Source organism: Prionailurus bengalensis, chromosome B4 (genome assembly GCF_016509475.1).
Source record: "Prionailurus bengalensis isolate Pbe53 chromosome B4, Fcat_Pben_1.1_paternal_pri, whole genome shotgun sequence".
NCBI classification, from domain to species: Eukaryota; Metazoa; Chordata; class Mammalia; order Carnivora; family Felidae; genus Prionailurus; species Prionailurus bengalensis.
In genome coordinates, this window is record NC_057358.1 from 46400088 (window position 1) to 46544266 (window position 144179).

At 41.6% G+C, this 144179-nt stretch overlaps 5 protein-coding genes and 2 long non-coding RNA genes across 8 annotated transcripts in view; 5 read left to right on the top strand and 2 right to left on the bottom strand.

Annotated features, from left to right (window-relative positions):
• The first annotated feature begins 2112 nt into the window (after nucleotides 1-2112).
• Nucleotides 2113-29259, top strand: CREBL2 (cAMP responsive element binding protein like 2). The gene is made up of 4 exons (XM_043564815.1): nucleotides 2113-2437; nucleotides 22033-22230; nucleotides 23648-23792; nucleotides 26144-29259. The coding sequence occupies exons 1-4, from the start codon at nucleotides 2423-2425 to the stop codon at nucleotides 26146-26148; spliced, it is 363 nt and encodes a 120-aa protein (XP_043420750.1). The 5' UTR covers nucleotides 2113-2422; the 3' UTR covers nucleotides 26149-29259.
• An 11118-nt stretch (nucleotides 29260-40377) lies between these two features.
• GPR19 (G protein-coupled receptor 19) lies at nucleotides 40378-81550 on the bottom strand. 2 transcript variants are annotated; one of them, XM_043561943.1, is made up of 3 exons: nucleotides 81456-81550; nucleotides 63764-63920; nucleotides 40378-41967 (listed from the first exon to the last, which is right to left on the bottom strand). In XM_043561943.1, exon 3 carries the CDS (start codon nucleotides 41943-41945, stop codon nucleotides 40698-40700), a length of 1248 nt encoding a protein of 415 aa, XP_043417878.1. In that variant the 5' UTR covers nucleotides 41946-41967; nucleotides 63764-63920; nucleotides 81456-81550; the 3' UTR covers nucleotides 40378-40697. The 2 variants fall into 2 exon arrangements, with proteins under 2 accessions (XP_043417878.1, XP_043417879.1); XM_043561944.1 differs by lacking the exons at nucleotides 63764-63920; nucleotides 81456-81550 and adding an exon at nucleotides 54645-55370.
• Nucleotides 81551-92057: 10507 nt separating this feature from the next.
• On the bottom strand, nucleotides 92058-97337 carry LOC122472826. The gene is made up of 2 exons (XR_006294529.1): nucleotides 97224-97337; nucleotides 92058-92623 (listed from the first exon to the last, which is right to left on the bottom strand). It is a non-coding gene; the product is annotated as an uncharacterized LOC122472826 (long non-coding RNA).
• LOC122472825 lies at nucleotides 95970-97593 on the top strand. The gene is made up of 2 exons (XR_006294528.1): nucleotides 95970-96968; nucleotides 97234-97593. It is a non-coding gene; the product is annotated as an uncharacterized LOC122472825 (long non-coding RNA).
• A 2216-nt stretch (nucleotides 97594-99809) lies between these two features.
• CDKN1B (cyclin dependent kinase inhibitor 1B) lies at nucleotides 99810-105001 on the top strand. Its single transcript, XM_043563883.1, has 3 exons — nucleotides 99810-100813; nucleotides 101394-101523; nucleotides 103620-105001. Exons 1-2 carry the CDS (start codon nucleotides 100339-100341, stop codon nucleotides 101513-101515), a joined length of 597 nt encoding a protein of 198 aa, XP_043419818.1. The 5' UTR covers nucleotides 99810-100338; the 3' UTR covers nucleotides 101516-101523; nucleotides 103620-105001.
• A 1034-nt stretch (nucleotides 105002-106035) lies between these two features.
• Nucleotides 106036-119107, top strand: LOC122473383. The gene is made up of 2 exons (XM_043563880.1): nucleotides 106036-106896; nucleotides 118551-119107. Exons 1-2 carry the CDS (start codon nucleotides 106343-106345, stop codon nucleotides 118765-118767), a joined length of 771 nt encoding a protein of 256 aa, XP_043419815.1. The 5' UTR covers nucleotides 106036-106342; the 3' UTR covers nucleotides 118768-119107.
• APOLD1 (apolipoprotein L domain containing 1) overlaps nucleotides 108620-144179 on the top strand; it is a 58693-nt gene continuing 23133 nt past the window's right edge. The window contains exon 1 of the mRNA XM_043563881.1: nucleotides 108620-108863. The gene's annotated coding sequence lies outside the window, so the exon portion shown is untranslated. The remainder of the gene's footprint in view (nucleotides 108864-144179) is intronic.

The window sequence follows — 144179 nt, forward strand, 5'->3', positions numbered from 1 at the left end:
AAATCAAGTGTGAGTGTTCTGTATATTTATTGCTAAATCTAGGAACTCTACCTCAGTTGAATTTTGGGATTTAAGGGTCTTTGAAAAGGACTCGGTCAATGAGTTCTCCAGAATAACGTTAATGAACGTTAATGAATTTGTGAAGTTCTCAATGGTTTAAGCTAAAACAACAAAAGGCTCACTAACTTTATTAAATCAGAAGGATACAAAGACATTCTTATTTTTTGATGGTTTTATTGAGATATAACTCCCATACTTTAAAATTCACTCATTTAAGGGGCACCTGGGTGTCTCGGTTAAGCAGCCAACTTCCGCTCAGGTCATGATCTCGCGGTACGGGAGTTCGAGCCCCGCGTCGGGCTCTGTGCTGACAGCTCAGAGCCTGGAGCCTGTTTCAGATTCTGTGTCTCTCTGACCCTCCCCTGTTCATGCTCTGTCTCTCCCTGTCTCAAAAATAAATAAAACGTTAAAAAAATTTTTTTTCACTCATTTAAAATGTACAATTCAGTGGGGGTTTTTTTGTTTGCTCTGTTTTGTTTTGTTTTTTAAGTAAGCTCTATGCCCAACATGGGGCTTGAACTGAAGCCCCTGAGATCAGATGTAGCATGCTCCACGGACTGAGTCAGCCAAGGGCACCACAATTGATTGGTTTTTAGTATACTCACAGAGTTGTGCAGACATCACCAAATCAATTTTAGAACATTTTCTTTCCAGCGTGCCTGGGTGGCTCAGTCAGTTAAGCATCCAACTCAATTTTGGCTCAGGTCATTATCTCACAGTTCATTGTGTCAGGCTCTGCGCTGAGAGCGCAGGGCCTTTGGATTCTTTCTGTCCTCTGTCTCTACCCCTCCCCTGCTCTCTCTCACTCTGAAAATAAATAAACAAACAAACAAACAAACAAACAAAAAGAACATTTTCTTTTTTTTTTTTTTTTTCAACATTTATTTGTTTTGGGGACAGAGAGAGACAGAGCATGAACGGGGGAGGGGCAGAGAGAGAGAGGGAGACACAGAATCGGAAACAGGCTCCAGACTCTGAGCCATCAGCACAGAGCCCGACTCGGGGCTCGAACTCACGGACCGCGAGATCGTGACCTGGCTGAGGTCGGACGCTTAACCGACTGCGCCACCCAGGCGCCCCACATTTTCTTTTTTTAAAAAAGATTTTATTTTTAAGCAATCTCTACAACCAACATGGGGCTCAAACTCAGAACCTGGTATTAAGAGTCCCATGCTCTACCAACCAAGCCAGCCAGGCACCCTTAATTTTAGAACATTGCCATCACCTCAAAAAAGAAAACCAGTGCCCATTAACAATCTCCCCCATACATGCCCCCACCTCCCTGCTGTTCCTAACCCTGGCCGGTCAACTGCTTGGTTTGTTTCCTTTAATGTACCTACTTAGACCTTCCATTAGAAATGGAATCTACAATATGTAGGCTTTCACTTAGCCTATTTTCAAGGCTCATGCACACTGCAGCATGTATCAGTCCTTCATTCCTTTTTATGGTCTTCTAACATTCCTTTGAACATATATACCACAGTCAGTTGTCCTGTCCATTCATACAATGATGGGACATTTGGGTTGTTTCCACTTGTTCGCTATTATGAACAATGCTTGTAGGATACAACATTAGTGTACACGTTTTCACGCAGAGGTATGTTTTCATTTGTCTGGAATTGTTGGCCATATGGTAACTCTATGTCTAATATTATGAGGAACTGCAAATTGTTTCCCAAAGCAACAATTTTTTGTTCTTGTTTTAATAAAGAACCTTGAGGGTTTCCTCGGTATCCCTAAAGAGGGCCCGCTCCCAATGCTCCTCCTTCAGGGGCGCCTCTGCAGGCCCTCAAACTCGCGCCACCGGCGCCCACAGCTCTGGAAGTCCAAAAGAGCACACTGTTGGAAACGTAGTCTGATCTCCTGGCTAGCCCCTCCTCCGCCGCGTTCAGAAGCAAGAGGAAAACAGACGCCTTGCTGAGGCTATGTGGACATTGTAGTTTTCTTCCTAGTCAGCCTTGCAGACGGTGCGTTAGGGAAAACTACAATCCCCAGAATGCCGCCGACTACGGCAACTGACGAGGCCATTCCGCGTGCAGTACTCCCGCCCACCCTCCCGTCCGGGCGGCTCTCCAGGGAGTCTGTAAACACACCCAGAGACTGTCATGGAGGGGGAGGAGGAGGCGGCGGCGGCAAAGGGAGGCGTTTTGGGCCGCCTCCAGGGTCCGCTCTGTCATTCCTGAACTGGTCCCTCGTCCCCGTGACTGTGGCCTCAGGGAAGCGAACTGTTAGGCGAGAGGAGGAGACAGTCAGAACCATATCCCCTTCTTCCCCCGGGGCGGGGGCCGGGCCCGGCCAGGCCGGCTGAGCCGGGAGAGGGGAGGGGGAGGGAGCGCCTGGCCAGGCCGGCCTGTCCGCCGAGATGGATGACAGTAAGGTAAGTCCTGTGGTTTGCACGCGCAGCTGCTGCCGCCGCCGCCGCCGCCGCCTGCTTGTCGCTAAGTGCTAGACTCGCCGCTGAACCTCAGCTTGGTAGCCTCGCCAACACCCGGGAAACACCTGCCTTAGACATCCCTGCGCCTCCAGTTGTTACCCCCTGTACCCAGCCAGAAATTCAGGGAACAGGGGGCTGTGTTTTTCCAGAAAGGGCCTTCTCCTCTGGAAAATTTTCACTCCCCGGACAAGCCTGTTTGTCAGCTTTTCCAGGTAGCGCAAACCCTAGTCCTTGACTTGCCTAGCGAGATAAGTGAAGAAACTACCGTGTTTTCTCTTTTTGCCTTCCCCGGCCCTCTCCCACACTTTCTCCGGTGTGGAGACCTTAATTAGGGCACCCTGAACCAGCCCTATTCCCCTTGAAGGTTCCCCTTTCTTCTCTCAGGCTCCCTTACTCAATGCCCCATTCATATAATCAGTTCACTCCCCCTATGAGCTATTTTCCTGTGGTTGGTTGGAACACTCTGCGAAGCTCCTGTTGCTATTCGTCCAGAATCTAACCTCCTCTAGAAAGCCTTCTCTAGGAAAAGTAGTGAATTCCTTCTTGGTAATGTATCTTAATATTCCACTTCCATCCGTCTTTTGCCATTAAAAAAAAAACAACAACAACATTTATCCCTATGATTCTAGCAAGCATTATTCATAATTGGGTAATTCACATAGTTTATGTATACCCTGTCTTTCTGTCTATCCACATTAGTGTTGTCCAGTTTTATTTCATGAAGATATAGGGATGGTCAGCTCATTACTCATCAGCTTACTGATGTTCTGGCATGTTTAAGAAATTGGACTTTTTTTTTTTTTTTTTAAGGACTCAGACTGCTAGACTTTGCCAGTCTTTGAAGTAGAAGTTACTCCTTCTCTTTGCCTTTCAGAGGTCCTACTTTCCACAGGCTCTGGCATACTGCTGGTGCTAGCTTTTTCCTTTGTTTGGGTGCTCTTGTCCCCCTCCACTTAACCAGTAACACTTTGCTGCGGTCACATTTTTGTCTCACCCATCCTTAGAATGAAAACACTTCTCGCTTCTCTGTGCTGTTTGTGTTAGTCTACATTATCGCCTCTTCCCGTTCTTGCAGAAGGCTCTGAGAAAAGTGATAAATGAAGGGAAAGCCCACTGCAGTACTCTGAAATTGAGACTCACCTAGAGAAACAGTTTGCTTGTGAAGTAGCAAACCCTAATAGGAAGTGATATTTCCAAGACAGAAAGAGGGAGTTCTGAAAGTTTTCCAGGAACATTAGAAAATGATTTTCCATAAAAGTCTTGCTAGCTTGACTGTTCAGTATTGATTTTGAAAGTAAATCTGAATATCGGATCCCTTCTCTTTTGTAGAAAATAATGCTACAGCTCTTTAAGGATGCTAAAATAACATTGTTCTTTAATTTCCTTAATTTGAGGCTCTCACAGTATATTCTACATAATTTTTAGTTTACTTTTCAGACCTTTGAAACATTTGATAACTTTCTCAAAGTCGTTGGTAAGCTCAAATTAAGTCCCAAGAAAAATACATTGGATTTTGAGTTATTTGACTTGCCTGTAAAATCACATAGGAGTTATTTCTAAAACTAGCAAACTGTGGTGGAGGGTATAAAATTGTATTGTTTTCCCTAAAAGAGTGAAGTTAAATTTGGGGGGTAGACTATCCATAATTTATTTCCTATAGGGTTCACAGGGAAGCAAAACGAACTCAGTTCTCATTCTTTTTAATTGATTGTTTTTATGAGAGTATTTAGAAACCGGCAGTTTCTTAAATCTTTAATGATCATGCAGAAGGAAATCCCTTCAGAGGTCTCTGGATGGATAGTGCCTCTGTCAATACACTACTTTCACTTTGAGTACATATCGTAGTTGTGGATGAGTAATATTTAAATGCCATGTACAGCAAGACTGGACCGCTCTTCCAGCAGTCAGGCAGTATGAAACAGCCCTTGAACAAGTCTTTGGCAGCTCCCAGGCCTGCCTTTCTCTGTGCTCTAGTTGTTACAGCCCTGCAAAATTGTATTTTCCTCCTAGCATATACATGTACTTACACACAAAACACATTTCCCCTCACATTATGTTTAAGTGATGGAGTCTCAGGTTCCCTTTTTTCCTGTATAAGGGAAGGTGAGAGTTGGGGCCTGGAATTGTGGTGACAGGAGGGCAGAAAGGATGACAGACTGGCCAACAGCAAGGCCAGGGGAACGGGAAGAGGATGAAGTGGGCAGGAGCTGCAGTTCTAGAGAGACAGTAGTTGAATGAGCAGGTCAGGAGAAGACGATGATGATGTGAGGACCTCCCTTTAAAAAGATTCTGTATTCTGAGTTGTTTTCATCAGTGGCAACGAGTGAGTGTGCCAGGAGCTCTCCACATTCTGCCGTCCAGCTTTCTGGAGTCAGAGTAGGACAGCTTTGAATGGGAGTGCAACTTTGCCTTTCAACCGACTAGCAGTGTGCCTGACACAGCATAGAGTACTTGTTAATAGTGACTGAAGGAAGTGGGAACAGAGTGTCATTAAGGAGATTGCCCTGACGTACCTGGGCTTTGTTAATCCATGTGCTCTATTGAGCCAACCACCCAGAGTATACAGACAATGGCAAATAGCAAAAAGAAAGCAAGAGATAGATTGGGCATCTAAAAGTGGGGGCTTGGGAAAGTGTTAAGTAGCAGAGATTGAACACTGACTGAGTAGATCTCTACTAAGCTAGTTGGGAAGGAAAAATCTTGGCTAATTAACCTTTCTGAGCTTCCATTTTATCTGTTAAATGGTCAATACCTTTTTCACAGGCTTTGCTGAGGATTAGAGGTACTACATTATCATAAAGCATTGAATACAGAGTCTGACATATAGTGAGCACAAAAAATGTTATTACCAAGGAGTGACTTCCTTGGTAGTTGACACAGTGCAGTAGGTACCTGAGATGCTCATTTTAGCAATTCTTAATTGCACGCTGTTGCATAACATTTGGAGCCATGTTTATATTTATACCTACACTACCCTTTGCTCTTAACTATGCCCCCAATGGGACAGGGCAATGGGATGGGGCTTGAAATGAACTTAAACTCTGCATTTAACTGTCAGATTGTGAGAAAGATAGTCTCCTGAGCCCACCTGCATGTCTACTAGTAAAAAGTGCTTGTTTTTATGAAAGCTTCCTCCTGATCTGCTGCATTCAATTACAAAGAAAATTAACGTATGTTATTTTCAGAGGCTTTGATCATAGAAGGTTCTTACTTTTTATTTTACATTTGACTTCTATGTTTATTGAATGAATGACTAATATAAATTGAAATACCCTAGACTAGATATGTTCCTGCCTCAGACTAAGCTGGTAATAGACTACCTTATTATATTGCCTGACAGTTTAGGGCACCAAGCTTCAGTTGAGTGACTGACAAGAGAGTGGGTCAGACACTGGCCACAATATGCTAATATGAATACTGTTCTCCTTCGTTCTTCCTGTCTACCTGTATTACGCACGATTTTCTAAAAATGAGTTTTCTTACACCTTCCTTACCTCTTAGGTAAGAAGACAAGGTCTTCTGTTCCATTCAGTTCTGAGTAGTGTTGGTTCTCACAAAAGTTTTAACTTGGCCAAAGAATCTCTTTGACATTCCTGGACCTGTCCTTTGGCCCCTGAAGTCCCTCCTATTGACCCTTTATCCATCTTTTGCTACAGTTGGAACCACCTTCCTTGAGCAGTGCCACAAAACTCAGACATTCTCTGCTTTTTCTTCCGTCCTCTTCATCAGTGCTTTCCACGAGACTAAAACAGAAGAGCCAGCTCATCTACTAAACAAATCTCTGACAGATTTAATGTACCTTCCTTTCCTCTCTAGGCTGCCTGCATAGATTTTTTTAAGATTAAAAAAAAAATGTTTAAGTTTATTTATTTTGAGAGACAGAGGCAGAGAGAGAAAGAGTGCACGAGCAGGGGAGGGACAGAGAGGGAGAGAGAGAGAATCCCAAGCAGGCTCTGCACTGTCAGCACAGAGCCCCATGTGGGGCTCAAATTCAGGAACCATGAGATCACGACCTGAGCTGAAATCAAGAGTCGGATGCTTAAACAACTGAGCCACCCAGGCACCCCTATACTGCCTGCATATTTTAACTAAGGTACCTCAAAAGATGGTTTAACCCTAAGGAGCAATTTTAATACTACAGAAACCAGCTGAAATCTAAGTTTACATATCCTTATTTAGAACAATTCACTCTCCTAAGGTTTTCAGAAAAGTCTGTTTATTCATTAATTCATTAAATATTTGTTGGACACATAATATGTAAAGGCATTGTGCTAGACAGAGACACAAAAGTGATAACGTTTTTTTTTTTTTTTTTTTTTTTTTTTTCAACGTTTATTTATTTTTTTGGGGACAGAGAGAGACAGAGCATGAACGGGGGAGGGGCAGAGAGAGAGGGAGACACAGAATCGGAAACAGGCTCCAGGCTCTGAGCCATCAGCCCAGAGCCTGACGCGGGGCTCGAACTCACGGACCGCGAGATCGTGACCTGGCTGAAGTCGGACGCTTAACCGACTGCGCCACCCAGGCGCCCCCAAAAGTGATAACGTTTATAACTATTCTTGGAAACTTACATTTCAGTGGGCTAAGCAGACATAAAGAAAAATAATTACAATATAGTGAGGTAAAAAATAAGGGCAATAGAGGTAAAGTGCTTTTGGAGCGGTAAGAGTAGATGCCTGTACTAAATAAAGCATATTGCACTGAATAAGTACTATGGTAGAAGTTAGAGCAGGAATTAAAAAATTTTCAGTAAAAGGTCAGATAGTAATTATTTGTTGGCCATGTGGTCTCTGGTGCAGTTACTCAGCTCTGCCATTTTAGCACAGAAGTAACCATAGGCAGATTTAATGACTGGGTGTGGCTGTGTTCTAATAAAACTTTATTTACCAAAACAGTCAATAGGCTGGGCTTTGCTTTCCATCAGGGCTGTCGTTTGCTGACTCCTAAACTAGAGCATAAAGCATAAGTAAAAGTGTAGGCAGAGATAAGGTTGGAAAAATAATCTGGGGCCAGATCATGATATGCCTGGCAAGTTAAGCTAACACATTTTGGTCAGTATTTTTTCAAAATGTGGAATAAAGAAACACCTGCTGACCCAGGATCTTGGGAATAGGGCGTGGGAATCTGAATTTTAATTAGGCTCGCCAGTTGACTGGCTCATATGCTTGCCGAAGTTTGAAAACCAAGGCTATAGGTGTTGGGGAGCCATCAAAGGATTTTAAAGCGGAGGTGACAATATCAGATTTGTGTTTTTAAAGGAAAAAATGCTAATGGCTATATGGAGAATGGATTAGGGTAAAGATGTAGGAACCAGCATAAGACTAGAGGCAGAGGGTCCGATTAGGGAAGAACATGGATTTTGGCATATAACCAAAGACCAGATCTCATTTCTACCACTTTCAAGCTGTTATGATTTTGAACAGATTATTTAATCTGTTCCAAACTGAATTTCTTCACTGGATGGATTAATAAAACTTTAATGAATTATTGTGAGAATTAAATGTAATAACAGTTGACCTTTGGGGCACCTGGCTAGCTCAGTTGGTAGAGTATGTGACTCTTGATCTTGGGGCTGTGAGTTGAAGCCCCACCGTTGGGCGTAAAGCTTACTTAAAAAATGAACAGTTGACCCTTAAGCAACATAGGTTTAAACTGCCCAGATCTACTTACACGTGGATTTTTAGAAAATAAATATAGTACTGTAAATATATTTTCTCTTCCTTATGATTTTCTTAACATTTTCTTTTCTCTAGCTTTATTGTAAGATTACAATATGTAATACATATGACATACAAAATGTGTGTTAATTGACTATGTTATTGAGAGGTTTCCAGTCAACAGTAGTCTAGTAATAGTTAAGTTTTGAAGGGTAGTGAAAGTTACAGATGGTTTTTTGACTGTTCGGAAGTTGGCACCCATCACCTTTGCATTGTTGAAGAGTCAGCTGTATATATGTGAGCCCATATCAGAAGAACTTAGTACATCACGGGTTCTCAGTAAATGCTAGTCCTTTCTGGCCCCTCATCAGTTTAGATTGCTCGAAAGAAAGGCCTGGGCTGAAGACCATATTGAGGCTATTGTAATTTGGGTTGTGGTTGATGTAGCATGCATAAAATCCTTCAAGGATGAAGAATGTGGACAGAAGAGAGAGCTAAAAAGACAGAACCCGGACTAGAATGATCAGAAGAGGCTGAGGAACAGAACTCGGCAAAATAAAGAGGGTTAGTGATCCAGGAGAACCAGAAAAAAAAGGGGGAAGGCAGTTCTGCCATGTATCTAAGGGAAGAGAAAATTTTAAAGAGGGGACTTGAATATGAGATGCCACAAAAAAAGTCAAACAGCAAAGGGGGGGGGGGGGGGTTGGGGAGGAGTATCCGTTCTATTTGGAAAATAGGGGATTATTTATGATCCTAGCAAGAGAATTTTCCCTGGAGTGATAGGGTAGAAGCGAAAATGTAGCGGTTGAGAAGGAGGTGGGCGGGGAAGCAAAGACAGTTAGGTATAGACCGCTCCTAGTGAGTCAGTTTGTAACAGTTTCAGGCATTGCTGAAATCTATGTAGTATTATATTTAGCTTCAAACAGGCATAGGTGTTGGGAGAGGAGAGGCAGGAGTTAACTCTCAGTTCAGAGAGGCCTACTTTATCTTCTTTCTCCTTCCGTTGACTAGAAAAACTGGCAGAAAGGTTAGCAGCAGGAAGATGTGATTAGACTTTTGTTTCTGAAGATCTGGTAAATAAAAGGCCTAACCCACAGCTGTGAAGGAAGTTACGGGAGTCTTAACACCAAATGAAAATGCAGCTACCTGTTTTTTCTTTAAAGTGGTAAAGAGCAGTAGCTGGGTACATTCCTATCTATCTTATTTTTCTTTAATCAGTTGGAGATAACTTTTCACTTTACGTTTTAAAAAGAGTGAAGTGAACCCCCTTGCTATTTTTTGTCTTTAGCTGGGGCTGTTGCTGCCACTTCATGTACATGCAATAATCCTCTTAGACTTACTTAACAGCTTGAAACTTTTATGAGTTGCCTTAAGAATTAGAGCATTAGGATGTAAACAAGTGCAAAAAGGGTGGTAAAATAGTTAAGAGTTCTTCATTGGTTTTTCAGATTTTATATGCCTTATGAGGGAGCTTTTTTTTTCTTTCTCTTTTTCGTTTTCTTTTTCTTTTTTTTTATAGCTTCTATAAGTTGGCAGTCCTGATAATGACATCGGTTTAAGTCAGTTTTGAATAGTCCTAATTTTTCTTTGCATTTATTCATTCAATTATCAGTCTTTTAATAAATGCCTCTTAAGAATAGCCTGTCTCAGGGCTGGATACAGTGGAGATTGGGAAAGCAGAAAACACAGCTTTTGTGCCCGAGCAGCTCACGTTACCTGGAGGAGATAGAACTTAAATCTGTGAGGCCACTAAAAAAACAAACAAACAAAAAGCAATATAACATATAAATTCAGTGTGTTCAGTATATGTTCCAGACATTTGGAGAAGAAAAATGACATATGGGAAGACGGTGATTGTCAGGGAGAGCTTCAGAGAAAGAAGGCTAGAGCTGATCCCCTAACCAAAGAAAGCATAACATTTGCCATTCTGGATGGTAGAGAGGTGGAGGGAACATTTGGAGAAATGGTGATATTGAATAGATGGGAATGGAGGGGATGAGGCAAGGTCCTAAGGAGGCATGACTAGATATGATTCCCCTTTGGGGAATAATGAAAGAGAAGATTGCCTTGGTTAGCAGGAGCCTGGATATAGTGGGCTGACTAGTGGCCCCTGAAAAGAAATATCTGTGTCCTAATCCCTGGATCCTGTGAATATCACCTTATATGGTAAAAGTGAATATTACCTTATGGGGTGGGGGTGGGGGGGAGAGTGTGATTAAATTAATGGTTTTGAGAGGAAGAATTTATCCTGGATTATCTGTGTGGGGCCTAAATCCAATGACAGGTGTCCTCATAAGAATAAGGCTTGAGAGAGATTTGGCAGACAGATATGGAGGCGGTGTGACCACAGAGGCAGAGATTGGATTGACGTGGCCACAAATGAGGGCATGCTGATAGTTCTTAGAAGCTGGAAGAGGCAAGGATGGATTCTCCCCTGTGCTCTCCAGAAGTAGTGCCATCCTTCCAGACTCTGGCCTGCAGAACAAACAGAGAGAATACATTTCTATTGCTTTCATCACCACCAAGTTTGCGGTAATTGTTAGAGCAGCCACAGGAAAGTGATATACTGGATATAGTGACCTAGTAAGCAGTGCTGAGTCAGAGGTCTTCTCTTGAGCTGGAGAGTGACATGGCCAAAGGGAGTTTGTTCTTTCTGTAATGATCAGATACTGCGTTTTTACAATGAAGGAAAATACACCAACGTTATTTTAATAAACTGAAAAGAAAGGTTAATTTGGTAGCTCTTTGCAGGATGGATTAACTAGGAAGGTGGGAGTGGAAAAGGAGAGATGGTAGGGAGCCCTACTGAGAACTTATTGTGATAATCTGTGAGTAGAGCTCTGACTAATATAGGCAGTAGGAGGAGAGAAGAAGAGCTAACTCAGATTTTATAAAGGAATAGATTGGCATGACTTCAGTTGGTGGGTATGGAGAGCCACAATAGTAGAGGGAGATTTCAAGGAAGCATAAAATGAGAAAGTTTGTTAGTTAACCTCCTCACCACCACCCTCCATCAAGTGCCTAATGCCACAGTGAGCTGGAGTAAATGAAAGATATATGGCATTAATAATAGAGCAGTGCCTCTAAAGCACCTGTCAGTTTTTGAGCCTTTGCAGGGCATGATGTGATCAAGTTAATGAGTCCTACCATGAAATCTGGAGGGGAATAGTTATGCTTATGATAGTGAGTTACCTTGTGACAAGTTGCTATGATGCAAATCAGGGGTCTTAGGTCCTAGACCCTGCTCTGACACTGAAATTCTCTGAACTAAAATGTTGCCATCTATAAAACAAAAGAGATCACTGTGCATATCTGTGTGTGGGTATGTGTGTGTATACATGTATCCTTCTACCACCATCACTCCTGTATATCCTGATATCTTGCCTTTTATTATGTTATTGCTTTTTTCATGTCTTCTGCGTCTTATGAGTCTATATACATTACAGTTTAGGACCCTGTGTTCTTATATCAATATTCCTGGAGTTTCACAGAATTTGGGGACATGGCAGGTGTTCAGTAAATGGTTGTTGAATAGAGGAAATAATTTTCCCCTCTTTACCTGAAGAAGATGGCTTTCCCCTCACTGAAATGGTGTGAAATAACATGAGATAACAGGTAGAGTGCCTCACTCAAGGCCTTGTCCATGGTGAGTGCTCTCTTCCTGCATACTCCAGTTTGGCCTTGAGTTTAAGTGTTTGTTGTTAGCTCCTAAAAAGCTAGAAGTAAAATGATCCAAGAATCTTTGGAATAGGGTTTAATCTGGACACTGGAGCCTTCCTAATAAGAACCCCTGGAGAGCATGCAGCTCCTCTTTCTACAAAAGTTAAACCTGTTGACTGGGAAGCCTGTGCCATCCACACTCAGGCCTTTGCAGGCTAAGTTCTATTTTTTCTCTGTAATGGTTAAATTTAGAATCATCAGGAACTCCTTCTTGGCTAGATCCAGTCGTTGTATGTTAATTCTCAGCCTTTTTAAGCTCCAAAATTAGAACCCTTATGCTTGACCCCTCCCCTCTGTAATATTCTTTCTCCTCATAAGCTTGTGTCTCTATGCCACATTGATTCTTCCTTTTCTATTATTCTTTCCGCTTTTTAAGGTTCACGTATTTTTTTAATAACAGCTGTCTTTTTAAGATAATGCCTTTATAGGGGCGCCTGGGTGGCGCAGTCGGTTAAGCGTCCGACTTCAGCCAGGTCATGATCTCGCGGTCCGTGAGTTCGAGCCCCGCGTCAGGCTCTGGGCTGATGGCTCAGAGCCTGGAGACTGTTTCCGATTCTGTGTCTCCCTCTCTCTCTGCCCCTCCCCCGTTCATGCTCTGTCTCTCTCTGTCCCAAAAAATAAATAAACGTTGAAAAAAAAAAAAAAGATAATGCCTTTATTGAAAAATAATTCACATACCATAAAATTCATCCTTTTAAAGGGTACAATTCTGTGATTTTTATTAGTACAGTTGACGCTTGAACAACATGGGTTTGAACATGTGGGCTCACTTACATGCAGATTTGTTTTTTATAAATACAGTGCCATGCTATAAATGTATTTTCCTTATGATTTTCTTTTTTTTAATTAAAAAAAAAGTTTAATGTTTATTTATTTTTTGAGAGAAAGAGAGACCGAGCATGAGTGGGGGAGGGGGAGAGAGAGAGGGAGACACAGAATCTGAAGCAGGCTCCAGGCTCTGAGCTGTCAGCACAGAGCCTGATGCAGGGCTCGAACCTATGAACCTTGAGATCGTGACCTGAGCTGAAGTCAGATGCTTAACCGACTAAGCCATCCTCATGATTTTGTTAATAATATTTTCTTTTCTTTAGCTTACTTTATTGTAATAATACAGTATATGATACATATAATATACAAAATATGTATTAACTATGTTATTAGTAAGGCTTCCAGTTAACAGTAGGCTATTAAGAGTTAGGTTTTGTGTGGAATTGTGACTGCTTGGGGATCAGTGCTCCTAACCCTTGCATCGTTCAAGGGCCAACTGTACATTCACAGAGTTGTGCAATGGTTACTGCTATCTTCCCAGAACATTTTCATTACCTTAAAAAGAAACCCTTGTAAACAAACTGTGGTATATCCATGTAATGTAATATTGTTTTTTTTTAATTTTTTTTTTTTAATGTTTATTTTTGAGAAGAGAGAGACAGAGGATGAGCCGGGGAGGAGAGAGAAAGAGGGAGACACAGAATCAGAAACAGGCTCCAGCCTCTGAGCTGTCAGCACAGAGCCCAACGTGGGGCTCAGACTCACAGACAGTGAGATCATGACCTGAGCCGAAGTTGGACACCCCACCGACTGAGCCACCCAGGCACCCCAGTAACGTTATTAAGCAATAAAAAGAACTGAACTATTAAACCACAAAAAGGCATGGCAGAACTTACCTGCATATTGCTAAGTGAAAGAGGCCAGTTTAAAAAGGCTGTCTACCATGTGATTCCAACTATATGACATTATGGAAAACGCAAAACTATAAAGGTAGTAAAAAGATAAATGGTTGCCAGCATTTTGGAGGAAGGAAGAAGGGGTGGGACATGGGATTTTTAGGGCAGTGAAAATATTCTGTATGATACTTTATTGCAGATACATGATATGTACATTTGTTAAAACCAGAGAGCCATACAACACAGAGTGATGTAGACTATGGATTTATTCATAACATATCAACGTTAGTTCATCAGTTATAGTGAATGTACTACACTAATGCAAGATTTTTTTTTTAATTTAATGTTTATTTTTGAGAGAGGGAGAGGGAGTGGGGGAAGGGTGGGGGAGTACTGAGGATCTGAAGCAGGCTCTGTGCTGACAGCAGAGATCCATCCCAATGTGGGACTTGAACTCACAAACCACGAGATCATGAGCTGAGCCGAAGTTGGACACTCAACCAACTGAGCCACCCAGGCACCCCTACAAGATGTTAATAATAGGGGACGCTGGGGGATGCCTGGATGGCTGAGTCGGTTAAGCGTCTGGCTTTGGCTCAGGTCATGATTTCACAGTTCATGGTTCGAGCCCCACATAGGGATCTGTGCTGACAGCTCTGAGCCTGGAGCCTGCTTCAGATTCTGTGTCTCCTTCTCTCTCTGCCCTTCCCCTGCTCATGCCCTGTCTCTGTCTGTCTCTCTGTCTCTCTCAAAAAAATAATGATAGGGGACACTGGGAGAGTGGAGAAAGAGGAGATATGTGAGAACTCTCTACTTTCTGCTTAATTTTTTGTAAACCTAAAATAGCTCTGAAAAGCAAACTATGTTAATTTAAAAAAGAACAAAAGAAACCCTTTAGCAGTCGTTCCTCATTCTCTCCTCCCCTGCCGTAAGCAATTACTAATCTACTTTTTATCTCTTATCGATTTGCCTTTCGTGGACATTTTAGCTCCATGGAATCACACAGTATGAGGCCATTTGTGTTTGGTTTCTCTCACTTGGCATAATGTTTCCAGTGTTCATCTGTGTTGAACCATGTACTTCATTCCTTTTTATGTCTGAATAATGAATGTTCCATTGTATGGACACACCACATTTTGTTATACACTCATCAGTTGATGGACATTTGGGTTGTTTCCACTTTTTTAAAAGCTATCATGAAAAACGGTACTATGAACATGCATTGTACAAATTCTTATGTGGTCATATGTTTTCATCTTTTGGGGGGATATACCTAGGAGCAGAACTGCTGGGTCATATGGTAATTCTAGGTTTAATATTTTGGGGAACATGCAAATGGTTTTCCAAGGTGGCTACTATTTTATATTCCCACCAGCAATGTATAAGGGTTCCATTTCTCCACATCTCCACATGTTATTGGCTGTTTTTTATCATATAACCATTCTTGTGTGTATAAAGAGGTATCCCTTGGCCTTGATTCACATTTCCCAAATGACTAATGATGTTGAATGTTTTTCATATGTTTATTGGTCATTTATATGTCTTCTTTCGAGAAATGTCTATTCAAATACTTTGCCTACACTTTAATTGGACAGTTTATCTTTTTGTTGAATTGTAGGTGTTCTTTGTATATTCTGGATACAAATACCTTATCATACGTATGACTTACAATTATTTTCTCCCATTCTATATGTTGACCCTAATGGTGTTCTTTGAAGCATAAAAAAATTTTTTTTAATGTTTATTTATTTTTGAGAGACAGAGAGCATTAGTGGGTGAGGGGCAGAGAGAGGGAGACACAGAATCTGAAGCAGTCTCCAGGCTCTGAGCTAACAGCACAGAGCCTGACGTGGGGCATGAACATGCCAACTGTGAAATCATGACCTGAACCAAAGTCGATGCTTAACCAACTGAGGCACCCAGGCGCCCCTGAAGCACAAAATTTTTAATTTTGAAGTCCAATTTTTTTCTTTTGTTGAGTATGCTTGTGGTGTCATATCTAAGAAACTGTGGCCTAATCCAAGGTCACAAGATTTATCTCTATGTTTTCCTTTAAGAGTTATTGTGGCTCTTACATTTAGGCCTTTGTTCTATTTTGAGTTAATTTTTGTATATGGCATGTTGTAGGAGTCCAACTTAATTCTTTTTGCTTGCAGATATTCAGTTGTCCCAGCACCATTTATTGAAAAGACTGTTCTTTTCCCGTTTCTCTATTGTTGTGGCACCTTACTGAAAATCAGTTGACCATAAATCTAAGGTTTATTTCCAGATTCTCAATTCTTTTTCATTTGATATGTGTGTCTACCCTTGTGCCAGTACCACATTATCTTGATTATTGTAGCTTTCTAATAAATTTTGAAATCAGTAAGTCAAGTCCTCCACCTTTTTGTTTTTTAAAATTGTTTGGCTATTTGGGGTCCCTCTATTACCATATAATTTTTTAAATTATCTTGTCAATTTATGCAAAAAGGCAGCTGGTGTTTTTTAAAGTAATCTCTACACCCACTATGGGGACCAAACTCATGACCCCAAGATCAAGAGTCAAATGTTCTACCAACTGAACCAGCCAGGCAACCCCAGCTGGGATTTTGTTGAATTTGCAGATCAATTTGGGGGAATATTGTCATCTTAACAATATTAAGTCTTTCAATCCATGAATATGGAATGTCTTTCTTTTTATTAGATCTTTAGTTTCTTATAATGATGTTTTGTGGTTTTCAGTGCATACGGTTTGCAGGGGTTTTTTTGTTGTTGTTGTTGTTAAATTATTGCTAAGTCATTCTATGAGGCCAATATTATAGCATGTATCAAAACCAGAGATACCATAAGAAAACTATAGACCAATATGTTCTCTGAATATAGATGCAAATACCCTCAATAAAATGCTGTTTCTTTTTTAAATGTTTATTTAGAGAGCAAGCAGGGGAGGGGCAGAGAGAGAAGGAGAGATAATCTCAAGTAGACTCCTCCGCACTGTTTGTATAGAGCCCGACTTGACCTGGGGCTTGATCTCATGAACCGTGAGATCATGACCTGAGCCGAAATCGAGAGTCAGATGCTTAACTGACTGAGCCACTCAGGTGCCCCTAAAACGTTGTTCTAAATGGTATGTTTTTATGCTATTCTCAATGAATGTCTTTATGATTTCATTTCAGATTGTTCATTGGTCAGAGCTAATTTTTGTTTATAGATCTTGTCTCTTGCAACCTTGCTCAACTCATTTATCAGCACTAAATAGTTTTTTGTGGATTCCTTAGGATTTTCTACATACAAGATCATACCATCCTCAAGTAAAAGTAGTTTTACTTTTTCCCTTCCAGTATGAATGACTTTTCTTTCTTTTTCTTGCCTAATTGCTGTGGCTAGATCCTCTAATACAATAACAGTGTTGAATAGAAGTAATGAGAGAAGGCAAGGTCCTTGTCTTTTTCCTGATCTTTGGGGGGAAAGCTTTCAGTATTTTACCTTTAAGTGTGATATTAGCTGTGGGTGTTTCATAGATACCCTTTATCAGGTTGAAGAAGTTCCCTTTATTCAGTTTGTTGAGTGTTTTGTTTTCTTTTGTTTTTTTATCATATGAGGGTGTTAGATTTTGTCAGGTGCTTTTTCTGAGTCTTTTGAGAAGAAAATGTAACTTTGGCCCTTTTTTTCTTTTGAGATGATCTATTATTACAGTATTTGATTTTTGGGTTGTTACACCTACCTTTATTCCTGTGATAAGTTGCACATAGCTATGGTGTAAATCCTCTTTATATGTTGTTAGATTCAATCTGCTAGCATTTTGTTGAGGATATTTGCATCTATATTCGGAAAACATATTGGTCTGTAGTTTTCTTATGGTATCTTTGGTTTTGATATCAAGCTAATGGCTTCATAGAATGAATTGGGACATGTTGTTTTCTGTTTTTTGGAAGAGTTTATACAAACTTAGTGTTAATTCTTTAAATGTTTAGTAGAATTCACCAGTGAAGTGACTTGGACTTTTCTTTGTGGGAATTTGTTGTTGTTGTTGTTGTTACTAATTCAATCTCTTTATTTGTTATAGGTCTATTCAGATTTTCTATTTTATCTTGAGTCAGTTTTGCTACTTTGTGTCTTTCTAGAAATTTGTCCATTTCTTCTAGGTTATCTTGTTTTTGGCATATAATTTTTCATAGTATCTCATGTAACCATTTCTATTTCTGTAAAGTTGATAGGGATGATGTTTCTTTCAGTCTTTTTTTTTTTTAACCCAGTCTTTTTATTTTTAAGTTTATTTATTTTGAGAGAAAGAGTATAAGCACAAGCAGCGGAGGGGAGGAGAAAGGGGGAGAGAAAGAATCCCAAGCAAGCTCCACACTAACAGCACAGAGCCCAACACAGGGCTTGAATCCCACGACCCCAAGATCATGACCCGAGCCGAAATCGAGTCGGATGCCTGAGCCACCCAGGCGCCCCTCATCTTGACTTTAGTATTTTGAATGTTTTCTCTTGGCCAGTCTAGCCAAAGGTTTGTTGATTTTGTTGATTTTTTTTGAAACTTTCGGTTTCATTGATTTTCTCTATTGTTTTACCAACCTCTATTTTATTTATGTCTGCTTTGATACTTGTTATTTCCTTCCATCAGCTTGCTTGGGATTTAATTTGTTCTTCATTTTCGAGTTTCTTAAGGTGGAAAATTAGGTTATTGATTTCAAATCTTCTTTTTAGTTTAAGCATTTACAGCTCCCTCTGAGCACTGCTTTAGCTGCATCTCATAAAGTTTTGGTATGTTGTGTTTTCTTTTCATTTCAAAGTAGTTTTCTAATTTCCCTTGTGATCTCTTCTTTGACCCATTAGTTACTTAGGAATGTCTTTTGTCTTTTTATCTGCCATATTTATTAGATAGTTATTGCTGTGTACTAAGAATTATATGACAGTCCCTGGTGCTTACTTTCTAAAAATCAGAACATCCAGTTTTAGCTTGTCTCAATGGAGAAAGTGTTTATAAAAAAACAGGTAGTTAACAGAAGAGTAGGACCCTCACTCTTACTTGCTTATAACAAACAGACTTGAACATTTTAAACATAATAATGAAGACGGATGTGGTATTGCAAAAGCCCTACTGAAATCTAGCATCTCTACTATTTTACCTTTGTGTAATAAATTCTCTGGAGAGTAAGGAAAAAATCAATGGCTGGCAAGTTTCTTTATATGAGAGCTAGGGAGACAGACTTTCTGAGTGTTTCCCTTGGGGCTTCCTATTTCCAGCTCACAAATGTGTTTGGGGGAGGAAAGAGAAGTAAAATGGGTAATGGATAAAGAGGTTCCACTGTTTTAAAGACAGCTATTTATATTTTCATGTGGCTCTATGTCAATAGAAATAAGACTAGAATAGAAAAAGCTAAATCTTATATTATTTTCATAGTTTTCTTTGGAGTTTGTGTTGGTGCATAAAAATCAGTACTTTTACTTAGCAACGTTAATGTGCTTCCTCACAGAAGAAATAGGGGAGCAAAGGGACAATATGGTTGTCACTGAGTTTGTGAAAATGTAATGAAAATTGGTAAGAATGATTTTTGGCCAGAGATATTTAAGGAATTTGTGAGACTGATTTCAGTTTTAGTTTCTGGTTCCTTTCACTAACTTCTCCTAAGCTTCCCCTAATCATTATGGCTTATGAATATATGCAGTTCAGTTGTTAAGGCAAGTAGTCTACTAACCCACATTTGTATAATACCTTTTTCTTTACCTGGTGCTTTTATACTTAAGACTTACAGTAATCCTGCAACGTACCTCTCTTGAAAACTGGTATACTAATCAGGTTTTAGCTGACACCAAAAGCTAAAAATTCAGTCTACCATTGAGGAAAAATTAAACATATGGTTTTAACGTAATTTTATAGGAGGTGGCATAAAATACAGGAACCCTGGATTCATTTACTCTGCTTTCTAATTTAAAAAAAGGTAGTGAAATAATTTTACTCTCATGAAAACTAAACAAAAGGATATAACTTTTGTTTGATTTTTATGACCGTGCTCAGTTTGTTTCAAAAATCATTGAAGTCTCTTAAGTACACTGTGTCCTCTTGCTGGCTTCTCAAAGGCAGCCTCTCCTGAATTAATTAAAAACAGCAATATTCAAGGTATTAGATTACAGTGTTGTATGATTGACGATTCACTTTACTACATAAAGAATAGATATGATTATCATTTATGTCTCTGTAGACTCGAGTTTATGCTGTAAATATATTGCTTTTTAAAAACTGTAGCAATAGCAAATATACTTTGTTTTAATGTAGGATGATTTCAAAATATTTTATTAAAATTGTGCAGTTTCCTGAGGTGTATATTATTATGTTGGAATAAAAACATGGTGTATAATATAAAAAGCTTGAAAGATCTGTTTTTGAAAAGTTGAAACTAATTTGGGAATACTGAAGCAGCTAGCTTTACAAGAGTGGTGGAAAAGAAAGTTTTTTCCCCAGAGTCTTAGAGAATTCAGTCTCATTTCAGAGCTGCCTTATAAAATGCTTGATGCAGTGGTTGGCCATCATGTTATATGACACAGGGTCTAGTCAATGTGGTTCATTCATATTTACAGTTTGGCTTTCAACCTAACCATTATACTTAGTAATGATCTGATCTTTATAGGGTATTGGGCATTGTTCATGTGTGATATTAATAGTGATCGCAACAAACAAGCAAATGAGAGTTTTTATACCCACATGAATATTGAGTTTGAGTTTTGTTACTGGGAATGCTTCTACTTTTTTTTTTTTTAAGAGTTTTTTTTTTCTTAAGTTCATTTATTTTGAGACAGAGAGAGAGAGAGAGAGAGAGAGAGAGAGAGAGAGAACGAGCAGGGGAGGGGCAAAGAGAGGGAGACAGAATCCGAAGCAGGTTCTAGGCTCCATGCTGTCAGCACAGAGCCCAACATGGGGCTTGAACTCATGAACTGTGAGATCATGACCCAAACCAAAGTCAGATGCTTAACCAACTGAGCCACCCAGGCGCCCCTACTTTCTTCCAATGATTTGTCAGTATTTGAGTTTTGCATCTTCTCTTTTATAATTGCCTTTAAAGCCTCAGCAGTATTCCTCAGCAGTATTCCTTTCAGAATACTGAAGTTATGTCATTTTTATTTTCTGAGGGTAGTTTTCAGAAAGAACTAGACATAATTCAGAATTTTGTCAGATAAAGTAGATAATCTGAGGCCGACTCGACTGTATTGTAGCTTGTAAGAAACTAGCTCTAAAAGCACTTTCCCAAAAAGCTTGTTCTTTGGAATAAATGTAACCCCTTTCAAGGTAATTGCTTTAAAGAAAATTTATTTGATGTACAAGTTCAGGTTCGTGTATTTAAAAAATCATCACATTTACCTCATAGTTACATCTTGTGTAAGAACTTGGGGAGGTTCCAAAGCTAAACAATGAAGAAGATTAAATTACTTTGCTAGTCACCAAAAAATTGTGCCTGTGCAGGTAAATGAATAGAGATATTGAAAAGATGTCTTATGACCAGTGGGAGCAAGTTGAAATCTCCTGAGACAGTCTAAGGTTATAATTATAGGCTTCTAAAATCAGGAGAGAATTATCCTGAAGATGTCAGGGACTTCTGTGTGTTCCTTTGGGCTCATCAATGTTGAAGAGGGAATTCATAGCCAAATTTCTTAGGATACATTTATATATATATATATATATATATATATATATATATATGAAATGTATATATATATGCACACACAATTTTTGTACAAATTTTATGTTTTTTTCTAACTATAAACATTTAGAAATAATAAAAAATATAGACGAGAGAAAGCTGTCAAAGAAATCCTCATTGAATTTTTAATAAACATCCTTTCTTCTATGTGTTTTATAAGGTTGAGATTACACTGAACTTAAAATTTTTAAATCTTTTTTTTTAATGTTTATTTATTTTTGAGAGAGAGAGAGACAGAGCGTGAATGGGGGAGGAGCAGGGGGAGAGAGAGAGAGAGAGAGAGAGAGAGAGAGAGAGAGAACCTGAAGCAGGCTCCAGGCTCTGAGCTGTCAGCACAGAGCCCGACATGGGGCTCGAACTCTCAAACTGTGAGATCATGACCCAAGCCGAAGTCAGATGCTTAACCGACTGAGCCATCCAGGCACCCCTATAATTTTAAATATTGATTTTTCTACCTATTATTTTCACAAGTCAGAAATTCTTTGTGAACACAATATTCAGTGGCCATCTTTTAGATTGTAGCATCTAGCCATACATGGTTCATAAAATTTACTGTTAAATGACTTAAAGTTTATCATTGAAGAAATAATGAAAACTTACAGAATTTCTTCTCTCACACTCATAGTATTAGAAGTATCAGAAAGAAAACAATAACATGAAGCAAAGACTCATGAGGCATGTCATGGGATTATGCTTTCTTAGTTTCATAGGCTTCATTTATTATTTGTAAATGTTTTCCTTGCTAATGTGCAGCCATAGTCACTTTCCTAGAAACAGAACTGAGAGAAAAAAACCATTTCTTCTCTCTCTTGGCAAAGGTGGTTGGAGGTAAAGTTAAGAAGCCTGGCAAACGTGGTCGGAAGCCAGCCAAAATTGACTTGAAGGCAAAACTTGAGAGGAGCCGGCAGAGTGCAAGAGAGTGCCGGGCCAGGAAAAAGCTAAGATACCAGTATTTGGAAGAGTTGGTATCCAGTCGGGAAAGAGCCATATGTGCCCTCAGAGAGGAACTGGAAATGGTAAGAAAGTCTGCCAGTAAACACCTGAAAAAATCAACCTAAGCTTAGTAGCCAAAGAAATATATATTAAAATATGAAGGTACCAATTTTCACGTATGTGTTTGACAAATATGGGAAAGAGTATTAGTCTGTTAGCCAAGACGTAAGCAAGGAAGCAGTTTTGCATAGTAGCTTGTGGGAGCAGAATGTGACTGACTATTTCACTGAGGGATTGTTTTTGAAGGAAAAAAATGGAAAATAACACAAATGTACAATAATAGGGGATTAGTTAAATTATACTGCATTCATAAATTGGACTACTTGGCAGGCAGTAAAAATCACAATGCACATGTATATTTACTAATGTAGAAAGGCATTTACAATATATTGCTAAGTGGAAAAAGCAATATAACAATATGTAACAATATGCATAGTATATATACCATTTGTGTTTCAGCATATTGATTTATTTATTTGTCATGTTTTGGTCATTTATTCATCCAGACTTTGGGTGGTGGCTGTAGAAATGTAAAAGAGAATAGAAATCTCACTATAAGCTCAGGGGAGGAGGTGACAGGTTGGAGACGAGAGAGAATACTACTATGATCATCACAAAACTAGGACCTCAGCATTTTAAATGGTAAGAAAATAAGGTTGGGGTCTGAAGAGAGTCCAGATAAACACTATTGAATAGATTTAAAAATACATATATTGAATTTGACTCCTGCTGCAAGTTATTTCTTACCTTCTGCAGTGGAAGCTACTTGAGGGCATGATCTTTGAACTGACTGATCTTTGTATACGTCAAAGTCCATACTACACAGTCTGGCAGAAAGCAGATGTTTAGTGAATGTTTATGAAAGAGAAGGGAAATTATAAAATTATTTATTTTAGGAGTAGAAATGATAATGTGACAGCAAAAAGAGATGAATTCTAATTAGTGGCACACTGGGAAGAGAGAATCTTTTAACCAAGAGGAGCCTTCTTTTTTTTTTTTTAAGTTTATTTACTTCAAGAGCTAGAGAGTGTAAGCAGCAGAGGGGCAGAGAGAGCAGAATTCCAAGGTTTCACACACAGCACAGAGCCCAATGCAGGGCTTAAACCCACAAAACAGCCAGATCATGACTTGAGCCGAAATCAAGAGTTGGATGCTCAACCGACTGAGCCACTCAGGCACCTCCCCAGAAGGGCCTTCTTAATCTGAGCACTACCCACAGTTTATCACTAGAAGATTCAGCAGCAGTTTCCTACCCTCTTCTGAAAGATGGCAGGCCTCATACATGTCCTAGGTTATAAACAGGAAATACAGTGGAGGGATAGGATTCCCACCAGCCAGTGTGACCTCTAGTTATGGGAGTTTTTCTGTCTGGGATTTCCATCCCTGGTTTCTGAACTCTGACTAGTAAAATTTTACTTAAATATATTTTACATATTTCAGTACAAGCAGTGGTGCATGGCAATGGACCAAGGAAAAATCCCTTCTGAAATAAAGGCCCTACTCACTGGAGAAGAGCAGAGCAAATCTCAGCAGAACTCAAGCAGGCACATGAAAGCTGGGAAGACAGATGCTAACAGCAATTCCTGTGAGTACCATGAGTGGGAGAGTTTATATTTAGAGGAGTGTTTTAAGGTAGGGTTTCCATTGACCACTTTCCTTATGTCATTAAATAAAATGTTGATGTCATTTGTAATATACTAATAAGCAAGTGAAATGGTGTTAGATTCTAAATATTGAGATGAATTTTACATGGGCTCGATGAACAGCAACTGAAAAATGTATGGAAAATTTTTAAAGTAAACTTAGTCCATAAATGGGAGTATACATTCTAGTTATTGTTAATAAGAATTTTATTTGTATTTTGATTTACAGCCTAAAGAATCCCTTCACTTATATTTATCTTATGTTTTTCCTCCAATAATTGTGTTAAGGAATTACACTTTTTATTTTGTAGATGAAGAAATAGCAGAGGGGTTGGTTAAGACGCCCAGGGTCACACAGCTATAATGGGAAAAACCTGTCTTCACCTAGTCCAGGCTGTATCTAGTACAGGAGCCCATCATTGCAGGTTGTTTTTTTTTTCATTATGGTGAAATTCATATGAAATTCATAAAATTAACCATTTTAAAGTAATAATTCAGAGGCATTTAGTACAATCAGTTTTGTACAACCACCACTTCTATCTAGTTATAAAACATTTTATCACCCCAGAAGAAAACCCTGAACTCATTAGGTAGTTACTTATTCTTACTCCCTCCCTCCAGCCCTTGGCAACTTGTCTCTATGGATTTACCTATTCTGGATATTTCATACAAATGGAAACATACAATATGTGACTTATTGTGTCTGGCTGTTTCACCTAGTATATTTTCAAGGTTCATCCACACCGTAGCATATATTAGTACTTTATTCCATGTTATGGCTGTATAATGTTCTGCTAGGTATGTGTACCACAATTTATTTGTTCATTCATCTGTTGATGCTTGTTTCTCCCAAACAGTGTGATATGAAACATGAGTGTACAAGTATGTGTTTGAGTACTTGTTTTCAATTCTTTTGGTTATATACCTAGAAGTGGAATTGCTGAGTCTTCTGGTAATTTTATATTTAACTTTTAAGGGAACCACAAATTGTTCTCCACAGTGGCTGATATATTTTGCGTTCCCACCAGCAGCATATGAAGCTTCCCATTTCTGTACATCTTGCTAACTCTTTTTATTTTCCCTTATTTAAAAAAAAATTGTTTTTAAGTAATCTCTACACCCAAATGGGGCTTGAACTCACAACCCCGAGATCAAAAGTCGCATGCTCCACTGACTGAGCCAGCTAGGTGCCCCTCTATTTTTAAAAACTATAGCCTTCCATCCTAGGATGTGAAGTAGTATCTGATTGTGGGTTTGATTGGCATTTCCCTAAAGACTAATGATGTTGAGCATCTCTTCATATGCTTGTTGGCCATTTGTATATCTTCTTTGAAGGAATGTCTAAGTCCCTTCCCCAAGTTTTAATTGAGTTGTTTTTCATTTTGTTGTTGAGTTGTAGGAGTTTATATTTTTCCCGGATTCTAGACCTTATCCCATTCTGTAGGTTGTTTTTTTCAAATTCTTTTTTTTTTTTTTAAGTTTATTTATGTTGAGAGAGAGAATCCCAAGCAGGCTCTGCACTGTCAGCACAGAGCCTGATGCAGGGCTCACTCTCACGAACCATGAGATCATGACCTGAGCCAAAATTAAAAGTCAGACGCTTAACTGACTGAGCCACCCAGGCGCCCCTTCTCACATTCTTGATAGTGTCCTTTGGTGCACAGAACATTTAAATTTTGATGTAGTCCAGTTTATCTATTTTTTCTTTTGTTGTTCATGCTTTGGGTGTCATATGTTAACAATCCATTGTCAAATCCAAGGTCGTGAAGAACCTTACCCCTATGTTTTCTTCTAAGAGTTTTATGGTTTTAGCTCTTATATTTTAGGTCACTGATCCATTTTGAGTTAATTTTTCTATATGGTATGAGTTAGAGGTCCAACTTAATTCTTTTGCATGTGAATATCCAATTGTTCCAGGACCATTTGTTGAAGACACTGTAAAGATTTTATAATGAAGATGTCATGGATTGGTTTCTTTATCATTGTGATTGCTTTGGGAGCACTTGAAACAGTTATAAGAAAATGCTGTAAATTTTTTATCTTTTAAAATATTTTTGTAAAAGCAAACGGTTTGGTTTTTGATAGCTTTTATTACATGAGGTAACATTTGTTTTAATCTAAATTGAATTAATGAAAAAAAGCCAAATCAGCTCATTTTCTTGCAATCTGTATTTTTAAAAAGCCTTTCTGTAGATGCTAAACAAACAAAAAATGTATACATTTTAAAACAGATTAAACAAATTTCATTGACTTACAAACATTCTTACATTGGTAACTATGATTTATTTTTTAGGGTGAAGATTATATAAAATGATGAGTAGCTGATTGAAGCCAATATTCTAATTCCTATGGAGGATGAATGGGCAAGATTGTACTTCTTGGCTCCATTTACTACCTACTGCTCAGTAGTCATCTCTGTAAATCTGCAGTTTCTACCAAAATGTGTGATCATAGATCCCAAAGGATTTTGCTTTAACTTTCAACACTTAGAAAATTTATAAACATTCAGACCTGTTCTGGTTGGTATTGCCACCGGTGGCAGTTAACATGTTGTAATGCTTGAAAACACAGGAGTAGAGAGAAGTGGGTGAAGATTGTATTTTTGCACCTTAACTCCACATTGCTTTATTGGTTAATTTATATTCTTTCCATGTATTTCATGTCATTGTATGTGTATGTATGTTTAGGTGTCACCTTCTTTTATGTTTTTGACTGCCCTACAAAGAGAAACCAAATGGGCTGATTATTAAGTTCTCAGCCTTAATGGACCTAATCTTATTTGTTTATATTTACTTGAGTAATGTTTATTTTCTGCATGAACCATGATTTCTCCTGTGAGCCATTCCAGCATAAGCTGTGAATATGTATTAACAAATATATACACTTCTATTTTTATAATCCATAATGATATGCCTGTTTTGAATAATGTACGTGTTAACAAAATCCATCAGGAAAGCCCTCAAGACAGCCTCTATTTAAAACTTTCGTTGCTGTCTTCTCGAACTATATTTATAAAAGTTTGCTAGGGCCTAATCCATACTTGGAGAATAATTAGTCAAATTTTCTTTTTAAGCAAGAAGTAACCCTTTAGGCATTTCATCAGCATACACCATCTTGACAACTTAGAGAATGTATGTATGTATGTGTTTCTATTGTATGTCTATATATGTATGTGGGGAGGGTAGGAGTGAATGTTCACACACATTTCCTTGTGTAGTCAACTAGGACACTTTTTCTAAAGAAAATAGGATGAAATTAGCTGCTGAGATCGAGTTTCTGCCTCAAGAGATCTGGAACAAAATGAGGGAGAAATTGCTAGTAGATCTAATGGCTGTAGGCATAACCAGAACACTTAGTTTCTCCCCTGACATGAGCTTCGTGATGAATGTGTTCTGAGCCAGGAAGAAACACACTGTGGGTGTGCCTCTGGTTCGGCCCTGACCGTGTCTACACTCTGGAATGAAGCACTGAGCTAGAGTTGTCACAGCACCACGACCAGATGGCCTGGTGGGAGCACAGAACGGCAGAGTAGTTCTTTTCAGCTCCGGTTACAGCTACATTGACCTTCTTCCTGACTACCCAACAGAGCAATGGCTGAGGAATCAAGCTCATAATATTTTACATGCAAATAGACTAGGTATCTTTCAGTTTCCCCAGTGAGACACCTTATCACTCTTTCTTCTCTGTCCCAGAGTTAAATCAGGAATTGTGTTCTCTGTTGCTGCTAAATTATAATTGTTCTTTGCTCTACCGAGGCAAATATTTGGCTTCTACACAGTATGTTTTGTTACAAAATGGCAGTTTAAGAGGAGGCATCATAATCCAGACTGAGGTGGAACAAGAGATGGACCACATAGTTTCAGATTACAAGGTACTCTCCCCTCTTCTCTTAGGCCATGTTTCAATAAAGTGCTTCCCCTTAGCCTACGTTCCTGAAGATCTCTTGTGTGTAGGTTGCAAACTCAGATCTAGTCTAGTCCTGTGTGACTACTGATATACCACTAGCCCAACCTGTTGGGTCTCTCTGTGTTTTGGAGGACTGGGGGTTTAAGAGTATTTAATGTCTTTCTAGGATCACAAATATAGATAGATTGAGGATAGTTAATATCCAGACCTTCAGAGTTTAAGTGTTTTAAATATAGTGTTCAGATTGTAATGGGTATGGTTTTGCCATCTGGTCTACTCAAATGTATATTTTTATTTTGCAAAACAACCCAAGATTTACTACGTGTTGCTTTTTGTTCAGTACCTTTTGAATTCCCCAGAAGAGTTGTTTTCAAAGCAAACATTCCAAAATGAATGTGGCTCTTCAATGGAATGTCTCCATTGTGCTTGAAGTATTTCTTCTCTGGTTGTAATTTTAAAGTACAGGGTCATTTGAGCTACCCTCTGTCCCCACCCCCAGTATCTTTACAAGAGCAGTGACTTTGTCCTCAGGTAGAGGATGTGTAATTTTGGATGAAAGTAAATTACAACTTATATAAAGTTTATTCCTAAACCTATCTTTTTGGTATTTTAAAGTAGATCATACCAAGACAAAGTTTCTTGGTCTTAAAAAGGAATGTTTTGATTGCTTTGGGTGTTGTGCTGGCTGCACGCTTTGGCCACTTGAAGCATGTTAATAAATGCCACTGATTAAAACAGCTGGAGCATTTCTTTTCCCATTCCAGTTAGGAAGCAGCAATACTGAAATCCTAGCATCTCTCACTTTCTGTAATGACAACATACAGGCTGAGAGAGAACAGAAGAGGGGGAGAGAATCACTGAGCTCGGTCCCTCTGGATCAGCGCTGTTCTTTTTGCTCCCTGAGTGAAAAGAGTAATGTTGTTGTTGTTCCCAAAGAAAGGAAGGTAAGGGGAAAGTATATATTTGTGTATTTAGACCAGTCATATTCTGTCATTAACTTAGCATAGACCTGCCATATATTAGAGCAACTGAATATAAGATGGAATAAGTTTGGCCAGGTCACGTTTTAGGAGATAGTTGATGTTCTTAAATTTTTTTTTCTATTTCGTCTAAAACCTGTCTGTTGTATCTAAATCAGAATCTGTCTTACTGCAGCAAATTCATATCACTCTTTTTCAGCTACTTGACAGTATTTATCAGCATCACCATTTAGCATTTTATTTCATCATCTTTGAATTATGATAGAGTTGATTTGGCTCATTACAAAAAGCATAGGTTTAAACTGGATTTACTTTTAGTTCAAACAAAGGCAAAGAAATTTAAAACATCAATGCTATATTTCACAAGAAATCAGTTGCATATTATCAATTACATATTTAGTTTTGAAAGAGAGGAAGATTATTAATCCATGTGGTATTGGGGGGCATTGAGGGTATTTTCTTTCTCTGAAGAGCATTGTACAATTATATTTTTATGAAAAATAAAATATCTTCACCAGAGAAATCTCAAGTGGTCTGTTTCACAATACTGAAATATGTTTGTGTGAGCACAGAACAGTAAAAAGAGTGAGATTTAGGCAAAAGCACTGGTCTTGGATTCATTTTTTGAGTCACCTTGAATTCTTTGATCTCTCGGCCTGTTTTCCTCATCTATAAAAAGGGGGGAGGGTAACTTTCACAGAGTAACTGGCAGGGTAAATAGGAGATATGAGAAACTGCTTCTTAAGGAGTAAAGAACTATATTAAATTTAAAATATTAGCATATGCCTGCATTTGACTATTGTAAGGATTTAAATCATGGAAGATAAATATATTTAATGAGCTGGAATTTAAACATGTAGGGTTGTAGGTATCACATTTTAAGCTTTATCACTATGTCTATCCCTGGAATGGTGTAGTTGGAAGGCATTTTTAGCAATAATAGCCTTCGATTAATTAAACTAATTTTAAGAACAATTAGTGTTCCAACTGGTAATAATCCTATAATCTGCATAAAGCAGGTTTTCAGACTGCTAGGTAATTTAGTTCTCTTTTCCCTTATTCCATCCATTTTACTTAACTATAGAGTAGTCCTGAGTCAGAGCCAAGGCTGCCATGTAAGGTTGGGCTGATTGTGCACTGCACAAAGGCACCCAGTTGAGGAGGTGAATGGATCTAAAATCTAGCTCACATTTCCTACAACAGGCCATGTGCGGAGGAAAGGGCACCTGCTATCTGCTCACCAGGGCACCTTTTGCATCGGTCTGCCCAGAGAGGTGCTTTTTTCTAATTTGACCTCACAGGGTTGGGGGGGGGGGCGGGGGCGAGTACCTTTCTTAATTCTTCCACCCAAAGGGTGCATTTTTAAAAATGCAAAACAGTGCTGTGCTGCAGCTGGCTTATGGCAGGCTCCCCAGAGGAAAGCCAATTGTGTGCATCTCTTCTCAACTCCACATTGAGTGACATCAACTTCGTAGCTTTTTTTTTTTTTTTTAATTTTTTTTTTTCAACGTTTATTTATTTTTGGGACAGAGAGAGACAGAGCATGAACGGGGGAGGGGCAGAGAGAGAGGGAGACACAGAATCAGAAACAGGCTCCAGGCCCTGAGCCATCAGCCCAGAGCCTGACGCGGGGCTCGAACTCACGGACCGCGAGATCGTGACCTGGCTGAAGTCGGACGCTTAACCGACTGCGCCACCCAGGCGCCCCAACTTCGTAGCTTTTAATTGGCAATGATTGGAGTATTGACACATAGAAATCAGTAAATGCTACAAATCAGCGATCCCCGCCCCCCACCAGACTAGGTTTCCAGCACACTACTGAAAAAGGCCTAGTATAAGCTAGAATGGCCCAACCAGGCATATTGGAGGCCTGGAAAATAGATGGCTAGAAGACCTATGGAGCTGGAAGGGCTCTTTTTGTAAGTCTGTAGGCAGCTTGGAGATGTCCATATCAAATTCAGATTTGTGTTGACCCTTGAACAATACAGGTTTGAACTATTCAGGTCACACCTTTTTCAATACAGCACAGCACACACTTTTCTTCTGATTTTCTTAACATTTTCTTATAGCTTACTTTATTGCAAGAATAGAGAATATAATATGCAAAACATGTGTTGACTTTATGTTATCAGTGGTAAGGTTTCCAGTCAACAGTAGGCTATTAGCAGTTAAGTTTTGGGGGAGTCCAAAGTTGTATGTGGATTTTTGACTTTGTGGAATGTTGGCACCCCATCCCTTGCATTATTCAAAGATCAACTGTACTTCACGAGACAGATGATAGTTGTGTCTTAGAAACTGTTAAGGATTGCAGAGAGATACCCAGCCCAACTCTAAAAATGACTAAGAGGTAAATCAGCTGGATTCTTAAAGCAAGCCATGGGGTCAAAGTGGACAAACTAATTCACCTATTGTGTTGTGACAGGTCCCCCAAACACTCCTTGGCTGGGGGTTGGGCTGGAGTTGGACAGTGAGCTTTGGCTTGCAGACCATTTTGATTCTGTAAGATACATATTTGAGCAGGATAATTCTCCTGTGGTCCAACAGAACCGATTCCGAACCTGCCATACCTCAGTGCCCCTTTGCTGAGAAGGAAAGCAATGCCTGATTAGCACTTCACAGCCCCAAACCCAACATGGAATCAAGTTAGCAGGCTGAAAATGACAACTATGTGTACACTGGGCAGACTTGGATAGTCCAGAACCAAACAGGCTAAATGGCCATCCCAGGCCCACATTGACTTTTGGATCGTACCGCTTCAATGGAATGAAGACCATGCCTCCCAGCACCACAAGACAAGAAAGTATAGGATTTATGGCTAATAATAATAATACCCCTCAAACCTCAGGTCAGGAGAGCCCTGAGCCCCAAGTGCCACAAAAAGAGAAGAAAGAGCATTGAAAAGGGAAGGAAGAAAGCCAAAAAAAAACGATGGCCAAGCCTTCTCCCAGAAGAAGGCATTCTCATTGAAGTCAAGTACAAAATGAAAGCTGGCAGTGCCTCTTCCCTTGTGAGAGTAGCCCCGTGTTCTTCCCACTCCAGACAGAAAAAGGAAAACCCATGTGCCCTGGAGCCTTTTTTTTTTTTTTTTTTTTTAGGGAGGCAGAGTAGGAACTCTACCTAGCAGCAGCCAGTGCAGTGTCTTTAAACAGAGCTACACTAGCATCACTCTTCCTGGAGTGAAGAGGGCCAGCCCTGGTGGAGAAAGGAGTCTTCAGTACAAATCAGAAGCACACAAACACAACACATCTGGGCTCCGGAGATGCTGACTCATTTCGAGGACAATGCAGTACCCAGCCAGAGCTGCTGGAAGCATGAGATGAGAGAAGGTTCTTTTTCAAATACAAAGGACTCATCATGGAGTTCCTTTACATTAGCACTCCTTTGGTGAGATAAATGTTTCATAGATCATTAACCACATCATTCTATACCTGGGGGTGACAGAAACACATCAAGCTAAAATGTGCTCATTCATTTGTTAATCAGATAAAATGAAAATAGAATATCTCTACAAGTGTAATATGTACAATCGCATTCTGAGTAAGATGGCTTTTTAGGAACATTTTTGTTGAGTAAAAAGTAGCCAGTTGTGTGCTGGTAGATGTTTAACAACTGACTCTTGGCTGGGGGAGGTCTGATTTGTAGTATTTACCCATTTCTGGGGTGGAAATATTCCCACCATGGTTGATTTCATGCTACTATGTTGTCAGTCGGCAACCAACATTTTTGAAAATTTAAAAATTGACTCTTGCAACATGTATGAGCCACCTTGACACCACTGGATAATCTATATAGAACGAGAATAGGGAATCTGTTAGGACTCTTTCAGGTACAAGTAAATACCCAACTGAAGTTGGTATAAACAATAAGGAGACTGAAAGCTACAGTGGCTTGATAGTGTCAGTAAAGACATTTAAAGTCATTAAAGACACAATATTTCCTTCTGCTCTAGGTTCTTGTCAGTAGGTTGGCTTTCACCATTGGTTTAATCCTCTCATAAACATCCCCAACAGTAAACCCATATATCTTTTCTTTAAAAAAAAATTTTAAGCCATAAACCGTTCTGTTAAATTTTTCTTCAAAATAAACTTAAATGTTGCTTACAATGTTTGTGTTCATAAGTTTGAGTCTATGGCTTTTCACTGTGTTTCTTTCCCCTTCAACTCCCCAGTTACCAAGAAGCTTTTTTTCAATACCTTCATTTCGCTTTCATTTGATATCATTGAAATTTGATTTCAATGAAATTTCATTGATTTCTAGTTATAGTATAATTCATATGGTTTAACTGAAAATATACAACTGTTACATGTTTTAGCTACATAGTTGCCTATGATTAACTATGACCAAGAGTGACCTGGGTCCGTTTCACTGGTTTTTCATATTCTACTAGAATGATAGTTAAATTAACAGGCAAAACTGATTCCCCTCCACTCCCATCAGTTTTCTCTTCTGTATAAAGTGGAAATCCCAACAGAAGGGTGACAATAAAAGTCTACATCCTCAAGTATTTTGTGTATCCTGTTTTGGACCATTCCTTCTTTTTAAAATTATTTTTTAAATTTTATTAATTTATTTTGAGAGTAAGAGAGTATGCAGGTGGGGGAGGGGCAGAGAGCAAGGGAGAGAGGGAATCCCAAGCAGGCTCTGTGCTGCCAGTGCAGAGCCAGACCCTGGGCTTGATCTCAGGAACCGTGAGCTCATGACCTGAGCTGAAATCAAGAGTCAGTTGCTTAAGTGACTGAGCCACCCAGGTACCCCCTGGACCATTCTTTCTTAAGAAATATTTTCAGGGGGAAAAGTTTCCTTTGGGGTGAGTAGTGAAGTAGCCCTACCACTTATGTCCCTTCCATTCAAGTTCTGCTTCCAATTGTTCCTTCCACCTTGAGTCTGTAAAATCTTAACTTAAAAAAAAGAAAAAAAAAGCTACAGAAGGAAAACAATATTTGACAGTAACATTAAAAACCCATTTCTACTAATGTTAACACACGGCAATAGGTGCCAAGTAACTTGAAAAATGGGAAAATTCACCGGGTTAGCAGTGACTAAAGTAAAATAGCATTAGAAAACCTTTATTAAGGGCTTCACATGTGTTCAGTAATACACTGATGATTTACATGAGTTTGGGCTCATTTTATTACTGCAACAATTCTGTAAGGTGGTGTGATGGTTAGTCTCCCATGTCAATTTAGCTAGCTATAGTACCTAGTCATTTAATCAAACACTAATCTAGATGTTGTGAAGGTATTTTGTAAATGTGGTTGACATCTACAATCAGTTGACTTTAAATAAAGATTATCTTTGATAATCTGGGTGGGCTTTATTGAATCAGTTAAAGGCCTTATGAACAAAAAATGAGAGAAGAAGCAATTCTGCCTCAAGACTACAACATCAAATGCTGCCTGCTGGCCCGGCCCATAGATTTCATAAACCGCAACCCCAGCCTGCCTGCCTGCCCTACACATTTCAAGCTTGTCAGTCCCCTCAATGGCCTGAGCCACTTCCTCCAAATATTATCATCTAGCTAGCTAGCTATCATCTAGCTACATCTTATTAGTTCTGTCATTAGGGTTCTAGAGAAGTCTAGTACAGGTAGATACCGCTACATTCCCCATTTTAAAAATGGAGAAGCTGGGGTTTGAGAATAATTTTCTGGGTAAACGGGTGGTAAGCAGAATCCAAACTTCAACCCAGAAGTTGACTTCTGAGCCCTTGAAAGCAACCATAATACTATTTATGACTAAGGAAAACTTTGCTGGCTGGATGTATCGCTGGAATGTTGTGCCTAATTTTCAAAGCATCGTTCAAGTAGAATACATCTTCCTGGACAATCAGATAGCCCAGAAGTGTACATGAATCTAGACTGATGGGCAGAGTATATATCTTTTCTTCTCAGCTAGTGTGCTGCCCGTTGTCTCTACCATACAAATCCTGCATCTACTTTTCTGTTGTCCAGGTGTCTCTGCCATGTCCTCATCCAGCACGCTCAGGGTCCTATTAGCAGAACACTAATAGACCTAAGACCTTAGAAGACCTAAGACTACTCGGTCTTCTTTTTCATTTTTTGAAAAATTTTTAATGTTTTATTTTATCTTTGAGAGAGAGGCAGAGACAGAGCATGAGCAGAGGAGGAGCAGAGAGAGAGGGAGACACAGAATCCAAAGCAAGCTCTAGGCTACAAGCTGGCAGCACAGAGCCCGACACGGGGCTTGAACTCACGAACCACGAGATCATGACCTGAGCCAAAGTCAGATGTTTAACCAACTGAGCCACCCAGGTGCCCTGGGAATATAGTCTTCTTAGACTGTTCTTTGGAAGATCTGTCAGGGAAGGAGAGTAGAGAAGATTCATTCAAAATTCCCTTCGAGGAACTCTTGGGTGGCTCAATTGATTAAGTATCTGACTCTTGGTTTCGGCTCAGGTCATGGTCTCATGGTTCATGAGTCTGAGCCCCGCATCGGGTTCTGTACTGATGATGTGGATCCTGCTCGAGATTCTCTCTCTCCCTCTCTCTCTCTCAAAATAAATAAATAAAACTTAAAAAAAAATTTCAGGCTGCCAGAACCAGAATCCTCAAGCACTTAAAGGGGAATCAGGGAATGTTACAGCTACAGTTTAGATTGCAGACTTAAAAAAAAAAATTCCCTTAGAGGAGTGTTAATCTGTATTTAGCTATTGTGGGCAAATACCTGGGACTACTTTATTGCTGCCTGCTGAAAACCAGATTATATTCACAAGCTTCCAGACCTACATTATAATCCTGGAACCAGATATACATGCACCCCTCATCGCAGAGGCCAGGACTTTCTGGGAGTCATTTTCCTGCAGAAGTGAAATCGCACATTCTTCAAATTATAGGTGAATCCTAATTGTATAGCCCTAATTGTATAACTCAGGGTTGATGGGGAGTTTTAAAAGGCAATCTTTTAAAGAGGCTTCTTTGGGAAAAGAATACAGAGCTTTGTTCGGTTGAGCAAAAAGTGCAGAATGGCCCAGATTATAGGGGATCAAAAAATTAAAGACGGCCTGAGGGAAATGAGAGGGCCCTAAAATAAATTCAACCTAAAATAAACTTAACTGCCTAGGAGCATAGGGACATTTACTTTTAGGAAAAGTCTAGATTGCACTTCTATGAAAAGGGCCATGAATTCTCAGAGTCAAATGGTAAAGGGAACAGAAAAGACAGAGGCCTTGGGTGGCACTCCCGCCAGTTTGGTGTCTGATGGGGTTTTGTGAAAGTGATACCATTTGCAAAATGGATTTAAAATAATATTTTGACTAGTGATTTCATGTCTGTAAAGAGTATTAATTATTTTGGAATTTCCTCCAAATGTTTAGATGCTCTGTCTTTTGAACACACTGATTGATCAGTTAATCTACAGCTGCTTCTTGTGCTCAGCAATTTTCCCTGACTTGTTGCTAGGAGACCAGGACCTCTCAGAAATTGCCCATGTGACAGGCATAAGGAAGAGGTGGTGGGCTCTACCTACTAGCCACAGTGCCACCAAGCGGTCATTCTGCAAAACACTTAGACAAAGTCCGTTTGTCTCCCCTGTTCTCTAATTAGAGTACGCCAAGGTAGTCTCTGTTCCAGATGAATTAGCAGGTTAACTGAACAGTGGGGAATTGTTTATTCTCCTCATAGACTTCTGCACACAGGGAGGATTTTTTCTCCAATAAATGAATCATGCCACGGCAAGCAGAATGATGGAGTTAAAAGAATGTTGGACTGGGGGCGCCTGGGTGGCTCAGTCAGTTGAGCATCTGACTCGATTTCATCTCAGGTCATGAGTTCATGGTTCCTGAGATTAAGCCCTGCGTCTGGCTCTGCACTGACAGCACGGAGCCTGCTTGGATTCTCCCTCTCCCTCTCTCTCTGCCCCTTCCCCACTAGTGTGCATTCTTCTCTCTCTCTCTCAAAACAAACAAACAAACAAACAAACTTTATATATATAAAAGGATGTTGGACTGGTTGGTGGAAGGCATTTTAGTTTACCCCTAATTTGACCTCCCTTGGTTGTAATTTCCTCTCCTAAACAATAAGGGGCATCGGCTAGGTCTCTCAATGTCCCTTCTAATCCAAAATTCTGTAATTCTTCATTGCTTTTACATGCAGTTCTTCCAGAGGAGCTCATCCTCAAAGCTGATCCTGGTCCAGTAGCTCCAATAGATCTCAGTTATGTTGTTTCACAGTGAGTTTGAGCAGGGGGCAGCAAGACTGGAAGGGAAAAGGGAAAGACTGTGCCCACCCCAAGACACAAAACTGCCCACCTTATCTGGCAAATGACTGCTCCCACATATTTGGTGGAGGCCCCCCTGGGTAAAATTGTCCTTCCTGAGCAAGGAACTCTGGCCCAGGGAATCAGCTCCAGCCATCTTGGGTAAAAGCCTGGCATGTCAGGTCAACTGAGAAGCACATATGAGCAGGATGTGCTTGTGGACTTTCAGCAGCAGGCTGATTCGACTAATGCTTTCACTGAAGATTAGAAGAAAAGGAACAACTTGGATTCCACCTTAAAGGATGCGTCCCTGTCCCTTCCTCTGACAGTCTCTGGGAGCCAGGTATGAGCATCACCTCTACTCTGAACCCTGTTCCCCACTATCATTTTTCTTGAACTCCGCTTTGGAGGCTACGTGAATCCAGATTCATGGCGCGCCTCATATGTACCTGGTAAGGAGACTGGGGTAATGTTTTTACTGTCTCCAATAGGCTGCCTCCCTGTGATTTAACTGATTCTTGCTAGGCAGATATGAGTTATGGCAAATGTTGTTCTTGTACTGTTGGGACTTATGCAAAGCCTCATCAATCTGTGAATTATATCCAGTTTCCTCCATTTCAGGATCAAGTGAGACAACAGGAATCCTGAATATTAAATAAGACTACGGGTGCCTGGGTGGCTCAGTTTGTAAAGTGTCCAACTTCAGCTAGGTCATGATCTCATGGTTCATGGGTTTGAGCCCTGCATTGGGCTCTGTGCTGAGAGCTCAGAGCCCAGAGCCTGCTTTGGATTCTGTTGTCTCTCTCTCTCTCTCTCTCTGCCCATTCCCTCAAGCTGTCTCTCTCTCTCTGTCTCTCAAAAACAAATAAACATTGAAAAAAAGTTTTTAAAAACAGACTAAACAAAAATACAGTGAATTATCAACATGCTCAGAGAATATAGCTGGATTATTATAAGTCATGAGACTATGATTTGGTTGACCCTTTTAATTTGTCATTATTTGGGAGATTCTTTAAAAAAAAAACCTTAAAGTGTCAACCAAATCAGTCTCATGACCTATAATAATTCAGCTATGAAGTTGTCTCACTGACTTTCCACTGACTAGGATAAACTCACAGAACATTATAGATAGAATGGAGCTTAGAACTCTTTTAGTTTAAACTAAAACCTAAAAATATATATATAAACAAAATTGAGATGAATTAAATTTAACTTTTTACAATCTTTTAAAAATATTCCTTTTAAATGGACCAACAGTATGGACCAAAAAATGGACAAAAATGCAAGGGTTTTCTCTGTTTTTTAACAAGTCTGAACCATAGAATTCGAGGGCTGAGAGAAATGTCTAGCTTCTTTTGTCATTTTAGAGTGCCATCTGCTGATGGGATAAGGAAGAAGAAGATGAGGAGGAAAAAGAAAAAGAAAAATATGAGATGTTCTTTTTGCTTTTTGAACTTGACTGAAGGAAGCAGCTCCATTTAAAAACACCGGCTCTGTAGATGTTTCGTAGATGAAACGCTTTCTTGTTCTTGTTCCTTGTCCTAATTATTGAACCCAGTCTTGTCTCGTTTCCCTTTGTCTGTATCTCTGACATTCAGCACAAGTCCAACAACCTATCCACAGCCGAAGAAAAGGTGAGGGCCAGCTCATTAAATTCCACCTAGACTCTCCTTTTAAGAATGGGCGGATTCTCTTAGACCTTAGATTTCTACCAAAGCAGCAGCCAGAAGACCCATGGAGGCCTGGACGGGTTTGGCCACTCGTGTGTTCCTTAGAGAGACATCTGTAGTGTCAAGGAAAGAGTGATATACATGCAGTTAGAGGCCCTGAGTGTGAATACCAGCTCTGTCACTCTCCAATGTGGGCAAGTCACAAAATAGCATTCCAGATTCTCATCTATGAGGCGCAGATGACAAGAAGTACATCACAGAATTCCCAAGAGGATAAAATAATGCGGGTAAAATTGCTGAAGAACTGGAATTATTATTTGCAGTTCTTAACTGGGATGTGAAAATGCATACTGTCTGTCTGTAAGCCCTTTATTATTTATTTATTTTTATTTATTTATTTATTTTTTATTTTTATTTTTTAAAGGAAGTGGAGAATTTTTTAAATTTTTTTTTTTTAACGTTTATTTATTTTTGAGACAGAGAGAGACAGAGCATGAACGGGGGAGGGGCAGAGAGAGAGGGAGACACAGAATCGGAAACAGGCTCCAGGCTCTGAGCCATCAGCCCAGAGCCCGACGCGGGGCTCGAACTCACAGACCGCGAGATCGTGACCTGGCTGAAGTCGGACGCTTAACCGACTGCACCACCCAGGCGCCCCTATTTTTATTTATTTTTAACATTTATTCATTTTTGAGAGACAGAGAGAGAGCATGAGTGGGGGAAGGGCAGAGAGAGGGAGACAGAATCTGAAGCAGGCTCCAGGCTCTGAGCTGTCAGCACGGAGCCTGATGCGGGGCTCGAACCCACGGACTGCAAGATCGTGACCTGAACTGAAAGTCGGACGCTTAACGACTGAGCCACCCAGGTGCCCCATGTAGGCCCTTTACTGTTTAAATAGGAACATTTTTAAAATGTGCTGGACCTAGATTTGAAACAACAGAAAGCTGACAAGCAGAGAAGAAAACCTAGAGATAGCACAGGCAAAGAAGAGTCTGAATTTGGCCAGGCTATGAAGATGTATCCTGGAGAGAGATGAGGGGAAAAAGGCGCTGGTTGGACGTATGGCCTCAGGTCAGAGTATCAAGGAGGATGAAGCAGGTGCTTCTCGTCCTCGCTATATCTATTTATAGAGGCCGGGCCAGGCAGCCAAAGCCCTCTGCCTGAAGCGCAGAGCACAGAGAAACACCATGTGTCATTTCTCCCACTGGCATTTTCTAAAGGGCTTGCCTAGCAAGGACACCTACTCATTTGCTTGAGTTTAACTCATAGAAGGGAAGTAAACATCCTAGACACAGCCCAGATGGGACACAGATGTGAGAAAAACATATTGACCTCGGAATTTTCAAGATCTCATCAACTGCTTAGGTTAAGGGAGAATGAAAATGAGAGATGGGGAGAGGGAGAGAGAGAGAGAGAGAGAGAGAGAGAGAGAGGGAGAGAGATATTAGGCAATTTTATAAGTTTTCTTTCCCTAAGAATCCTGAGTCAAATTTAATCACAGAAGACTTCCCAGAAAGTTCCAGTGTATTCCATCATACGGGGTGCTTTCCACAGGAGATCCGGACAGCGATTACTTGGATGAAACTAATGTAAAAACATATACAATATTAACACTCCCTCAATGTTACTTAGTCGCAGAAATACAAGTCTCTGAAATGTGTGTGACAGGAGATTTCATTTGGAACAGAAGCCCATAGTTATAAAATTTCAGTAGGGAGGAGAAAAAGGAGACAGAATAAAACAAATTTGAGTCATTAATCAAAGGCTGTGTGTATGGTTTATGCTTTTTGGACCTAATGGTAACTAAAAAGTAGGAACGCATTCTCTCTTTTATGTACGTAACTAATAGAGTAAAAGAACTCTTAACTATAGCTCAAGGTGAAAGCTTCCCCTAAAAGAAAAGGCAACCAAAAGAAAACCACAGAAATTCCAATCAATAGTTAAATGCATTTTACAAAATAAAACATTTCCCTCAGAAAGTTGACAGAAAAAAAAATGCATATAAATAGTTTCTGTTTTTAGAGTTAAAGCTTTTTAATCTCTGGCAACATAACAATAATTGAAAGAACTCTGCGAAATTAGACAAAAGTATTTGGTGGATTTGAATTAATGGGCCAAGCAAGCTTTTTTTCCTTGGCTTCTCTGTCAAATGAATCATAGATTGAGTCTTTGGTTATAGTTTTGGCCGTGGGAGGAATTTCTGAAATGCCAACGTAGTTTTTTTTGGCCATCCTTGAACTGGTTGTGATAGTATAGGCATTGCTTCGGTAACACTTCATTGAGGACATGCAAAAAGTTTCTTTCATTCCTCTCCTAAAATTGGCATTATAAATGGAATAGAGCGTAGGTTTAGAGGCTGAAGAACTAAAAGATATCCATGTGATAGCTGTGAAAACAAGAGAACTTTTCTTAGAGTCCCGTTCGGGGGGGTGCCACAGCTGAGCCACATGAAAAGGTAGCCAGGAGAGCAGGAACAATAGATTTAAAATGAGGAACATCTTGATAGTTTTCACTTTTGTCCTCGGGACAATGTTCATCGTCCTCCGCACTGTCCGACCATCGGTGCCTATTCTCCAGATATACTTCACGACCTTCTGGTAAAATAAGATGATGAGGACAGAAGGAATCACAAAGCTCACCAAGAAATGGATGACAGTGTAGGCAGTTCCTTCCCAAGAGGCAGGGAGGAAGTAATTGCAATGACTGTCCCAGTGGGGGCCATAGAAAAAGAACACGGGGGTCACGAAGGCTGCATTGAAGACCCACGACGCGGCAATCATTTTCTTGGCTTTTTCTCTGGACACCTTGAAGCTCAGGGGATAGACAATGGTGTAGAACCGGTCTATGCAGATGGAGAGGAGGACGTAGATCTGGACGCCCGGGGTGAGATACTGAAAATACCGCACCAGCTTACACATCACACTGCCAAGTGTCCACCTCCCCGTGGCGAACTGAAGCAGGACGAAAGGCGTACTGGCGACGCTGACGAGAAGATCAGCACATGCCATGGAGACCACAAAGTAGTTGGTGGTGGACTGTGTCCTCCTACTCCGGTGGATGACCAGACAAACCAGGGAGTTGCCAAATACAGAGAACAGCCACAGGGCCCCGAAGAAAATGCTGGCTGTGGCCACTTCCCCGGGTCTCAGTCCGTACTGCAGGTCCGTTCTGTTGCTCATCCAGCCATGCTCCCCATGTAAGTCTGTCAGGTCACGGCTTGGCAGAGGTGTGGCTGTTTCGGTGCAGCTGTGGTTTTGGAGGGGCACCAGGAGCGTGGGGATGACCAAAGGCGGCTTGCTGTTATCCATTCTGTGAGCAAAAACCATATTCACTTTTTTCCTCTTAGTTCTGGATAAGAAAAGAAGAATGAGGCCTCCTGTTAAAATGGTGTTATAAAGAGCGACTCCTAAGGCTAACAGTCTTATCGGACACTGAGACTGTTGTTGTCTGTCAGTGAGTAGGACCCGTGGACTGGCAGGAACCCTGGACTACCATCCAGAAAGAGCTCTGGTTCCACTTCTCTTTTGTTTTAGGAGCTGTTTTGGCTGATCCCAGCTCAGGCTGTCCCTGGCCTCTCCCTTTCTCAACCCTTACTCAAGTGAGGTAGAACTCCTGCCCAGCCCCACCCCTAGACATATCCTTGTTGCCTTCACCCGCTGGGGACCACAAAGGGTTAAGGCACTCAAATCTGGCTCATGGTAAGGGTGCTACTCCCAAATGGAATGCACGGCAAGCAGGTGAGAAGTTCCTAAATGTCAGGACACTAAAGCAGTGAGGCTGCGACAAGAAGACTCGGGCAGATGGAAACACACGGATGTCAGCTATGGAAACAGCTAACAGGAATCTGTGCAGACAGCCTGGCTGGTTCCCAGAGATGGCCCCATTCTTACTTATGCAGAATTTCCAGTACAGAAGCATTATGAAAGGCCGGAGCAACTGTATATAACACTTTCACAGGAGCCAGAAGTAGCTTCTAATTTAATGACATCTGAAAATAGCTTGCTTCTTCCAAAAGATGACATGATCCCTGTTCTAATAGCTTGCTACTTACAAATGATGTAACTTGAGGCTATTCTGCTGTTACTGTTTCATAGAATAACATATTGACTAAAGAACATACAAGATGTTCTCTATAGAATGTAACCAGGTTACTAGAAAGTTTGTGGCAAATGGATGATTAAAACCAGCCAACTGTAACTGTTACTCAGCTGGGTAAATAAACATTTATTTATTTTTGAGAGACAGAGAGAGACAGAGCATGAGCAGGGGAGGGGCAGAGAGAGAGGGAGACACAGAATCCCAAGTAGGCTCCAGGCTCCAAGCTAGCAGCACAGAGCCTGATGTGGGGCTTGAACTTACAAACCGCGAGATCATGATTTGAGCCGAAGTCAGACACTTAACCGGACAGAGCCACTCAGTGCCCCTCAGCTGGTTTTTTAAAAGCTTATGACCCTTGGGGCGCCGGGATGGCTCAGTCAGTTAAGTGTCCGACTCTTGGTTTCACCTCAGATGATCTCATGGTTTGTGAGTTTGAGCCCCACATAGGGCTCTGTGCTGACTGTGTGGAGGCTACTTGGGGTTATCTTTCTCCTCTTCTTTGCCCCTCCCCCATTCATGCTGTCTCTCTCAAATAAATTTAAAAAAATAAATAAGTAAAAGCTTATGATCCTTAGATATAGAAGATTATTATAAATTTAGCCTTTAACTTTTTAGGGTACTATTTGGTGACAATAAAAGTTACACTTTTTAATAGGTAAAACAATTATATAATTGTGGGCTATTCAATTAAAATTGGTGTGACTTTGGTTGTAGTTGGATTATTAAGGTCTAATTTGGTCTGAATCTATTAAGCAGAAAGAGAAAACACAGCATCTATGTCCAAAATAACCAGAGCAGTCCCATGTAGCCTGTGGCACAGCAGGGGGGCCCTCCAGCAGCTCCCACGGGGCCCTGTGTCCCTGGTGGTGGGTTCCTGTTGACCAGCCTCACAGAGAAGCATTTCTGAAGTTTAGAGGTGGGATTAAAGAGCAGTTTTTGTTATTGTTTTTCTTTTAAAGATTTCATTTTTTAAGTAATCTCCACACCCAACGTGGGGTTCAAACTCACAACCCTAAGATCAAGAGTCACACACTCCTCCAACTGAGCCATTCAGGTCCCTACCAAGAACAGTTCTTAATGGAAGAACAGTTTTTCTTTTTTTTTTTTTTTTAAATTTTTTAACCTTTATTTATTTTTGAGACAGAGAGAGCAAGCATGAGTGGGGGAGGGGCAGAGAGAGAGGGAGACACAGAATCCGAAGCGGGCTCCAGGGTCTGAGCTGTCAGCACAGAGCCCGACACGGGGCTCGAACCCATGGACTGCGAGATCGTGACCTGAGCTGAAGTCGGACGCCCAACCGACTGAGCCACGCAGGCGCCCCGAAAGAACAGTTTTTTAATGGCAGAACAGTTCTTAATGGCCCGCTTTTCCTTGAAGGACTTTTGCACTAATTTGTGGTAGGGAGAGGAGTGTTAATATATACTGTTCTCACCCTGAAACCACATTCAACAAAAATCTGGAGCTCAGTGTGATGTAGTAAATGCCAGTCCCATATTACCTTCAGGCTTTTTTGTCCATAAGGCAGCCTTACGTGATTTCTCAAAAGAAATGTAAGATAATTAGAAATTTGACTACTAGAAGGCTTTTAAGCATGGCTGGCTGGGTGATATTATAAGAATACCAACCACATTCTCCATCAAAAAAAAATCAGGATACGCAGTCTGAAAACAGAATATAAGATCTAAAATTAGCACTGCCCTAGAAAATCTGGAATGCATGACCCTTGTACTTATAAAGTTGAAATGATCTCTTCACCTTTATATGTGTAAAACCTATGAAATGCCAAAAAAAAATATTTTTTTAAAGATTTAAACTTTAGGGGCACCTGGCTGGCTCAGTCGGTAGAGTGTGTGACTTGATCTCGGGGTTGGGAGTTTGAGCCTCACACTGGGTGTGGGGATTATCTACAAATAAAATAAAATATAATAAAGATTTAAAGTTTAAAAGTAAAACAGATGAGGAATCTTCCCAGGCTGTGCTCAACTTTTGGGGGATGCCTGCAGTGTAAATAAAACAGGACTTGGTGGCACAGCCTCTTTTCCATAGTCAACACACACACTTTGAACCTGTGAACTTACTTTTGTTTCTCTCTCCCTTGTAGCAAAATTCTGGAGATGAAACTCAAGTTCACCACCACAACTAAAGCACCAGGAGGCCTTCCATCACTTCCTCCAGCTGCATTACACCAGCGAGTGTGTCTGCCCACTTCTCTAGCCCCACCACTCGGAAGCAGAGGCTCCTAAAGCTCAGAAATCGGACGAGGGAGACTTGAGGAGGTCCTGAGTCCAGGTCTCCCCAACGATGGCACGACTTTTTGGACATTACGTACAACTGCTACGGCTCTGTTTTTTTCATTCAACAAACCAAGACAAGACACTATGCTAGGTACTAGGGAAACTGATAAGTAAAGCCCGTAAGAGGGAAAATGGATAAACAGCTGCCTGACATAACTAAATTCTGTAATAATTATAATTGATTCTAAAAAGGCAAGCAGCTAAGTGGCAGAGAAAAACAAGGACCCAATTTTACATGGGATATGAAAAAGAAAGGAGACACTTCACAAAGGAGGTGATGTTTGAGTTGGGGATTTAGAGACTAGGACTTCTTTAGGAAGACAGGGAGTGAAAAAAACATTCCAAAGAAGAGAGAGAGCACGTGGAATGAATTTGGGGGTCATCTTTTTGTGTCCCCTTTCCCTTAGGGGACATAGTTTCCTACAAACCACACCTCCTAGAGTATACACAGTTTCTAAATGTCCTACAATCAAACTGACCTAAAATTTCCCCAAGGTTACAGTGAGAGGTTACATTTTCTGCATTCATGGGCTGAAATGTGGTCAACAGTGGATGAGAGTATGAACAAAGCCAGAATGGCTGTGGTATCCTTGTTCACACAGCACTTTGTTAGTCCTTTATTGCAGCATTTTCCAAGTATACTTTCCTTTAGAACAATGGTTCTCTAGCTTAGCAACGCATTGGACTCTCTCAGGGAGCTTTTAAAAAATACTGATGTCCTGGTCCTCCCCCAGAGATTCTAATTTAACTGGCCTGGAGTGCAACCCCCCAGGTGATCCTAATGTGCAGCCAAGATCAGGAGTCCCTGCTTCAGAATTGCTTTCATGTTTCTGACTTCCCCCATCAAACTGTGGGCTCCCAGGTGAAGAATGCTATTCTTTGTCTTTACATTAATAATTGCCCATTAAATATTTACTGAATCAAATCCATAGGGACAGAGAACTGAAATGTAGGACTCCTACCATAGGGGGCTCTGCTAGGAGAATTAAACCCAGAGATAGAAAGTCATTGTGTCTTCTCATGGAGCTGAAACACTGGTGACCATGGAGACAGGAAAACAGACTGTGAAACTAAAGTCACCTCCATCGACTGCTACATGCAGAATTCTCATTTAAGGGAGAGTGAAGGTAGTTGAGACGTCTGTCCTCAGACAGGCTTCTGCAATCCCCACCCCCCAAAAAATAGTCTGCCATGTTATAACTAAATTCTAGGGTTCCAAAGTAAAATTTCAGGTTCCAAAGTAAAATTTCGCCTACCCCATTAATTTGGAAATAAATCCTTCTTCAGGGGAGTGTTTCTGAAATACAAGGGTTGTTTAATTAGTTATTATGTCTGGGTTATCCATATGCAGTAATTTTATTTTATTTTTTTAATTTTTTTCAACGTTTTTTATTTATTTTTGGGACAGAGAGAGACAGAGCATGAATGGGGGAGGGGCAGAGAGAGAGGGAGACACAGAATCGGAAACAGGCTCCAGGCTCCGAGCCATCAGCCCAGAGCCTGACGCGGGGCTCGAACTCACTGACCGCGAGATCGTGACCTGGCTGAAGTCGGACGCTTAACCAACTGCGCCACCCAGGCGCCCCATATATGCAGTAATTTTAACAGCAACAGGAAAAACTTATTCACCTCTTTCCTGATCGACCTCTCTCTTCCCCTTCAGTTCTGAGACTGCCACATGATACACCCCACTGAGTTGAGTACTGAAGGCCCTTATTAGAATATATCTCTATACACTATCATTCATCTATCAGGCTCTAGGAGAGCTATTGCAATATACAGGTGGGGAAATGGTGGATGGGTTGACATGGTATAGAGCTAGGGACTGGGTGGACCTCCATCCCCCCCTCAGGAGCCTGGGGTAAATGCCTGTTACTGTATATTGCAATTTTTACTTTGTTTTGTTTTTTGTTTTTTTCAAGTTTATTTATTTTGAGAAGGGGAGAAGGCAAGAGAGAATCCCAGACAGTCTCTGACCTGCCAGCACAGAGCCTGATGTGAAGCTCAAACTCATGAACTATGAGATCATGACCTGAGCGGAAGTCAGATGCTCGACCAACTGAGCCACCCAGGCACCCTGCAACTTTTATTTTGAATGTTGCTCTGCTTCATAAGGTTATGAGTTCCTTAGGGCAAGGACTGTGTTTTTATCTCTGCATCCCTGGGGCATATAGATACTAAAAGTTTACTGAATAAATAAATGGATAAATGTGTTAATAAAAAGTATCCAATACTTGAAAATAAAGCAAAGAGAGTATAGCATATCTTTTTTTTTTTTTTTTTGTGGTTTTTTTTTTTTTTCTGAAATTTATTGACAAATTGGTTTCCATACAACACCCAGTGCTCATCCCAAAAGGTGCCCTCCTCAATACCCATCACCCACCCTCTCCTCCCTCCCACCCCCCATCAACCCTCAGTTTGTTCTCAGTTTTTAACAGTCTCTTATGCTTTGGCTCTCTCCCATTCTAACCTCTTTTTTTTTTTTTTTCCTTCCCCTCCCCCATGGGTTCCTGTTAAGTTTCTCAGGATCCACATTAAGAGTGAAACCATATGGTATCGGTCTTTCTCTGTATGGCTTATTTCACTTAGCATCACACTCTCCAGTTCCATCCACGTTGCTACAAAAGGCCATATTTCATTTTTTCTCATTGCCATGTAATATTCCATTGTGTATATAAACCACAATTTCTTTATCCATTCATCAGTTGATGGACATTTAGGCTCTTTCCATAATTTGGCTATTGTTGAGAGTGCTAGCATATCTTTTTAATGTCATGCTAAGACACTGTTAAAGGGGGTTCCCCCAAAGAATTATTTAATTCTCTGGGAGAATGTATCTGTGCTTGATTTTGCTATTTACTATATGACTAAAGCCCAGACATTGTGAAAGTACATGTTAACATGCAGATTTCTGTCTAGCAGAAAAAATAACTCCAAGAGTTATGAACTTATTGCTAGGTAGGACATCAGTTTTGTGTCTGTCTAGCAATCTTATGTCCATCTTCTTTAAAAAAACAAACAATAACAATAACAAAACCCTATAAATACCCATCTATTCAAATGCTCTTAGAACCAGCCTTATTACCTCATTGGTTTCTTCAGTAGCAAGTTGATAAATCTTTGACCTACGTTCATCCCCTATTTGTGTAAGAGTGAGTCATGATTTTAGCTTTTTGAAAATCACACTGATAGGTGGATGAATGCATGAAAGATGAGAAACAAACAAAAGGACCAAAAGAGGAACAGAGGCACACAGCTGACAAACTTGGTTTACTTCAGGGTTGTACCAGGGGCCATTCCTTGCCAAGCATCAACTGCTGCTTCGGCTTCTAGATTCAAAGAACCCTAACAACTGATCTCTTTTCCCCCATGGAATTATAAAGATTCACAGGCATTCTTACAATAGAGAAAGACCATTTTTATTCTGAAATCTGTTTAAACATTTAATGTCAAACTAGAATTTTTATAATGTTGAATTTTTTTTTTTTTACATGATTTGGTTGGGGAAAAAAAAAAAAAACCAACCTGAGACATTTTCTTGTACCATGGTAAGCTTCTGCTGGACCAAAGCAGATACATAAGATAAGGTTGTTTACTACTGAGCAGTAAGACTAATTACAATTATGACAGTAGTTACAGTATTAACACCACTGAGAATTGATATCTATTTTGTGCTTACTATATGTCAGGTACTTCATACACATAGCCCTTTGTGGTAGGTAATAGCCATGTTTCACAAATGGAAAAAACTGAAGTTCTTCCCCAAGATCATATAGTTATAAAGTAGTCACCCCAGGACTGCCTCACTCCAAAGCCCATGCTCTTAACCACCACTAGGGCTTCATGCCTAAGGAGGCCACAAAAGGCTGGATCTGAATTCAGAGGTTCACACTGGCTGTACATGGATAGGTCTTTCTTGACTCCTCAAACACAGGAATGTAAAATTATTCCGCCACAGCCTCTTGCCTACCCACAGATACATCTGTTCAATATGCTAGCTCAGAAATATGTGACATAGTGAACATTTGGGGGAAAAAAAATCACTCCCACCATATACTGCACAGAGGCTTGGCATCAAAAGTACAGTAAGACATGTTGGTCTGGAAATACAGCCTTTCTTCAGAATGAAAAATGTGAGATGATTGGAAATTCATTATAACACATGATTAACCATTATTGGCTTTTAAACACAGGATGAAAGCAGAACTCTAAACCCGTTTGAACTGAAAGTGAGGAAAAGTTTGATCAATGGTAGTGCCCCAAGTAGGGAAATGTCTCCTTTAAATTTTAATTTTTGTAACTTAGAAAATACCATGGTGGTAGATATTTGCTCTTAAACCTTGCATTGTTAGTAGGCTGTATATGTGAAAATAAGAAATACCCAAAACAGTAGTGGGTGACTGGCTTGCATGAGCTCCCCAGAGCCAGCTGTGCACATTTCTTTGCAACTCCAAGTTCAATGACATCATGCTGGTATAAATCAGCCTTGGCAGGAATATTCACACCATGGAAACTGACAAACACCACAAATCAGGTTTTGTTTTTTTTTTTTTCTTCTCCTGCTCAACTAGATGTTAAACATTTACCAGCCTACTGCCTCCGGTAGGGCAGGATTTACAGGGCAACATACCCTGAAGTCCTGAATTTACATCCCTGAATTTACAAATGGCTAAGGAGGCCACACAGGCTCTTCAGAAGCTTCCTGAATGGTTATCTCGCTTTCTGGCTCTGAGCTATGGCTTTGGTGTGGACACTGAGCTCAGTGCTTTATGGAACTACATAAGGCCCAGGTAGCCACCAGCATGACTGTGGTGGGGGAACAAAAAAACCAGAGAGGATAAGACACGTTCTCACAATGTGCCACCCAGATATGCCTGCCAGATGAAATACAGGATCCCCAGTAAAAGATGAATTTCAGATAAAGGACAATATTTTAGCACAGATATATCCCATATAATATTTAGCTGGTATCCTATATTTTTATTAGCTAAATCTGGCAAACCTACACCCAGAACATAATCCTGTGCTGAAAATCTTCTCATCTCACAATATAGGAATATTGCAAAGCGTACATGTATGAAGGCTTTGAAGTCAGAAAGCTCAAGTGTAAATTCCACCTTTGTTGCTCACTAAGTTGTTGTGTGACCCGGGACAAATGATCTAACCCTTCTTGAACTCCAGTTTTCTTATCTGTAAAATAAGGATAATTATTCCTATCGTATTTGATTATTATGAAGATAAAATGAGATAATATATGCACAGGAGTTAAATGAGCTAATACCAACCAATCTGCCTAGTATGAGGAAAATTGTCAATAAGCCTTATCCTTGTGCAGGTCTATACATGATCTAATGCAGTGTCTAGCACATAGCAAGTGCTTAAAAAATTAGCACTCTTATGGAGGTTCTTAAAAAAGTTAAAAATAGAACTAGTACAATCCAGCAATTGCACTACAAGGCATTTACCTAAAGAATACAAAAATACTAATTTGAAGGGATACATGCACCCCAAATGTTTATAGCAGTATTATCACAATAGCCAAATTAAGGAAACAGCCCAAGTGTCCACTGATAGGTGAACGGATAAAGAAAATGTGATGTGTATATACACACTATGGAATATTACTCAGCCATAAAAAAGAATGAAATCTTGCCACTTGCAACAAGGATGGAGCTAGAGAGCATTACGCTAAGTGAAGTAAATCAGTCAGAGAAAGACAGGCACCATATGATTTCACAATATATAGAATTTAAGAAACAAATGAGCAAAGAGGAAAAAAGGAGAGGCAAACCAAGAAAGACTCAACTATAGAAAACAAACTGATGGTTACCAGAGGGGAGCCGGAGGGACAGGTGACCTAGGTGAGGGGGATTAAAGAGTGCACTTCTGATCAGCACTTTGTGATGAATGGAAGTGTTGAATCACTATACTGTACACCTAAAACTAACATTATACTGTATGTTAACTAAACAGAACTTAAATATCAACTTTTTAAAACTTAAAAAAAAATTAGCACTCTTACTACTGTTGGCCCATGGAAGTCTCAAAAGCCATATGACAAGCAAATTTTAGTAACCACATCTCATACTGTAGTGATAATACTAACATCAGTCACATAATTTAACTGTGTTAAGAGTGAATGGCTTTTGCAGAGGGGCCTTGGCACCTAATCATTATTCACATTGTTGATTCTAAGGGAAAAATCATTGAGATCCAAATAAATCAACACAACCTTTCTCCAAGTTGGGCATGATTTTTTTTAGTGACAGATTAGCCAAATAAAACCTTTTTCTATACTTCAAACCAAAATATGTAATACAATGAATTGAATGTCTTTCTCAAAAACATGTGAAATCCACTCCACTTAAATTATTTCCATTAAGTAATTCTGAATAATTGCAAAAGAACCTCATATTTCCAGTGAAACAGTTTCTCCTCCACCATCGGAGACCCCTAGTATCACATGCTTACTAACCTGGAATTTTCTCTACTGCCCTTTCCCCCTTTTCTATTGTATGTTATATAACATATAAATATTCCTCCGTAATATTTTCAGCTCTGTGCCTTTCAATCTGTTTCCAGCCTGGGATCAAGCAGTGTCCTAAGAGCAGCCTGGGCACACCATCTTTGTGTCTGGATACTGGCTGTCCATGGACCTGTATTACTCTTCTACCACCTTTACCTTTCTTTGTCCTTCACATGAATTCTAAAATATCAGAAATAAACAGAGTCAGCATCCTTGGAGTGATTTCTGGGAACGAGGAAAGCTTCTTTCTCAACTTCTCTTACCATTAGAGCATCATTCTTTTAAAGCCAAGGTCCCTATTAAAATGTAAATGCTTCTTAAAGAGTAAATATTTTTACTATTATAAGCAGAAGAGACCCCTTTTATCTCTGAGATCAATGATCTTAGTGGAAAGGAAAAAAGAAGAGATGCCAAAACAAAAGTCTTGAGGACAGTCACACCTGAGAGAATAAAGATGGGGTGCCATTATGGGAGGGAGTGGGTGAAGGGTGAAAGGCTGAAAGTGAAGAAGCACCTACTTGACAGTTTTGTGTAGGGATGGCTAGCACTGGAGTAAATGTCACACCCAAAAGAATATAACAGAAAGGAACCCAAGCTCTACCCCACATGAACGTTTCTGTTGGTCATGAGCTGCAGTCCTCCCCAAATTCTTTACAAACAATGTTGCAGGAGAAAATGTTAGGTTACCCTGGCATCTCACTATAGGTGCATATAAAGGACACTAGCCAATCTCTCTCACCCCACTGCCACTTAGTAAAGTTCTGTGCAGGAGGGATGCAGCTCCGGGGTTAATAATACTGAACTTCTCCCTCTCTCTACTGTTCACACAAAATCTATAAAGTCAGACAAAATGGGGGGGGGGGGATATCAAGAAACATCACCCTAAGAAATGACTATTTTCTTACAATGGTATATGCAAAATAGTCTTCAATTATACAATTACCCAATATTTTTTATCACTTAATATGAACCAGGATTGTGCTAATTGCTAAAAATATAGAAGTCAGCTAGACAGACAAGGTCCCTGTTTTTGTGGAGCTTACCTCTAGTAGGGAAAACAAATTACAGCTAAACAAATACATAAAGAGTAAAGAAATGGCTAGTACTAGGGAGAAAAATAAAGCAAAATGAGGGACCAAGGATCCATGAAAAATGGGATGGCACGTGACTGGTTGGTTACCCAATGGCCATTCCCAACTTCTCCCTTGCCTTCCTCTCTCAAGAGGCTGAAAAGGCAAGATAACCACTTTCTGCCATCCCTTGCAGCTAGGGATGGTTACACCATCATTGCTTCTGGCACTGAGACAAGAGGAAATCTCTAGGTGGGTGTTGGGAAGCTCTTGAGAAAATGTTTCTCTCTTGATAAGAGGAAAGAGGCATGTGGAAAGTGTTCTATCTTGTGGGCCTGGCTGCCCCTTACTTCTTAACCTTTGTAAACTGTCATGTGAAGAGGTCGGGGCACTGGGTGGTATCTTATCACCCAGTAATAAGGGCAGGGGAAGTCCTGAGACTCAAAAAGATATTACCCAGTGTCCTGACACTGAGGTAATGTTAGAACAGCCACCACTAGGCTTCTCAAATAAGCAATGTTTCTGTATGGCTTTAATCCCCTTTGAGTTTTCTATTACTTGCCTCTAAAATCATTGTAACATAGGGTCTTATTTTAGATGGAGTGGCCAGAGAACAGTTCTCTGAAGAAGTGATACTACAGCTGAAACTCCAGTGATGGCAAGCCAGCCACAGGAAAGTCAGAATAACATTCTAGGCAGAAGCAATGTGTGCAAAGACTCTGGGGCAGGAATAAGCTTGTTATGTAGCTGGAGCATATGAATGTGGAATAAAATGGTACCTGATATAATCAGAAAGGTAGGCAGTGGATTAAATCACATATAGCATTGCAGGGCACAGATATTATTCTTATTGCAATGAGACTCACTGCAGGCTTTAAGCAAAAGAGTGATAGGAGTATGACCTGATTTATGTTTTAAAAATACAACTTTAATTGCTGTGTAGGTGGCTGAGAGAAGTGGGGGCACCAGTTAAGAAACTGTTACAATAAGCTAAGTAAGTAATAATGACGGCTTAGACCTAGTAGCAATGTAGGTGGAGAAAAGTAGATGGCTACTGAAAATATTTTGGAGACAGAGCCAAGAATATCTGCTGGTGTGTGATGGGGTTAGGGGAACAGGGATGACTCCTAGGTTTGAGGGTCTGCGATGGGGGGGGGGGGGGAGGGAGAAAAAGTTTGGGGATCTGGAAATCAGTAATTCTATTTTGGGTGAGTTACATTCTTAGCAGATACCCAAGTAGAGACATCCAGTTGTCAGATAAATAGATAAGTTTGGAGAAATGTCTATTGAGATTCTTTGCCCATTTTCATTAAGTCATTCATCATTCCATAAATCCATTTTAAGATCATACTATGCGCCAGAATGTACTGTGCTAAGAACTATGTATACAATGACCAATAAAACCATGTCCCTACCTTCAGGAAGTTCACAGTCTAATTACGACTATGCTGTGGAGGGATGGAGAGAAGAGGAATAAATAAGTACAAATAAAACCAGTAAGTTGTAGTGAGTTCTGTGAAAGAAAAGAGCAGAGCACGGTAGGAGGACCTTCTTTAGGGCTGGGTGGTTGGGGAACCAAAGGAAGCGGTAGCAGCCATGACAGAGAAGAACAAGCCATTGCTAGTAGACTCCCTAGGACACCTGCTGCAGACAGATGACAAGACAAGAAAACCCAGTCCCTAAGCTGCCCTGGATCCCCAGCTACCTTCCAGATCTTGAACAATGTTTCAGGCTCTTTAAGGCCTGGACTTAGTACTTGTGATAGGCTGTTTTCCTTGAGGCAACTGAGATTTCTCTGCAGTCAAAAAAACCTATCTCACAGGGGGTGGGGGACAAGAAAGAGAGAAAAAAGGGGTAAGCGGGGCCTAGAGGGCCTAAGTGCATCCGGGAACTTCCTTTGACTCTGTACCAGATTCATCCCCCTATTCGCCTATCCCACTCCACAATATGTCCCTACCTGGTCATTTAAGCAGGGAGCAAAGAATGCCTTCATTTCTGCCTAGAGGAGGGGAAAAAGAGGAGGCCTGATTCACTCACCTGCAGGTCACTGTTCCACGGAGTCAGTGTTGCCCATTGATAATTGCAACTGGAAGACTCCACCGCATTGTACGGAGGCAAGATAATAAGTCACTCGAGAATTGATTTGTGCTGTGCTCTTTGCTGAGATTTTTTTTTCTTTCCCCTTCTGAGAATGACCCCAGACCCTAAGTTCTGCCTTATTTTGCAGGAGAGTTGTATTACTGGGCCTGAGACAACACTGTTTCCTTGGCTTTTGTTTTCTGGAGGCTGAGTTCTCTGACGGGATTTCTAAAGAGGGTAGGAGACAGAAACAAGGATGGCTGAACCAGGATGTGGCTGTGGCCCCTGGAGTCATGTGAAAGGCAGGCTTAGATGGCCACAAAAGATCTTTTGGGAATGATGAAAAGGTTCCAAAATTTGATTATGGTGATGGTTGTGCAATGCTGTAAATACAACAAAAATCACTGCCTTATACACTTAATATGAGGGAATGTTTTGGTATATGAAAAAGTTGTTAAAAAAACAAAAAACAATGTTGGCCTGGAACCCTTGCCTCACTTCCCCACTGCACTCACTTCCCTACTGCTCCCCACTGACAAGTGGTAATAGAGGAGTGCAGCTAGCAGGGTGGACTCAAGGCATAGAGTTTCTAGCTGGGAATAAAGTCCACTGCCCCAGGGGTGGTACCAACACAGATCTACCAGTTTCCAAGGACACATTGTGGCCCAGATCATAATTACATTTCTGCTATAATCAGAAGGGATCCAAGGCTAGAGCGACCATCCCATACATTTTGCTGTAAGAACCCCAGGACGTAGGAAGAGAAAGAGACTCCCACTCCCAGTCAAGTTTGTCACTGACTTTTGCACTTAGCCTGGTAGGATGGAGCCCTGCCATTATTTAAAGGAAATAATATATGTAGGAGGCAAAATGCCCGCCCCCCCCCCACCAAAGATGTCCATGCCACACAGCAAAAGAGATTCATAAATGAATGAGCCCTTAAAAACAGAGAATCCGGGGCGCCTGGGTGGCGCAGTCGGTTAAGCGTCCGACTTCAGCCAGGTCACGATCTCGCGGTCCGTGAGTTCGAGCCCCGCGTCGGGCTCTGGGCTGATGGCTCGGAGCCTGGAGCTTGCTTCCGATTCTGTGTCTCCCTCTCTCTCTGCCCCTCCCCCATTCATGCTCTGTCTCTCTCTGTCCCAAAAATAAATAAACGTTGAAAAAAAAAAAAATTAAAAAAAAAAAAAAAACCAAAAAAAACCAGAGAATCCTCTCTGGTTAGAAACAGACAGATGAGGGGCACCTGGGTGGCTCAGTCGGTTAAGCGTCTGACTTCAGCTCAGGCCATGATCTCGCGGTTTGTGAGTTTGAGCCCAGCGTCGGGCTCTGTGCTGACAGCTCAGAGCCTGAAGCCTGTTTCAGATTCTGTGTCTCTCTCTCTCTGCCCCTCCCCTGCTTATGCTCTGTCTCTGTCTCAAAAATAAATAAAACATTAAAAAAAAAAAAGACAGACAGATGAGGCAAAAGAAGTTAGAGAATGATTCCAAGCATGACAAGGAAGCAGACATGCTGTTGCTGGCTCTGAGATACAGGGGCTCACGTGCAACAACCAGAGAGAGGCCACTAGGAGTGATGGATGGTCCCCAACTGATAGCCATGAAGAAAATGTGACCTTAGTCCTACAACCAGAAGAACTGGATTCTGCCAATCACTGAGAAGAGCTTGGAAGGGGAATCATCCTCTAAAAAGAAACACAGTCCTGTCCACACCTTGATTTCAGCCTTGTGAGACTCTAAGCAAAGAAACCAGCCAACCCACTCAGACCTCTGACCTGCAGAACTGTGACATAATAAATAGCTATTATCTTAAGCTACTAAATTTGTGTTAATTTGTTGAGCAGTAATAATAGGAGCTTGGCATATATTTTGACACCATAGTTGATAAGAGCATGCTATATACTGTAAATGTACACCTGAAATCTGAATTCTTTTATTCTTTTTCAATATGGCATTTCTTAGATAACTGGGTGTGAACACTACCACTTTCCACTACCCCACCAGCATCTAGATTAGTAGAAACCTTGAAAAGCTTAAAGAGTGTAGTTTACCTTAAAGATTGGACCAGGGACTAAGAAACCAGGGCTCTGATTCTGATCATAAGCACTGAACAGAAAGTCATGAGAAACAGGTCTTATTTTTAGATCCCTGTAAGGACCTTAAGTAAATCAATCTCTCTGACTCTCCATTTCCATGTCTACAATATCAATGAGTTGGCCTAGATGACTTCTAAGTTCCTTTTAGTGTAATGAACTAAAACTGATAGACGTTTCAAGAACAACACACATTCATTTAATATATAACCCACTACTTTCACCCGGCAGAGAGCTCATCCCAAGAGGGCATTTTGATGGGAGGAGAGGGAAGTTGGTTAGGGCTGCTGAGGCTTCTGTGAGCTTCTGATAACCAAGAACAGTATGGGTTTCCAAAGAAGAGATGAATTTCCCCTATGGGCCAGCTAAGCACCCTGCTCCTGCCACCCCCAGGTGCCCCACTAATTATCCTGGAAGAGCCAGCAACCTCTTGAAGATTCCCTGCAAGAAGTGATGGGTCAGGGAGGACCTGCCACATGTGTTTGCCTTCCATTCTATCTAAACCAAGCTTCTCGGAGGGGAGAAGAACTTACTAGCATCCTCTACCAATTTCCCACACCTCTCTTCCCAGTATGGAATCTTTCGAATTCTGAAGGAAACAATTTGGCCAAGGGATTTGCACCTCCCCAAATTCAATGTAATTCATTGCAGCAAACGGTTTTTGAATAGCTGCTGTGTGCTCACTGAGTTAGAGGCGAGCAGTTGTTCTGGAGGTAAGCGTTCAGTTTCATTTTCAAGCTTGGATTTCAGTATTAAAATCTCTAGTGAAACTCAGGAAAGAAGGAGGAGGCAAAGACCAGACACATTACACTCAAAGCACAGAACGATACAGTAGATGCGATTTACAGTCATTTGAAAAGAAGATGGTTTTCCTTAAGAACTGAGTGCAAACACTGAACAGAGTTACTAAGAACTCTGTTTTTCAGAAGCATTTATATTCTGTTTCACATCAAATTAACATCAACACTCTGGGTAAATTTTGTCCTCAATCAGGGTTTTTCCAAGAAAGCAAACCTTTAAGTTCATGGAGCAGAACTTAGATTTGAATTTGCATTAATGTGCATTCTTCATGGACAAATTATGCAACTATATGTAGCCAGCTGTCACTGAAAATATGTTTGACATGTATTTGCTTTTTTTCACATGGTTAATACATATTTTAGTACCATATATTTTTAGACATTTTATAAGTTAAAACGATGCTATCATTTCTCATTGGTTCATACTTTAATCCTCTCTGTACATCAGCCATGGTTGACCCAAGTCACCTACACCAATCATTTTTAGCTTTTCTTCCTCAGAGACAGATGTGACAAATGTGTTTTTACATGTGACACACCCCTACAGATGTATCCAGAATTATGTGCAACTCTACGAGCCTGACCTATAACTCCAAAACTGAGTCTTCAACTAAGAAATCATGTGGAAAAGAAAATAATTGTGTAGATATCCTTAAATTTATTCTAATTAATTAAAAAAATTCGGGGCGCCTGGGTGGCGCAGTCGGTTAAGCGTCCGACTTCAGCCAGGTCACGATCTCGCGGTCCGTGAGTTCGAGCCCCGCATCGGGCTCTGGGCTGATGGCTCAGAGCCTGGAGCCTGTTTCCGATTCTGTGTCTCCCTCTCTCTCTGCCCCTCCCCTGTTCATGCTCTGTCTCTCTCTGTCCCAAAAATAAATAAACGTTGGAAAAAAAAATTAATCACTGGCAAATCTTGGTATTTGATATATTAGCAAGCAATTATTTGCAACAGATATCCTTTGCTTGGCATATATTTTGACATCACAGTTGATAAGAGCATGCTATATACTGTAAATGTACACCTGGAATCTGAATTTTTATTCTTTTTTTCCTTAAATGTTTTACTTACTTTTGAGAGAAAAAGAGACAGAGAGCATGTGCGGGGAGGGGCAGAGAGAGACAGAGGATCCCAAGCAGGCTCTATGCTGTCAGCACAGATGCGGGGCTCGAACTCACGAACTGCAAGATCATGACCTGAACAGAAGTCGGACACTTAACCAACTGAGCCAACGAAGTGCCCCTGAAATCTGAATTCTTGAAGGCTAAGGGTGCCTGTCACAGAGAACCAGAGAAAAGACTATAAGGAAGAAAAACATAGTTATTCTCCCAACTGGGCAATGGTGGGAATATGATAAACCTGTTATAAAAGTCTACCAATGAGCATTTTTCTGGAAGTAACTAATCTCCTACCCATGATCTATAAAGCCACTGACATTCCAAAAGGTTTCATAGGCTACACCCAAACTTGGAAGTTGTGTTACATTCCTTAGATGTGGAAGAAAATGACTCTTCACACATTTCAAATATGAAGAGGCTGTATAATGTGATGATTGGGAGCATGGGCTCTTAGAGCTGTGGTTCACAGTTAATTCTGCCTCCCAGGGGACATTTGGCAATGTCTGAAGACACTCTTGATGTCACAATTGGGGGAGGAGGGTGTTACTGACATCTGGTAGGTAGAGGCCAGGTATGCTGCTAAACATTCTAAAATAATGTAGGAAAGCTCCCCACAAACACAGAGTTAGCTGGCCCCAAAAACCAATAGTGCTGAGGTTGAGAAACCCTGCTATAAAGCAACCTGCCTGGGTTTCAGATCACTCAATACCTATGTAGCCTCTACCAAGTTACTTAACATTTTTGTCCTTATTGAGTGTTTTTTACCAATAAAATTAGGATAATAATGGTACCCACCTTATTGATTTGTTGTGAGAATAAAATAAATGATGCAGGAAAGGAGCTAAGAACAATGTCTGGAACAAACCAAGTGTTCAACAAACACTGACTTTTGTTATCACTGTATGTATTGAGAAAGACTGAGAAGAAATATAACAAAATTGTAACAATGGTTGTTTCCAGGTGGCAAGATCATGACTGATTTTTATTTTCATTACAGTTCTATAGTTTTCATATTTTCCAAATTTTCTAGAACTGTATTTATACTAACCTAATATCCAAAAACATATACTATATTTTTAAAGAATGCAGAGGAAAGAACTTTATTTGTGATATGGTGGAAAGAGGACAGAATTCAGATCCTGGCTCTATCTGCTGCGTGGGACTTCGGGCAGGTTAGTCCATCTCTCTGAGCTTCAATTTCCTGATCAGAAATTGGGGCTAATAACCTATGTCACAGAGTCTGTTTCAGGATTACACATGACAGACATCCAGTGCCTAGGAAAGTATCCTGAATGAGAGGTTCCATGAGATGACCGTTTTAAAAGTTTAGCCAGGGAAAAATGACTCCATAAACAGGAAAATATATTCATCATGCTAACGCCTCTTTTGCTTTTTATTTTTTTATTTTATTTTATTTTTTTTAATTTTTATTTATTTTTGGGACAGAGAGAGACAGAGCATGAACGGGGGAGGGGCAGAGAGAGAGGGAGACACAGAATCGGAAACAGGCTCCAGGCTCTGAGCCATCAGCCCAGAGCCCGACGCGGGGCTCGAACTCACAGACCGCGAGATCGTGACCTGGCTGAAGTCGGACGCTTAACCGACTGTGCCACCCAGGCGCCGCTCTTTTGCTTTTTAAACTGTCCTCTTAGAGAGACGACCTCCCGTCTCGTGTCATTTTTGGCCTTGGTTCATAAAGGAGACGCTGCATCCATATTCTGGTTCTTCCTTCTATTCCTTCCCCTTCCCTATATACACATATGCTAGGAAAGGATTCAGTAATTTGGCTGGCAGGGCCTGACTCATTTGGCAGGGTTTACGAGCAGTGGGCAAGTTACTGTGACTGAGGCAGGGCCCCGGTCTCACTTTCTCATATCCTTCACCCAGGCTCAGTGTCCCTCTTCCTATTTCCTCTTCCATTCCTAGCCTCCAGGTTGGCAAGGCCTCTCCCTAAGGGAAAGCCTCTCTGCTCTCTCTGTTCCACCTTCTCCTGTTCAGCTGGGAGAGTAGAGCTGGTAGACTTGAGAGGGATGAGTAGGAAGCCCAGCTAGGTTTCCAAACCTAAGCCTCTCGAGCACACCAGCCCTGCCTACCTGAGAAGCCCTGCATGAGTGTGGTGGGCATGCCGCACTTGCCTGGCTGTACAGTGCTTCCAGCACGGCTTTTCTTCTGCACAACTCACTCAGCAGGTAACACTGGAGGTAAGGCGGTAAGGAGGAGAAGTTTATCCACAAACCTTTTCTTCCTCTCCTTAATGACTGAATTAGATGGGAACAATAGGATATGTCTCTGAATATTATAAAGAGGGGTGACTATTTTATTTTATTTTTATTTTTTTAATGTAATCTCCACTCCCTACATGAGGCTCAAACTCATGACCCTGAGATCAAGAGTTCCATTCTCTACCAACTGAGCCAGGCAGGTACTCCAAGAGGGATGACTGTTTAAACCCTAGTTATCCTGCTAACTTGAATTCAAATCCTAAGCAAACTTTCAAGATAACCTGAGACAATCTTTTGCACTCAAGTCCTAACTGCCATGGTTTGGGAAAAGTACTGTGGCTCCAATCTACTCTGACACTAAAGATCCCAGGGTTCTCTGGGGGAGGAGTCCTATAGTCGTGTGAGTTCTTGGCTAAATGTTCTGGGGACTGGGAGCCACAGCTGATTAGGAGAGGCCTGCCTGGGGCAGGAACTGACCTTCTCATCACATTCAGCCTCAACCCAAGATAAACTATTTCAGTGTTGGGAGATGATGCCAGGCAAATCATCAGAGTAAAATGAGACCATTAGGGTGCCTCTATATCTAGACACAAATAAAAATATCAGGAGAACCTCATTCTAAAGATAAATAAAATGTCAGGGGGATTGGATATCCCCAGGTAGGAATTTATGAATACTTCTTGAACTCTAGTGTGCTACTGCTTCAGGGTCAGCCTGACTATTGTATATAAATTTCAGGCATAGTTTTGACTATATGTAGTTGCTAAGTTCTCTCCCACTACACATTCACCTCTTCAGTGTCCTCTCTACAAGCACATGCAGCATAAAATAGACGTGGGCCCCTAAACTGGCTCTAGCAGAAAGCTTCCAGAGCTTTCGCAAATGTATAGTGTGAGCTTACCATAAACCAGGCCTGGTGCTAAATGCCAGAAACCCAGTGATGGAAGATATGGTCCCTTCACTCAAGGAGCTCATTTTAGATGACTATAATAGTGTAAAAGTGGTACTTGTCCCAGGGAAACATAGATTTTAGCAGGGATCCAAGGCTTAATATAAAGGACTAAAGTTCAGTATCGTAGGAGACACAATCACTCTTCAAAGTATTCTTCGATGAAACCCTGAAGGGGAATACCTCATTTAGTGAAGAATTTTACAAATTTTAGATTTCTATCCCTTCTCTTCCTCTTTGTATCTTTGACCTAGTAACTTCTCGTAGTTTTTCCATAGCACAGAAGTATGAGATCAGTCATCATTTACTGTCAAGAGCCAAAAGGGAAACTACACAGACCAAAAAGAGGAAATCTTTATATTTCAGAAATTTCTAGAAGTTAAGGGAAAAACTTATTTTTCCCTTAAAAACCTAAAATAATTTGTAAAGAGAGTGATCTGTTATTACCTTGAAGTATGATAATATTATTTTAAAGCAATAAATCCAGTCTGTTTGATACCGTAGTTTGTGGTCATAATTTCTAAAGTTTTTAATCTCTTTGTTTTATTTTGAAAACCAAGTTAAGTCCTTTTAAAGATAACATGTTTAGACTGGTCTTATTACTAGGTTCAGAGGATGAAAATATGTTCAGTTCGATTAAAAAAAAAAAATCAACCATGAGGTAATTCTAGATTTTTTTTGCCTTTAGACATCATTTGGTCACCATAGTAACACAGTACTTTACTACCAAATATCTATACAGCAAAAAGGGAAGAGAAGAACAGGCAATTACTTACTGGTTATTTGGGAGTACAGAATATGACTGTTGGGATAATTCAAGATTAAATATAGATTCCACCGGGGATCTGTTTTAGCCAGGCAAGCTAATTTGATCTTCTAGTAGCATCAGCTGAACAAAATTTGTAGGCAAATCAACTGTTGACATCATTTGAAATAACACAAGCAGGAAAGAAGCATAGTTTAGTAGTTAAAAATCATGGACTCTGGGGTCAATTTCCTTGGGTCCAAACCCTATTTCTAGGGTTTGCTAGCTGTATGATCTTGGGAATGTTCCCTGATTTCTCTGTGCCTTAGTTTCTTCATTACCAAAATGTGGGTACTAATAATACCTCCCTCAGAGGGTTATTATAAAGATTAAATGACTGGTTATTTGTACTTAAAATGATGTCTTGCACATAGCAATAACTTTGTAAGTATTTTTTAAAAGATGAAATAAAATTTAAATTTGCTAACTTCCCTCTTTGTGCTAGGTAGAAATGGTCAAAGATACCAAGATTTAAGTACATAGCAGATTATTTTAGCCTGTAACTTTAGAAGATTCCTTTGAGAACTTCCTGGGAGCCTTCTTGATGGTTATTCTGTAAGATTGGGAAGTCAGTAGCACTCTACTATCTAAAACCAGAGCTGGAAATAATCATAAGCTCTCCTTGTATCAGGAACATCAGAAGGAAGACAATTGCACAGCACAAAGAAACAGCACGCCTGCCCGCTCAGGCTCCCTAAGCCACTGCCAATAACCTCTGGGAACATGGGCACAGAATAAGCAAGGGAGGAAACAAGATTTTATTGCCATGACAATGAAATCTAGTTGATTTCAGTAATATTTTTTTTTCCTTCTTTCCAGGACTCAAAGAAAAAATCGTTTTCATCAATTAGTACTTTGTTTTACTAATTATCATTGTACAAAATTTCCATCAATTTTTCTTCAACAGGCACTTACTCTGGTAAATTGTTCCTTTTACAGAACTATCTAGGCATCTTTTCTAAACCTGCAACAAATCTAAAGCCCCTAACCAACATCTAAGCCATGACAAAAATCTCTAAATTGCCTGGAAAAAAGAAGGTATTATGTTCTCTAAGCCAAATTTCAGCCGCGATACCACAGGATCCCTAGCGCATACCTTCATCTGGACTTGATTTCAGGGATGGTCTCCTTTGGTCTTCTCCGTCAGGAATAACCCTTGCATAGGAGTTTGGAGAATTCCATAAACCACCAGGAAAGCTTGGGAACACATTCATTTCTGTCCTCTGCCTTCCCCTTGGCTCGTAGCCTGCTTCCTGGTAAGAAGACAAGATGACGCTGTACTGGGTTGACGGTTAAACCATCTTCCCGCCCCCAGCCCCACTCTCTTGGTGCCCCTCCCTTATCCTTTCCAAGGCTCTGGAATGTGTCACATGGGAAATGGATCATGTGGTTCAAGGGGGGAATGTGGCCATCTTCTATCTCCCTTCCCCCACTTTTCCTTTCAGGAGCAAAGCAGCAGAAATCTCCGACCTGATTGGCTCTGACCAAAAATCTCCATATGAAAAGGAAAAGACTCAACCAAACCTCCAGCCTTCTCCACTTTCTTTTTTTGTTTTATTTCTCATCTGAACGTTTTATTATGGACATTCAGAGTTGCTTGGTAGTGAGGGAAATGATGCTTTCTTCCCAGCCCCTTTCTTTCTTATTATCAATACCCTAATGTGACAAGGTGTTCCCTAACCTCCGTCTGGAACCCACTTAGCATAACTGAGACAACTGAGTGTTCAGCACCAAGGACAGCATTGCACCCCCTTCGGCGTTCATTAAAGCCATTTGTCTACTTCACTCTCAGGTAAATAAAAATATTTTTAAAATATTTCCCTGAGGTCTTGTGTCTAAATATAAGTCAGACCACATATTTAGGGCCCTGATGTTTTCTACTATCAATTTATTGCTACTTTATAAATACAATTTTTACATATCATTACAAGGCCATCCCATGCGTACCTACCTCCCTGTTGCCATCCCATCACCCATCCCCATCCTTTAGATATGCTCCATGTTTTAGGGGGAGGGGAAATTCTCATAACATAGTTTACTATACACCCATATATCTATGCTCATGAACAAGACAAAATAAAGCACAGAAACACACAGGATTTCTTAAGTGTGTATATCAAGATGTCCTTAGTCCCATTCCTAGGCCTCAGGCAGGGTTGAATTAGAGAAGCAGGGAGGAAGCCTAGTAGAAACTGTTTTTGTGCAGGGTCTATCCTGCTTTGCTGACGTCCCTGTTGCCATGGTGCTAGGTAACAGCTGAAGGGGATGATTTCTTTCAGAACCGGTCACCATGGGACCCTGCTGACTAAAGAAAGGAAGAGGAAAAAGGACTGAATTGCTGAGGAGGACTTTCAATTAGCATTTTCAGAGCCAAATTTACCTAATGGGCCCTTTCCTTATTAAATTGTTGCTGACCCTAAATCCTAAAAGGATTCTAGAAATTAGTATGGACACTGTGATGCTAACTCCCTCCATACTCCTCTGCTTTTTTCCCTAAAAATCTATTTAGGTGCAACTGAATGAAAATGCCAGCTTCACAGGGTGACTGTGGAGTGCCATCACAGAGTTGGGGGAAGGACACAGGAATCTATATTTTTCTCAGGTTGGGACTTCTGATTTTTACGAAGCCATTCATCTTAAGTCCTAACAACCTTAACTTTACAACCACACCTGATTGTTGACACAAGGAACAATTTGTGAATGTTTTACAATGTTATAGGAGAAAGCACAAATATTTTTGAATGTGAGTTGCTGAATGATATTAAATAAAAATAAATTTGATTAAAGTCAATCCTTTGGATAGAATTTGGGCTACCTCCATCAGGAATTTAAGCAAGCTCTACGTTTATGTCATTAGGCTGGCATATAACTGATTGTTTCTAACTCAGAGTCCTTACCATGGCAATTCTAGATATTTATCTTGGGGGGCAGAAATACTTTAAAAAATTTTCTTAATGTTTATTTTTGAAAGAGAGACAGAGTGTGAGCAGGGAGGGGCAGAGAGAGTGGGAGAAACAGAATCCGAACCAGGTTCCAGGTTCCAAGCTGTCAGCGCAGAGCCTGATGCAGGGCTCAAACCCACAAACCGTGAGACCATGACCCAAGCCGAAGCCGGATGCTTAACCGACTGAGCCACCAAGGAACCCTGGCAGAAATACTTCTAATGTGCAGGAATGCAAACTCTGTTAAAAAAAAAAAAAAAAAAAAAGAGGCTGCACAAGGAAGCTGGAGTATAATTTCAAGAAATCAAAATTTCTTCCTGGCTCAACATTCACAGCTTAAGATGTATTTACTTCTTTTATTTTAGGAGAAGAGCCAGGTTAATTCCAGTTTTTCTAAATAAGACAGAGAATTTCAACTTGGCTAATTCTAATGCTTGTAGCTTTCAGAAAATTCATTTATCAGGAAAGCCGATAGGTGTTTGAAGAAATTCTTAGAAAGCCAGCAGGACGGTGACTTAGATATCATCTATCTTTTCTTAGTCAATAACAATAACGAGAACAACAAGAAAAACAGCTAATGTTTAACATGTCCCAGTTATTTAGTACATGTCATTTAATCCTCCTCCCAAACCATGAGACAGGTACTCTTATAGACTTTCTTGTTTTATAGAAGTGACTGAGGCTTAAAGAGGATAAGTAATGTGCCCCAAACTACACAGCTAGTTAGTGTGGGAATAAGCATTTGGAACTATTTAATCTGACTCCAGAGCAGGCACACTATACTATACTATTCTACATCGTGAATAATGGACTAGACTAAAATTACTTGTCAATTGATTGTAATGTGATTCACTACTAAGGGCCTCTGACAGGAGAAATTAAAAAGATTGCTTTAAATTATTTGAGACATGGGCACCTGGCTCAGTCAGTTAAGCATCAAACAATTGATTTTGGCTCAGGTCATGATCTCATGGTTTGTGGGATCAAGCCCTGCACTGGGCTCTGTGCTGATGGCACAGGGCCTGCTTGGGATTCTCTCTTTCCTTTCTCTGCCTCTCCCCTGCTTGCATGCTCTCTCTCTTTCAAAATAAATAAAAATAAACTTAAAAAAAATCATGAACTTTCTGATTGCTTTAAACCAAATCTAAAGCAAACTACTGTCCAACTGTCTGAGAGATTTATTAAAATAGTTTTCTTAAGGGGCACCTGGGTAGCTCCGTCAGTTAAGCGTCCAACTTCAGCTCAGGTCATGATCTCGCAGTTTGTGAGTTTGAGCCCTGTGTCAGGCTCTGTGCTGACAGCTCAGAGCCTGGAGCCTGCTTTCAATTCTGTGTGTGTGTCTCTCTCTCTGCCCCTCCCCTGCTTTCGCTCTGTCTCTCTCTCCCTAGCAAAATAAACATTAAAAAACTTTTTTAAAATAGTTTTCTTAAAACAAAGCTCTTTTTACAAAAGAATGCCGGCTAATGAATGCAAAGTATAATAGTTAGGAGCAGCCCTCAATGAAATAACCTATTCAGTAAAGGACCAAAATGGGCATTCAAACTATTAAATGAGGACAGGTTGTTTGTAGATGATTTGCAAACTGCAAAGGCAAATGTATTCTGGAAGGGGGGGGGGGGTCATCACCATCTTGACTATGCCACCAAACAACTTGCAATTATGTGCCAACATGAAGCAATGTGAACTACCCAATATTACTAATGAAGTACTCTTTCATAAAATGTTCAACCTGAATCTAAACAAACTTCTATTCATAGCGTCTAGTTTTTTTTAAAGGGCAGGGGTTGGAGAACAAGTCATAAGATGTTATGAGGAAATAATCAGCCAAATCGAGAATACAGACTATTCTACAAGGGAACTTATCTAGACTTATCAAAAGTCAATGTCATGAAATGAAAATAAAACAGGGGCACCTGGGTGGCACAGTCGGTTAAGCATCTAACTCTTGATCTTGGTTCAGGTCATGATCTCACAGTTCATGAGTTCCATCCCCATATCGGGCTCAGTCCAGAGTCTGCTTGGGATTTTGTCTTTCTTTCTCTCTGCCCCTTCCCTGCTTGTGCACACATGCTCTCTCTCAAAAGAAATAAACTTAAAAAAACAAAAACAAAAACAAAAAAACAGGTGTGCTGCTTGAAGGGTGTGCTGTTACAGATTAAAAGAGACTAAAGACCACAGTTGCAAAGGATACGATTTGCTGACGTGCTGACTGGGGAGGGAGAGAGAATGGAAATAAGTAGCTATAAAATATTTTTGGGAGGCATCTGGGTGGCTCAGTCAGCTTGAGCATCTGACTTTTGATATCAGCTCAGGTCATGATTGCTTAGTGTGGAGCCTGCTTGAGTTTCTTTCTCTCTCTCTACCTCTGCCCCTCTTCTCCATTCCCGTTCCCTTTCTCTAATAAAAATTAATTAATTAATTAAAAATATTTTGGGGACAATTGGTGAAATTTGCATTGTGAAATGGATATTAGATGACATCACAGAATTGTTATTTATATTAGGTGTAGGAAATGGTTTATAGGAGAATTTTTTTATTCTTAGGAAATGCTTAAGTATTCAGGATAAAGTGTCAAGATGAATGCAAGTTACCTTCAAATAGTTCAACAACAAGAAAATATATGTATGTATATATACGGAAAGTGTGAGAAAATATGGCAAAACAATACAATTGGTGAATCTAGGGGAAGAGTGTATGGGTGTTTATTGTACTTAAAGTTATTGTACTTAAACTTTGTCATCTGAATGAAAAAGTAATAAATACTGTTCTATGCTAGAACAAGGACATGCCACATGGAGTCTGTCCCTTTCCAGGTCAGGTTTAGTGAGAAAGAAAGTGAGATAAAGGAGAATAAAGCAGTCAGAAAACTGGACTTGATCTCTTTCTAGGACGAAGTTGGATATGAGAGTACTCATTTTCTACTGTGGCTATAACAAATTATCACAAACTTAGTGGCTTAAAACAACACAAATATTAAAGTTTTATAGCTTAGAAATCTGACAGGGGTCTTACTGGACTAAAATCATGGTGATGGCAGGGCTGCATTCCTTTCTGGAGGCTACAGAGACAGAATCTATTTCCTTACCTTTTCCAGCCCCCCACATTCCTTGGCTTGTACCCCTTTCACTCCATCTTTAAAACCAACAACTTTGTACCTCTCTAACCATTATTCCATAGTCACATCTTCCTTTGACTCTGACCTCAGACTGAAAAGGTTCTTTTAAGGACCAATGTCATTAGATTGGGCCCACTCAGATAATCTCCCCTTTCAAGGTCCTTAACCTAATTATATCTACAAAGTCCCTTTTGCTTTGTAAGGTAACATATTCATAGGTTCCAGGGGTTGGGACATGGACATCATTAGGGAGCCCTTATTCTGCATACCACAGTGAATTGCCTCCATGTTGAGAGGATCTCTACCGTTGCTCCTCTTTGGGGACCACTGCCCAGGTCCCTCATACCACACTCTCTGCACTTTCCATAGCTATTTGGGCCAATGGCAAGTCTCCAACAGTGTAGTCAGACAGAGATAGAGCAGTCAACTATCCCAGGCTGTTCCTATTCCCTTGAAGCATGGATGCTGAACTAACAGCCAGGGGGCTGCCACGGACAGATGAGGTGACTCCATAGCATGGGCCAAGAAGAAGCTGAGTCCACAAGGGGAGGTAGCCAGTACTCCCTGGGAACTTTGCCTGAAGCCAAAAATGGGCCATGAATTCACCAGCTCCAGGCTTCAGCATCACAGGCCAGCAGATTCCCCGGTGATCAGGCCAACAAGGGACATCATGCCAGAAAACTGCCAGTACATACTCTATGTCCAGAATGAAGCCAGGGGATTCTATCTCTCTCATCAATTCCACAAAAATGTGTACATTACACTTCCCCACCCCCCATACAAATGGATGTTATCTTCAGAGAAGATGCAGGACCTCCTTGGAAGGCACTGTGAAACATGAAACATATTTTATCCAAAGGAGACTTATACTACTTAAAGGAATTGTTCAGTGAAATTGAACTATATCTGAGACTGAATTAGACACTTAGGGGTTTTTTTTTCCTTGTAACCTAACAATGGTTTTAAAATATGATATGACTCCTTTCAAATGGTGATACCTAATACTACTCCCCTTGAATGTGGACCTGACTTAGTAGCCTATTTCCAATGAAAAGAATGTGGCAGAAGAGATTCTATGTACCTTCTAAAGCTGGGTCATAATAAGGATAGTTTCTGCCTGGCTCACTAACTTCTTGGACTGTTCATTCTAGGGGAAGCCAGCTACCATGTCAGGACATTCAAGCTATCTTATGAAGGGGCCCACATATGGAAAACAGGCCTCTCACCAACCAGCACCAAGGAGCAACCATGAGTGAGTTGCCATGGCAGCAGATCCTCCAGCCCTAATCAGGTGACTGCAGTTCTCATCAATATTAGGACTGCAACCATGTTTGACACCCGAAGCCAGAACTGCTCAGCTGAGTTGCTCCCAAATTCCTGACCCACAGAAATTGTGAGATGTTTATTATTGTTTCAAGTTACTGTGTTTTGAGGTATTTTGTTATATAGTAATAGATAACTAATACACAAGTGAAAACTCTGGAAAAAACAAGATACCTATTCTTTCTTGGCATAGCTGAGTTAATTAAGTGTAATTAAGTTAATTAAGTAAATTAAGTGTCCCTACTACATATGTGTATGTTCCTTATACAGAAGTTATGTGGTTTCATTAAGTCAAGACACTAGGAAGGGGAGAAACAATTAGCCACTTAACAGTGTTGTCTGGGGGAAGAAAAGCTAAGTAGATGGAAGTAGGTTATAAAGACTCAGAATAACTGTAGGGAATTCTAGAACAGGAAGACAGACCTAAGACGGGACCGAAAGCTGTCAGAGCCAAGACTGGCACTGACTCTACCTCTTTCTCTATGAGGCTACAATGCCTATCATCTCTTACTTTCTCATAATCAGCTATGTTCACCTGCTTCTCTCTTTTTTAAAATTCGTATTTATGTATTTATTTTGCTAGAAAGAGAGAGTGTGCACGTGTGTGAGGGAGAGAAAATTCCAAGCAGGCACCATGCTATTAGCACAGAGCTCAATGTGGGGCTTAATCTCATGAACTTCGAGATCATGACCTGAGCTGAAATCAAGAGTTGGATGTTTAATTGCCTGAGCCACCCAGGTGCCCCACACCTGCTTCTCTTTTGGTATCAGTCCATCCTGCTTTACATTGCATTACTGGCCCCCAAATGGCTGGTCCCAACAGACCCAGCTGGCTCTGAAATGTACACGACCTTACCAGTTCAATGTTCCTATCTAAGTAACCCAATTTCAATTAAAAACAAACTACCATATAATCTAGCAATCCCATTTCTGGGAATATCTCTATCTCTAAAGGAAATAAAATCAGTATCTTAAAAAGATATCTGCATTCCAGGTTCACAAAGCATCATTCACAGTAGTCAAGATATGGAAACAATCTCAGTGTCTGTCAATAAATGAATGGATAAAGAAAATATGATACAGACTTCAGAAGATGACAGAGAAGTAGGCGGACTGAGATTTCCCTCGTCCCTCAAACACAGCTGTATTGAGGCCAGAACACTTGAAACACCCAGGAAATCTATCTGCAGAGTAACAGAAAAATCTCCACAGGTGGAGGGAGACAGCTTGGCCAGACAGAGGTGCGTGTAGGTGAATTGGGGGACATATAACAGAGTGGGCACGGAGGGGAGGGATCCCCTTATGTGGAGAGACAAAGGGGAGAGAAAGAGAAGCTGTATATTGTGGTTGTGTGTTAGGACAAGAGAAAAACATCTCCAGATCACAGACTGAGGAACGAGAAATACACAGTACCAGTCTCTACTTCGTAAACAGCCTTAGGAGCTGAAGATCCTAATTTTCAAAAGTGTGCGATTTTCTCCAAACAACACCTAGGGGTGGGGAGCCAGCCCCAGGGCTTGGTAGCAATCTCAGGGGCACACTGGGAGAGAATAATCCCCTTCCTGAAGTACTGTGGGAAGAGGGGTTATTGCCCCACCAAGGACCAAAGAGTCTGCAGGCACCCAACATGTTGGGAGAGTGGAGTGGTGCTACCCCAGAACGGGGTTGCATGGTGCAGGATCCTTTAAAAACAGGTGCTGAATCCCAGCCCACTGCCTAGGAGGTGTGGGAGACTGTGGAGCAGGATAGGCTGACCACTGGGACTACTCTTCGAGGACCGCCTAAACCGTGTGGTTTGAGACGCTGGAGGAGAGATTGGGGTGTTACCATTTTTATCTCCATTACCAACACGGAGGGGCTTCAGAGAACAGGACAGCGGCCCCCAGTGGAGGCGGGACCTGCTTCCTAGAGAGATTGACACTGACCCAAACCAAGCAGCATCTCATCCAGACCAGCACAGCTGCAGGTCCCAGGCACCAACAGACAACTGTCCTGCGGTTTTGTATGTTAGTCTGTTGCTCTTTTTTTTCCCTCTTTTCTTTCTTTCCTTCTCTTTCTTTTTACCCTCTTCTTTTTTTTTTTTTTTTTTCCTTTAGAATCAGGCTCGTAGTTTCTGATTTGATTTTTGGTCAATTTTTATTATATATATTTTTTCTTTATTTTTTTTCTTTCTCTTTGTTGGTTTTTTTAATCAGGCATTTTTACTCTATTCCTTTATACCTCTTCTATACCTCCTTCTTTATTTTCCTTTCTCTGGATTAAGCCTTAAAGTTTCTTTGATTCTCTACTTGGTCTTTTTTTTTTCGCCCCTTTCATTTTTCTCCTCATATGAGATCAGGTCCCCTGCCCATTCTTTTTTTCCAGAGTTACTTCAACAACAAATTAAAGCATACCTGGTGGAAAGTCTAAACAATCCACTACTATGAGTAAGGAGGAGCTTTGTAGAAGACTGACCAGTGGGATAGAGCAGGCAATACACAACAACAGAGAGCACTGACACACTCCAAAAATACTTCCTGAAGTTCCAAGCCCTGGACAGTGTATGACCCCTTTTTAATATAGTATTACTTGCAGGTGCAGGACATATAACAAGCTACTAAAGCATGTAAAGGACAGAAAACTAGCCAAAATGATGAAACAGAAGAATTCTCCTCAAAAGAAATTCCAGGAAGAAATGACAGTCAGAGAATTGCTTAAAACATATAAAATATATATCTGAACAAGAATTTAGAATAACAGTCATAAGACTAATAGCTGGGCTTGGAAAAATCATAGAAGACAGCAGAGAATCTATTGCTGCAGAGATCAAAGACTTAAGAAATAGTCATGATGAATTAAAAAATGCTATAAATGAGATGCAAAATAAACTAGGTGCAGTGACAGTGAGGACAGAAGAAGCAAAGGAGAGAACAGGTGAAATAGAAAATAAAATTATGGAAAATGATGAAGCTGAAAAAAAGAGGGAAAGGAAGTTACTACACCACAAGGGGAGAATTAGAGACCTAAGCGATTCAATGAAATGAAATAATATCCATATCATAGGAGTTCTAGAAGAAGAGAGAAAGGGGCAAAAGGTTTATTTGAACAAATTATAGCTGAGAACTTTCCTAATCTGGGGAAGGAAATAGGCATCCAAGTATAAGAGACACAGAGAACTCCCTTCGAAAACAACAAAAAAAGGTCAACACCATGACATATCATACTGAAACTGGCAAAATACAAAGATAACAAGAGAATTCTGAAAGCAGCTAGGGACAAATGGGCCTTAACCTACAAGGGTAGATACAAAAGGGTAGTAGCAAACCTGTCCACTGAAATTTGGCAGGCCAGAAGGGAGTGGCAGGAAATATTCAACATACTTAATCCTTTATCCAGCAAGGCTGTCATTCAAAATAGAAGGAAAGATAAAGACTTTCCCAAACAAAAACTGAAGGAGTTCACGACCACTAAACCAGCCCTGCAGGAGATCCTAAGGGGGACTCTGTGAGTGGAATGCTGCAAAGGACCAGAGATATCACCACAAGCACAAAACCTACAGATAACACAATGACACTAAATCCATGTATTTCAATAATCACCCTGAATGTAAATGGACCAAATGCCTCAATCAAAAGACATAGGGTATCAGAATGGATAAAAAAACAAGATCCATCTATATTCTGCCTATAAGAGACTCATTTTACACCTGAGGACACCTGCAGATTGAAAGTGAGGAGATGGAGAACTATCTATCATGCTACTAGACAGCGAAAGAAAGCCAGAATAGCCATACTTATATCAGACAAACTAGACTTTAAAACAAAGATTGTAACAAGAGATGAAGAAGGGCATTATATCATAATTAAGGGGTCTATCCATTTAGAAGATCTAACCATTGTAAATGTTTACATCCCCAACATGGAGGCACCCAAATATATATATCAGTTAATTACAAACATAAATAAATGTATAGATAATAATAGTGATTGTAGGGGACTTCAATACTCCACTTACAACAATGGATGGATCGCGTAGGCAGAAAAATAAATAAGGAAACAACAGTCCTGAATGACACATTAGACCAGATGGACTTAACAGATATATTCACAACTTTCCATCCAAAAGCAGCAGAATACACATTCTTCTCAAGTGACATGGAACATTCTCCAAAATAGATCACATACTGGGTCACGAAACAGCCCTCAACAAATATAAAAGGATTGAGATCATACTATATATATTTTCAGATCACAACTTGAAACCAACCACAAGAAAAAATTTGGAAAGCCCCTAAATACATGGAGGTTAAAGAATATCCTACTAAAGAATGAATGGGTCAACCAGTAAATTAAAGAATAATTTTAAAAATATATGGAAACAAATGAAAATGAAAACACAACAGTCCAAACCCTTTGGGATACAGCACAGGCAGGCCTAAGATACACTGCAATCTAAGAAGTAAGAGTTCCGGGGCACCTGGGTGGTTCAGTTGGTTAAGTGTCCGACTTCAGTTCAGGTCACGATCTCACGGTGTGTGAGTCTGAGCCCTACATCGGGCTCTGTGCTGACAGTTCAGAGCCTGGAGCCTGCTTTGGATTTTGTGTCTCCCTCTCTCATTGCCCCTCCCCCACTCGCATTCTCGGTCTCTCAAAAATGAATGTTAAAAAAAAAAAAGTAACAAAGGTCCCAAATACAGAACCTAATTTCACACCTAAAGGAGGAAGCAGAAAAGAAAGCACAAAGCCAGCAGAAGAGAAATAATAAAGATTAGAACAGAAATAAACAACATAGAATCCAAAAACAAAACAAAACAGATCAATGAATCCAAGAGCTGGTTTTTTGAAAGAATAAACAAAATTGATAAACCCCTAGCCAAACTTCTCAAAAAGAAAAGAGAGAGGACCCAAATAGATAAAATCATGAATGAAACAAGAGAGATTACAACAAACACCTCAGAAATACAAACAATTAGTAGAAAATACTATGCAAAATTATATGCCAAAAAACTGGACAACCTGGAAGAAATGGACAAATTCCTAGACACTCACACACTACCAAAACTCAAACAGGAAGAAATAGAAAATTTGAATAGACCCATAACCAGCGAAGAAATCGAATAGGTTATCAAAAATCTCCCAACAAATAAAAGTCCTGGGCCAGATGGCTTCACAGGGGAATTCTATCAGACATTTAGAGCAGAGTTAATACCTATTCTTTTCAAGCTGTTCCAAAAAGTAGAAACGGAAGGAACGCTTCCAGATTGATTCTATGAAGCCAGCATTACCTTGATTTCCAAACCAGACAAGACCCCACTAAAAAGGAGAATTACAGCCAATATCCCTGATGAACACAGATGCAAAAATTCTCAACACGATACTGGCAAATCCAATTCAACAGTATATTAAAAAAAATTATTCACCGGGGCGCCTGGGTGGCGCAGTCGGTTAAGCGTCCGACTTCAGCCAGGTCACGATCTCGCAGTCCGGGAGTTTGAGCCCCGCGTCGGGCTCTGGGCTGATGGCTCAGAGCCTGGAGCCTGTTTCCGATTCTGTGTCTCCCTCTCTCTCTGCCCCTCCCCCGTTCATGCTCTGTCTCTCTCTGTCCCAAAAATAAATAAACGTTGAAAAAAAAAATTAAAAAAAAAAAAATTATTCACCAAGATCAAGTAGGATTCATTCCTGGGCTGCAGAGCTGGTTCAATATTCGCAAATCAATCAACGTGACACATCACATTAATAGAAGGATAAGAACCATATGATCCTGTCAATAGATGCAGAAAGAGCATTTGACAAAATACAGCATCGTTTCTTAATAAAAACCCTCAAGAAAGTCAGGATAGAAAGTACATAACTTAACATCATAAAAGCCATATATGAAAGTCCCACAGCTAATAACATCCTGAGAGCTTCCCCCTGAGATCGGTAACATGACAGAGATGTCTACTCTCACCACTGTTGTTTAACATGGTGTTGGAAGTCCTAGCCTCAGCAATCAGACAACAAAACAAAATAAAAGGCATCCAAATTGGCAAAGAAGTCAAACTTTCACTCCTCACAGATGACATGATACTCTACATGGAAAACCTGAAAGATTTCACAAAAAAAATGCTAGAACCGATACATGAATTCAGCAAAGTCGCAGGATATAAAATCATTGTAAAGATATTGGTTGCATTTCTATACACTAATAATGAAGCAACAGAAAGAGATATCAGGCAATCAATCCCATTTACAATTGCACCAAGAACCATAAAATACCTAGGAATAAACCTAACCAAAGAGGTAAAAGATGTATATGCTGAAAACTATAGAAAGCTTATGAAAAAAACTGAAGAGCACACAAAGAAATGGAAAAACATTCCATGCTCATGGACTGGAGAAACAAATATTGTTAAAATGTCTATACTGCAGATTCAATGGAAACCCTATCAAAAAAGCACAAGAATTCTTCACAAAGCTAAAACAAACAATCCTAAAATTTGTACAGAACCACAAAAGAGCCCAAATAGCCAAAGTAATGTTGAAAAAGAAAAACAAAGCTGAAGGCAAAACAATTCCAGACTTCAAACAGGCAACAACCTCTTTGAACTCAGCCACAGCATCTTCTTACTAGACATGTCTTTGGAGGCAAGAGAAACAAAAGCAAAATGAACTATCTGGGACCTCATCAAGATAAAAAAGCTTCTGCACAGAGAAGGAAACAATCAACAAAACTTAAAGGCAATTGATGGAATGGGAGAAGATATTTGCAAATGACATGGCAGACAAACAATTAGTATCCAAAATCTACAAAGAACTTATCAAACTCATTGGGGCGCCTGGGTGGCTCAGTCCGTTAAGCGTCCTACTTCAGCTCAGGTCACGATCTCGTGGTCCGTGAGTTCTAGCCCCGCGTCAGGCTCTGTGCTGACTGCTCAGAGCCTGGAGCCTGTTTCAGATTCTGTGTCTCCCTCTCTCTCTGACCCTCCCCCGTTCATGCTCTGTCTCTCTCTGTCTCAAAAATAAATAAACGTTAAAAAAAAATTTTTTTTAAAGAACTTATCAAACTCAATACCCAAAAAACAAATAATCCAGTGAAGAAACGGGCAAAAGGCATGAACACTTTTCCAAAGAAGACATCCAGATGGCTAACAGACACATGAAAAGATGCTCAACATCACTCATCATCAGGAAAATATAAATCAAAACCACAATGAGTTACCACCCCACACCTGTCAGAATGGCTAAAATTAACAACTCAGGAAACAACAGATGTTGGTGACGATGTGGAGAAAAAGAAACACTTTTGCACTGCTGGTGGGAATGCAAACTGGTGCAGCCACTCTAGAAAACAGTATGGAGATTCCTCAAAATATTGAAAACAGAGCTACCCTATGACCTAGCAATTGCCCTACAGGGTATTTATCCAAAGGATATAAAAATGCCGATCTGAAGGGGCACATACCCCGCCCCCCAGTGTTTATAGCAGCACTATTGACAATAGCTAAAGTATGGAAAGAGACCAAATGTCCATTGACTGATGAGTGGATAAAGAAGATGTGGTATATATACAATGGAATATTACTTGGCGACCAAAGAGAATGAAATCATACCATTTCATGGATGGTATTGGAACGTATTATGCTAAGCAAAATAAGTTGGTCAGAGAAAGACAAATATATGATTTCACTCATATGTGGAATTTAAGAAACAAAACAGATGAACATAGGGGAAGGGAAGGAAAAATAAGATAAAAACAGAGAGGGAGGCAAACCATAAGACACTCTTAAATACAGAGAACAAACTGAGGGTTGCTGGAGGGGTGTTGAGTGGGGGGAATGGGCTAAATGAGTGATGGGTATTAAGGAGGGCACTTGTTGGGATGAGCACTGGGTGTTATATGTAAGTGATAAATCACTAAATTCTATTCCTCAAACCATTATTACACTGTATGTTAACTGACTTGGATTTAAATAAAATCAAAAAAATAAAAATCTAAAAGCAAAGTAGGTGCTCAACAATAATGTTCCAGGACATTGAACAAACAGGACTTTTGGGGACTGACTTAAAACAACTTAATTTTTATTCTCCACTGTCCATCTAAAAACACTCTGCAGGGGTTGGGTCTTCTCCCATCCCCAAAAGAAAACCTGGGCAGTCCCATCCTTTTTCTGGTCACGTTTAGGTAAAAATAGCAATTAAAATATCCAGTCCTGTATATTAGTCACGATTTGCCCCTTAAAGTCCAGGCTTTCCCCCTCCCCCCTGTTTGTGCCTGCTACAGATAGGGAAGCTTACATTTTGGGTAAGAGTGTGCCACCTCTCTCTCCCTGATTTGTTTGTCTAACGGCATTCCAAGAACTTCACTCAAATATCCTCTTTGAGACCCCTTTCCCAGTCACCATCTTGCCTTTTTATGCCCTTGATAAGGGTGAGCATTCCAGAGTACTCTAATCCATTCTCACCCCCGTATAAATTGCGGAAACCCTACCGAGTGGTCTGTCTGTGGTATTTCTTGTCATAGAATCTCAGGTAGGTAGCACTCCTATTTTCACATATTTAAAAAAACTTTTTTTAATGTTTATTTATTTTTGAGAGACAGAGACAGAGCATGAGTGGGGGAGGGGCAGAGAGAGGGAGACACAGGATCCAAAGCAGGCTCCAGGCTCTGAGCTGTCAGCACAGAGCCCAACGCAGGGCTCAAACCCACGAACCATGAGATCATGACCTGAGCCAAAGTCAGACGCTTAACCGACTGAGCCACCCAGGTGCCCCTTCACATATTTTTATAACAGTTGGACTAAACTGTCACTGCTTGGGATTTCTCTATTTCTAACTTTCAACATACTTCCCTCCTTAACCAGAGTTCCCTATCCTCCTACCCCATTCCACTCGTCACTTCTGCTTCATAACCTCTATTGACCCCTGGAGAGTCTCTGACTCCCTTCTCTCCTTACCTAGCCAATAATGTTGAGTCATTTCCCCAATGCTCTTGCAGATGACTAGACAAACGAATGTGCTTCTCAAGAAAAGGGACCCGATTAAAGACAGGTTACCTTATGTGGCAGAAGATATTTCTGGCCATTACTGCTACATTTGGAGTTAGCCATCCAAAGACTGAAGTAATAAGGTGGTTTCAACTTCTGAATCACTTATATCCCTAGAAGCAAGAGTTGTCCTACTAAAAAGTCACTTATCTCTTAGAAGCTCAAATTCTTGACCCAGACATGCCATCCCTCCTGTTCCAAGTGATTTTCTATTCACTAAAAGGCTACAAAAATAGGCTTACATCTCACCTTTGTCATCTGTTACTACCAACAAAACTACTTGTGTAGTCAAAGCAGCCACAACCCTGATAGGATTCATGGCCTGCTGCATACTTCCCCACATGCACCTTCACATCATACACTTCAGTGAGGCCATGATGCCCCCCCGACCCCGAACTAATGGGGCAGAGCCAGGAAGGTAACCCCACCCCACTACAGACATCAGCCCAAGATTTACTGCATGGTAAAGCAATAAAGACATCATCATCTGCGTTGCCTGTCCTAGATCAAAAAATCAACTTGGGAGGCTCAAAGTCCTCTATCTCTACAGCAAGACCCATTTATTCCTGGGGCCTATATTATTGACCTCATCACTTTCCTCTCCCCAAATCAAGATGCTTACCACACTCTTATCATAGTGTCCTCTTTCCTGAATATAGCTCACTATGCCCTACTCATTTGCCCATCTCAAACACTAGCCTTTATTCCTCTAGAAATTTTTCAAATATATAGCTATACAAATGGGTAGTCTTAAACCACAAGTCTAATTTTCTTCTTCTTCTAGAGAGAACTCTTAAAGCAATGGTTCTTTTCTTTTTTAATGTTTATTTATTTTTTGAGAGAGACAGAGACAGAGTGCAAGTGGGGGAGGGACAGAGAGAGAAGGAGACACAGACTCTGAAACAGGCTCCAGGCTCCAAACCATCAGCACAGAGCCCAACGTGGGGCTTGAAACCACAAATCGCAAGACCATGACCTGAACCAAAGTGAGACGCCCAACTGACGGAGCCACCCAGGTGCCCCTTAAAGCAGTGGTTCTTAACTTTAGTAGCAAAATGAAGAGCTTTAAAAAGTACTGATGTCCAGACCCCACTACCAGAGATTCTGATTTATAATTGGTCTAGAGTGAAGGCTCGGCATTTTTTTAAACCTCCCCAGATGATTCTAATGTGAAAGCAACATAGAGAACCTGTCTTAAATACAGATGGCCCAATGCTACACAGGGCTTCCATATTTGAGGGGTAGATGACATACATAAATGTGGGAGGCTCAGGGAAGAAATTCTCATTTGATGATCATAAATTACATATGTTCTATATAGTAATTCATGCAGCCATCTCAACAGTACCTCATTTCATCTTCACAATCATCCTATGAGGTAGGCACTGTTATTCTTATTTTACAAATAGGGAAACTCAGGCACAGGGAGGTTGCATAACCGACTAAGGCAAACCCCAGGTCCGATTTCCAATTCCACACACTTTCTGTGACACCATACTGAGATGTCAATGCCTCCTACAGCTGGATGATCCCACTCCCTAAAATAAGACACCCAGGCTTTATCCCAGAAATACTATTCTATTGCATCCATGAATTTTTCCTGGAACATTTTTCCATGAATTGCATACATATAGCCCAGCTACTAGGCTATACTTTAAGCTGCCAAAATGAAGTAAAGTGCTCCAAGGGAGAGCTCCTTGACAGGGGCCTACTTCTTTTTTTTTTTTTTTTAATTTAATGTTTTTTTTTATTTTTGAGACAAAGGGAGACAGAGCATGAGCGGGGGAGGGGCAGAGAGAGAGGGAGACACAGAATCGGAAGCAGGCTCCAGGCTCTGAGCTGTCAGCCCAGAGCCTGACACGGGGCTCGAACCCACGAACCGTGAGATCATGACCTGAGCTGAAGTCGGACGCTCAACCAACTGAGCCACCCAGGCGCCCCAACAGGGGTCTACTTCCTTATTGAAGTACTTCCATTCTCTAATTAATACCTGCAGTCTTTCTCCATTACTGCTTAAACTTAAACTCCATTACAACTTAAAGCCTGTGGCTTTCTAGATTTAGTTTTTCTTACAGACAAAGCTATACTGCCTACCTACAAACCATTCTTTTGATGGTCTCATGAAATTAAGTACTCCATTGCTCCTCTGCCTTGGACTCCACACAGTACACAAAGAATCAAAATTATAGAGGCTAAGCTGCGTAAGACTGCTGCCAATATCAAGATGGACTCTAATACATAGTGAGCTGGGTAACTAGAGCTAGAAGTATGTATTTTTGTAACGCACCAGTGGTATGTTTAAGGAACTTGGTAACAAATTCCACCGTGTCACTCCATGAAATCCACATTGCATGCCGGCTGACATACAGGGTGGGTGGGAGGTGGCAGGGACCAGGGGACTTACTGGGAGAGAGAGTCCTGCAGGTGTCTGCGTGGTAGCTTTCAGACGTTGCAGGGCAAAAATCCAATGCTTGTGCAGGTGTCCCACGTATCCTGAGAAAGAGGTAAGATTAGTTCTCTCAAGACAGTTCCCAAATTCCTGACTCCTGTTACTTTAACTGTTCGTTCTAAGCCTAACCCCAGCCCTTGTTCACGGCTGCGCGTTTCAGAATCCTCCTTGTTCCACCCATTTAGGGACTTCCCAATTTTCACCTTACGAATCACGGCCTCATCATTTCTGCCTGTTTACAAACATGCACAGGTTCACACTATTTTCGGGAAAACTTCTTCTCCTTGCCAATTGTCCTGTCTTTCTAGTCTCACCTCTCGCGTGTGCTGTATAGTTACTGCCTTCATTTACCTCTCAAATTTTCCCATCTCCTTCCCACTGCACTACCTCAGTTCAGCAGTCTCCCATGGTCTCCAGTAAAGAAAAAAAAAAAATCTTGGCCCCCCTCAGATTTATTCCTTTAAGTCGCTCCCCGAGTTATCTTTCCAAACACATAAAAGTCATCCTTATTTTAAAACCTTGATCCGCTCTCTCACGCCCACTCCTTTATTACTGGATTCGCTGAAACCCTCCTCTCACACAGAATTCACAGCCAATATACAAGGGCAAGAAGGGACGACTACGCAGTCATACAGAGTTATGACTGCAAAATCTTGAAGAACGTAGCGGTGTGTGCTTGACTCCCTCGGACCTTTCTGGAGGGCCAAATTTGGTTTACTACTAACCCCACAGATAGTTTCAAAGTTTCAAACCTTGTTCCCGCGAAAAAGGATTTAGTCAGGCGCATGCGCAATCGTGCCCTTGGAAGTGCCGCTTTACTCTCGGGCAGATCTCGCGTTGTTTGGGGAAGCGCCCAAGAGTAGCTAATTTTGTGCGGCGTTGTGAGGCCTTTTTTTTTTTTTTTTAAACCCTCCCAAGCCGGGTGGATTAGTGTTGTGTACAGAAGGTCGAGACTCTGCAGCGAGAACAAATGAGGCCGGTATAACTAGCTGACATGCTAGCGGCAGTTCTCGGGGGTCGAGGTATTCTACGGACTTCTCTGCAAGGCCCCAAGGCTGCGACACTCAGGAACCAAAGCCAGAAATAAATAAAAGTAGAAAAAGCCAACCAGTTTATCACCTCAAGAAGCAGCGTTTTGTTTTGCTTCTCCACTTTTCACTATACGAAAAATCCCCCATTGGCTACCAGGCCACCGCTTTACCCTCCGGCTGTCAGTGCGCCTGCGCGGCGTTTGTTTACCAACTCGGGCGACCGCTCTGTCCCGCTTCCTGGGCGCCGGCGTTTAGTCTTGATATGTAATTCATACTGAAAGTCATGTTTTCAGTCAGGAAGGCGGACTGGAAGTTAAGAACAGGCCATTTTAAGTGTAATTCCGAAACTAGCGAAAATACGAACGGTAATGAAAACCCTGAAAGTTAGAAATCTTTGCCTTGTCAGACCTGTCGTGGAAGAGCTTTAGAATGAACGTGACGAAGGTGACAGCAGCACTCTCTCCATTACTGAGAAGTGACAGGCAGCAACAGTAAATCCAAAAGCTCAGGTAGTATTTGGTACATATTTAAAATATGGGCTCTGTTATGGAAAAGATGCAAATAAACCCAGCCCCAAGGCCGTCTTGCTCGAGCAATGCCTCAGGATTAAGACTGACTTTTGAAGCAAAGTCAAAAGGCAGCCATGCAAATTTAGAAACCAAAAAGAGAGGTAACTCTAGAAGCAATAGCCATCAAAAGCACAAACCAATAAGCAAATGTTAAAAGGTGGTTTTAAGTTCCCTTCGGAATCCGTTTCAGGTGGTTTAGAAGTCTGTGATACTAAGAAAAAATGAGAAGACCTGGTGGAACTTAATGTTATCATGACTGGATCTGTTTGGGGAGAAAAAAAAAAGGCAGGCAAGCTGATTTTTTTTTTTTTTAAGTATCTTTGTGGAAGAATTTCTAACGATGCATTTTAATGTGCTCAGATGCATACTTACATAACTGGTTGAGCTAAACCCGAATCTTAGAACTGTTATAAAAACATAGATGTTAGTAATTTGGCAACTTTATTGCGCTCTATTTGTTAAGTTTTAAATGATGAATTTGAAGACTTGGATTTGGGACAGAAGAAAATTTCTAGAAAGGAAAGTGTGATTTTTAGGTAGCATGAAATTAAGTAGAGAAAAACGTATGGATGTGTGCAGGTGCGGCCAAATTTTGAAGGCTTTGGACAGTTTCCAGCAAGGTTCACATAGAACCTCCATTTTAAAAAGCTAGCCCCTGGATTTTTCTATGTTCAAAATGATAGTAAAATTTAGTAAATCTTGTTAGTTTGGATACCCTACCTTTTAAAGCAAATTTGTGCCAAAGTCAGAAGTGACTTCAAAATCCTGCTCTGTTATCTAAAAGTACACTTATTTGGTTGAGGAAGGTGATAACCAGTTTTCGAAGCCAGGATTGAATTGACATTTTCTTCATGAAGGAAAAGAAATGTAGATAAGGTGAATTGATTCTTTGTTCACCTTAATGATTAAGACTGAGTCATAAAGACGGCTGGCTTACTTTGTCAAGGCAATCAACAACTGTAAAACAAACTGAATACTTTTATTGCACTAGATGAGATGGCTCTAATGAAAATTAAGTATGGGAATTGGATGAAGAGTTGGTAAAGAACTGTGAATCCTTTGAGGCTCCTCGTTCATTTACATGTGATAAAAATGTTAGTGTAACACTGGTAAGTGGTCAAATAAAGTGTCATCTTTGTTCCCGGAAAAAAATCCTTTGATGAGTAAAAGAAAGTCATTAGTGGGTTGGTTATCCATTCAGTCTGTCACATGACTCAGGAAATACACTTACCAAATTTCCACAATCAGCGGCTGAAAAAGCTACCCATACAATTTAAAACAAAAAAAAAGGTTTTTTTTTCCAACTTTTTTTTAAATTTATTTTTGGGACAGAGAGAGACAGAGAATGAACGGGGGAGGGGCAGAGAGAGAGGGAGACACAGAATCGGAAACAGGCTCCAGGCTCCGAGCCATCAGCCCAGAGCCTGACGCGGGGCTCGAACTCACAGACCGCAAGATCGTGACCTGGCTGAAGTCGGGCGCTTAACCGACTGCGCCACCCAGGCGCCCCCCAAAAAAAGTTTTTTAGCAGTATTCTGGGCAGTGTGTCCTGTAACTACCCTGACACTATAAAGCAGTGAAAAACTGTTGTCATTTTTATCCACGTATTTTTGTGAATCTGGGTTCTTGAATTATGGTGACCTCAAGACACGTAAGAAATTGATGAACAATGAATCTGATATGCATTACCAATTACCCAAAATTGGTTCAATCAAAAGAATATGATCTTATTAACTGAGTGATGGAAATCTTTTTCAGGATAGAAAACCGTAAGAATTTTTTTTAAGTGTTAAATACATATACAACAGCCAAATTGCAGTGTTTGTGCATGAAACCTTAATGATAAAATAAGGGACTTCAAGGAAATTTTGCTTCTGCTTCTAATTCTCCACTCTTCAGTGTTGGGAGTGATTTTAGCACTCTTGTCATACCTACAAGAATGTTCTCATCAGAAGGAACTGATTAGCAAGGGAGGGGGGTGGAAATGGAAGAAAAAAGGGTGAACTTCAGTTGTGAATATTAAGCAATGCCCATTGAGGATATCTTCTCTGCTGAAGCACCCTTCTGCTAGGTGACTCTGCTCTGATCTCCCTCCCACCCCCGTATTTGCATGGCTAGCTGCTTCATTGCATTTTAATCTCTGATAAGGAAAGATGCCTTTCTGTTCTGCCATCCTCAACATATTAAAGATTCGTCTATCATAGTCACAAGATGGCTGCCATAGCGTCAAACATCATGTTCTTCTATCAAATGTTCCAAACAAAAAGAAAGGGATATGGCGGGATGCGGTGGGGGTCGGGGTGGGGGGGGTGGTAGGTAAGCTTTCTCCTTGTGGCCTCTCTCTTATCAGGGTGAAACATTTTCCCATATGACTTAACAGACTTCCCTTTACATTGCTCAGAACTGTATCATATGACTACCCATAGCTGAGGGGAAGGCTAAGAAACCATGTACAGGGAAAACAAGGTTCTTTAAAGTGGTGTACTAAAAAATAACAGGACTTAGAGAAAATATAGGTTTAGGAACAGACCCTCAAAACTTACACAACTTTGTTACTTGAGGACAATAAAAGTTACTATGCTAATGAAAAATAATACCAATTAAATCTCCACTGGCCTTTGTATTCAACCTCACAGTCATCCTTTAAAACTATACTGCCCAATATGGTATCCATTAGCCATGTGTGGCTCTTGGGCATTTAAATGTGTGAATCCAAAAAAAAATTAAAATAAAAATAAATGTGCTAATCCAAATTGTGATGTGCTTGCTGTAAATGTAAAATATACAGCAGATTTCAAAGGCTTAGTATGGAAAAAAGAATGTAAAATATCTCATTAATAGTTTTTATGTTGATTATATGTCGAAATATTTCACCTGTTTCTTTCTACTCTGCTTTTTAAAAATGTGGCTACTAGAAAACTTAAAATTGTATGTGTGTCTCATATTTCTATTATATAGCATTTCTTTAGAACCTTTAACCCTGGGACATGGGCTTCCCTCTTGTAACATGTAGGTCCTAGAGGATGCTGCTTCCAACTAAAAGCAGTTTCATCAAAATTAAAAATACGATTCAAGGGGTGCCTGGGTGACTCAGTCGGTTAAATGTTCGACTCTTGATTTCAGCTCAGGTCATGATCTCACGATTCATGGGATCGAACCCCACATTGGGTTCCTTGCTGAGTGTGGAGCCTGCTTGGGATTCTCTCTCCCTCTCTGTCTGCCCCTGCCCCTCCCCCTCTCTAAAAATAAATAAACATTAAAAAATATATGTGATCCAAAATTTAGCCTTCTCAATCAGCACCCCCCCACACACACACACAGGAGAAAATGCTTTTATACTTTCATTTACACTGTGCAGTTTCACCGTATAAGCTACTATTGTGAAAAACTTAAAGGCTCTTTAAGCTACCAAACCTCTATTTATTCTAAGGAAAAGCATTCCTGAGAAATTGTCTGCTTTTTTTTCTTTTTTTAATAATTCTTTTTTCTAAGTTTATTTATTTATTTTGAGAGAGAGAGGGAGAGAGAATTTCAAGCAGCAGCATGGAGCCCAATTTGGGGCTTCAACTCATTAACCGTGAGATCATGACCTGAGCAGAATCCAAGAGTCAGATGCTTAACTGAATGAATCACCCAGGTGCCCCATGAACCAACATGATTTCTGAGTTATATTGACATTATTTCCCTATTTACCAATTGCAATGTACTAATAATGACTATATCTAGCATATACAGCTTTTATGGTAGGAGATAAGATTGTCAGTAGGCAAAACGAAGAGAGAATTTCCTATATTTTTAAAGGATTGGTAAATTTGTGAGCTATCTTGGACAGTGACAATAAACAATAATGGGGGAATAAAATGACTCTTCAAGTTACCAAGTTAACATTTAATAAACTGTACCATTTGATTAATTCAGTTACTCCTCCCCTCTAGTTAAAACCCATTGAGTTTTCAAGACCCATTTCAAAAGCAACCTCTGAAGCCTTCCCTGATCTCCTCTAAAAACTTCGTTAACACTTTGCTTGTACTATCTTTTCAAAGCACACATATTTGGCTTTGAATTAATGTTATTGTCTCTTTGTTTGTATATATAGAATAAAACTCCCCCCATTGAAGGTAGTGATTGTATTTTGTTCACTTTTCAAAATTCCTCTAGTGATTGCCCTTATGGTTCACAAAATTACACACACTTAAATATTTGTTGAATTTTTTAAAAGTTTATTTATTTTGAGAGAGAGAGAGAGAGAGAGTGTGTGTGTGTGTGTGTGTGTGTGTTTGTGTGTGTGTGTGTGAGAAGTCTAGGGGCAAGAGAGAGGGAGAGAAAGAACTCCAAGCAGGCCACACACTGTTAGCACAGAGCCCAACACAGAGCTCGAACCCACAAACTGTGAGGTCATGGCCTGAGCAGATGGTGAACACTTAACCGACTGAGCCACCCAGGTGCCCCAAGGGTTGTCTAACTCTTAAATCTAAAACATCAAACCACATTTAAACTCCTGAGAAGCCAGCACTCATGTTAAATAATGGTCATGATGAAATTAGTAATTATTAACCATGTCCATATAATTACACCATTCTACATCCCAATGAGCAAAGCACTCAAGAATGATGATTTAATTCTGTTCTCATCTATTCACTTGGGTGTACAATATGCTGACACAAATCTGTGTTAACTGATAAACTGGACTTGGATAGAAGAGCCCTATCAGGATGAGGTACAAGCAAAAGGGAATCTACCACTTAGGCAGTCGGTATACAATTTTTCCAAATTTTGTATAATTTGTTTCTTGTATAATCTTCCTATGTCTTTCCTGCTGAGCTTGGAGCCCCTCAAGTAGAGACCTTGCCTTATTTGTCTCTGTTGTTTATTTCTCTCTGTAACTCCAGCATTCATATAATGCCTGACATGTCGTAAGTAATCAATAGATACTGAGTGAATGAAGTACAGCTTTGATCATATAAGCATATGTTCCGTGTGACCCTGGTTGGGATTAAATGTGGGTTTATATTGATTGTGAAGAATATCTGTGCGTGATGGTATATAGTCTTTTGGTTGTAAGGAACAGTCCCGTTTGTTACCTTGAATGTGTGGGATATGTGTGCATGTGTGTTCACATGTTCTTAGCCATACTGCCAAGTCCTTAGAAAATACAAAGCCAAAACTGTGGGGCCTTGAAAGGGTCCCAGGTAAACAGGAATCAAAAGTTCATTTGGGATGTTGGGAATTCTAGACACCTATACCTAGGAAGTCCATGGCCTGTCATTCTAGCACATAGTGACTACAGGGTCCCTACATGTGTTCTCTCTGCATCTGTCGGTTCTCTTTTCACCATGACCTTGGTTCACCAAGGTTTCACTAAGAACCTATGGTTCTTGCTATACTTCCTTGTTCTAAATCTTGAGTGAAAGTATAAGATTGACTTAGCTAATTACCATCTTGTTTCTTTCAGGCAGAGCTCTCTGTATCAGGCCCCATTATAAACCATAGCTCTTGGTCAGGAGCCCATGCCATAACCTTTGGTGGGGCTGTGGACTTGATGGGTTCCATAACTACCGTATCTAGGACCCCTACTAGAATGCAGTGGGAGGTATCTCTTTGAGCTATACTGGAATCATGCGTATTGGTCAGTAATACCTGTTGGGTGCTATCTACTTTGCATTTATTTTGTTTAGAGCATAAGAATTGGCCTCACTGGAGACACAAAAAGGCTGTCAATTTATATCTGAATTCAAGGTGAATATGTCATGGAGGCAGTATATGTGTTTTTATATGTTGAAGAGGCTGACTTTCTTTTTTTAAAATTTTTTTTTTCAACGTTTATTATTTATTTTTTTGGGACAGAGAGAGACAGAGCATGAACGGGGGAGGGGCAGAGAGAGAGGGAGACACAGAATCGGAAACAGGCTCCAGGCTCCGAGCCATCAGCCCAGAGCCCGACGCGGGGCTCGAACTCACAGAGAAGAGGCTGACTTTCTGAAAGAGCTAAGTTTAGTAGAAAAGAATCAGATTTAAGTTGTTACATTGACCTTATGCCTAATTGTGTGTGACCATAGATAAGTCACCTTTTATCTTTATTGTACTTCCTCACTTGTTAAGGGTTATAATACTTACCTTGATTGCATAGCTATTAAAACACTCTGCTTTGATAAAAGTTAAATTCAGATCACTATGTGAGTAATGTATCTATTATTAATACATAAAATAATCTGAAAACATTTAATAAGATCTATGTAAATTTATAGTTCAATTAAATTTGGTGGGGATTGAAACTCTTGTGTATGCATTTTAAGAAGTAAATTACAGTGGCACCTGGGAGGCTCAGTCAGTTAAGCCTCTGACTTGATTTCGACTCAGGTCATGATCTCATGGTTCATGAGATGGATCCCAGAGTTGGGTTTTTCTGCACGGACAGCACAGAGCCTACTTGGGATACTCTCTTTCCCTCTCTCTATGCCCTTCCCTGCTCATGCGCTTGGTCTCTCTCTCTCTCTCCCCCAGAATAAATAAATAAACATTAAAAAAAAAAAGTAGATTACAAATATGGTTGTGGTTTGGCATAGTTGCAGGATTAGGGCTGACAGTTCTGGCCTTGTGCTGCCCTCCTGTGCTGTTTAAATAGCGCAGCAGGTCAATTACATTCCTGCCTGATGAATGCTGGGGGGTGGGGGGGGGGAGGGGGAATTCTATCTTATTACTTACCCTCTTCTGTCCTCATGTGGCCACAGAGGGCCTAACTATTCTGGATGTTTCTGTTTCTTCAATAAAGGAAGAGATGGAAAACTACTCTGAAACATTCTAGGTCAGAAAATCTAATCCTGAGTTAAGGAAAAAGGTAACAAATTGCATTTGACACTGGAGATCTAATTACTCCACAGACACAGGAATATCCTAAGCAGATTATTGAGGTTTGTAGAAGAATACCATTATGACAGAGTAAGGAAAGGCTTTTTGTCAAAAATAAATAAAAATGAAACTCATTGCCCTTTTGATATGCCAAGAATTTATACTAGAGCCTTACATTGTTTATTTGGTAAATAAGACAGTCTATTATGATGGGAACAGAAGATGCTGTTGTACAATGAATTTCTATGCAGAACACTAGCTAGTTGAAATATGAGACTCCCAAGCAAAGCTAATTCCATACTAATTCTCTTAGCACAGGCTCCCAAAGCTATTCCTTTCAAAGAGGTTTAAGGAAGTTTGTTGACGTGATAATTTTTAGGAAAGTTAAGAAAAGACATTGAAGGAAGCCTTGTGAAACCATACAAAGAAATAAGTAGGGCAGGTAAGCAATGGGAGGCACCCTTATAATGTGTTTACTTCCCATCTGCCAATGCTCAGACCCCACCCCTGGCCTGCTTCCAGACTGATGCCTGATATTAGAACCTAGCTACCCTCTGCTTAGACTAGGTACATGTGTGCATATTTTATTCATGTGGATAGATAGCAGTCAGGCTTTCATATCTTCCAGTCTAGCAAAACTACTCTTGTCCAGATTACCAGTGACCTCCATGGCTAAATCTAGTGGTAGGTCTTCAGTCCTATTTCTTGTCAGCAGCAATTGAACCATTTGAACCAGTAATTCTCTCCTCCTTGAGACACATTCTTTAACTTGCTCTCTGGGTCCCTTCTCCCTAGGCTCTCTTCTACTCCATCAGTGTCTCCTTTCCAGTCTCTTTTGCCTAGATCCTCCCATCTTCTTGATTTCTTACTGTTCAGGCCTCTTCTCTTCTCTGTCTAAACTCCCTTGGTGATCTTATCTGGTCCTGTGACTTCTAGTCCCATCATCTAAATGCTGAAAATTTCCAAATTTGTATCTCCAGCACAAACCTCTCTCCCCTGAATTCCAGACTCATGTATACATCTACTTACTCAGCGTCTCCATTTGGATGTCTATGGATATCTCAGACTTAACACAAAGCAAAATTCGTCCATCCTTCAGCCAACCCCGTTTCAGTAAATAGCCAAACTTTTCTTCAGTTGCTTAGGCCAAAAAGCCTTGGCATCATTATGGACTCCTCTCGCTCATGCACACGCTCTGTTTCCAATCCTTCAGCAAATCCCATTGGCTGTGTCTTTAAAAACACATCTATCAAGTCTATCCTTTTTGTCCTTACACTGCCACCATTCTGGTCTCAAATGACATGACCTCCTTTTTGGATTACTGCAATGGTCTGCTCACTGGTCTTTCTGCTTCTCTCTTGCTTCTTTGTAGTGCTTCCCACTCAGCAAAGTGATTAAAGTTAGCCAAAGTCCAATCAAAACTCTCAGCTCAAAGATGGCTTATCTTGATTGGAATAAAATCTAAAATCTTTAATCTGGGCTCCTACTTACTGTCTGATTTCATTTCCTACCTCCCAGGCCCTACTTTATTTCTGGCTTACCGTTCCCTTATTGTTCTTCAGCCATTCCAGGCACATTCCTACCTCAGGGCCCTTGGATTTGCTATTTCCTCTGCCTGGAACATAGAAAATTACATAGTCCATGCCCTCATTTCATTCAGGTCTCTATTCAAATGTCACTTTATCAAAGAATCCTTTCCTCTTAATATTGCATCTGCCGTCATTACTCTCTGTACCCTAAAGTAGTTTGTTTCCTTTTAGCACTTGTAACAACATGACAAACTATGCTTATTTGTTTGTGTATTGTCTGCCTTTCACACTTGAGTGTAAGCTCAATTCCATGAAAGCGGGACTTTGGCTATCTTTGTTTTCCACTGTGTCCCCAGAAAGGCTGGCATCTGGTAAGGGCTCATTAAAAATTTAATGAATGAAGGAATGAACAAATATTCATGTGAATAATTATTCAGAGAGTGATCAGGAGTAGAAAAAGAGCACTCCCCTCCCTTTTTAGGTGTAATTTTGCATAAATTAAATACAGATCATAATCGAAGGAGGTTTTCCCCATCACGTTTTCTCAATTTAAAGAATAGAATGTAATTGAAAACAGTGAAGTGGTGGTGAACCTATTTATTGTCCCAAATTCCATATTCTACTCACAGAAGTTGGCCACTTATGTTCCAGTCTTGGAAGCTGAATAAATCAGGTAAATAAATCATGTAAATCAGGTATGTGGTTATGACTCCAGGTTTTTCTATTTATTTCCCATTCTTTTGAAACCAGCAATACTAGTAAATCTGCCCTCGCTTACCATATTTTACTTGAAAATGAAGATTTTTCTCTAAGTAGAAATGCTTGATGCACTTTTTTCTTTAAAGAATGACCCCACCATATCAGTTTGATACCCTTCTTGCAACCCAATTTCTTTCAAAGATGTTATTTTTCTTTCCAGGAATTTAACTTTCATTTCCCCCAGAGATGGGGGGAAGTGTAGTGCATTGTAGGTAAACTAAGGCAATGATGCCTCAGTCATAAAATTTATGGAGTCCTTGCATCTTCTTCAAGTATTGTCACCATGGACTCTGGACTCTGCTTCGTGAGAATAGGCATGCTGCTTCTAGTACCTTCCTCACTCTCTTCCTTGGCTTTGGAACACTCAGCCTTCCGTCTTAGGACTTCATCTGAAAGACAACATGATAGCATTGGCCTCGTAACGGTTGTCTTATAAGGGCCAAATGTGGTAACACCAGAGAAGCTGCTTTCAAATATGCAAACCATTGAGTTCATCAGGAACATCTCAGGTTCAACTAACAGAAACCCATAACGAACTAGCTTGGAAAAGAAAGTGGAAATTGTTTTATAAACATAGGGATGTCCCACAAAACTTAAGTCCAGGGAGAGGAACCTCATGAGTTGCAGGATCCAGAACCTGGGGAGTCTTTGGTTGCTAAGGGTTATCTGTCTTTCTAAATCCCATGGTCTCTTCACTGCCTCTCTTTGCATGCCCATTTCTTTCCTCTGGAACTCTACAGAAGATCATTATCTGCATCTCCATCACATGTGGGCTGAAGATATCTTTTTTTTTTTATAACAACGCTCTTTTTAAAAAAATTTTATTGGGCACCTGGATGACTCAGTTGGTTGAGCGACCAACTTCGGCTCAGGTCATGATCTCACGGTTTGTGAGTTTGAGCCCCGCGTTGGGCTCTGTGCTGACAGCTCAGAGCCTGGAGCCTGCTTTGGATTCTGTGTCTCCCTCTCTCTGCCCCTCCCCCACTCATGCTCTGTCTCTCTCTGTCTCAGAAATAAACAAACATAAAAATATTTTTAAATAAAGAAATTTTTTTTTAATTTATTTATGTGGGGGGGGGGGGCACACAGTGGGGGAGGGGCAGAGAGAGAATCCCAAGCAGGCTCTGTGGGGTCAGTGCAGAACCTGAGGAGGGGCCGGATCTCATGAACTGTGAGACCATGTCATGAGCTGAAATCAAGAGTCAGATGCTTAACCGACTGAGCCACCCAGGTGCCTCCTGAATATACCTTTTTTTTTTTTAATTTTTAAAAAACTTATTCACTTTTGGGAGACAGAGAGAGACAGAGTGTGAGTGGGGGAGGGGCAGAGAGAAAAGGAGACAGAATCTGAAGCAGGCTCTAGACTCTGAGCTGTCAGTACACAGCCCAATGCAGGGCTCGAACCTACAGACTGTGAGATTGTGACCTGAGCTGAAGTCAGACACTTAACCGACTGAGCCACCCAGGCACCCCTGAAGATGCCTTTCTTAAAACAACTCTTTCAGCTCTGAATCTGCATCACTTTATTAATCTCTGACTGACAATTTACTAACCGGTTTCTGTGACCTGATTCCAAATTTTCATTAGAGGAATTTGGAATTTGGCCAAGTTTAGGTCAGATAGGACACCTGCTTTCCCCTCATCTGGTCAACTTCAGGATCAGAATGGGAACAGTGTCATATAATCTGCTGTCCCTCAGCAGACGAGGTTAAGTAAGAGGACAGACTCTCTGAGAAGAGAGCCTGGGGCAGTGAAGAAACAATGTTGCACACCTCAAGTGCGACATAGACATCAAGGGATGGAGAAGCTACATGCATCCTTATTCCCATACCTTTGTAACAAAGTATCTGATGTGGCCATATGGTTAATGGCATATTTGTAAATTTGGACAGGTCTTACAGAGCCCCACCAACCATGACACCCCTTCACATTATGGTTCAGATTTGTTTTTCTAATACCATCTCTGTTGCCCTTTTTTTTAAAGTTTATTATTTATTTCTGAGAGAGAGAGAGAAGGGAGGGGCAGAGAGAGAGAGAAAGAGGGAGACACAGAATCCAAAGGAGGCTCCAGGCTCTGAGCCATCAGCACAGAGCCCGATGAGGGGCTCGAACCCACGAACCACGAGATCATGACCTGAGCCAAAGTCAGATGCTCAACCGACTGAGCCACCCAGGTGCCCCTCTGTTGCCCTCTTAAGGAACATAGCCTCTCTTTCTTTTCTCGGGGGATCCAGTTTCAATGCACACACTGACTGTATCAAATTCTGAATCTTCCCTATTCCTTATTCCCTGATTTCCCCCTCTACATTAATTAGAATTGACTACAAAATGCTATAGGAAATAGACCCAAAATTTCAACGAAATAGAAATTTATTTATTTATTTATTTATTTATTTATTTATTTATTTATTTCTCAAGTCAGGCCAGGGACCCAGGCTGATGTAGTTCTATGTTCTTCAACATGTGGCTGCCAGGGGTGCTCAGGTGGTAGAGCATGTGACTCGATCTTGGGGTCATGAGTTCAAGCCTCACATTGGGTGCAGAGCTTTACTTAAAAAAAATGTGGCTTCCAAAATTGCGGTAGTATTCACCTATAGCCCATAGGAAAGGAAAGAGAGAGAGGCAGAAGTAGGAGGTTGATGTGACAGGTTTTATGTGCTAGGCCGGGAAGACACATATCCCTTTTTCTTACATTCTGTTGGGAAATACCTAATCCACAAGGCCACATTCTATTTGCACAGGGGCTGGGAAATTTACTGTGGCTGGGCAGCTGTCAGCCCAGTTATAATTCTGATACTAAGGGAGAAAGAATGGGTTTTGGTGGACAGCTAGCAGTCTGTGTCACATTGACCCCCTGTGTTACTGTTCTTCATTAATGACAGTATTTCTGAAATACCCAACCTTGAGTCCTTAAAGTTGTCCTCCATTTCTCCATCTTTCTCTAATCTCCTTATGCTTTCTAACTACCGAGGCAATCCTACATTCGTTCTGTACATTTCATTCCCTCCTCCACAGCCCTGCTTAATGCTGCTGTGTCTCTTGCTTGAACAACTGCAATCAGGCTCCAAAATTACCTCACTGAGTCAGCCTCTCCAGGTTCATCGGACCCATGTTTTACTCTTGTCAGATGCCACTTCCTAATACAGAGATCTGATTGTCCAAGACAGTTTGGGCCCCTTAACACTTACGTCTCCACTTACTCTGGGGGCTGTAATCACCACATACAAAGCATCTAGAGCTATGCCTCTGTAGCTCAGGTGATCATGCCAGATTGCCTCCCACCTTCTGTTCCAAATACTCTCATCCTGGTCTCATGGTCCATGCTTCTACCCTCTTGCCTCACATTACACTTTGCCCAACAACCAGCTTCCTTTGGATTAACACCATAATGGGGCTGTCTACCCAGCTTTCCATTTAGCTCTGTCCCTGGACACTGTCTCTCAGGGCCCAGGCTTGCTCTTGTTCAAGAGACAAGCCTGGACAGTGATCACATTATTTACTGCACCAAAAGCTCCATCAGTTCCCATTGCTTGTTGAATAAACAGATTTTTTTTCAGCATGCCATCCATGGCCTGCCAACTGTCTGATCCCATCCCCCAACGACCAGCCCCACCAATACATCCTTATAATCTTGACATTTTTCTCATTTTTTCAAGAACTGACTTGAACACTTCCTTGAAGACTTCCTCTTTCTGTTCTTCCATGTATTGCCTTCTACCTCTGTAGCTTTTTGTGCATCTGGTGGCCTCCCACACCTATGAAGTATACTCCCTAAAGGCAGGCTTTGTGACTTAAGTCATCCTTTCACCCCCACTGCTGCTGAGAATAATGCCGTGGGGAATACCTTAAACACGGTAAGATCACATCATTCCCCTGCTCAGAACTTCCTAGTGTCCCAGTGGCTTCCCATGATAAAAACTCCACACAGGCCTACATGGTCTTGTACGACCTGAGTTTCTGCTACCACTCTCCTCTTGCTCCTTGCTGTTCCTGGAAGACATCGGACAAAGATCTCACATCAGGGGTTTTGCATTTGCTGTTCCTTTTACTGGGATACCCTTTCCCCAGCTACCCCCACGGGTTCCTTTCTCAAGCCTTCTGAGCTTCTCCAAGGCCAATTTCTCAATGAGGCATTTCTCTGCCACTCTGTTCGCACAGGGACTTCACAAACCCTTTGTTTTCCTTTCCTCTGCTTAGGGTTTCTCCATAGCATGTATCACTTCCTTACATAGTATGTATTTTAGTCATGTATTTTGGGGTTTATTTTCTGTCTCCCCTCCCCCTACTTAGAAGTAAGCTTCATCCTAGTCTAAATCTGTTTGTTTACTTCTCTATCCCCAGAGCCTAGGATAAGGCCTGGCATATCCAAGGCAGTCTGTAACTATTTGTTGAAAGAAAAAAAGAATAAGCAAATTAATGGAAGGGGCCTAATAAATATTTGTTAAGTTGAATGAAAATGTCAGAAACAGATGACTGTGAAATCTTCAAACTGTAAAAGTATGTGGGTTTAGGAGGAGAGTGAAATTGAGTGAAAGCTGCCTTATTATCAACATCGTCCAGGAAGGATTAAAAGCTCGTACTTGTGGTGGGAGGGGCAACTGGGCCAGGAAACTCGGACTTTCGCAGAAACATTCGGGGCTGCGCAAGTACCCACCCCCCATCCTCGCCCCTAGGACTGCATCTGGGAGGCGAGCTGGCCTTACCACCCCGTTTGGACCCTTGTCTACTACGCAGGTGTTTGAAGTTATTTTGGTGTCTGCTTCTGTGTCAGTTTGTGAAGGACACAGAAATCTTGGCTGGCTTACGCGACGCTTCTCAGCTCTAAGTAGGAAACCGTCAGGGGTGAAAACGACAAAAACGCGGCTCAGGACTAGATTCTGGGTCTTGGGGAAGCAGAGCCCATTTTAGAGCAGTGCGAGGGGAACTTTCTGTCTTCTACCCAAGCTCCGCCTTCGCAGTGTTTTTCTGAAATTTTTCACCCTGGCTTACTCTTTTGCAGCCGCCCACTTTCCGCAAGGAGGATGGCGCTCGCTCGGATCTCCGCGTTCCCTCTTCCCTTGGGGACTCCATAGTATTTTTTTCACGCTTCGTCGCTACTACTCATTATTTGCCTTACCGATCTCCGGTGCCTTGCCTGTAACCAAAACGCTTTCAGATCGCAGCAAGGTCGATTTAAGCACAGCCTTTCTTAAGGTGGCGTGACTGTGACTCATTTACTCTTCCAAAGAAACAAAGCAACAAAATGGTGCTCCCACATATTAATTGAAGAAAGATTCAGGGTGTGTAGGGGAGAGAAATATTAATTTTCTACTTTTATGTAAGATATTAATTCCATGAATAAAATCAAACTCTTGTGGTATGTTGTAATACTCTAGAATATCTCCTTTTACATCTATGTGGTAGTTTGTGTATTTATACATGTGGATTTATGCTTATGTATAATACAGAATTCCTGGGTAGTCTAACAATTATGTTAAAATGTCAACAGTGATCTAATTCCGGGAATAGTGTATAAAATGTGGTTTTGAGGCCTACCCTAATTTTCCTGTCCCTCTCCCCCCTTCTCTAATCCAGGAAATTATGTATAGCTCCTTAGGTGTACAAAAATAAAGGTGAGACCTCTCACGTGGATCGCAGGTGAAATATTTTCTGTCAATAAGGTGGAAAGTCCTGACTTTGAAACTAGTTTTGGGCACTGCCTCTCTCACTGCTCTCTTGGGTATCATCACTCTTGGCCTTCTGGAATCTGCGTTTTAGTTGAACTAGTGCATAGTGATACCAAAGGCCAGTGACAGCTGCATATAAATATCAGTGACCACAGGCCACATCTAGGAAACATCTGCAGGCAGCCCAGGGAATGAGCAGAAGCCATTTTGAATCCCTTGGAAGAGAGGAGGATCTGCAGACTACAGCACAGGCGAATCCAGGCAAAACCTGAACCATTAGGAAGGAAAGAAAGAGAAAATGAACCAGCCTGAGGGTTAGGAGACCTGGCTCTGCCATCTACTGGATGTGTGTGTCCCTGGACAGGAAACCTCTCCTGCTCTCAATTTCCTCAGTGGTGGAAAGAGAGGGTTTGAGCCACAGGGTTCTGAAGGTCCCTGCCAGCTCTTACATTCTGGAGTGCCGAGGTGAGGCAGGCACACAAAAGTGGAACACACTTTGGAACAATACGTGGTTAAGAAAAGTTAAAAATCAAACTCATCTGTAGCATAGATGCGTAAGAAAACATTGCTGCTGTGTACTATTAGAAGTGAAGGAGATTAGTTTCCAGTAAAATGTATCCACTTTGACCCAAACCAAGATTATATGTATGGGCGGGTGGTGGAGTCCGGTGTCTCAGAAACGACAGCCCTCCCCATACATCTTTAACTCTCACCATCCTGCTCAGGATCATGTTGATAGATAATTGCAAGTTGTAACGGGGAGCAGAGAAACGCCCAAATAATAGTATCAGAAGTGAGGACAGGGTTGCTGTGGTTTTATGAATCATTTCATAATCTGGACTTTCAGATTACTTTCACCCTTCAACGATTTGTAGCTATGTAAAGGCATTCACTTGCATCTAAATTTTGCTCTGGGTGGGTTGTAGCAGTGAATCTAGTGGGAGGGAAAGGTGGAGGAAGGAAGGAGCTGTTGTATTTGGCGGCGGGACTCAGGTAGAGGAAACTGCTACAACCCGGGAAAGAAGTGAAAAATACAAAGAGGAGACGAGTTCCCACACGCAGCCCATGTCAGTGGCCTTAAATGTGCTCGGGAAGCAAGAACCTGGGTCAGGGGTGTGACCTCGCTTTTGAAACCTGTGTCTGAGACAGCTACAGGTTTTATTAGGGACCTGGGAGACCAGTCGAGTTTTTGATCTTGAAATCCTTATTTTTATTGAGGGAGAGAGCTTGGGTTCAGTCTAGATTACAAATGCTGCGCCCACGTTCGCTTTGGCCTCTTCCCCAACCTCCCGCCACCCCCCAGAAGAGCCGAGACTTCTAGGTTAAGGGTGAGCTAACCACTGCTCACCCACAGCCGAGGCACCCAGGCAGGGGGGCTCCCAGGCCCTCCGCGAAGGCTCCCCCGCCCCCAGCCCCGCGGTGCCATTGGTTGGGGCCACCGGCGACAGCCCAGCTGGGGGCAGAACTCCCACTGTACGCCTCCGCCCCCAGTGGCCCGCACCCGCGGCCCGGCGAGTGCCGGGAAAACACGATCGCCACCGAGGCGTAAAACGAGCCTCCAGCCACCTTGGAGATCATCTGATCCAGCCCCTCGGTTTCCCGGGCGCGGAGTGGGCGCGCCAGCCAGCGCAGCGCGGTGACCTGAACCCGAGGTCCCGCCGCCCCCGCCCCTCCCCGGCTCCCCGGCCGTTTGGCTAGTTTGTTTGTCTCGTTTTTAATTTCTCCGAGGCCAGCCGGAGCAGGTTTGCTGGCAGCGGCGCACCTCCGGCAGTCACGCGACCAGCCAATCTCCGGGCGGCGCTGTCGGAGTCGGCGCGCGCGCGCGCGCGCGCGGGCGGGGACGCGCCGGGCCACCTTAAGGCCGGGCTTGCCAGCCGCGGCGGGGCGGCTCCCGGCGCCGCAACCAATGGATCTCCTCCTCTGTTTAAATAGACTTGCGGTGTCAATCATTTTCTTCTTCGTCAGCCTCCCTTCCACCGCCATATTGGGCAACTAAAAAAAGGGGGCTCGTCTTTTCGGGGTGTTTTTCTCCCCCTCCCCTGTCCCCAGAGCCTCGCCGCTCCGCGACTCCGACGCCGCCAAGGTTTGGAGAGCCGCTCGGTTGGCGGGACCCGCGGGCTCGCAGCAGCCCGGGACCTGGACTGGCTTTGCCACCCCCCTCCTCTCTCCTCTCCCCTCCCCTCCCCGCCCTCCCGCTCGCCGGTACACTTGATCGGCGGCGGCTCTCGGCTGCCTGGCCGGGGCTTCCCCTCACCCCTCCCCCAGAGCCAGCGCGCCCCTGACGCTCGGGCAGTTACTTGTCCGTGTTTGTTTCTCTTGGCTCGGAGCGCAGTCGCAGGGCTTATAAGAGGGGTTCGGGCTGGGTCGGGGCGTTTTGTTTTGTTCAGTTTTGTTTTCGGAGAGCGCGCGCGAGGCGGTCGTAGAGACCCGGGAGGAAGATGTCAAACGTGCGAGTGTCTAACGGGAGCCCGAGCCTGGAGCGGATGGACGCCAGACAGGCGGAGTACCCCAAGCCCTCCGCCTGCAGGAACCTCTTCGGCCCGGTCAACCACGAAGAGTTGACCCGGGACTTGGAGAAGCACTGCAGAGACATGGAAGAGGCAAGCCAGCGCAAGTGGAATTTTGATTTCCAGAATCACAAGCCCCTGGAGGGCAAATACGAGTGGCAAGAGGTGGAAAAGGGCAGCTTGCCCGAGTTCTACTACAGACCCCCGCGGCCACCCAAAGGCGCCTGCAAGGTGCCGGCGCAGGAGAGCCAGGATGTCAGCGGGAACCGCCAGGCGGTGCCTTTAATTGGGTCTCAGGCAAACACAGAGGACACACATTTGGTAGACCAAAAGACTGATACATCGGACAACCAGACGGGGTTAGCGGAGCAGTGCCCTGGGATAAGGAAGCGACCTGCTACAGATGGTAATGACCCTTCCCCAAGCAGAAAATGTCTATCTGTCTGTCTGTCTGTCCGGGGCACCGCTTTGCCTGCTTGAGGGTCTTAACCTCAGCTTTTTATTTATTTGTTTGTTTATTATTCATTTATTTATTTATTTATTTATTTACTTTTGTAGCGTATTCTGATTTAGCTTGTGGGGAGCGAGGTGGCCTAATCTTGGGTTTTAAATGCTATCCGGCTGACTGCTTGCCTGTTTATTATTTTTAAGTCAGGAGCCTGAGATGGTATTATCTGATAATTTCTCTAACCGAAAACATGGCAGTTCCTCCCCGCTAGCCAGCGGTGGGTCTGTGACAACGTTGGGATGTGTATCCACGGCCTCCGTCTTCGCAATGGACAGAGAGCTTTGGGGCGTAGAATACACTTTCTGTTATGTGAAAACAACCTCATTCTGTGCCCTTAAAGGCCACTGGGAATGACGGGTCCAGGATTGTGGGTGGAGGTGTGGGTTTTTCATCCCCTACCTATTGTGCCAACTTCTGTCAGCCATTGTTTTTCTAATAAAGATTGTGTGTTCTTTTTAAAATTCCCTCCTGCCCTTAGATTCCTCTCCTCAAAACAAAAGAGCCAACAGAACAGAAGAAAATGTCTCAGATGGTTCCCCGAACGCGGGTTCAGTGGAGCAGACGCCCAAGAAGCCTGGCCTGAGAAGACGTCAAACGTAAACTCATCGGTGGGTTGATGGCTAGGCGCAAGTAACTTACATCCCGAATTGGGCTTTCAAACCCCAAGATAACCTGATCTTAGTGGTTGCTGGCAGATTATAGAGTTTGTGGGTTTTTGTTTTTGTTTATATTTTGTGAGGTCAAAAAATAGGAATGGGAAAGGCTGGGGCATCACTGGATTCCGGGGTACCGTGGTGCTTCACGCCTTCCACGTCCTGACATCATTTTTCCTTGAAACATGGAATGACTAGACCAAGTGTCCTCGGCAAGTACTTGTGACCAAGGCCCAATGGATAGAAGGCCAATTCCCTGTGAATCCCACCAAAACATGTTGGGGAACAGTAGGTTCTTAACTTCTTCTGAACAAGAACTGGGGTATGCCCCAGTCTCACTTCATGAGAATTCATTTCCCAGGGATTCAAGTTGAGTCTGTAACAGATTTCGAGCCATACGTGGGAAAATGGCAAGTAAATGATTAAAATTTGAGGGAAAAGTTAGGTACAAATGGTTCCTATTTGGTTAACCCAATGGTTACATGCTTTTATCTTTATCGTTTTCATAAACTGCCGCTTTCCCTGTTTTCTTACAAGTTTTGGGAACAGGAAAGGAACCCTGTGTATTTAAAAAAACCAAACTGGAAACCTCAAAAATACTAAGGTTCCTACAGAATTTCTGATGATAACTTCCGAAGTCACAAAGCAGAAGTTAAATTAACTCTGCTGGAGTAAGCAATCCAGGAACACGTCAGCATGTGTATGCTAATTGTGCTATAACAGGATGATTTGGATATTTTAGGGGAAACCGTGAATAGTCATAAGGGCCGGCAAGGGCAGGTCTACCCCACAGAAGAGAAGTGGAGATTTTTTTCCATCTACTAAAATCTGGTCAATATGGACAGCTAATTTGAATAATTCAGCCCTCAACTTACCGTGGATTGGCTATCCATATGATCAAAGTGCATATGTTAATAGTTTGTAAACTTCTTACTGATAAGAACCGTGACCTCTCCCCCCCCCCCCCATGCACTCATAGCTTAGCACATAAAGAGATTTTAGTACATGTTGATCCTGGCTTTTAAAAATCCTCATTTATAAAGAAAAAAATAAAGGAACCTAGAGATTAAGGTGAGATTCAAGTTTGTTGTGTTTTTAAATCATAGTGTCATATATATGACTTCTTCACACACATCTGGCATTTTTCAAAGGTTATACAGAACATCACTATAGGACTTCTATATTACAGCTGTATACGAAGTGGGAAAAGTGGATGAAAAAAATTTTCTGAAGCCACCTGCAGCTTGGGACTTGTGGTTTGTGACCTGAAGCTTAGCTCATCAGATGAGCCACAGTGAATCACACCTATTGGATTTTGATCTGGTCCCATTCTGACATAGAGAGAGGCATTTGTTAGTAAACATTGCCAGTTCAGAGAATACTAGAAATAGTGGTAAGGACCTCCTCAAAAGCATTCTTGTGTATATTTTGCATATGACTGAGAAACAGAATATTTTGAAAAAAAAAAAAAAGTTAATAGAATTTTCTTTGGAGAGCATTTATAAGTTACAGTTCCACTTATTTTTCAAATTTAGAAAACTTTGATACTCTTAAGTGTTACAGTTTCTTAATTCTCCTTTCTTTCTCACTGTCTTTGACCCCGATTCTCGAGACCAGGGTTTCTCAACCTCTGCACTATTGACATTTTGGGCTGAATAATTCTTTGTTGTGGGAGGCTGTCCTGTACATTAGTAGAATGTTTGGCAGCAGCCCTGGCCTTTCCCAACAGATGCCAGTAGCAACCTCCCACCCCCAGTGTGACAACCTAAAATGTCTCCAAACATTGCCACACGTCCCCTGGGGGACAAATCTCCCCACTGTTGAGATCCCACTCCTCTAAACAAAAATAAACAACATGGAGAAAAGTAAAAAATCCAGTGAAGGAAACGTTGGATGGAGAGGACTATGGTCATCAGCTTTTAGTACACACTTTCTTTTCCATTGCTCAGGTATTTCACAACTAAGACAGTGACGAAATAATTCCTGTACTTTATTGGTAATGCTATTCTAGTGCTTTTTCTCCTAATTCTTTCTTCTTGTTTCTTTTGCAGAATTAAGAGCACGTTTCCTTGTTTATCAGATACATCACTGCTTGGTGAAGCAAGGAAGATATATATTAAAAATTTTAAATACATATCGCTGACTCCATGGAGTGGACATCCTGTATAAGCACTGAAAAGCAACAACACAATAACACTAAAATTTTAGGCACTCTTAAATGATCTGCCTCTAAAAGCATTGGATGTAGCATTGTGCAATTAGGTTTTTCCTTATTTGCTTCATTGTACTACCTGTGTATATAGTTTTTACCTTTTATGTAGCACATAAACTTTGGGGGGAGGGACGGCAGGGTGGGGCTGAGGAATTGGCGTGGGGGGGGGGGTTTCTGAAGAGCTTGCTTCCATTTAGAGCAAGGAGAAAAATATTTGACTTGCATGAAGAGAAGCAGTTTTGGGGAAGGGTTTGAATTGTTTTCTTTAAAGATGTAATGTCTCTTTCAGTGAAAACTGATAATTCATTTTTAAAAAATCATCCAAATTTGAACACTGGTTGCAAATAATTGCTAATTTTTTTTGTACATGAAGCTTTTTCTCATTTGGGAGCTCTGATGATTCCGTTATGTAGTGGCAAATGGCTTTTTTTTTTTTTTTTTAAACAAAAAACTATCCTCTTATTCCCCCCGCCACCCCCCCCCCTTCAGTTTCTCTTAAAATTGGAATTTACCATTTAATTATTCAGCAGTTAGGTAATCCTTTCAGGTAATTCTGGGCAAATATCTGGGGTGTATGGGGGGAGTTCTAAATGCTCAGATTTAACCGTCTAATTTTTATCAGGTTTGCTGAGAAGATTTCTTAATTTTCTTTGGACTTTGAGCTGTGTAGACACAGTCAAAATAATTCTAATACCTTGGATATTTTTTAAACATCTTCCAGTAACTTCACATAAAAATAATGAAATCATTTTAATTTAAAGGTTCTCATTTTATTTGTTAATTTGCCCCAAGGAAATGGTGTTTTTAAAGGAAAGTGCATATAGAGAAAAGCATACGTGGAATTACTGAAATGGGTACTACATCTTTAAACAGTATTTTTACATTGCCTGTGTATGTGTATGAAACAAAACCATTTGAAGTGTACCTGTGTACATAACTCTGTAAAGACACTGAAAGATTATACTAACTTATTTATGTTAAAAAGAGATTTTTTTTTTTTTTTTTAATCTAGACCATATACAAGCCAAAGTGGCATGTTTTGTGCATTTGTAAATGCTGTATTGGGTAGAATAGATTTTTTCCCCTTCTTCTGTTAAATAATATGGCTATGCTTAAAAGGTTGCATACTGAGCCAAGTATAATTTTTTGTAATGTGTGAAAAAGATGCCAATTATTGTTACACATCAAGCAATCAATAAAGAAAACTTCCATAGCTATCGAGTTGAACTGTAATGTGCTTTACTAAGCTTTGAGGTATTTGACCTGGCATTATGGGCGTATTTACACAAATATAACACGAAGTGGCAAATGTCTTGATAATTTAGGCCCACATCTCAGATGATGTTTATGTGGTTCTGAATGTGATAGTATTTTCCACTTAGTTCTGTATGTGTGAACAAAGCTTTAGACGTGGAAAGTGGAAAAGCCACATTTTCATATAAATAAGATTGTCAAATCTCCATTAGTTCCAATATTTATATCTTCTAGGATATGTGTCCGACTCAAACATTTTTACATAAGTGTAGACTGTTCATACATTTGCAGGACTGAAAATGAAAGTAACATGGTGACTTCTCTAAATTCTGTATTTACACATGCAAGTGTTGTGAGAAGTTAAAGCGATTGTTCAGACCACCTAATCTACACCTCTTGTCAAAAATATTTAGATATATATAGGTCTTTTAGAAATTGGAATTCCACCCTAATTTAGACGGAACAGGTATTCTTCAAACTGGTCATAACAAATCCTTCAATTTTGAAATTTCCTGGTTATAATCTACACAACCCAAGACTGGTTAATCTAAATACCAAATCTGAGGGTTTGGGGCCCATGTTGACGTGGCAGAGGTAAGATATTTTTTACTTTAATAAGAAAAACTTAGACAAGGTATTTTAAAGTCAAATTTACTAAAAATGATTCCTGTTATTACACATTCTCTTAAAAATGTGGCTAAGGTGTAAATTTTTTTTCTAGGATTCTGCAAATGGTTAAATCGCAAACATTTGAACTTGGGTTAAATTGTTTACCTGAAATACTAGCATTTACATTATTGCACCCCAAAGGGGGCTCTACACAAGACAGTTAAAACTTATTTTGACCTGAAGCTGTTAAAGAAAAAAAAAAAAAAAAAAAAAGAAGAAAGCAAAGCAAAGCAAAAAAAAAAAAAAAAAGAGCAGAGTTGACTCTCTTCGGCTGCCGGGAAGGAGAAAAGAAGGTCCTTTGGTGGCGGAGCTACATCTTCCAAGTAGGTATTATTTTAATTAAAGGCTAAAGGTGTTTTTGTGATTCTATTCAAAACACGCATACAGGGTGTTTTTTCAGGAAGACACTGAGAAAGCAAGAAAAACAATTCAAAATGGGGAGGAAGGAATGGAGAGTCAGGAAATAATGAAATAAAATTAGTTTCTCTGAACCAAAAAGAGTACTTAAAAAGTGTCTGTAACAGAGGAAAAAAATCCTCTTAATTGCTGCCTGCACCCTATTTTCCTTCCCTCAAGCGGCATCCTTAATGTGAATTTTTAGAGACTGCGTTTTAGGAGTGTAGGGCCAGGAAGAAGTGGATGCTCGCCGCGCCAGGCACGTTCACAGGAACGCAGCCCCCAAGTCACCGGGGGGATCCTTTAGACGTCTGTGTCAACTCTCCAAGTGCGTCCCCGAGATTCGGAGCGTCCCTTCCCTGGTCCCGGACCGCTGGGCCCGCCGCGGGCGTCCCTCTGAGGGGTCGCGGCAGCCGGCGCCAGCCAAACCCTGCTCCGCTCCCCCGGCCACTGCGCGGTCGTCTCCCCAAACTGCCCCGAAGCCCCGCTCCCGCCTGCCGCGGCAGTTGCGGCGTCGGGCTGGCTGGCGCCCCGCGACGAAAAGGCCATCAAGTCTCGCTGCATTTCTGCCACTTGCAGCGCCCGCGCCGCCGGGGTGGCTGCGCGCAGTTCCCGCGCTCGGGGCGCCCCGCAGGCCGTGGAGGGCGGCTGCTCCCCGGCCCGCGCAGCGGCGCGGGGCGGTTTCTCGGAAACTTTCCTCCCTCATCATCTCTCCTCTGGGTCGAGAAAGAAGCGGAAGCCCCTACTTCTCTCCAGTCAGACCCTCTACACCAAGCACCCTGCCATATTCCAGATCGGTGGGGGGATCTGAGCGAAGGGGAGAACCTTTCCGAATCTGCGGACCCTCCGGAGCAGCAGCCCGCTCCCACCCCCACCCTGGGCTCCAATGATCCGCAGCCCCGCGCATTTCGAAAGGCTTCCCGGCTCGCCGGCGGCCAAGGAGGACCGCAGCGACGCGCAGGAGGGGCCGAGCGCCACAGCCGCTTGCGGGGTCGCTTCCTCCTTTACAGCCGTTTTGCAAAATCCAGCTCCCCCCCACCCCCACCCCCCATCGCATCCCCAGCTGTCCAACGCGTCGGACTGGGGCAGGGAAGAAATAGGAAAACGTGGGGCCAGGGGCATGACTGGGGGACAGAAGGGACCGTGGAAATCCACAGGATGGGAGCGGGGCGCGCGGCCTTTCAGGCCCCGGTGCGCCCACCGCCCCGGCCGCGCCAGGCGACCTTTCCCGGCGGCCGGGAAAGGCCGTCTTCGCCATTTCATCTTCATCATTGTGAGCGTAACACTTGCTCTTCATAAGCTTTTTAGGACTGAAAAAGGTGTTTGAAAAGCCTATCTGGATCTCCAATCTGTTTTTCAGAGTGCGAATTTCTTTTTTAAATTTGCCATCTCTTTTACCTGAGCCACACCCTACGCCCGCTCCCCTCCCTCCCGGCCAACAGTAAGGTAAAAATCCTGTAAGCGAAACTGGGGAGGGGGGCGGCGGCACAGAAGAAGCGCCCACAGTCAGGCTAGATCCCCCCACCCCCGCCTCATCCACGGCGGGGTAAGGGGGAGGAAACCTCCCGGATCTTGGCTCGCGTGGGGGTGGGGTGGAGTGGGGTGGGGTCAGCCTCAGTCAGACCCTGCAGAAGCGAAAGTATTTACACGGACATTCAAGTCCCAGGCCTGTCTCGCGTGGGGACACACAGTAGGCAGGAATCGGAAAGCACAAAATACAACAAGAAATCGATGCGTGTTGGGCGCGAAGCGTCGACGCGCCTCAAAGGAACGCTAAGAAAAGGCAGGGAGAAGGGCGCGCAGCCGGGACGCGGGGCCGGGGGATTGCATCATTGCAGCTCCCCCTCCAGAAAATGGGCTCCGAACCGCGGCGACCATCATGGCGCTCGGGTCGGGCCGCGCTTCCCGCGCGCCTTCCCCGAGCGCTCGGGCCGCGGGCACCGAGCCCCAAACGAGCGTTTTGCAAACATTTACCCCCACCCTCCTCCCTCGGGCGCCTGTTCCACCCCCCCCACCCCCGCTTCCTTTTGTGTGCCCGCGTATGTGAGTGCGTGCGTCCGTCCGAGTGTGTATAGGACTAGGGAACTTGAAGATTATTTTTTTCCTCTCTTTTTTCCCTCCCGGGCTGGTGGTTGTAAACTTGATTGGCATTGGCTGCGCCCACTGACCCCTGCGCCGAGTCCACTGAAAATTTAAGGTGGATCCGAAAGGCTCCAGCTTCTAGCGCTTTAGCTGGTTTGGGAGGAAAGGGAAGGAAAAAAAAAAAAAAAAAAAAAAAAAAAAGCCCCAAACCTTGCGCCCGGCGCGTTTTCACGAATCCCCTGCGGTACCAGCCCCCGCGCCCGCCCGCCGCGCTCTTCCTCCGCCCACCTCCCGCTCCTTCCCCATTGGCCCGACGGTGCAGTTTGAATTTTTTTTTTTGGATGCTTGTTTGCTTGTAAAAAATACGGTACCCCACATCGTGTGACGAAACCTATTTCGGCGCCCCGAACTGGGGAGCTTCAGCTGGTTCTGGGGAGGAGGGTGGGCGGAGCATCTGTCTGTTCCGAAATTTTGCCCCAAAGTGCCGTTGACAGTGTGCAGGCGGGTGGGGGAGCGTGGGGCCGCGGTAAACAAACCCGAGCAGATTTGGCGGGGGCAGAGATGTAGTATAAAACGTTAATGGATGTCCGGGGCACGCCGTTTCGCCGGCTGCTGGCCAGAGGTGCTAGGGAGGCGCTGACGGAAGCCCAGGAGAAGATGCACCTTCCCCTGCCTTGGAAAGGTAGACGTGGGGAGGGAGGGGGCTGGGGATGAAGGTGGCCCGGAAAAGAGCACCTTACAACCTAGAGGAAAAAAAAAAAAAAAAAAAAAGAAAGAAAGAAAAAGAAAGAAAGAAAGAAAGAAAGGAAAGAAAAGAAACCGGGGAGATGTAAAGACAGATCAGGTCTATTATTTCAAGTGCTACCCAGCCAGATTCCATCATAATTCAGCCAAGTCGCTGTCATTTTTATTGAAAAAATTTAAAGGAAGTTTTCTCTCTTTGATTTCCAGAGTGCTTTTGAGTAAGGAAAAACGTTAAAATAAAACTGAGAAAAGAATTAAGAAAGGAAATATGACTTTTCAATTGCCTTTTGATTTCTGGGTCTGGAAATTAATTCTTTTGATAAGGGACTTTAAGATTTAGGAGAATGTTGGTTGTATTACGGGTCTAATAGAAACGATATCCTGCATTAATTGCAACTCAATTATGTTTTACTTTGCTGTGAAAATTTCAAAAGTTTATAGTAATTCAAATTACTCTCTAAATCACTCTATTTTCACATTAGTGAAACTAGCATATATGCCTACATTTTGGGAGTCTCTTACTCTTGTGGCAGTGTAACTAATGATTTTAACCTGACGTCCAGCCCCAGCCTTCAGTCTTAACAGCTCTTAACTCCACTTCCCCAGCCATTTTTTATTTTTTTATTTAAAAAAAATTTTTTTTCAACATTTATTTATTTTTGGGACAGAGAGAGACAGAGCATGAACGGGGGAGGGGCAGAGAGAGAGGGAGACACAGAATCGGAAACTGGCTCCAGGCTCCAAGCCATCAGCCCAGAGCCTGACGTGGGGCTCGAACTCCCGGACCGCGAGATCGTGACCTGGCTGAAGTCGGACGCTTAACCGACTGCGCCACCCAGGCGCCCCGACCCCAGCTATTTTTTAGTTCTTACCTCCTCCAGTCTTTCCTAACCCAATCAATCCTTTACTTACACAACCTAACTTGGACCACCATAAACTAACCTGCCTGTGCCCTTAGTAAGGAATTTGTTTGAGTTAAGAAAGTCCCCAGATGGACTGGCTAGCCTCAGGAAGTAGTGAGCTCATCATCCCTGGAAGTGTGAGTCAGGCACTAGTCTGGATGACCCCTTGATAAGGACGTTGTAGACAGGAGACAAATATCAAGTGAGTGTGAGGACTAGTTACTTCCAAAGTCTGTTCTAGACCCTTGAGATATGGTATTTCCAATCTTGGACTTTATGGATATTCAATAAATTAAGCAATTTTCCTTGAGTTGCACTCAAGGAAGATTTCTTCTAGAGTTGTACCTTCCGATATGGTAGCCAGAAGCCATATGTAGCTATTGAGTATTTGAATGTGGCTCGTCCAAATTGAGATGTAACTGTGAAATATACACCAGGTTTCCAAGAATTAGTATGAAAAAGAATGTTAAATATCTCAATAATTTTTGTATTGATTACATGTTGAAGTGATCATATTTTTGATACATTGGATCAAATAAAAATATGAAATTTAATTTTATCTGTTTCTTTCCCCCCCTTTTTTTAGTGTGGTTACTAGACCATTTTAATTTGTATATATGACTCCCATTATATTTCTGTTAGACATTGCTGTTCTAGACCAACACCTATGATCACTTGAAGCACTACCTTTGAGAGTAGCTGGTAACTTCCAATTGCCGTCCTAACTTCCCAACTGAAAGCAAGGCCCAAACTCAGCCTCTGGAAACTTTAAAAAGAATTCTGCCAACACCGAACACCTACTGTTTCATCTTTAACACTTAGTATTGGGTTTGGGCCCAGACTATGGACCTATGGTACAGATATGTCTGATTAAATCTGACTTGATAACAGCTTTCCACATTATGTGAATAGAGAGAGACACTGGGGAATCCAATATGTTAGGAATGATGCTGGGAAGCAATTTAGACCCCAAACAAAGCCTCCACAGGTAACTTTTCACTACTTGTCACTCTTTAGTGGAGAGGAAGGCAGGGGGCAGATGGAGTAATGTTCTCATTCTGTGGATGTATCTCTAACGGAAGACTTGAACAAATGAAAGGGTGTCCCATATTCTTGGATAGAAATACTCAAGATGATAAAGGGGATAATTAAATTTATGCTTTTATATTAAATTCTGTTAAGTTCTGATTATCCTATTCCATTCCATTGTTCTATTTGTTTATGCACTCAGGACTATATTATTTTAATTACTGTAATTTTATTTCTGGTAACACTAATATTCTACATCCAACCAGTCCCTTTAATCTGCTTTTTTTCCCAGAATTTTCCCAGAATTTGGCTGCTTTTGCTTGACTTTTTTCCTATTTGGTTTTAAAATGAATTTGTCTAGCTGGAAATGTAATTCCTACTAGCATTTAAAAAAAATGGAGTGGGATCCTTATCCCATACTTTATACTAGGATCGATTCCTGAAGGATTAAAGAAGTGTAAAAACTTACACTTTTTTCCTGAAGTGTAAAAAAATGAAATTAGAGACACACTAGAAGAAACTTCAGGGGACTTTTCAAAAATATAATCTCAGAGCGGGGAAGGTCTTTCTAGGTATGAAACAAAGCAGAATCTATTAAATATAATATTGTTAAATTCAATGACATAAGAGTAAAAATGTTCTGTATGGCAAAGGCTTTCAGAGCAAAGTCAGAGACAATGGCTTGGGGTAATAGTTGCACACAAACGTGAATATACTTAATTCCACTGAGCTATGCATTTAAAAAATGGTTAGGGGTGCCTGGGTGGCACAGTTGGTTTAGCGACTGACTCTCGATCTCTGTTCAGGTCATGATCTCACGGGTCGGTTCATGAGATCGAACCCCCACATTGGTCTCTGTGCTGACAGTACAGAGCCTGCTTGGGATTCTTAATCTCCCTCTCTTTCTACCCCTCTCCTGCTTGCACTCTCTCTGTCTCAAAATAAATAAACTTAAAAATAAATAAAAAATGGTTAAAGTGGCAAATTATATGCGTATTTAAATATATACATACATACATGCATATATACTTACATACACTTCTACAAGCACACACACATACATACGCACACAACTACTGGAAACATTTTAAAGTCTGTCCATGTTCTGTCTAAAAGAATCTCCTACACAGTGTTCTGTGAATCCTTTGTGAGACATGGGTATGGTGGTTGCACTTCAGGCTCTGAAATCAGACTGCTTGGGTTTGAGTCCCAGTTACCTAACTCATTGCCTATAAGACCTTTTGCAAGTTACTTCACCTTCTAAAGTTTCTATTTCTTTGGCTATATCATGAGGATGCATTTACCTCTCTCACAGGATTATTAATCTATTCATTGGGATAATGTATGGGCAGTACTTACACAGTACCAGTTATATAATAAATACTAATCATTACATATATTTATAAACCATATAATTAACAGAGACATCAAGTTCTTATCTTGGATTCTCAAGTAACCATCCACAATCTGCTATATTAACCTTGTAAATATATTTCTCAGTTAAAAAAAAATGTTTATTTTCAACAGAGACAGAGAGAGTGCGTGTGTGAATGGGGGGAGGGACAGAGAGAGAGGGAGAGAGTGAGGATCCAAAGCAGGCTCAGCACTGTCAGTGTGAGCCCCATGCTGCGCTTGAACTCATGAGCCATGAGATCATGACCTGAGTCAAAACCAAGAGTCAGATGCTTAATGGACTAAGCCCCCCGGGCGCTTCTATTTCTCAGTTTTAATTCTCACTTTTTTTTTTTTTTAAGGTTTTAAATGTATTTGGAGAGAGAGAGTGCACGCACACACAAGCTGGGGAGGGACAGAGAGAGGGAGAGAGAGAATTCTAAGCAGGCTGGGCACTACCAATGCCAAGCCTGAGCCCGTCATGGGGCTCAATCCTACAAACCATGATGTCATGACCTGAACCAAAATCAAGTCAGATGCTCACCTGACTGAGCCACTCAGGCACCCTGCTGCTGTTACCACTCTTAAGAACAATTTTTTTTTTGAACGTTTCTTTTTTTTTTTTTTTAACTTTTATTTATTATTGAGAGACAGACACAGAGCGTGAGCAGGGGAGGGGTAGAGACAGGGGGAGACACAGAATCTGAAGTAGGATCCAGGCTCTGAGCTGTCAGCACAGAGCTGGACGCAGGGCCCGAACTCACAAACTGCAAGATCATGACCTGAGCCGAAGTCGGTCACCTAACCAACTGAGCCACCCAGGCGCCCCTAGAACAATTTTTTTTTTTAATTTTTTTTTCAACGTTCATTCATTTTTGGGGGAGAGAGAGAGAGAGACAGAGCATGAACGGGGGAGGGGCAGAGAGAGAGGGAGACACAGAATCGGAAACAGGCTCCAGGCTCCGAGCCATCAGCCCAGAGCCCGACGCGGGGCTCGAACTCACGGACCGCGAGATCGTGACCTGGCTGAAGTCGGACGCTTAACCGACTGCGCCACCCAGGCGCCCCTAGAACAATTTTTTTATGGAGTATTTAATAAACAGAATTAATATATTGCAAAAAATAGTTAAAATGGTCAAATTTTTATGTATACTTAACACAGTTTTTAAAAAAGCTTAAAAAGTAAGGAATTTGTTCAGTTTAGGGCCATCTCTAATTATCTCAAAAAGGACCTGGTATAGATTTGTTTGTGGTACTAAATCAATAACATACGCACACACACACTCACACAAATACAATGGCAAACTGGGAAAATGTTCACAACCCATATACTGAAGGGCTAATTTCCTGATAAATATAAAGTTCCTACAAATCAATGAGAAAAAGCAAACCAACAGAAAAATAAGAAAGGATATAAACACAGTTTTCAGAAAGAGAACAAAAGGCTTTTAAAATATGAGAACATACTCAACTGTAGCTTAAAACTATTGGGATATAAATTACATACAGAATACATAAATTTAGGCAAATATATTCACAATTAGCATCACTCAGATACAAAGATGGCCATCATCCTTTCTTGATAGTTTAACCTTTGCTTCCCTCCTTTCTATCCAAGGCTGAGTGTTTTTTTTTTGTTTTTTTTTTTGTTTTTCCTGGCTTCATTGGTGACCAGAGAAGCAAAGAGTTTGCATGTGTGGAAGCCATGACCACCTTTCAAATTCAGTGTTAAGATTCCTTTCACTCCAAACCTGCTAGTCTTTGGCTTAGTGCCATCACCTTTTTTTGCCCATAAACATTCCCCTGAATCAGCCTCTTTTTTTTTTTTTTTAACACTATGGCCAAGTGGATTTATTTTATGTTTGCAAGTTTGGTTCAACATTTGAAAATCAATATAACCTACCACATTAACAGTCTAAAGAAAAATCATAAATCATCAGTTGATGCAGCAAAAGTACTTGGAAAAATCCAACATCCTTCATGATAAAAACTCAGCAAAAAAAGGAATAGAAAACTTCCTAAATTGGATAATGAACATCTCCAAAAATTACCTAGGGCTAACATGATACCTACTGATGACAAACTGGATGCTTTACTACTAAAGCTGAGAGACAGCAAAAATATTATCTCTTAACACTCCTATTCAATATCATACTAGAAGTTCTAGCTGAGTCAGCCTCTTAAAATGAATACAACCACCTTTTTGACACATTTCATCCATTTCTGCTTAAAAAAATTTTTTTTAATGTTAATTTATTTTTGAAAGAGAGAGAGACAGTATGAGCAAGGGAGGGGCAGAGAAAGAGGGAGACACAGAATCAGAAGCAGGCTCCAGGCTCTGAGCTGTCAGCACAGAGCCTGACTCGGGGCTTGAACTCACGAGTTGTGAGATGAACTGAGCTGAAGTCAGACACCCAACCGACTGAGCCACCCAGCTGCTCCCATCCATTCCTGCTTTTAATTTCTGTGTATCAGCTGGTAATCTGAGCTGATAAGTCATCACCTTAACTGGCTTTTGCTTCAACTTCTCTATTCTCTGAAAAACTTCAAGCGGAATTTATTATATGATAAAACGCAAAATGTCAAATCAGTAGAGAGAGACTATGTTATGGAATAAATGGTGTTAGGTTATAGGGTTATAGCCAACCACATGGGAAAAATGTTAAATCTCTCCCCTGCTCCTCCCCACGGACACACACACACACACACACACACACACACACACACATTATATTTTACATTATATACTGTGGGTTTACTTTTTGATTTAACAATTCATCTTCTACAAGTTTACTTTTGGGAAATAATGACTAAAGATATATTTACCAGAATGACTATTGTGAAGTTATATATTTGATTATAAAAAGAAACAAAAAAGTAAACAACTGAACAACTCCTTAGATATAGGAATGTGGGATTGATTATTTGAATATGGTATATCCAAGAATGACACAGATCGCAGTCATTAAAACACCCCAGGTAGCTTTATCTACGTTAATACGGAGAGTTGTCAATAATATTAAAGCAGGCACAGAGCAATATTTATGGTATGACCTCATTTTTGTAAACAGTTTTTAACAAGAAACAACTATAAACATGTTTCAAATTTGAAAAATAATTATCCTTACAGTTCTTTAATGCAGAATAAGTTTCTCTTTGTGTCTTAGTCTCTTTTCTCAGACATTGGCGGAGAACAAGCATTTCTATAATGCCTATCCCCTCCTTTTCTGTCTATTTCTGTCTAGTTTCAGATATCAGTAAATCCGTATATGAATTATGAGGAGCGTGTGTCTTTGGGTATATGGTTTTCTTTCCAGGGCACACGAACGAGGTATAAATATCATTCCCATTAACTCGGGAATATCTTAACAAACCATGGAAAATTGAGCCAATTCCATCTTTTCTGGCACAAGGGATCCTGTGGGTAACATTATCCCAAACGTCACATTCCTAGATCTTTGGGATTTGGCACACCCAGGGATTCTGCCCGGAATTCAACAGATTAACTAACTGCCTGCCTTAGTTTTGTTATGTAGGACATAGTGCTCAGGAGATTGTTTTAAATTTCTAGTTTGCTAACCAGACCAATCTTGAGCTGTCACTCTCCATGGGACTGGTTTGAGGCAAATCTTAGGATCTCAGAATACCAGGTATGGAAGATCACTGCATCCAGTGTTCATTTTACAGACGAAAATATTCTAATCCTTGATTTCCCGTAAAGTGGGGAAGTTAAACAAGTTGATTTATAGGTTCCTTCTGGCGCACAATTCTGTGATTTCTGTTTCCTAGTCAGGATCACGTAGTCTATCCCTGTGGATCAGGTTATTTTCCAGGGAAGCTAGAATCCTGATTTTTGGCTGAAAACCACATATTCGCAGGAGTCAAAGGAAGATGCTAGTACAACAGTACAGGCTGAACGGTGGACATTTATTATCTTGCTTCAAAAAAAAGCATGTGATAACTTCATGGTTGCTTAGTGATGCCAAACACTGCTTCATTGTTGCGTGCTAAGGGCCAGGCTCTGTTTTCAGCGTAACAAATGGGAGCATTGCCCTCTTCAGGCTGTTGGAGGAGATGGACAGGGCATCACAGCCATGATTATTACATGCAGTTTAGGTGAGTGTTCTGAAGGATAAGTGTTGTGAAGGGATCTCAAAGATTCTGTCTTGTGCTCCCATGGTTTGGGCCCCATACAAAGGTGTCTAGCTGAGAGAGCAAAGGGGGGCTGAAATCCAAACTCTTTCCCCTAGCCAGCCTGTGTTCACCAAAAAGAAACAAGTCTTGAAAAACCTGTCTCTCCACGAGGGGCCTTCTGTCGTTGGTTGCCATGTAGGATGCTGTAAGCATTAGAAACAGGGGGCCTAACCTAGTGGTGGCAGCTAGGAAGTCTCTCCTAAGGAAATGACCTTCAGCTGAGATCTGGAGGCTGAGCGGGAGTTAACCAGTCTAAGGAAGGAGGGGAAGAAGAGAGACCCAGGCTGAGCCAGTCCAAAGCTCCAAGGCAGGGAAGGACTTTGAGGAAGTGAAGAAAGGTGCTTGTGGCTGGGAGTGAGTGCTGTGGGGGAGCTGTGGGCAAGTCCAGATGGGCTTTTGAAGGAAGCCACGTTAGGAATTCTGGACTTGACTTTAAGAGCAATGGGAAGCCATTGGACACTTGAAGAGACTTGTGCAGCTTCAGTTAAACTTGCTTATTTCCTCATTTTATCTAATTCTGGTCAAAGCCCTTAGTCTTGATCAGGATTATTTCCATAAGAGGTGGGGGGCACCTGGGTGGCTCAGTCGGTTACGTGGCCGACTTTGGCTCAGGTCATGACCTCCCAGTCCATGGGTTCAAGCCCCACGTCAGGCTCTGTGCTGACAGCTCAGAGCCTGGAGCCTGCTTCAAATTCTGTGTCTCCCTCTCTGTGCCCCTCCCCTGCTCACACTCTGTCTCTATCTCTCTCAAAAATAAATAGACATTAAAAAATTTTAAAAAATTTCCATAAGAGGTGGGAAAGAATGTTTAGCCTTGCACCTTTTTATTTTTTATTTTATTTTTTGGGGGGAGAGAGCCAAGTGGGGAAGGGACAGAGAGAGGGAGACAGGATCCGAAGGAGGCTTTGTGCTGACAGGCTGACAGCAGCAAGCCCAATGTGGGGCTGGAACCCACGAACTGTGAGATCATGACCTGTAGGCTTGCACCTTTATGTTTCTCTGTGATGCTGTTTAAACATACACCATATAAAACACATTTTAAAACTGGCTTCAGGGGCACCTGGGGACTCCCCTGCTCGTGCTCTGTCTCTCTCTCTTTCTCAAAAACAATAAACATGAAAAACAAAAAACCAAAAAAAACCCTGGCTTTGGGGCACCTGGGTGGCTCAGTCAGTTAGGTGTCAGACTTCGGTTCAAGTCATGATCTCACGGTTTGTGTGTTGGAGTCCCATGTCAGGCTCTGTGCTGACAGCTCGGACCCTGGAGCCTGCTTTGGATTCTGTGTCTCCCTCTCTCTCTGCCCATCCCCCACTTGCTCTCTCTTTCTCTCTCCCTCAAAAATAAATAAATATTAAAAGAAAAATCCTGGCTTCAGTAAATGAAGGGGACACGAAGTCCTGGGACCATCAGGGGGATACTGGCCACAACTAATATATTGCAGCTTCAATGCAGGACTCTTCCCCTCCTCCTGGAAAATACTATGGCCTGCTGTGGGTCTTTAAATGATGGAGCTGAAGAAGTGAATCTCGCCACTTTGCCTCCACCCACTAGCTGCTGGTTCACCTTGCCTCCTCTTCTCACAGAAGCTGGTTGCCTGACTTGTTTTGGGTGCCGGCCCATGGTTTGCCCTTTGCCGGTACAGGTGGTGTGAATCTTCTAAGCAGGTGACCAGCTTAGGAGTGGATACTGAATCGCTTTCTTCAAATAGCTCAACGGTTTTTGTCTTGCATTTTTACTGGGCGACTGGATTGAATGTTTACAAATAATTTGGCCGAAGGATTCACTATTTATTTGGTTTTGGAAAGAGACTTCATAGGAGGGATGATAAAAAAGGACAGCCCACGGAGTTGGGTTGTTTTTTGTTTTTTTTTTTTTAACTTAAGTTTAGGAAAAGAGAGACCTCTGCTGGCTAAGCCGATAGAACCACCTGCATTCATTCGGTCTGCGACCCAGCAAGAAGCTGTCCCTTAAGCTTGTGCGAGGGGGGTTCGCAAAATTCACTGCTCCCTGTTCATTTCCTCAGCTGTCAACTCAGGTGTTTTTGGAGTGAATCTAAGTGACCTGTAATTCCCAGCCCCAGTCATGGTTGTTTCGGTTTCAGTCTCTAGGAAGAGGGTCGGTCTTCCATACTGCTCGAAAACAAAAGCTCTAAATAGCAGCACCAGGGAGCACCCGGGTCTGAAATCACTCCTACACCTTCTCTTTGTTTCCTTTCTCTTCTCTGCCCTTCACCTCCCCGCCTCCCCTCTGCCAGGAAAACAAATCTTCACTGAAAAGGGAGCAGCCGTGATGGAGAGAGAGGAGGAAGTAACCGCTTATCTGTAGCATATCCTCCACTGAAGATTGTGGCTGGGGGCCCAGAGGTGGGGTTATATATATACCTGAGCAGCGCTGGGAACCCCGTGGTAGTGGAGTGGAGCTCCATCATCAGTGGGACACCCGTTACTCCACTGCAGAAGATAGAGGGTGGTTATATAGGAGAAGGAAGTGGGGGGAATCGTCTCCTTGAGCCCCTGGTTTGTCAGCAACAACAACGATGATGAGTGCCTATCACGTGCCAGGCCCTGGGCCAAGCATGTTACATACCTTAATTCTGCTTCTTGCTTTGCCTCTCTCTTTACGATTTAAATTTTTTTTTTTAACATTTATTTATTTTTGAGACAGAGAGAGACAGAGCATGAACGGGGGAGGGGCAGAGAGGGAGGGAGACACAGAATCGGACGCAGGCTCCAGGCTCTGAGCCATCAGCCCAGAGCCCGTCGCGGGGCTCGAACTCACGGACCGTGAGATCGTGACCTGAACTGAAGTCAGACGCTCAACCGACTGAGCCACCCAGGCGCCCCTCTCTCTTTACGATTTAAAAGCCCTCTTTCTCTAGAAAAAAAATTAAAAATAGGTAAAGAATTTAGGACAAAGCCCTCATAAAAATAATAGCTATGTGTGTGTTTGCCATTTTATTAGTATTTTTTCGACTCTGGAGTATCCACCCCCCCCCTCCCCCAGCCCCCGCATAGGAGAAGAGGCCTTCCCTGTGCGGACTGGGCTAAGTCCTAAGCTCACATCCAAGATGACACCTCGGGCCTGTGGTACAGAGCAGCAAAAGGGCCTCTTTGGTTTCGCGCTTTGTTTCCAACGTTGGTTCCACGTCCCATCTTCCCACACGTCCTGTCTTCCCCTGTCTAACCTGCTCTTGCTCCTTAAACACTCATTCTCGTAGATTTCAACAGCCTTTTCCGGATGGGCTGAAGTAGGAGCTCTTACTATCAAGTAACGTTCACTTTAACGCTGTTGGGGGGACCTTGAATCATCTGGTTCAAGCCCCTCTTTGGGGAAAATTGAGGCCCAGAGAGGTTGTCGGCTGCCCAAAGTTACCCAACTGTGGGGGGGGGGGGGGCTGAGGCAGGACTGGAACCCAGAGCTGGGGTCTTGATGCGGCACCCCTTTTATGACACCCACGCCGTCCTTGCTGTCCATCGTGCAAGAGATGGTTTTTGACTTTACTTTCTGCTTCTCCTCTCTGGTTGCCTGTCAGCCACCCCCTTTCCTAAGGGGTCCACTCCTTCATACCGCACAGGGCCAACCCGGGGCCAATTAGTACAGCCACCTGTCGGCCCGCTGCTCCAAGCAGCCCCCGGGGCAGTTTCCCTCCCTCCCCTAAACTAACCTCTTCTGTTTGCACCTTGTTAGTGCAGTAACAAATCACTTGACTCACATTTACCAAGTGACATTCATGGACCTTTTACCCTGCTCTGAAATGCCTATTGATTTTGGCATTCCTGTGCTGCTAGGTAGTCTCGAGTTATATTTCATGCGTGCTTTAAGTTTGTGTGTGTCAGAAGCTGCCTTTACTTATTCTAACGCTCTGATTCCTCAGCATAACACAGTGCCTTTGACTGGAAACATAGTCTCTTAACCCAACAGAATAAATCTCTAACTCTGGGAATTTTAGTACTGTGGAAAGCCAATTATATAGCTATTTTAAAGCGGGGTGTCCTCTCTTAAGAGTTTCAATCTGTGCCTTATAGTTTCTAATATGGTGCCCTAGGTCTACTTGTTAACATTTGCCAAAGTTTTCTAAGTGATAAATCGCCCTACTTGAGTACTGCCGTAGAATTTGTTCATTCATGGGGCTGGCAGTTATTTAAAGAGTGTTCCCGAAGTATGCTGGACTGCGTTAGGCCCCTGAAGGCATTTGAAAAAAAGTTTTCGACATCTGCGGCATTTGAGAAAAAGTTTGACATCTGCCCGTCCATCCCCTTCTGGCTGCCTGGAGGGTGGATAAGATGGATGCAACTTGAGGAGGCATCCTTTGTTTCTGAGGATAGAAGGTGCATTGTGGAGCACAAAGATACAGGAACTGTAGGCGATGCCACACCAGCTCTGTACCGCTTATCTCCCGAATTCCTCTAAGTAAAAGAAAAATACACTTTTATCTTGTTTAAGCCACTATTATTTCTGGTCTCTGTTACTAGCTGCCAAATGCAAATCTTAACTGATATAGAAGTCCTTGAGGATTTTTGAGCAAGGGATTGATTCTGATTGGTAGCTATGCAAGAGCTAGATTTGGGGGGTGGGGGTTGTTCCGGGCCATACAGAGAGATAAAGTTGGCTTGGCAGGTGGGGACGGATAGTTGGGGAGGCTTTGAATGAGGAGAATACAGATCTTGCACAGGGTCATTGATTTCGTTTTTTTTCCCCCAGGACACCTCTGCTGAACTCCTGTTCTATAGCGGTTATTTAAATATGTAGTTACTGAGTGATTTGCATTGTGCTATCGTCAGGTGGCCTGAAAGCTAGGGAGATTGAGAAGATGGGTATTCTTTGTGTTCTAAAAAGGAGCAGGCAAAAGCTGGCACAGGAAAAGAGTATCAGTGTTACAGTAAAGTGAAGTTACTATGTTTTCTGAACTCCCGTAGACTTTTTCAAGGAAAGGAACTTTTGTTACACGGGACTGTCTAATCAAGATACATTTGAAATGTATCCTTTCCTGGGGAGCAACTGTAAGTAATATTTAAAAAATATATCTTGGAGTAACTTGCAGGGTAGAGATACATTTCATATGCTAAAAATTTCTAAAAGGGGAAAATCTATTAAGTTACTCTAAGCTTCACATCACATCTTCCTAGTGAACTTTTCATCTTCAGGTTGGGCAGATAATTTCACATCTTTTAGAAGCCATTTCATTCTTGTTTAAAAGGCTTATAAAAATATAATAGTATAGCTATAATAGAGCATAGCGTTCCTGTGAACTAGATGTGCTAACTTAGTATCTAGGTCTCTGTTTCCTTGAAAATGGGTTGGCCGTTCCAAAGTTCCTTCTAAACCCGGCTCAAACAGGTAATTGGAAGCTTACTACAAATTTCAAAGTCCCTTAAGGCACTGGCCTTCAGTCTTTCTCTCCCTGCACATAGAAAGGCAGATGTGCCCAATGTTACCTGAAAATCCTTGTTCATTATGTCTCCCTGTTCTTTTCCTTCATTTGGAAAAAATACATTAGAATGCAAGTAACTGAATAGTAGGTTGTACCTGAACTATCTGTTGCAAACTTCATGCCAGCTCAATTTTAATAGTATCTATGATTGTCCCTCATTCATAGTGGGAAAACATAGGGAAAAAATGATTGCAAATATTAGGTTTTGATTTACACCTCCCTGAAGTGCCTAGGTTGAATTTTGCACATAGGCAAAACAATCCCCAATAGTCTGATAAGCAGATGTTCTCTCCCTACAGATAGATAATAACAGGAACCAACTTTTATGGAGCACTCGATGTGTGCTAAGCCACTTATCTACATTTTTTCCTTTTAACCCTGACAAAAATTCTGAGAAATAGCTATATCAATGAGGAAACTGAGTTTTTGGAACTAACTCTTGCTCACCGTCACATTAAGCAGCTGAACGAGGGCTCAGATCTAGGTCTTGCTGACTCTTCTGACTCTCGCCTGGGTTTAGAGGCTGTCCTGTTATTCTTGTAAATAATCTCAATGAGAACAAGGCCAGCTGGCTCAGTGTGACACTCGATCCCAAATCATTCTCTTTCACTTTCTGCCAGATTGGAAGACTGTATAGTGATTAAATATTTCTGGCCAGCAATGTCTTGCCATTTATGGAAAAATGATACCCCCTAATCTTTAATAATTGTTTCATTAAGAACAAAAACAAAGCTCCTGCTAAACTTTGGAATGACTATAGGAAAATCTTAGTACTTCTTGCACCTTAGTCTCCCTCTCTCCTCGGCAAGGAAAGAATAGTATCGTTTTCCAAAGTTGCTTTAGGAAGACAGAGGATGCTACTTAGTTTTGATCAGTAGACTTTTTTTTTTTTTTTTTTTTTTTTTTTTTTTTTTGTGGTAGGCTACAACTACCACGGGACATTTTAAGGTTAGGAAACCCCTTCTTAGGGGATAAGGCCATTTTATGGTAAAAGAGGCTCGGAAGGCCTAAGAAGGGAGGTTATTATTAAAGCATGAGCTTGCCTCTGAAGATCCATATAGATTCTGGTGTTTCTCCAAGGCCACCTTGCGAGTTAGGTAGGAAGACATGATCCAAGGCTTTATATTTGCTAAACTTGTTTGTGTTAGTTTCCTGCCTCCTATCTCATTTGCCTGGGGGGGGGGGGGGGGGGCGCCGCCCAACTTGTTTTGGGGGAAGTGTAGCAAGATAAGAGCCAAGTGAAGTTAGCTAATTTGTTAATTTGGTGAGAGGACTCCGTAAAAAGATCATTTCATGGGGTGCCTGGGTGACTCAGTCGGTTAAGCGACCAACTTCATTCAGCTCAGGTCATGGTCTCATGGTTTGTGAGTTTGAGCCCTGCATGAGGCTCTGTGCTGACAGCTCAGAGCCTGGAGCCTGCTTCCGATTCTGTGTCTCCCTCTCTCTCTGCCCCTCCCCCGCTTGACCCCTGTGTCTCTCAAAAATAAAATAAAATAAAATAAAATAAAATAAAATAAAATAAAATAAAATAAAAAACCCTTAAAAATTTTTTTAAAAGGCCATTTCATTTGTGTCTATAAGAAGCTCTTAGGGTGGTTTTCTTGTCCTTTGGGTTTTGAAGGTAATTTTGTAAAGAATAATTAAGCCTTAGGTTTTCTTTTGAGCCTGAGAGGTAGGTCCTGGGAAAGCCAGTTGCTTTCCCAGGATGGGAATATACCCACAGCTGGGGGTGGGAGTGGGTTGGGTGGGCAGAGGTAGATCTGATTAGCTGAAGTCTATGGTCTTCCTCAGTGACCCACCACAGACTTGTAGGTGGGGTCGTCATCTTCGCATCACAATGTCTAGGCTAAGCTTACGAAGGAAAGGAATAACCTCCCCACAAGGTGGTCGACATGAGCCACTGAAATAATGTATCTGAGAGTGCTTTATAAAAACATTGTTATAATGTGTGGCTAAAGGAAGTGCTTCAAAACGTCAGCTATTATTAATGAGAGTGTAATTCAATATTAGGTCTAACTGGACACGGCTCATGTATACACACATGGGGCAACTTTTCAAAATATATCCTTTCCTTACCTGTTCACGGATATTCCTCACCATCCATTTTCATTCCTCCCTGCTTTCTCCCCTTTGCATAGTATATTCATATAAATACATTTATCCATTCCGTTTTAGCAGCTGGAGTGTGAGTGTGGTTTCCTTAGTTGCTCTGCTGTGTGTGAAGCGAACACTGACTACACATTATTCTTTACTTCGGGAAGGCTGGGAACAATTCAAAGCCAAGGGCATGTTGTAACACTACTTAATAATCTGATGTCACATGGCCCATTCTCGGAATAATAGGTATGTTTTCTTTAGGGCTGGTGTCTTAGACCTGCTTCCTAGGGCAGAGCCTCATTACTAAGCACAATATTTCTTAATTAATCAAATGAGAACCAGGCCATGTTGGTATGATGTCACTGCATTAGTGCTTGGCATAATTTCTTCTCTGGTCATCTGGCTGAATCATTAAGATAGCTAACATAACTGTAGGAACAATGGCTCTCACACCTGGTGTGAGGAAGAATTACCTAACGTAGCTTTGAGGATGCTCATTTGCACAAAGTTCTGGAAAATGTCGATATGGAAAGAAGTTCTGTGTCAGTTTTCTTTTTTTCTGCGTCTGTTTTCTTTTACCTTCCTTCCTTCTTCCAATAAAAACATATTAAGCACCTACTGTGTGCTAAGCATTAGGTATAAAAAAAAACCATCCCTGCTCTCAAGCCCTTAAGGAGCTCAAAGGTGTGTGTGTGACCACAGTACAATAAGTTATGAACAACGAGATAGGTTAGCATAACCTTCTGTGAGCATACACGTGGGAGAGGGCAGCTCTGGGAAGGCTTTGCAGAGGAGATGTTGTGTTAACTATCGAAGGATAAATAGGAATTTGCGGGGCCCAGACCCAACAAACAAGAGTAGCAGAAGGGGTATCCATGTGGCTGAACAAAATCTACAAAGGCACCAAGGCGTGGAGGAAGGTGATTGGGACGCATGATGTATAGTCTGGTACTACTCAGCTTGTCATAGTCTGGTGTTACCAGTGCACGGATGCACAGTTGACAGCAGCAGACCTTTTCGTGGACCTGCTCCTGAGGTGTCTCCACAGCTGGGGTAATCATCCGCTACAATCTGGTTTTGGCAGGCCACAACTGTTTTCCCTCTGCTTCATGGTGTGGAATTCTGGAGGATCAGTAGAGCACTTCTCGGTCAATTCTCCGCGTGGAGATAGACATGAGGGAAGCTCTGAACCCTGAATCAGCTACCGGTTGCCTACCGCCACGAGATGGGAGATGTGCAGAGAGTAGACTCCAGGATAAAATTACTTTATCTCATTTGAATGACCTGTTCTGGTAAATCATGCTAGATTTCAAGAGTTACACCAACTCCTTTTACCTAGACTAAGGTCCAGTTTAAGTGGCTTCCTCCGTCTCTTTTCTCCTGTGCTTCGATCTATTTCCTACCGACTGCCTACAACTGAGCCTTCCCCAGAAGTACAAGCAGGCCCTGGACCATCTTACTCTGGGTGTGGAAGGATGCACAAAAGGGAGGTCTGAGAAGTGACAGGTTTAAGATAGGAAAAGCCATGGTGGATTGAGTGGTGTGGAAAGAACAGCCAGAGGAGTCTCATGGCTCCCAGGTATGGTCTTACTGCAGTATGGCCGTTGCGTTCAATCATTGGCTGGAGGCAGCCTTGGGAAGCATGGCCTCAGCACAAAGTCAACTGTGGGTTTCAGGTGACTGGCTTGAGGACTCCCCAGTGGCCTTGCTGAACTTTCTTTACAACCGCACTGCGATCCAAGACACTTTCACTCAGCCTTCCTTCCTTCCTTCCCGCTCTCCTTCACTCAAGGTCAGATATGCATCATGGTTGGACAGCTTCCCCAACTTCTCTTGGCTCCTCTTCGCTTCCTCTACAGATGTTTCCCCTGGTAAATGTCTTGCATGTCTGACTATATTTTGGTGGCTCCTTTTTGGAGGACCTGGAACAATACTGCACGGGAGGAGCAAAGGAATGCTGATTTTAGTTCTACGCTCTTTACTGCTGAGATTCACCAGTAGGAAAATGTATTGCTTTGAGCAAAATTTTAAAAGAAAAGGGAGAACAGAAAGTGTGCCAATAAGGCAAGAGAAAGCTGTTGAAAAGGATTAAAGTTCAATAAAATAGGGACAATAAGGAATGAGATACAAGAAGATGCAATGGTTTAAAAATATTTGAATGAGCATGACGTGGAGGGAGGTATAATAAAAATGCAGTGTCACGTGGGGTCACCCCCCCCCCCCCCAACCAAGGTCTGTTTAGTGGGAGTCACTAGCCTTCACTTGTTCCTGTTTGAGTCTCAGTCTTGGGCTTCTGGAGCTTACTAGCTCACTCTTGTATAATAAAAACCCTCTTTCACAGTGTCAATTCAGTAACTAAAATTGTCCAGTTTGATGCTTAATCAAAATTCAATCTTCAGGACGCCTGGGTGGCTCAGTTGGTTAAGCGTCTGACTTCGGCTCAGGTCATGATCTCGTGGTCCGTGAGTTCGAGCCCCGCGTTGGGCTCTGTGCTGACAGCTCAGAGCCTGAAGCCTGTTTCAGATTCTGTGTCTCCCTGTCTCTCTGACCCTCCCCCATTCATGCTCTGTCTCTCTCTCTCTCTCTGTCTCAAGAGAATAAATAAATGTTAAGAAAAATAAAACAAAAATAAAACAAAAAAACTCAATCTTCATTCAAGTGAAAAAGTTTTCTTCTCCTTACCTACTGACCAGGGCAAGAAAGATCCTATGGCCTCTTCAATTCTAGACAAAATTGGTACTCTGTCTCTTCTGCTTCATTCTGTTTGCCAAAGCAAGTCACATGGCCAACCCCAAAGGTAAAATCCAAGGAAATATACTTATTCCTGAGTCAGAAAAACTGAGTCATGGTAAAGTATGTGGGTAGAGGGAAAAGCAAAAGTTAGGGCTAGGAATTCAATCTCCCATAGTACTAAGGGGAGAAAGTCTCCAATTAGCTATGCGTGGCACCTGTGTTCATCCCTTGACCATTCCCTGTGGCCAGGGTGGGACATGGTAGTATGATTGGCAGCTACAATAGGACTACGTGCTTGATGTGAGTAAGAAGAACGGTTTCCCCAAAAGAAGGAGATGCTAATCCAGGAAGAAAGGGGGAGGCTAGAAACAGAACAATTCTACTCCCATGCTTCCCATGCCTTGGCTTCTTAGCCCTTATAATCACTCTTTCACATAGGTACTCCTAAGATCCTCTTTTTTTTTTTAATGTTTATTTTTGAGAAAGAGAGAGAGAGAGCAGGGGAGAGGCAGACAGAGAGGGGGAGACAGAGGCTCCCAAGCAGGCTCTGCGCTGACAGCTGAGAGTGCGATGTGGGGCTTGAATTCACAAACCGTGAGATCATGACTTGAGCTGAAACCAAGAGTTGGTCGCCTAACCCACTGAGCCACCCTAATATCCTTTTTATAGCTGAGAAAATTGATGTTAAGAGAGGTTATGTAACTTGCTCAAGATGACCCACCTTGAATGATAGAAATTTTGGATTAAAAAAATAGCTTTAGGAACTCCTGGGTGGCTTAGGCGGTTAAGCAACCGACTCTTGATTTTGGTTCAGGTCATGATCTCATGGTCAGAAGACTGAGTCCTGTGTCTGGCTCAGCACAGAGCCTCGTTGGGATTCTTTCTCCTCTCTCCGCTTCTAGTCTGCTTGTGCTCTCCCTCACCCCCATCCTCCACCCCCAACCAAAATAAATAAATTAATTAAAAAAAAATAGATATACCTAAGGGCGGCTGGCTGGTTCAGTCAGTAGAGCATGTGACTCTTGATTTTGGGCTCATGAGTTCCGGTTAGGTGTAGAGATTACTAAAAATAGATTTATCTAATCACCAAAGCCACAGTAATCAAGAGAGTGGTGTTTATTGAAAGGACACAAAGATTAATGGAACAGAATGCAGAGTCTAGAAATAGACACACCCATGCATTGTCAACCAATTTTTTAAAGATGTTATTTCTAAGTAATCTCTACACCAATGTGGGGCTTGAACCCATAACCCCAAGATCAAGAGTTGCATGCTCTCCTGACTGAGCCAGCCAGGCACCCCAACCAATTTTTAATGAAAGTGCAAAAAGTCAATGTAGGAAGATAGTCTTTTCAGTAAATGATGTTGAAACAAATAACAACCATATGCAAAAAAAAAAAAAAAAAAAAAAAAAGCCAAAGTAAAGAAAAAAAAAAAAAAGAATCTCAACTTACACCTTTCACCTTATGCAAAAATGGATATGCCCAAACCTCACAATGAATCATAGACCTAAATGTAAAATGTAAAATTATAAGGCTTCTAGAAAAAAAATAGAAGAAAATGTTTGTGAACTTGGATGAGGGAAAGGTTTCTTAGATATGAAGCTGAAAAAGTACAATCCATCAAAAAAAAAAATCTAAATTGGGCTTCATCAAAATGAACAACTTTTGCTGTGTGAAAGTGACTGTAAAAGAGAATGAAAACACAAACCATAGACTAGGAGAAATAGTTTCAAATCACATATCTGACAAAGGACTTGTGTGCAGAATAAATATATAAGAACTTTCAAAACTTATCAATGAGAAAATAACCCAATTAAAAATGAGCAAAAGATTCTTTTATTTTTATTTTATTCTTTTATTCTATATGTGAAATATATATATATATAATCTTTAAATATTTTAAAGATATTTTAATATCTTTAAATAATATTTTATTTAAAGATAATATTTTAAATAATATCTTTAAATATTATCTTTATTGTTATAATCTGAATTTTCTCCATGACATAAGCATTAAGGGGATAACTTAAAAATTTCAAATAGTTGAGCAATTTTAGAGGCTGCTTTTGTTATTTATGACACTACAAGGTGAAAATATATATAGTGATTTTCTGCCTTTTAAAAAATTTTTTTAATGTTCATTTGTTTTTGAGAGAGAGAGAGACAGAGTGTGAGCAGGGGTGGGGTAGAGACAGAGGGAGACACAGAATCCAAAGCAGGCTCCAGGTTCTGAGCTGTCAGCACAGAGCCCTATGCAGGACATGAACCCACAAAACACAAGACCATGACCAGAGCCGAAGTCAGATGCTTAACAGACTGAGCCACCCAGGTGCCCCCCCCCCCCCTTTTTTTAAGTACGCTTCACACCCTGCATGGAGCTCATTGTGAGGTCTTGAACTCATGACCCTGAGATCAAGACCTAAGGTGAGATCAAGAGTTGGATGTTTAACTGACTGAGCCACCCAGACACCCTGATTTTTTGCCTTTCTGATACTTATCCTATTTTTCTTATCTAAGTGATCCAAACAAATAATTGACATGGACTTAGTGAAAAAAAAAAAAGTTTTTCTTCTGTCTTGCCATTAAATTTTTACTATTACAGGGGTGCTTGGGTGGCTCATTCAGTTGAACATCCAACTCAGGTCACGATCTCACAGCTCGTGAATTCCAGCCCCGCGTCAGTCTCTGTGCTGCCAGGTCAGAGCCTGGAGCTGTATGTATATATGTATGTATACATACATATACATATATGTATATATTTGTATATATACATATATACATATACATATACATATATACATATATGTATATATTTAAGCTCTTCTTTATCTGTTCATCTATTGGTGGATACTTGGGCTGCTTCCATAATTTGGCTATTATAAATAATGTTGCAATAAGCATAGGGGTGCTTATCAAACTTTTCAAATTAGTGTTTTTCATATTCTTTGTAGAATTAATTTCTACATTAATTGCACTCATTAATGCAATTAGTGGATTATATGGTAATTCTTTTTCTCCTTCTCTTTTTAAAATGTTTTTTTTTTTTTTATTTTGAGAGAGAGAGGGAGAGACAGAGAATCCCAAGCAGACTATACACTGTCAGTGTGGAGCCTGAAGTGGGGCTCAATCCCACAAACCATGAGATCATGACCTGAGCTGAAATCAAGACTGAGCTACCTAGGCGCCCCTCATATGGTGATTCTATTTTTAATTTTTTGAAGAAATTTCATACTGTTTTCAATAGTGGCTATACCAGTTTGCATCCCCAACAACAGTGCACAGCAGTTCTTTTTTCCCCCCACATCTTCAACCTTGTTGTTTCCTGTGTTTTTGATTTTAGCCATTCTGACGGGTGTGACATGATATCTCATTGTAGTTTTGATTTGCATTTCTCTGATGATGAGTGACATCGAGCATCTTTTTGTGTGTCTGTTGGCCATCTATATGTCTTCTTTGGAGAAATGTCTGTTCATGTCTTCTGCCCACTTTTGAATTGGATTATTTGGCTTTTTGGTGTTGAGTGTTATAAATTCTTTATATATTTTGGATACTAACCCTTTAACAGATATAGCATTTGCAAATATCTTCTTCCATTTAGTAGGTACCTTTTAATTTTGTTGGTTATTTCCTTCACTGAACAGAAGCTTTTTATTTTGATGTGGTCCCAATAGTTTATTTTTGTTTTTGTTCCTCTTGCCTCAGGAGACATATCTAGAAAAATGTTGCTATGGCCGATGTCAGAGAAATTACTGCCTGTGCTCTCTGCTGCGATTTTTATGGTTTCAGGTCTCACATTTAGGTCCTTAGTCCATTTTGAGTCTATTTTTGGGCATGGTATAAGAAAGTGGTCTAGTTTCATTGTTTTGCATGTAGCTGCCCAGTGTTTTCAATGCCATTTGTTGAAGAGACTGTCTTTTTCCTATTGCATGATCATTCCTCCTTTGTTGAAGGTTAACATAATAAAATAATCGTGGTTTTACTGCTGGGTTCTCTATTCTGTTCTTTTGATCCATATGTCTATTTTTGTGCCAGTATCATACTGTTTTGGTTCCTATAGCTTTGTAGAATATCTCAAAATCTGGGATGGTGATACCTCCAGTTTTGTTCTTCTTTTTCAAGACTGCTTTGGCTCTTTGGGGTCTTTTGTGGTTCTATGCAAATCTTAGGATTATTTGTTCTAGTTCTGTGAAAAATGCTTTTGGTACTTTGATAGGAATTGCATTAAACTGTGGATTGTTTTGAGTAGTATGAACATTTTAACAATATTTGTTCTTCAAAAAATGGGCAAAGGGCTTTGAACAGATACTTCATGAAAGGAGATACACACAGATGGCAGATAAACACATGAACGTGTGTTCAACATCATCAGTAATTATGGAGTTGCAAATTCAAACACAATGAGATAATACCACATGCCTCTTAGAATGGCTAAAAACCCAAGCCAAGCCAACCCAACCCAACTAAACCCAAACTAAAACAAAACAAAACAAAACCTGAAATGCTCAATGCTGATGAGGCTATGGAGCCACTGGAACTCCCATACATTGCTGGTAGGATGCAAAATGGTGCAGCCACTTTGGAAAACAGTGTGGAGTTTTCTTACAAGGATAAACACACACCAAATGACCCAGTAATTCTAGGTATTTACCCAAGAGAAATGAAAACTGAAGTTCACGTGAAAAAAAAATGGTACATGAGTATTTGTTGCAGCTTTATTCACAATCATCAAATACCAGAAACCAAAATGTCCATCAACAATTGAATGGATATGGGGCGCCTGGGTAGCTCAGTTGGTTGAGCGTCCGAGTTCGGCTCAGGTCACGATCTTACGGTCTGTGAGTTCGAGCCCCGCATCGGGTTCTGTGCTGACAGCTCAGAGCCTGGAGCCTGCTTCGGATTCTGTGTCTCTCTCTCTCTCTGACCCTCCCCTGCTCATGCTCTATCTCTGTCTGTCAAAAATAAATAAAACATTAAAAAAATTAAAAAAAAAAACCAACTGAATGGATAAACACACTGTGGTGTAACCATACCATGGAATACTACTTAGCAGTAAAAAAGAATGAACTATACACACAGCCACATGGGTGAATCTCAAATGCATTTTGCTAAGTGAAAGAAGCCAGATCTGAGTGACTACCGATTGTGTGATGCCATTTGTATGGCATCCTCAAGAAGGCAAAAGTAAAGAGATGGAGACCAGATCCTTGGTTGTCAGGGACTTAGGCTGAGATGCGTTGGTTATAAAGAGGCAGCACCAGGGGATTATTGGGGCTGATGTAACTCTTCTGTATCTTTTTTTTTTTTAATTTTTTTTTTTTAACGTTTATTTATTTTTGAGACAGAGACAGAGCATGAACGGGGGAGGGGCAGAGAGAGGGGGAGGCACAGAATCGGAAGCAGGCTCCAGGCTCTGAGCCATCAGCCCAGAGCCCGATGCGGGGCTCGAACTCACGGACCGCGAGATCGTGACCTGAGCCGAAGTCAGACGCTTAACCGACTGAGCCACCCAGGCGCCCCAACTCTTCTGTATCTTAATGATGGTAGTGGCACCATGCTGCTGCTTTACTTCCAAGCAGAGAGAAGAGGACACATGTTTTTACAATCAAGGGAGTTAAGAGGGAAGAATCTTTTGCTTTCTGACAAAATTGAGGTCATTGTATCTACTAGTTGAATTCTCAAGGGCTTCTGTCAGAGCTCCAGCTGGAAATTTCAGGGTCAATGAGAAGCCTGGACACCTAGAAAATTCTATCACAGATAAGATGTGTAAGGCAGAATAATGGCTCCCCGTGACGTCTACATCCTATTCCCCGGAATTTATGAGTGTTGCCTTAAGTGGCAAAAGGGTCTTTCCATATGCGATTAATGTTGAGGACCTGGAGACAGGGAGAATAGCTTGGATTATCTAGCTGGGCCCAATCTAATCAAATGAATCCTTCAAAGCAAAAGCAGATGTGGTCAGAGACACGCCTATGGAAGACTAGTCATTCCTTTTCCCTCATCCCTGCTTTGTTTTTCTCCATAGCACTCAGTGCCGTATTGTAGGCAGAATGATGGATCCCCAAATATGCTCACACCCTAATTCCCAGAATCTGTGAATATATGTTACATGGCTAAAGGGGAGGGAAGGTTGCAGATGGAATTAAGTTTGCTCATTTGCTGACCCACGAATAGGGAGATTATTTGGGATTATCTGGGTGGATCCAATGTCATAAGGGTCCTGAAAGGTGGAAGAGGAGGGCAGAAGACATCAGAGTGACGGGATGAGAGCACTCAACGTGCCTTTGCTGGCTTTGAAGGTGGAGGAAGGAACCGTGGAGCCAAGGAACACAGAGCCTCTAGAAGCTGGAAGAGGCAAGGAAAAGGAGCCTCCCCTAGAGGCTCCAGAAGGGAATGCAGCACCGTCAACACCTTCATTGCCACCCGTGAGACCCAGGTTAGACTTCTAGCCCACAGTCCTGCAAGGTATTAAGTTTGTGTTGTTTCAAGCCACTAAGTTTGTGGTGATTTGTTATAGCAGCAGTGGAAACCAATACATAAGGAGAATGTATTGTTAAGTGTGAGGGGAGATGTTAATATTCACCAGGCTTCCTGGTTCTTCATCCCTCGAGTCCAGGCAGGTGATCCATTTGTCTACCTTCAGGATCAGTCTCATTGCCACTGGGATCAGTTCTGATCCTGGCAGTAAACATATGGGGTGTTTGTTGATATAAGATCGCGTATTAAACTGCACTCCTGTTGCCTGTGCCAGTGTTTCCTGAAAACACGTTCCCAGCTCCTGCCCTCCTTCAGCACAGGTGACTCGACCTCATTCTGAACCCGGTTTTGGGTCATATCTGCCCCTGCCTCGAGATCCCTGTTCCCGATCTCCTTTTCCTCCACCAGCTTGCACTACATACTTGAGCGTGCCGAGGCCCCACACTTGCTTCACCCCTGACACAACTTTTTCTTCCCTCTGCTTGGGATTTTGTTTTATGCCCATGCGACAGAGGGAAAGATGTATTATAATGATGTACTGGCAATACCTCCCTTCTTGTCCACGGGACGAATGCATGCTTTGTATACTCAGCTCACTCTAGAGGGCTTGCTGAATTCAGCAGGGTGGCTGGCAGTGAAGAGAATTAACATGTGAGGGAAGACCAAAGTTCTCCACCTACCACAGGCTGAGGGGGATCATTGGAAGAAAATTTGATGAGAAGGTTGAATAAGCAGTAGAGATGGGTGAGCTGTAAGCCTAGAGATTTTGAGGAAATAGAAACTGAACAAATATTTAAAAGGAAGGTTTCCTAAGGGCGCTTGGCTGGCTCAGTTGGTAGAGCATGCAATTCTTGATCTCGGGGGCATGAGTTCGAGCCCCATGTTGGATGTAGAGATTACTTAATAAAAAATAAAGTAAAATGAAGAAAAAAGAGGAAGGTTTCCTATATGGTATGTAATGTGATATTGTCTTTGCCGCCCTGAGAAACACTCAGTAAATGTTGGCTTTGTGGGAGCTTGGAGTTGGTAAGTGCTGAGGGTCGCCCTAAGGCAAGGGCAGGATGACCCCAAACAGCCCAAATAGTTTCAGATGGAGAGAATGAGGAAAGGGACGGAAGTGGTCTTCCCAGTGGAAGACCTTCAGAAAGGCTGCAGGGATCCTTCAGAAAGGCTGCAGGAAGTAGCTGTCTCTCAGAGCAGTCCAAGAGGGACACAAGAGGGCATTTACCTGCCTGCACGCTCCCGTCTCCATTTCCGTTGGCCAGGGTTCACCTCCTGAACTCCTAGATAGTGTCGTCTGGCCACTCTGTGACCACTCAGAAACTGATTTCACACACTGCCATTTCATTTAAGTCTGGAAATGGGCAGTGACTCACATGGGTGGGGCACTGACAAAATGAAAGAACAGAAGAGGCAGTGGAGGGAATCTGAGAAGGCTGAAAACATTTGTCTCCGTGATGAGAAAAGCTTTTATTAAAATCTGGCTCCAGGGGCACCTGGGTGGCTCAGTCGGTTAAGCATCTGACTTTGGCTCAGGTCATGGTCTCAAGGGTTAGTGAGTTCAAGCCCCGCATCAGGCTCCCCACTGACAGTGCAGAGCATGCTTGGGATTCTTGCTCTCTCCTGTCTTTCTGCCCTCCACCACTCACACTTTCTCTCTCTCTCTCGAAACAAATAAATAAAAACTTAAAAAGAAAAAAAAGAAGCCATACCTTCTATTTCTAAAAAAAAAAAAAAAAAATCTCGCTCCAAATTGTAAATCATGTTTTTAAGTGCACAGCTAATAAATGTATGAATTTACTTTTTTTTTTTTTAATGGTTATTTATTTTTGAGAGAGAGAGAGGGAGTGAGCAGGGGAGGAGCAGAGAAAGAGAGGGACAGAGGATCCAAAGCAGGCTCTGTGCTGACAGCGGAGAGCCCAATGCTGTCTCGTGGGGGCTCCAACTCAAGAACTGTGAGATCATGACCTCAGCCAAAGTTGGACACTTAACTGACTGAGCCACCCAGGCACTCCAAATTTACGTTTTTTTTTTCCATAAAGACATATGAAAAACTACTGAGGAAACATTCCCTAATGCTAATTAACAATGCCCCAGAAATCTCATCTTTAGAATTTCAGACTATAGCCATAGTGTTGCAGTCTAACAGGTGGGAAGCTTCTAGCATTTTGATTTTTAAAAGGTCATGCTGTCTCAAAAATAAATAAACATTTAAAAAATTTTAAAAAAAGGGGGGGGCACCTGGGTGGCTCAGTCACTTGGGCATCTGACTTCGGCTCAGTTCACGATCTCACCATCGGTGGGTTCTGGCCCCGTGTCGGGCTCTGTGCTGACAGCTGAGCCTGGAGCCTGCTTCGGATTCTGTCTCTCTCTCTCTCTCTCTCTCTCTCTGCCCCTCCCCTACTTCCACTGTCTCTGTCTCAAAAATAAGTAAACATTAAAAATTTTTTTAAAAGGTCATGCTGTTTAATTACTCAAGTATTACATATAATATTTTTACTAGTAAAAAAAATTTTTTTTTCAAGCCAAAACCACCCTTCCGAGTGAAGGCAGTTGCATTTTCTCTGCCCTTTCTTAACTCAGCCCTGAATGGAAAAGGGGCATGGTTTGAGGGGCAGATTTGGGGAAAATAAAGTGGGCATGCTCAGTTCATTCCCACCCACTTTCCTCCTTGGAATCCAGCCAGCATGAGGTCTGCTCTCAGGGCCGGCTGACGCTTCCACTCACGGCAAGGCAAATCCCCCTTGGACCTGGACTGCTGGATTTTATTCTGCAGCTGGGTGCTGGGAAGCTTTTCTGACTCTCAACCCAGCTTTATCAGGAACTAGGTACGACTTTGGCCTTCTCCTTCCACTCCTTTATCTCAGTTTGTTTTGAACTCAGAAAAGGAGCAAGGGGTGCTATTTATCGGGCTCTGCTTCAGTGTTCTGACATTTGATACATCGGCCAGAAAATTGGTGTGGGAGAAATAAGGTACACAATTAGGGAGAAGCGAATGAATGCCCATGGAGTGACTGAGGCTTCTGGAGTGGCATGGGATTGGCCTTGGCCCTGTGGTCTTGCTCTTTAGTGTGTGTGTGCAGGACATTTCGATCTTGGCAGTCTTACACTGAGCCAGGTAGGTTTTTATGGTGGTGCAGTGGGCTCTTAACAGCCGTGGCCTGGGAAAAAAGACCTTAGAAAAGCCACTCTGAGGCTGTAAGAGGACTTTGGCAAGGGCACAGGGGCCACGAGAGGGACTTATCAGGGGCCAGCAGGCTGAAGAGGTCTTAATAAGCAGTTACAGCTGAGGCAAGGGTTCAATTATAGGGAGAAAGAAACAGTCTTTTCATATACTGCCCTTTTAGATATTGAAGGAGTAGAAAAATATTTGCTGTTTTTAAACCGTGGGGGCAGCTGGGTTCTCTTTGGACCACAGAGCACTAATGAGAGATTAGTTTTCAATGTGCTAGTACTAAGTTTAGGTGGGTAATGTAAACAAACAGTCCTAATTCTGATTCCTCTTTTATGTTGTTTTGAACTATCTTCAAGGGCAAAAGTGGATGGACCAAGTTTGCATTTATGTGGCTCAAGAATCACTCCCTCTACTTGTCCTTGAGGTTGCTAGAAACTGGTTACGGAAATGGGATGGAGAAATCCTCCCCAGGTGATGGTTTTCTTCCGCCTGAGGAATGCCACAGAAAGAGGCGGTGGAAAAAGCCACGGCAGCACAGGAATAAAAATGCTTACTGGTTACTTTGGGAGCTCTGTCACTGGACGGAATTCACCTTCAGTGCAACACTGCAGTGAAGACAACTAAAATTCAAAAGGGACACGGGAATTAAGAGGTTTCTAATATCTGGGTGGGAAAGGACAGCTCCACAGATAAGATCTGATCCACGAAGACGTTGCCAGTGCTGCGCGATTCTAACTTGGCAAGGAGGCAGCAGCCCCTCAAATGCCTTGCCAGAGGTGGAACTTCCTGGATGTGAAAAATGCAAGGTGCCATTGTGCGGAAATTAACCTGTAGCTAGGTTTTTAAATTTATTTTTTAAAAGTCTTTATTTTTTTTGTTTTAGAGAGAGAGAGAGAGAGAGAGAGAGAGACAGAGTGCGAGCAGGGGAGGCACAGAAATAGAGGGAGACATAGAATCCAAAGCAGGCTCCAGGCTCCAAGCTGTCAGCACAGAGACTGACCTGGGGCTCATACCCATGAACCGCAAGATCATGACCTGAGCTGAAGTCCGGCTCTCAACGGACTGGACGGCCCAGGCGCCCCCCTCCTAACTGGGTTTTAACTCACAGTTCATCAATTCTGGATTCTTGGTCTCACTCAACTGGCTTCTGGTGAGGCTGTTATTTCTGCAACAGTTTTTGGCGACCCAAAATACTGTTGGCGACCTGCACTACTGATTCTGGGAATGTATTTTGCTTGATAATTTGCTTGAAAAATCGGCTTGTTTTCTGCCTCTGGTGTGTGTAGAGCGGGTGCTGTGATCATTTTGCATGTTCTGTAAATCTATAGACTCTTGGAAAAAGCAGAGTACAGACTTGCTGGGGGTAACTATTGCTTTCTAATTTGGAGGCCCTCTAGGAGCTGCCCCCATTCCAGTGAGATACAGCTTAAAATATAGTTGCTAAAGATCCCTGCCTCTACCCAAACATCGAAATCCCCTCCATGTGAGACAGAGCAGCTCGAATAAAAAGTTGGGGGAAATGAATTTTGGACTTTAATTTCTTTGAATTTTAATTCACAAAAACAGGATAATTTTGTCTTGAACCTTGCTTTCTTTGAACCTTAATGTCTCATGATTTTTATTCATGCCTTGGACCTTAATTTCTCTCTAGACATTTGATAAAGGGAAGATGTTTATGTTAAAACTTTTTTCCCCTCAACATTATTAGCATTTTGTTATTGAGGTTTTGTTGTGCATATTATAATGGGAATAGTGCATTTGTTATTTTTATTTTAATTTTATTATTATTATTCTTTTAAATGATTTTAATGTTTTTAAGTTTATTTATTCACTCTGAGACAGAGAGAGAGACAGACAGAGAGAGAGAGTGCACACAAGTGAGGGAGGGGCAGAGAGAGGGAGAGAGAATCCCAAGCAGGCTCTGCACTGTCAGCACCAAGCCCAATGTGGGGCTTGAACCCACGAACCGTGAGATCATGACCTGAGCCAAAGTCAGACGCTTAACTGACTGAGCCACCCAGGAGCCCAGTTTTATCAGCTTTTAAAAACATTTATTTATTTATTGAGAGAGAGAGAGAGAGAGCAAGCATGTGTGGGGGAAGGGCAGAGAGCAGAAGAGAGAGAGAATCCCAAGCAGGCTCTGTGCTGGCAGCGTAGAGCCTGACGGGGGCTCAATTCCATGAACCCCTGAGACCATGACCTGAGCTAAAACCAAGAGCCGAAGCTCAACTGAGTCACCCAGGCGCCCCTTTGTCATTTAATTTCAATTCCGGGGCATCTGGGTGGCTCAGTCTGTCAAGGGTCCGATTTCAGTTCAGGTCATGATCTCATGGTTTGTGGGTTCAAGCCCTGTTTTGAGCTTTGCGCTGACAGCTCAGAGCCTGGAGCCTGCTTCAGATTCTGTGTCTCCCTCTCTCTCTGTCCCTCACCTGCTCAGGCACGCTCTCCCTGTCTCTCTCAAAAATAAATAAACATTGGAAAAAAATGTTTTTTAAATCTCAATCCTGATCCTCTGCTATGCTATGTGGAAAACATGGATAGGCATGATAAAAACGGATAAAAGAAAAATGAAAATTTCAGATTTGGGTACAAAATGGCATTGAACTATTTAATTAATGCATATAGGGAACTATTTTGGAACCTTTTGTGAGTGAAATCTGTCTTGCCCACCAGTGTTCCTGGGAGGGGACAAAGTTGGGTAATATAAGAGGGAGGAGTAGTCTCATGAAGATGGGGCAGGACTGTTCTGATAGGCTCCTGAGGTCCTCTCGTGAGGATGTCACACACACTTCTGCTGACATAAGCTTAATGGCTAAAACCAGCGGTTTAAGAGAACAAAAATCAAGGGAATATTAGTGGGGGTATAATTCTTAACTGACTTTTGATATTACTTTCTGCCATAGATTGAGTTATTCTCCAAGCATATCCATGTCCCAATTCCCGGAACCTACGAACATATTCTTTTATGTGGTACCAACGACTTTGCAGATGTGATTAAGTTAAGATCCTGACGTGGGGAGGTTATCCTGGATTATCTGGTTGGCCTGATGTGACCACAAGGGTCTTTAAAGGGGGACACAGAAGAGTCAGAGAGGAAGGTGATGTGATGACAAAGCCAGAGATGGGAATGACGAGCTTTGGCGACGGAGGAAGGAGACACAGCCAACAAGCACAGGCAGGCACTAAATGTTGAAAATGACAAAAAAAAAGGGGGGGGGGGCGAGTGGGATTCTTCCTCTTCCTCAGAGCCTCCAGAAAGAACCAGCCCTTCCAGCACCTGAACTTTACCTCTGAAAAGTGAAATGGATTTTGGACCTCCGATCTCCAGAACTACTAGAGAATAAAGATGCATTGTTTTAAGTAACAATGTGGTAATTTGCTACAGTCCCAACAGGGAATGAATACAACTTCCATCTGTGAAGGAACCTGACTTAGTAGATCTCCTTGTGTTCTTGGAGAGGGTGATGTAATCTGATTGGTAAATTCCAGAATAATAAATTGAGCATGAATGGCTTGGTTTAATTCTTCTTCCCCTTTGGGAGCCAGGCAGCCCAAGAAAGCACCCACTCGGCTACTTGCAGGGCAGGGCCACCCAGGTGATGGGATCTGCCCCTCTTGGGGCTGCTGGGTTTGGCTGGTTCAGTCGGTATAATACTGTGTGGTTCAGTATTAGTAAGCTCATTTGCCTTCCATGCTAAGCTACATTCTCTAGTGGCTCTCTTTTTAATGTTTATTTATTTTTGAGAGAGAGAGAGAGAGAGAGAGAGAGAGAGAGCAGGTGAGCAGGGGAGGAGCAGAGGGAGAGGGGGACACAGGATCCAAAGCAGGCTCCAGGCTCTGAGCTGTCAGCACAGAGCCCGATACGGGGCTTGAACTCATGAACCGCGAGATCATGACCTGAGCCAAAGTCAGACACTTAACCGACTCAGCCACCCAGGTGCCCCTTCAGTGACTTTTATCAGAAAAGGTGATATTTTGGTTCCCATGGATCACTTCTTTGTCTTATTTCTCTCTTTATGTATATAGCTCAAGCATGATAAAAGGGTGAACTTGAAGATAATAGATTGAACAAAAGTGGCACAACCTTTTCTTCCAGCTCCAAATTTCTGTAAGGTCTATAAGAAATGGAAAAGGTAGATGAAGAAAATCACAACTGCATGGAAAACAAGAGGGGGAAATTTCCAGGGACCAGAAATTGTGACAAATGTCTGTATGATACAGGCGCAGGTGAAAAAGATCTATGATAGCCAACACTTGAATATTGTTTTTTTGTTTTTGTTTTTGTTTTGCTGCAAAATATAGGAAGGACACCCTGAATGCTCACTGCCCCAAACTGGTAGATGCTAGCAGCAGGAAAAAGTTCAAAGTTCAAATAAGTTGACTGATTCGGGGACCGCAGCAGGAATGTCTAGATGGTTTGATCCCTCCTTAGCACCACCTTCTCCTACCTCTTCTGCCGGATAATAGTAATGGTCGTGTCTATCTCCAGTGAAGAAAAATGGGGAGGAAGGTGACAGTAAGAAAGATAAGGCAGGGCCCCACCTTCAGTGTCTGGCAACGTCTGGGAAGAATGAGGAGCATCTGTACCAGAACACTAGCCACCGAGGTATAACCTCAGGTTATAGGTAATCCTATCCTATAGGTAATCCTGTAGGTAATCCTATCCTTCCTCAAAACAGGCCAAGAAAAGCAATGCGACGTAGATCTAACAGATGCCCTCTACAGAGATGAGTGAAAAATCAAGAATGTCCAACTTTGAAGAATGCCACCACGACAGAGAGAGACGGTCAAACTTCCACCTGAGAAAGTGGAGTCCGTAGAGCAAGAAGATTAGGGCTTTGCAACAAGTTATGACTTGTGTTCACGTTCTTGTGAACGCTGAATACACATAAGTGTAAATAAACCAGAGATTATGGAATCTGATTGTTGAAATAATAAAAGGGCTCCATCAGATTTGCTGGAAAACAAATTAATGAACTGGAAAACAGAGCTAGAAAGTTCTCTACATAATCAAGATATGTGAAAGATCTAGAATTTTCAGTTTTATCTAATCAGAGTTCCAGAGAGAAAGACTATAGAATATGGAAGAGAGGCGGAGCATTTAAATAAGTCATTCAGAGAAGACTTGCTTCCTCAGATTGAAAGGACCTACAAATAGTATGAAATGTATGAATAGAAGAGATAAGGAAAAAAGCCTTAAAATCTTCCAGACAAAATAAACAGAATGCCTACAAAGGAGGGAGGGAGGGAGAGAGAATCAAACAGACATCAGATTTCTCATCAAAAACACTGTATTAGGGGCGCCTGGGTGGCGCAGTCGGTTAAGCGTCCGACTTCGGCCAGGTCACGATCTCGCGGTGGGTGAGTTCGAGCCCCGCGTCAGGCTCTGGGCTGATGGCTCGGAGCCTGGAGCCTGTTTCTGATTCTGTGTCTCCCTCTCTCTGCTCCTCCCCTGTTCATGCTCTGTCTCTCTCTGTCCCAAAATAAATAAAAAAAAAAAAAAAACAAAAAAAAACCAAACAAAAAAACCCCACTGTATTAAAAAATATCGGTGCAATGGTATCTTCATAATTTTAAGAGACGCTGACTTTTTAGAGCATTTTGACCACTTTTAATTGTACACAGTGGCATACAAGTATATTCACATTGTTGCGTGACCATCCAATCTATCCAGCTCCAGACCTCTTCGTCATCCCCACTGAAACTCGATGCTCAGTAAACACTAATTCCCCATTCCCTTCTCCCCACAGCTCCTGGCAGCCACCATTCTTTCAGAAGGGACAATAACTTTTAATTTAGGATTTTCCAAGGCCCAATGAAACAGAAGAAAAGGATGGGGGTCTTTTCCTACCAGACATGCACCGTTAATATAGAGCTATTGTTATTAAAACAGAATGACATTAGTGCATGGATGGACAAGTAGACAACTAGGAACAGAACAGAAGCTCAGAACAGACCAAACTATTTATGAAAACGATTTATACAAAATGGACACTCTGGATCTATAGGGAAAGGAAGAACTATACTAGTGATGCTTGATAACCCCTTATACATAATTAGATCCCTAGCTCACAGATATACCAAAAATGAATTCTAGATAAGGACTCAAACTGAAAAGTAACTTTTATTTATATACTTTTTAATTTTTTTATTAAAAAAATTTTTTTAATCGTTGTTTATTCTTTTTTTTCAACGTTTATTTATTTTTGGGACAGAGAGAGACAGAGCATGAACGGGGGAGGGGCAGAGAGAGAGGGAGACACAGAATCTGAAACAGGCTCCAGGCTCTGAGCTGTCAGTACAGAGCCCCACACGGGGCTCGAACCCACGAACCGTGAGATCATGACCTGAGCCGAAGTCTGACGCTTAACCGACTAAGCCACCCAGGCGCCCCGAAAAGTAACTTTTAGAAGAGAAAACGGGAGAATGTTTTTATGGTCTTGCTCTTTAGGATAAAACGAAGCCGAAAACCCAAGCCATAAAGGAAAAAATTGGTAATTTCAACAACATTAACATGTAGACAACGTCTGCTTATTAAAAGTCATTATAAACATTGAGAAGTTACAGGGGTGCCTGGGTGGCTCAATCGGTTAAGCATCGGACTCTTGATTTCAGCTCAGGTCATGATTTCACGGTTGTGAGATAGAGCCTCGCATCAGGCTCTATGCTGGGTGTGGATCCTGCTTAAGATTCTCTCTCTCCCTCTCCTGCTGCCTTTTCCCTGCTCATGTGTGCACGCTCTCTCTCAAAAAAAAAAAAAAAAAAAAAAAAAAATTGAGAAGTTACAATCCAAAAGGTGATATTTGTAACAGATATAACCCACAAAGATTGGTGTGCAGATTACATAAAGAACTCCTACAGATCAATAAAATACAAATAACTCATTAGAAAAAGACAAAAATATAAACAAATTCACAGAAAGGTAAAACCAGATGACAAATAGGATGATCAACCTTCCTAAGATTCATAAAAAATGCAAAGAAAAATAATAATGTGATTCATTTTTTTAGCCAGTTTGGCAAAAACGAATATAAATGTGATACCAATTGTTGGTGAGAACGTAGAGCCATAGGACCTCTTCTGCACCATTGGCAGGAAGGTAAACTAGTATGTCCACTTTGGAGAACAATTTGGTAATGTCTAGAAGAATTACAAATGCACATAACCTAAGGCTTAGGATTTCATTCTGAGGATTCCTTCTAGGAAGTCAACAAGACTTGCACAAGAATGTTCAGAGCAACACGGTACAAGTAAAAAAGTTAGAAATCTGCATTAGAAATATACATCAAGGGCACCTTGGTGGCTCAGTCAGTTAAGCATCTGACTTCAGCTCAGGTCGTGGTCTCATGGTTCATGAGTTCGAGCCCTGCGTCAGGCTCACTGCTGTCAGCACGGAACCTGCTTCGGATCCTCTTTCCCTCTCTCTTCCTCTCCCCCACTCGTGCGCTCTTTCTCTCTCAAAAATAATAAATAAACATTAAAAAAAAAGAAATACACATCAATAGGAAAATGAGTAGTTAACTCGGATTCTATTAATAAAAAGTTGTACTACAAGCAAATCTGAGTAAATTATGATTAAGCTTGAGCTTCACCTTCAGAATAGGGATGTCTTTCACAAATGTAATGTTGAATGAAAAAAGCAAATTGGCAAAAAAAAATACACCTAGTAAGATATCATTTATAGAAAGTTTAAAACAACCAAAAGAATACTATGTATTGATTCCGGATACGTCTGTAGTGGTTAAAACCTAACAAAATGTATGGGATGATAAGCACCAAATGAAGGATAGTGTTTGCCACTAGAAGGAAAGGTGGAGGATGTGAT

What these genes read in the sequence shown, in the direction of transcription:
- CDKN1B (XM_043563883.1), top strand. Translation starts at nt 100,339, where the DNA reads ATGTCAAACGTGCGAGTGTCTAACGGGAGCCCGAGCCTGGAGCGGATG. An exon ending in GAAGCGACCTGCTACAGATG is followed by an intron (nt 100,814 to 101,393) that starts GTAATGACCCTT and finishes TCCTGCCCTTAG; the next exon opens with ATTCCTCTCCTCAAAACAAA.
- LOC122473383 (XM_043563880.1), top strand. Translation starts at nt 106,343, where the DNA reads ATGCTCGCCGCGCCAGGCACGTTCACAGGAACGCAGCCCCCAAGTCAC. An exon ending in CCCTGCCATATTCCAGATCG is followed by an intron (nt 106,897 to 118,550) that starts GTGGGGGGATCT and finishes TTCAGTCTCTAG; the next exon opens with GAAGAGGGTCGGTCTTCCAT.
- GPR19 (XM_043561943.1), bottom strand. Translation starts at nt 41,945, where the DNA reads ATGGTTTTTGCTCACAGAATGGATAACAGCAAGCCGCCTTTGGTCATC.
- CREBL2 (XM_043564815.1), top strand. An exon ending in TCAGAGAGGAACTGGAAATG is followed by an intron (nt 22,231 to 23,647) that starts GTAAGAAAGTCT and finishes TACATATTTCAG; the next exon opens with TACAAGCAGTGGTGCATGGC.